General features: G+C 45.1%; 2 protein-coding genes and 1 long non-coding RNA gene across 3 annotated transcripts in view; 1 reads left to right on the top strand and 2 right to left on the bottom strand.

The window, feature by feature from the left end:
* Positions 1–1,705, bottom strand: part of LOC144327437 (uncharacterized) — a 6,835-nt gene extending 5,130 nt beyond the window's left edge. The window contains exon 1 of the long non-coding RNA XR_013392481.1: positions 1–1,705. This exon is cut by the window's left edge and continues 68 nt beyond it. This is a non-coding gene — a long non-coding RNA (uncharacterized LOC144327437).
* Positions 1,706–47,467: 45,762 nt separating this feature from the next.
* BAHD1 (bromo adjacent homology domain containing 1) lies at positions 47,468–115,691 on the bottom strand. Its single transcript, XM_028722640.2, has 7 exons — positions 115,406–115,691; positions 71,586–73,232; positions 61,393–61,754; positions 59,555–59,714; positions 56,472–56,548; positions 53,030–53,121; positions 47,468–50,927 (listed from the first exon to the last, which is right to left on the bottom strand). Exons 2-7 carry the CDS (start codon positions 73,213–73,215, stop codon positions 50,738–50,740), a joined length of 2,511 nt encoding a protein of 836 aa, XP_028578473.2. The 5' UTR covers positions 73,216–73,232; positions 115,406–115,691; the 3' UTR covers positions 47,468–50,737.
* Positions 114,679–117,100, top strand: LOC144325693 (uncharacterized). The gene is made up of 2 exons (XM_077919734.1): positions 114,679–114,767; positions 115,149–117,100. The coding sequence occupies exons 1-2, from the start codon at positions 114,679–114,681 to the stop codon at positions 116,647–116,649; spliced, it is 1,590 nt and encodes a 529-aa protein (XP_077775860.1). The 3' UTR covers positions 116,650–117,100.
* Positions 117,101–144,179: the final 27,079 nt, after the last annotated feature.

Raw genomic sequence — 144,179 nt, 5'->3', positions numbered from 1 at the left:
ACTGTTGGGAGATGGCACCCCATCTTTCTCTGACTATGTGTGTCGCTGGGAGTCTTGTATTCAAGTGGACCTATCACAGGCAAGCTGCATTTGAATGGACCTATCACAGGCAGGCTGCATTTGCTGGGAGGATTGTATTCAAACGAACCTATCGCAAGCAAGCTGCATTTGAATGGACCTATCTCAGGCAAGCAAGGGGTAAGTGAGGCTTTGTGGCGGACCTGAGTGAAGACCAGGGGCTGAAGTCTGCTCACTGGGAGTATAAAGGTCCTTGCCATTGGCATAGCCAAGGCGGGGGGGGGGGGGTCAGGAGGGTACCTGCTCTCCTAAATAAAGCAAATCACTAAAAATACTTAACTAACTGAGGTTCTTCCCTTCCTAACATAAATCCTGGCTATGCCTGTGAGCCTTGTATATACAGCGGTACCTCGGGTTACATGCACTTCAGACTCCGCTAACCCAGAAATATTACCTTGGGTTAAGAACTTTGCTTCAGGATGAGAACAGAAATCGTTCTCCGGTGGCACGGCGGCAGCAGGAGGCCCCATTGGCTAAAGTGGTGCTTCAGGTTAAGAACAGTTTCAGGTTAAGTACAGACCTCCAGAACGAATTAAGTGCTTAACCTGAGGTACCACTGTACTTGACAGCTCAGTCAAAGCTGGATTTGGAGGAATGAGGAAGCTCCAGAAAAGCTTTGGAAGTAGCTGAAGGTCTGAAACAGAGCAGAGACCGGCCCTGCAAACAGTTGAAGACTGGAGGCCTAGGTTCAACCGGTTCTTTGGCAGAACTGGTATTGTGAGCGTGAGTTCTTTGTCCAGCAGAGAAGGGGAGGAGTTTCCTTCACAGCCAATCAGAATGGCCTTACATGAAATCATCAACATTTTAAACTCTTTAACGTAACTGAATCTGTATCAGTTAGCCAACAATCTATTTTACCAAATCACATTTGCAGTTCCATCTGTGCTGGCTCAGTTGGTTAGAGTGTGGTGCTGATAATGCCAAGGTCACAGGTTCGATCCCCATAAGGGACTGGCCGCATCTTCCTGCATGGCAGGGGGTTGGACCCGATGCTCCTCAGGGTCCCTTCCAGCTCTACAGTTCTATTATATGCCAAAAGAGTTCTTTGAGTCTCCCTTTGGCCTTGAGGCCCTGGGACAAATTGCTTTCTTCCTCCAACCCCAAATAAACCTTGCCCTCTCACATCACGCAACTGTGTTTCTTTGGATTCTCTGGAGAGGGGGAGCAACTAACAACACAGATTATGCCTGTGGCAGAGATGTGTTGGATCAATGCATGGCTAATAGACAATTCAAACAAAAATGGCTTTTTCTTTCACTGTTCAGCTAATGGAGCAATTCAGGAGAGAGAGCCTTTCTCCCTAAAGAACACATTGGTAGTTCTTTTACAGTCAAAGGACCTAATGAAAACTATTGAGTGTATTTAGAAACACCAGGTGTCTCAACAATGAAAGTGCAGATAAGCTATGTATTACTCATTATGAGATGTTTATATGTACTTCCTTTTCATATACTACTTTGTTTTTAAATTGTGTCAGATTTTGCTGCAAATAAGAGAGTGAAGAAGCTGCAGATGTGGTTGTTGGTTGGTTGGTTTGTTCATTCCATTTAATCAGGTGCTAATAAGCATAATTCTCTGCGTGATGCACAAAATAAAACAGATTAAAAATCATAGTTCCAATAAAGCAAGACTCACTCAAGCGGTGAATAAAACAAACTGTAAAAGCAAACTCCAAAGCAGAGTTCAAAAGAGTAAAACATCATAGCAGAAACAAATTCAGTATAGAAAACGAGTTGTAGATGAGAGGGAAGTGGTCAGTTCTTTATCCAAGTGCATTCTCCTCCCCTGTATATTTTCTTTTGTGTTAACTGCATTTCTTTGTTGTGACATTGTTATGTCTTAGCTGCCACGAGTTGTCTCAGTCTTTCGATTGCTTGCAACCTTCCCCACTGAGGACTGTCCTGGGCTCCAGCCTTGCTATAGAACTACTTCCTTTTGTACACACAAGTGGCCCGCTTTCCCAGTTATTCTGCCTCTGGAGTTTAGAAAGCCATTTAGCATTTCCAGCTCATCGGTAGCCAGTTGGAGTGCTCAAAATACATTGGATTTCCCTCTGTGGGAAGCAGGTTAGCTGGTGCAGGTTATTAAAAAGATCGTATAATGCCAAGTGTACCTTAGCAGCTTACATCAGAGTGTAATAGAAAGGAAACAAACAAGATACTTGCCATTTCCAAGGTGTTGGTACTTGTAAAAACAAATAAACACACATGCGGATTGGAGGATGCCTAGAATTGGCACCCCACTTGCATCTTGAGGGTTAGATTTGTTTTCTTCTGATAAGCTCAGTGGGGGTGAGGGAAAGACAAGGATTGCTGGATGCCAGAGAGGGGTGGGAATGAAATTGCCATGGAACAGTGGTTCCCCACTGGTGGTCTGCAGACCTCAGGAAGTTGGTGGCACACACCCATCAACTGTTCAGAACATCCCATTTGGAGGGAATGCTCTTGCGTGGGTCATGTGATGCATGGTCTGTAAGACGCATGTCCTGGTTTGGGGATCATTAAGATAATGATCCCTTCTCCAAATAACTTCATTTCTTCTTCTTCTGTGCGGTCTGTGAAATATCTGCTCAGATACAGATGTATAAAGTCAGGATGGCATGCTGAGATTATTCTAGGAAGCATGCTAATGCATCCTGGGAACTTTTTGTCCTATTAGCTGAGTTCCATAATAACTATTTTCTATTTTCTATTAGTTCACAGCAATGTGATTTTAAGATCTTACCAGCATGCATTACCCTCAATGAGGGTTCGTAATAAGCCCTAATTTGCAGCTCACTTGGTTTACTATTTCATCTCTGATATGCGCTTTCAGCATGGAGGGTTTTGTTACTTTAAGAATCTACAAATTATTTAATTATTCTTTGTTGAATCTCAGTCTTTTGATGAAGGGAAACAGATAGACCTCATTTTCTTCCTTTCATACACTTTTAGTTCTTTTGTCAGCCACCAGACCAGCTAGCACCCTAGTCAATTTCCACCTTCCGGTGTATTTAAAGTTTTGAAATCATTCTTGGTTGTCTTAATGCTTTTAGTGATGTGCTCCTCAAAGTCTTTAACTTCTCATTTTGTTTTTGTATTCTTTCTTTTTTCCCCATAGAGATAAATGTGTGAGGTTCTAGATGTCCATCAATTCTTCCTCTTCTTAGGGTGAGACTGATATTTGGACCCTTAAAGGTAAAGGGACCCCTGACCATTAGGTCCAGTCGTGGCTGACTCTGGGGTTGTGGCTCTCATCTCGCTTTACTGGCCAAGGGAGCCGGCATACAGCTTCCAGGTCATGTGGCCAGCATGACTAAGCTGCTTCTAGTGAAGCCAGAGCAGCGCAAGGAAACACCGTTTACCTTCCCACCGGAGGGGTACCTATTTATCTACTTGCACTTTTGACGTGCTTTCGAACTGCTAGGTTGGCAGGTGCAGGGACCGAGCAACGGGAGCTCACCCAGTCGCAGGGATTCAAACCACCAAGTGTAATATGGCTGGGGGCAGGTAGCCAGGACTGAAGTAGAGAGGAAAATCATGCTTAGAACTTAAGAACATCACAGGTGCTTTTGGGATAAATACCTTTATCACTGCAGGGTTTGTTTTCCAATGCACTCAGGAACTTGGGAAGTTGCCAGATACGGAGTGAAATCACTGGACCATTTTCTACACTTGACTGGCACTGGATCTCGAGGGTTTCAGGAAGGGTTATCAGAAATGTATCAAAATAACTATTGAAAGAAAGGACAAAAGTAGGGTGATTGTTGCTTGTTACCATAATGATGTCTTGATCAAATACCACAAACATTCAGGAAATAAGGGTAGGCTTGCTATTAACGTTCTGTTCCTATAGGAACAAATAGACAGGGGAAAACGGGAAGCTAGACTAATGTGGCTGCTTCAGTGCTAAAACACCGTGGGGTTTTGTTTTCTCTGCACCAGATCTGGCAGAGGGAGCGAGAGAGGGAGGGGGAGAGGGAGGGGTTTATGTTTCCTTTGGGAAAGAGGCACAGCGGAGACCATGGTGTTTTCAGGATATATGGTTTATTTACACCTATATGCAACCTGAGCCTGCGATGGACGGGTTCACAGCATCAACATCCCAAGAGGGTCTTGCTTCTCCCATCGCCAGAGCCTTGGATTCCAGCAGAGATCAACCATGTTCACTCTCTGCCTTTCCAGCCTGTGGCTTTTGGTTCAGCTTTTAACTCACATACCATATTTTTTGCTCTATAAGACGCACATTTTCCCCTCCAAAAATTAAGGGGAAATGTGTGTGCGTCTTATGGAGCGAATGCAGGCTCCTTGGCTTCAGTGATAGCAACACGAAGCCTCAGAAGCACAGTGGGAGTGCTCCCACCGCGCTCTGGAGGCTTCGGGTTGTCTTCATTGAAGGCGAAGGCAATGTGGGAGAGGGAGAGCTGCGCAGCGCCCCTTCAGAGAAGCAGGAGGAGAAATGGAAGGGGCTCCATTTCTCCTGCCACTTTGCTGAAGGGGTGCTGCGCAGAGAGGGGGAGGTTTTCCCCCCCTTGTTCTCCCCCTCTAAAACAAGGTGCATCCTATGGTCGGGTGCATCCTATAGAGCGAAAAATACGGTAGCTCAACTCTAGCCTTTTGACCAGAACCACTCTTGTTTCCCTTCATGGCCCATCACCCAGGCTGGCCTGGCTATGCCAGCAATTGAATCTGTGCTGCATCCAAGAATTAGAAGGGGACCCAGGCATTCAGCGCCCCCCCCCCCAGCCTCTCATAACAGTATCCTTTTTCAGCTTTCAGACAGAGGTGCTGTAAAGCTGCTAGGGTGCAATTATTGAAATAACTACAACACTGCAATTTTTAAATGCACACAAAATAGTCAAAGGTAGCTAGTTCCTATCAATGCCATTCTTTCTAATCCCAAGTCTTGATCTCATTTATTTCATGCTGTTTTGAACACAGTGTTAAAGGGGCTGCCACAGCAGACCAGGTCTCAGGAATTGAGCCTCCTGCCGCTATAATTACAGAACTGCAATTCTCCCTATCCTTGCCTAGTTTAGCAACATAACTTACAAGTGAGAGAACAGATGCCTGAGCACTCGCCGAGCGGGAGGCTGCGGCAGGAGGCTCAATTCCTGAGGCTGTGGAGTTGTCATGATTCTGTTTCCTCCCTGCTGTTTCTGTGCATATGAATTAAGGGGAAGCAGAATGAGACACAGGGAGGCTCACCATATTGAGGTTTCATAACCAACTGCTCAGCCAGACCTGACTTGGGAAGGTCTCTGCAACCCTCACTCTCATGTCTAAAACCTTAACACCCACAAGTAAAGGATTGCCATAGGTGACAGAAGCAAGCCAGCAGTAAATCACACTGAACAAGTTGGAATTAACTATTTATTAGCAAAAACAAGATCTGCACAGGAGTGTCGGGCCTAATGAGCACAGCAACTCATCTCCGGCATGTCTTCCCCCCATGAAGCAGATGCTGAGACTGTGCCTCCCCACAGCTGCCTAAATCCTCTCCTCTCCAGGGTTTCTCTCAATCAATCTGAGACTGTGCCCACATGAAGCTAACTTCTCCACCCTTTCCATGCCTCTCCTGGTTCTGGGAGACTGGGGGAAAGGGAGCTTGTCATAGCAGGAGGGGGAGACACCTGTGGAACCTATCAAAGTCCTGCATACCTCAGCCTCCTCTCCAGCCGACTCTGCAGTCAGGTGAGTAACGCAGAGTCCAACCAGAGCCCAAAGACCTCATGGAGCCACTTAGAGGCCTGCAAGCCCTCAGACTAGGACAGAGAGGTTCACATGTGTTGTGAGGACTTGGTCACTTATGTGGACATCCAGTGGCAAAGCCATAATAATAATAATAATAATAATAATAGTAATAATAATAATAATTGCACTGCCTTTTTCCCTGTCAAGGACTCAAGGCACCTTACAGATAAAAGAAGAACAATGGTGCCTTCACACCAAGTTTTGTCCTGCATTTCCTGGGGGATTTCCTGCTTTCTGTCTTTTGCAACTGTCTCTTTAAATTCCTCTCTTCCAGATCCCACTCTTCCAGCTTCAGTGGGACCCACAAGGGCCTGGACACTTGGTCTGTCTGTCATGGTGCTCAGGCCAAGCATCCCCATGGGGTGCTTCATGGGGAGAGCTGTGGGGACCTCGATTCCAAACCAACAGAGCACTTGGCTCAGTTTGAGCAGAGCCTGGCAGGCCCATTAGCCCCACCCCCTTGCCTATTTTGCTTATTAATAATAATAAGAGACTGCCTGGCAGGGCCATCTCATGTGACATCAGTGCAATGTGTGGGATGTAATCCACTGAGAGCAGTCAAGTACAACATTCCTTGTATTGCTAGAGAAGACATGCGGGGGAATGTTTGATCCAGCCAGTTGAAAACTTCATGTTTCCTCCTGGCTGGAGCATCCTTCCTTTGCATGTGACTAGAGGTGGGTTTGACCTTACCTGTCCAGGTAACAAAAGGACAAGTCACACAGCACCCTCTCTCTTTTTCACTTCCTTCTTTGTTTGACCAGCTTCTCAGCTAGGAATGCCCTGCTAGCTGCCAGTTAGCAGAGGCACTGGATTATTCCCCCACATGTGGTAGATCCACATGTACATATTTGTAACTAAGTCTGCCTTCAGGAATCCAACTGTGAACTGATGTGAGTAAACTTCTTTTATTGACTTTAAATATGATTTACCAGGAACTATACAATTCAATCTGAGACAGACTGAATTGTATAACAGTGAGAGGCTTACACAAGCCTGCAACCAGCTATCTGCTGTGTGTGAGAAGGGGAATGTAAACTTTGCTACATAAAGGAACTTGCTAACGCAAGTTAGGAAGGATATTAATAAACAATATATCCTCTCCTGCCACCCTGAACATTCCCACACAATGTGACTCACATTCTTGATTGAAGTGCAGTGCATTCAGAATGACATAATTTCAGTGAAAGAGAGAATGGTGCTATTTTCTCTGCTTTTAGAGGGTAAATTCCAGGAGAAAGCATGGAATTGACAAACTGACTCATCAAACGAAATGTAGGGGTGGTGGTTCAAGTTGTACTCTTCTTGGTGCATTAGGTAATTCTGCCCCACCCCCAGTATTGCATTTGATCTCCACGTGTATCTCAGTCTTAATCAAATGCATCGCAGCTCATATTCGGCATCTCTCATTTGGGTTTGATATGGCTTAGTATTGCATGAATATTGCAATGCAACCTACATCTAGAAATCTTCATGAAGCAGGTTGACCAAGATATAGAAATATGTTTGAATTTTATATAATGCTCTAGTTATGCTGAAAGCCACTTAAGCATTGAGCCAAGGATCTCTAGAATGGTGCCTATAGAGACCTTCTCTGAAGCCTCCAGGATCCCTTCCCAGGCACACCCCTGCTGAAATTAAGATTAAAAGAAGCATTCTGCTGAACCAATAGAATGGGCTACAATGTGTACTTGGTTGTGATGTGTGGTGCCTATTTTCTGTTTTGCAAATGTGCCCACAGGCCCACAAAGTTTGGCAGCCCTCACATTAAGCCCTAGTTTTTTGGTATTTGACATGCTACGCTAACTTGTAGCTGCATTCAATGGGGCATTTCTACAGAGGTCGGTATCTCCCAGCAGAGATTGGGGTGGTGAGCACCCTTCGTAAAAGGGTGCCACAGCAGCAATAGTCAAGGGAGCGATTTGCTTTGCAGTGTACTCATTTGATAAAAAAAACAGTTGATGGAAACCTCATTGGCAAGGGATGAAATAGGTGAAACAAAACACTCAAACCAATGTTAATAAACACCTCCACTTCCACAGAATCACAGCAACGCCGGGAAGCCAAAATAATCCTGCAGTTCTGAAAGAAATTCATTAAGTGGAAGTAAGTAAGAAAGTGTGAAGGATCAATTACTCTCTTGAGATTACAAGGCAGGATGTAAACAGCCCCATCATGTGTGCTCTGTAGCGTGGCAGGAGTGGTTGTAAAGACTCCCAGCTGCACCTGATAATAACACGTATTATATGGGTGCACACAGTAAGGTATTGGGGGGGGGGGCAAAGGAAATACTCCAAAGAAATAAATATACAGATGCATACATATGCATACATATGCACAAAACTAGCATCAGAGAACAGGCCTACTGTTCCGAGTAGACCTGGTGACGGAATGACAGTGAAGCCTAGGCAGACCTGGCCCCTGTATTCTAAGTCTACCCCTCTGTTTGCCTCTCGACAAACATGTCTACCCAGAGAGAGACCTGGCATCTGGACACCTCTGTAATGGCTGGGTCTCTCCCACAGAAGCAAGACAACTCCAGCAGCAATTAACTCAGGTTTATTGCTCAAAACACACAAATCATTCTGGAGTTCAGTCACTCAGCATCTGCTTCCAAATTAGCTGTTGCTGAGTCTGAATGCCACCCCTTCCTCCTCCCACATTTAAAGCCCCCCTTCGCTTTCTTTCCTGTCCATGCCTCTCATTAATTCTTGCTCCCCTACGCATCATGGGATGGGCTATTTCAGGTGGCCCTCCCTCTGAGTCCAAGCTTAAATGGTCAATCTGTGTCTTTCCCTTTGAACTCCTCCCTTCCTTCTCCATGTTCTTGGAGCTCAGGCTTCTACTGCAGCTAGGCTGCTCCTCCCTCGTTCTGCATTCCTGCCTAATTACCTCCTCCTGTCTCTCCAAGCTCTCCCCCTCTGTCAGCAATGGGACGCAGCTGACAACCACCTTCCATTTGCTGTTGTATCCTTCCATTTGTTCCCTGGCTCCCTTCACCCCCTTTAGCCCTTAATTAATTGCATTGCTTCTACAATCCACTTCACAGTCACACCCACCCGACCATATTGTAAGGAGCAGTTTGGGAGAAATCCGGGATGGACAGAGGAAGGCTTGGCTCCAAAGCCTTCACCTAGCGATATAGCCTATTTGACTGGACACTGGCAGGTGTTTTTTGTTTTGTTTTGACCCAGGGGCATGTCTCTCATGTTGGCAGTTTTCAAACAGATTGCTCACCAAAACCTAAGGGAGGACATAAAATTCCTTGATCCACCCTGGTAAGTGCTGGTCCAGCACCCCTGCTAGACCTACTTCTGGCTTCAAGGCTCCAGCTGGGAGAAATCATTGAAATTAGAGTGGAGAACTGGTAAATGGAGAAAGGATGGGGTAACTCTCCTCCTCCCTGTCTGCAAATTCTCCCCTAGAAGTGTTCTATTCACCCAGTGTATTTGCCTTAAAAGAAAGTGAGGACATGGGACCTCCATGTTTCTCTGTTGCCAACCAGTTGCATCCACACCCTCTTGGACTTCTGCCTCTACAGTCCACTGCATTGGATAGTAGGTCTAAAGTGGGAAGTGATCTATGCATACCAACTGCCCACAGGGATTTCGAACCCTGCACAATCAATGTTGCATGGGGAGCTGAGGTTCACAGAACAGGCTCCCTGCTTCAGACTTCCTCCTCCAATGCATGGAGGGTGTCTGGGCCAGGCCACAGGGGTGCAACAGAAAGGGGTAGGGTCACTGAGCATGACTCCACTCTTCCCTTCATGCCATGGTAATAATACAACAAACCTCAATGCTATTATTCATCTAGATCCCAATCCCATCATGAAGAGCTTTGTCTGTGTTTTAGTTGCTCTACTTTCAGGTCTGCAACATGAGTGCTGCACCAGCTGAAGACATCCAGTTCCCAGGATAGGCTGCCCACCACCATTGCTCCCTAAACCTCCCTGCTGTTGAGGGTTTTTTTAGCTGCTGCTGCTGTTGCAGCAGTGGCAACACAGGCTAACCTGCAGGCTCTCACCCCAAAATTCCTCACCTCAGAGGAAAGGCTACTACAGGGTGATTCCTCAGAGCGAGGCATTGGAGCTACCAGGGCCAAACAATTTCAGAGATTCTGGCGGCTTCTGTGGCAAAGCAGCAGCAGCACCCATGCTCTCCTTGGGCCACTTCACCCCACAATGCCTTCCTCACAATGTCTAGCAGGGGAGCATTAGGCAGCTCTGCAGCTGGCTGGAGAACAAAGCTCCACCTGAGATGAGCAGCTCAAGTTGCCAAATGGGAGCGCCATCAAGAGCATCATAACACGCACTGATGGGTTTTAAAAAATAATGGACCTTGATTTTCTCATTCCTTCTCACTTTATCTTTCAGATTAGCAGCTTAAAGAGGCGGGAAATTGCCCTTCTTTCTCTTTAAAGCACTCTGAAATCACAGACCCGTCATTATTCTTATTACGAAGACGACACAGAAGAAGAAAACAGCGTACCATTGCTAATTCAAGACTGTTCCCTGTATCATCTGCCTCTGTTTTTTAGCGGTGAAGCTTCCAGTAATCTCTTCTACGTGAAGCGTGAAACGAACTGGCATATTTTTCTCTCTCTCACACCTGGAAATCCAGGTGTGAAGTGCCAGTAGAGGATGAACGATAAGAGTTTAGAAATAAAAGTAAAGCTACAGGTAAGGGATACAGATATCAAAATCAATGAAACTCACAAATACAGGATTTGTACACCTGCAGTCTTGATACCTACCCTGTTCTGTTGGCAGTGGAAAACTGTGAGAGACGGATTGCCACAATATAATATATGCAAGCACTTTGAGCTCTCCAAATGTTAAGCATTATAATAATTCCACTGGCATTAATGGATTGAGTTTAGATTTTCATTGAATAGGCTCTTGAGGTAGTTTCCCACTGACTAGGATGCTTAATGTATGCTAAGCTGGTTAGAGGGGTTTTTGGAGAAAAAAAACCTTCTGAACAGGAGGCAGAAAAAGTCAGACCTCATAAAAATGTGCGTTTCTACTAATTTTGCAGTAGATCACAAATAATTTCTGAGCCCCAATTGTTTAATAACAAGGCAACTTCTTTATTTTACAAATTAGGCTGCTGAAATGAAGAAAAATTGTGTGTGTGCAGAGGTGCGTGTTGGTTCCTTTTTTATTCCTCATAATGCTAAAGCTGTTATATAGTATAGCAAATTTATCCAATTAATTCAAACTCAATCCCCCCAAAAAAGAATTATTCCTTTGGGATGCATACCAGGTAAAGTGGCCCAGTCACCTGTTTATCAGTAGTCAATAGCACTCTTTAGATCTTCTTTCTGAACATGAAAGAACTTAAAATGGGGACAGCCAGGTGTGCAGGCTTCTCTTCAGACCTTTGGTTAAAGGTCTGAAGAGGGTTTCTAAGTCCATTTGGTTGGCAGTTGTTACCTCTTCTTGATTATGGAATGATTGGCAGCAGCAAACCATGTGATGGAGCAGAAGCACTTACCTGATGCACTGGCGAGGTCAGCGCAGTGTGGACACGCCAGCAACACCCTCCCCATCATTCCCTTCCAGTAAGTCTGCTACTGATGATTAGCTTACTATTGTTCTAAAATAACTGTGAGCCACTTTGATTATTTTAAAAGGTGGGGCATACAGCCTAGGGAGAAGGAACCGTTTGGGGAAGGATGCTGTTCCATCCCTCACCCCTGTGTTTCATGTCCTTCCCCCCACCAGGAACTCCTATATATCTGGCTAACTCATTGGTTCTGCACACGGAGCAGACCTCTTGAGGTGTTCTGCTGAACATATGGAAAATCCCAACTTCCCCAGCCTTGCCTTGCCTTATGAGGATCAGGGAACAAGGTGGCTCTTGATGATGGCTAGAATGTCAGAATAGCCACACTATAATAATGATGAATTTATGCTGCTTATTCAGGGAAAGGTAGCATTTGATTTCTCCATTTCTATCCTAAAAGTCATCAAAAGAAACACCCCTATCTTTCCTTTTTCTCTAAGCAAAATGAAAATGCCAACCAATATCATTTGTTCAATACAGAGATGTAACATATGCAGAACGGAATGCAACACAGAAGATAGAAATCAGGATTTTAGAAAATGTCTCTGCTGATAGCCTAAGAACGGAAATGCCATTTCATTGCCTTCATATTGACAGCTTAAATAATGCTTGGTAAGCCTTTAATAGAAGATTCTTTGGTGGGAAAATGGCAGGCAAAAAGGGTGCACGATGGGTCAGCCACATCTGAAAGATTGCTATGGGGGAAAGAACTTAGAAGCATGTCTCAAAGAATGCACTGGAAATTACAGGCTGGTTAGCTGAATGTCTTTCCTAGGAAATCTGTCAGAAAGTATTGTTAAGATAAAATAACCAACAATGTAGAAGAAACAGCTTTTCTGAACTAGAACCAGTCTGGCTTCCAAAAGGATAGGGCCTGTCTCAGATCTGAGTTCTCTGACAGCATCAACAAGCATATAGACAGAGGTGATGGAGCAGCTAGAGGGCGCTTTGACTTTCAAAAAGCTTTCGACAAAGCACCCCACCAGCAAGTCCTAAGCAGGGGTGTAGGAAGGCAGCTGCAGGGGGTGTGGTCCACCCTGGGTATCATCATTGAGAGGGGTGACAAAATGGCACACCATGGGGGGTTGGCACTCTCCTGGGACGGACGCAGTGGCTCAGGCCTCCACGATGCCCGAAATGACAGCGTGGGGCTTGTGTCCGCCAGGCGGACTCTGTGGGCAGCTCGCCACGCCGCCCCCCTGGGCAGATCACCATGGTGCCCCCATGTGTGGATTACTGCCCCATCCCCGTGGGCGGCTTGCCCCGCCCCCACTGCTCTGGGTGCTGGAGCAGCTAGCTATGCCCCTGGTTCTGAGTAAGCTTAGCTGTCATGGGACAACGGATGGGGTCCCCTTTTGGATCAGGAACTGGTTACCTAGTAGGAATTGAAGAGTAAGAATAAATGGACTGTTCTCCCAATGGAGGGATGTAGAAGATGGAGCCCCTTAAGGTTATGCACTGGGACTTGTGCCTTTTAACTTGATCATAAACCATCTAGAGTTAGGGGTGAGCAGTGAGCTGGCCCAGGTTCCCGATGATACTAAATTCTTCAGGGTCATGGAAAGAAAAAGAGATTGTGGAGAGCTCCAAAAGGACCTTTCCAAATAGAGAGAATGGGTGATTAAAATGGCAATACAAACACAACACAATGTAAACAAGCGTAAAACGATGCATGTCGGGGAGGCAGAATCTTAATTTCACATATACGCTCCTGAGGTCTGAACTTGTGGTGACAGACCAGACCTTGGGGCTGTCGTGGATGTTGACCCAGGATGCGGCAGCTGTGAAAAAGGCAGGGGTCATAAGGAAAAGAAGTGTAAATGAAAACTTCCAGTATCATAACACCATTATACAAATCTGTGGCGTGACCACATTTGGAATGCTGTGTATGCTGCTGGTGACCATCTCCTCAAAAAGGGTATTATTGAGTTGGAGAAGGTTCAGGAAAGGGCAACCAAAATGATCAAGGGGATAAAGTAACTACCCCTTAATGAAATGTTGCGGCAGAAGAGTTGACATGAGAGAGAAGTGCATTAAATAGTGTGCGGCATGGAAAAAGTGGATAGGGAAAGTTTTTATCTCTCTCTCATAATACTAGAATTCACAGGCATCTGAATGTTGGAAGGTTCAGGACAGGCAAAAGAAGTTAAACCATGGAACTCACTGCCACAGGAGGCAGTGAAGGGGGGAGTCTACACACCGGGGCAGGGGGGAACACCCTATAAATACCGTAAGTCAGAAATTAGATTATTATAACAAAAGGAAAGAAACCCTAAGTATAAAAATTTCATGCTCTCTGGTGCATATTTATAACACATTCACACCATTGTTTCTTTACTAATGCAGCTGAGTCCATGGCCACCAACTTGGAAGGCCTTAAGAGAGGAGTAGAGAAATCCATAAGGCAAATTCATGGAAGACAGGGCTATCATTGGCTGCTGACCATGAAGGCTATTGAGTGAATTTTATTATTACGGTCACAGACCAGTTCCGGCTCACTTACAATATCAGGAAAATCATAAAACACAACAGGAATACAATGAATTGCAATTGGGTATAACAGAGACAATTCAGATACAGCGGCAGTTAAAAATATATATTAAATCTTGATCACTAAAATATAAGCCCAGCCAGATGGGCGGGGTATAAATAAATTATTATTATTATTATTATTATTATTATTATTATTATTATTATTAACTTTAATCATTTTGGTAGTTCAGCTTGTTCCCTAAGTTTTATGGCAGTCGCACAGGCTTTGGCCACCCTTAGCGTGATCTCTAGATCCTTGTCCTCTACCTGGAGTTTTAAACATTGAAGTTCGGACCCATTTGGAGATATTTGTATAACAGGAGTGATAAATACTGAGCGTATATCCCCCTAGAAACGGCAGCATAACGACATGAGAGACAGTTTCTACCATGAAGGCTATTCTGTTCTTCTGCGGTCAGAAGCAGCATACTTCAGAATACCAGTTGCCAGAAACTGCAGGAGGCGAGAGAGCGCTCCAATGCTCATGTCCTGCTCCCCAGTTTCCCACAGACATCCATTTGGCCACTGTGGGAACAGGATGCTGGACTAAATGGGCCACTGGCCTGATCCAGTAGGCTCTTCTTCTTAACTCCAGCATACAGAAAGAGCCACTGAATTAGGCAGACACAGTATATACAGCCTGGGCAATATATAAAAATGGGCAAAAGTACCGAAGGATGGTTGATCTATAGTACAAGTTCCAGCTTTCTAAATGCTTACATCTGAAACCAGCCTCCTAATTCTGTATAGATGAGAGCAGTGATTTTTTTCTTTATAAATGTAAGGGGTACTCTCATTTTGACTCAAGAAAACCACCATTTTATAGTTCAAATGGGGGGGGGGGGAGGAATACAGTAAATGGACAAAAGTACAAAGATTCACAAAATGTTTAGGGGTATTGTACCCCTGCGTACCCCCCAGAAAAAAGCACTGAATGAGAGTCCTCAATAGACTCGAGGCATATGCTAAAAGCTTGAATGGGAAATCTCATTTTGTAAATCTGGAGCCTTAATTCTGATCCTGCCAGAGGCCTGGTCAGTATCCAACTTGAATCAAACTTCATCTGAAAGAATCTGCTGTAGGAAATAAAGGCAATAATTGACAAAGGGTTCCCCATGTTAATTAATGAGCTATAGTTTAAGGCCCGCTATGCCACTAATCACAAGGAAATAAATCAAGGGACTTGAGAATGATGGCAAGGACTTCCTGTTGCGCCTCTTTTGGTAACCACACAGTCAGGGCTGATATTACTCTCTCCCTGTCTCAGCAAGCGGACAATTTCTTCTCTGATAAGTTCCAGACCATTAGCCAGGCGTTGGAAGAGAATGTGCTCAGGGTTTTACATTTTCCATGAAAGTATGCAGCAATTAGAAGGGAGGAGAGAATGCCCACATCAAATTTCCATTGCTTAACATCTAAACTAAAGGGAAGCAGAGCTGAGTGGGAAACAGCTTTGATTCACCCTGCAGACTTTGCAAACATGTTTGTTTGGTGCATATTCTGCTCTTAGTGCTCCTGCAATCCTTCCTCCACTTAGAAACTGGAATGCACCCAACAGCCAGCAGGTCCGGTATTAATGTCCTTTCCTTGGCACAATTCACTGGCAAGGGACTCATTTCCCCCTCCATTAAAAGAAAAAGGGGCGGGGGAACCACATGAAACAGGAAAAATAAAATGCATGTCTAGAATACTCAGCAGCTTAGTTCACAAGCCGCTTTTAAAGCCACATTGATTCCCTTAGCCAGATTCTAATGGGTGCAGGGGGCCTGCAATGGTGTTGGACTACAACTCCCATCACCCCTGGCTGTGCTGCCTGGAGCTCATGGGAACTGGAGTCCCGGCAACATCTGGAGGGCCAGTGTTTCCATCCCTGCTCTGTTGGAAGCAACACCCTCAGACCTGCAAAGAATCCTGGGGATTCTTAAAGCTGCTGAGAATTGTAGCTTTGGGGAGGGGTAAACTATAGTTCCCAAGAGTCCCTGGTGTGGAGGTGCTTTAAAGTGTACAAGGCCATAAACTGAGGATGGAACCAGACATACTGGAGGAACTGGGGTTCCCAGCCCCATGTGTCCCTTGGAGCCCTTGTTTGTTTGTTGCATTTATATCCTAGCTTTTCTGGAGCTCAAGAGGAGCACACAGTTTTCTTCCTTCTCATTTAATCCCCACAATGACCCCGTGGTGCAGGTTAGGCTGAGAGCCAGTGATTGGCCCTAGGTCACCCAGTGGGCATCAGGTCCTCGTGGGGATTTGAACCCTGGTATCCCACAGCTTAGTCCAACACTTTAACCACTACACCACACCGGCTTTCTGATGTGTCTTCTCCTGGAAGAGGAGAACTGATAGCCTGGAAGAGGTTGCTTGGTCCCTCCCCATTCTTTGCAATTGCCAACCCCCACCCCACCCCAGCTGCTATGAACTGATTCCTTCCCCTTCATCCCCGGTTGGGCTTTTTGAAGTACAAACCCTTCAAGTGTCCTTGTTTTCCAGGGACAGTCCTGGATTTACAGAAGCCATCCGAGTTTCTGATTTGATCCTGGAATGTCCCGCTTTTCCTTAGGACGTCCCTATTTTCATCAGAGAAATGTGGGCATGGAGTTATGTGACCCTCGAGCCAAGGAGATAAATAACTATACAATCTTTAGAAGACATCTGAAAGCGGCTCTGTATAGGGAAGTTTTTAATGTTCAATGCTTAATTTTGTTTTTATATATGGTTGAAGCCACCCAGAGTGGGTGAGGTATAAACAGAAGGAGAAGCCAGGCCAAGGAAAATGATGGGCAGAAGTCCTTTGTAGAGGGAGCTATCAGTTGCGACTTGCTCGGCTGATGTGCTGTGTTTATTCAATGAAATACCATAGGAGTTCCCTTTCAAAACAGGGCAGAGAAATAGCACAGAGGCAGCTGTGAGGGCCAAGCCTGCTAAGCCAAAAGTCCAGCAGTCGGGTACAAGCAGTCTGAATCAACTCTCCAAAGGACCAGGGAGAGGGGGGGGGGAGAGAAAGTGGAGTTAACCATATGGTGAAAATAATACACTTTCTCCCTGGTGGAGCAGAACAAAGAACAGCAAAGTCGCTCGTTCTATTGCAGAAAGGTCTGCCCTTCGTACTAAGTGCTACTGTTGGGCTTCACAGCCAGTCGCTCTGGAAATCAATAATTCTCCATGAACAAAAGGTTGATCCTCATCATCACTGCACAAGGATGCTTTTCCCGAGGATTCAAAGCGCTCTTATCTGCTGTTCTTTGTTAAAATAAAGAAAAGGGAAGGGGGGAGAGGTCTGGAGTCAAGAAGGCTCCGAAGTTTGCGATCATTAAATCCCAGCCCATCTCCACAATCTAAACACAAGGAAGGCAAGTGAGGAGAGAGACTTCCTCCGTTGTTTCAGAAGCGCCGGGCTGCTCCTGCTGCATACTCTATCAAGGCACACACAAAGGAGCCGAGCAAAAGGCCAATTAAGACAAAGCACTCCTCCGGTTCTCGGGGAGTTTCTTATCGGATGTACTTTGCGCCAAATGGGATGCGTGCCTGCCTCTTTAGAAGCATTGGAAATGACTCAAACCCAGGAATGAGATAACTGGAGACTAGAAAGTACAAGCAGTTGCACTAGATGGGGGGGTGGGACTTTTTCAACCCAAGAGGCCACCTTCCCTTCTGGACAACCTCCCAGGTGGGCAGGGCCAGAGGTGAAAGTGAGCAGAACAACACAGGTAAACTTTACCTTTGCAGAGTATGCTGTTTTCTACACTTACTCATACTAATTGGGTGTGTGATGTGTTAGGAGAAGGGTAGCACCTCTGGTGGGGGCATGTTGTGCTCCTTCTGGGGTAGTTTGTCCACCTTTGGTCCCCACCCTGCACTCAGCTCTCACCTGTGGCATGTGACAGCCACCACACCCCGAGAAACAGCTTCCAGGTGAGGGAAGCTGATGGGTCTGAAGCCCTCAGTGAGTTAGGGACTTCCCCTGCATGCAAAGACAGGCTCCTGCAGATTGAGTGAACGAGAGCACTAGGGGGTCCAACGGTCAAGAAGGTGGTTTCTGCACATGCTGTAGAGGGAAGTGAGGGGCAGATAGGGCTTGTCAACCTGGGAAGGTAGCCCATCTCGGAGAAGGAAAACTCTGATCCTAAACCTTCCATGCTTCATGAGAAGAAATGGCTAAGGAGTGAACCCCACACAAATCCAGAGTGGAGTCCCTAAGATGGTTAGATGGTGCCTTGTAGGCCTCCTTCCAGCAACTCCTGCAGCCAAGCTAGTGTCAAACATTGCAAGGCCGAGAGAGGGGTCTTGTCGTCTGGACAGCCTAGGACCTCCATACACACTGCCCTGGCTTGCACCCTGGGGAGCTCCCTTTGGTGCTAACCCAGAGGTCTGTCTTCGCCCCCAGAAGTGCACTCCACTGTCTCTTGAGACAGACGGATTCCAATACACATACTCATGTACACCTCTCTATCCTCTGAAGCATTACCAGAGATCAGGGACATATTCCAGCCAGGCAAAAAGCTCTTGAGGAGGGTGCAAAGCAGCAGGTCTGGCTCAGGAGGATGTGTGGCCTGGGACCCAAGAGCCAGAAAGAGAGGCCTAGAGGACTGATTTGGCTTCCAGGCCTGGCCTGAGGTTTCCTACCCCTGTAGCAGGGTGTCTAGAATTATGCTTCTGTCTTTTCTCCCACCAATTCTACAACCAAGACCTAATGCAGGAGGGAAACAGGGAAGAGGCCACAACTCAGGGGCAGAGCACCTGCTTGGCATGCAGAAGGTCCCAGGCTCATTGCCCAGGATCTCCAGGTAGGGGGATCTCTGAAAGCTTGGAGAGCCACTGCCAGTCAGTGTAGACAGCACTGAGTTAGAAGGATCAAAGGTCTGACACAGTTCAGCTTCCGATGTTCCTAAGACAAAAGTCTTCAAATTGTGAAAACTCACTTTGTATCTGTTGCATGTATGGCAGGTGCAAAACTCTCAAGGTGGGGGTTAATATCTCAGCAGAGTGAAGAAATAAGTCACAGAAGAGACACGTAAAAACACAATAAGAGCTGTGCTGGATGGTTTATCTGTGTCCTACAGTGTCCTACAGTGTCTAGCCAGATGCCTCTAGGAAGCCCACAAACATGAAGGCAGCAGATCTCTCTCTTTCTCGTCCCCAGCAGGGAGCAGTCAATATGGGTGTACCCTCTGAAGCTGGAGGCTGACATACAAAAGACTTCTTTTCCCACCAAGTTGTCTAAGATGCTTTCAAAGAAATCTAACCGCATCCCTACAGCAAATGCTGTAGTTTCAACTGCAGTGTTTCAGAAAAGCCCTGTTCCGATGTGAAGCTACGTGCTGTCTGGGACCCTGGCCTCCTGCTGCGTAATAAATGCCTTTGGTTTTGTCTCTTAGCCACTTTCCCAGTTTAATCACCTCCCCCCTTTATAACAGCCCAACTAGTCTGAATTGCATGGCTGTTTCATATCAGAAATTTTGTGTCATTTAAAACAGTGGAGATGTACTATGAATAGATGTTTCCCAAGAATCTATTCAAGAAGGAATTTTGAGAATTCCTAGCGGCTGGTTTCTTGTTTGAAATTCCTGCTGGCTGCATTAGGTACTGCAGTAGTCTACATTTTTAGAGGAATTATCAGTGCCTTCTGCTGCCACCTGCTGGACCATGGGTATTGCAGCTCCCCCAAGTTGCCTGTTTTTCAATGCTGCTCTTTGTTTTTCCCCTTTTTCTACACTCTCAATTTTTGTTCCTTTGCAGAGCAAACAAGCAACTCTGGCTTGCTGATGGCATCTTTCGGTTAACTGTGAGCCATGTCAAAGGATTCAGATTTCCATGTTGTTCTTTGGAAGACATTTTGAACTCGGCAGTGCCTTTGTTATTTTGTCTGGGTTACTGTTCTCTTGCAATTGCTGCTGCTGTTTGTTAATGTGAATAAATGTGGTTGGCTGGCTGCATCTCATCTCGCCCCCCCCCCCCGTGTGTGTAGAAAAGGAATGAGACAGGTACCCATCCCTGCACTAAATAGCTGTGTTTTGAAAAAGCAGAAATTAGCAGGAGAAAAGGAAACAAACTGTTGGGCCCATTATCGAGTAAAATAAAAAGAGCACGAAAGCACCAATATTGTCCACAACAAAACAAAACAAAAAACAAATTAACACCACCAAGGAAGTTTTGCAGCACTCCAGCAGACCCCAATGTCAGCTCCAGGTTGGGGAGACTCCTTGGGTAAGACACCCTTTCCATTGTGAAGTTTGGAACTTAACTAGTTAAGAAGTTCCCATGATGCCTCAACATTCTGACGTCAGCTTTTAGAAGCTGGGAGGAGCTGGGAGGAGTTTCCGTCTGTTCCCCTCTGGTCTTTGAGGGAGAAAGACGCAGCTTTGTGTAATGGCTGCAAGGAGCCCAGGAGATCCCTGGGGGAATGTCGGAATAAAGAGCTGAAATGGACAAACCTGGACTCTGTATGTGTTTGTCAAAGGACGTGACAGTTTCACACCGCTGTGTTTATCTCTGCTAAGGCGTGACTGGAGCGACTGAAGAGCTGCGGGAGACGGAGCAGAGTCTCGCAGGGAAGTGTGCCGGGCAGCCATAAATAGCTAATTGAGGTTCGCAAATCAATTAGCGGGGGTCGCGCCAGATCAATAAATCAATTTCGCCACAGGTTATGGGTACTAATAACCGCTTGTAAAACTGTCACTGGAGCTGCCGGAATGCGTTTGAAGTTTGGCGGAGTTTTTGCCTGGTGTTAAGAGGCAAGGAGAGCTGCGGAGCTAAAAGCGGCTGACTGAAAGACGCAAAATGTGCTGCCTGGGTTGCTGAGTGCTGGGACCAGCTGGAGCTCTGGGAGCTGAAGGCAGCAAGGAATCGTTTCTCCACGGAAGAAGGGAGAGCCAGAGAAGCTGAAACTGACTGTAAGTACAGCTTGGGGCCCCTTGGGAGAACGGAAGAGGATGGCAGGCTGCCAGGTCTTGGAGGACATTCCATGCTCACTTTAAGAAGTTGGGCAACCTGGCTGCTGATCTGAAGTCTACTGTTCTGGGTGCCAGAAAACCAGAGGCCACTTGGCTAGTGCTCCAGGGAGTTTTGTGAGGCTGGAGGCGGAAGCAAGGGCTGGGAGATGGCTGCTTCAGAACAGAAAGGCAAGATGACGCTGACCACCTTCGTGAGAGCCGGTGCACAGCTGGGAAGGGCTGTGGGCCCCAGAGGGGGGGCGAAGGGACTATTGGCACTGTTGCTGTTGCTGCCAGGTTTGCAGAGTCTAAAAGGGCTATCTGGGAATGTGCTGCATTTGCTGTGAAGCTTCAGCAGGAAGCCAGAGCCCTGGACAAAAGCCTAAAGATGGCTGGAGCCCCTGTCCCTGATGCTTTAGCCACAAGGAGTGCTGCTGAGCAGGTCGGGGGGGCGGACAATTCCAAAGGCACGTTCAAAAAGTTTTCCACTGTACGTGCTGGAATGAAGTGGAGGTTCAGAGGGGGCGGAGCTGGCAAGGAGTGCTTTTCCGGAAGAAGGAGAAGGAGGCCAGCTGGGAGGAGCCCAAGGCAGTGTTTTTCCACTGGAGTTCAACATCTGCGTGAGGAGCTTGGAGAGAGGCAAGCTGCTGGGAGCCCTTTACCTACCACTGGGGGTGCAGGAAAGCGTCCTGGGAGCCCTGGGAGCAGTGGGGGGGGGGGGGCGGTGAGCAGTAAAAGCACAGAAAAGCCTCTTTTTCCAAAGGCTGCCAAGAGATGTTTGCGTCGGAAGTCGAAGCCTGGGAAACAGGACACAGCTACAGGCTTCAAGGCCAGCCATCTGCTGCAGAGGGAGATACGTGCTGCAGAGTTGTCTGGGAACTCTGAGATAAGTCCAGTCTTCAGAGCAACGCAGGATGTTGCGGTTTCGGACGCTGCCAAGGACAGAGGCAGCGGGACGTTTGTTGCTTCTATGGCAACTGTGAAGAACAACTCCAGCCAGGACACGGTGACACGCTGGGTGTTTTGGATTCTGCTATCAGGCAGCACCTGATAGGCAAGCCTGCAGGCGGAATGCGGAACTGCAGGGCTGTTTCAACAGGATTGACTGTTATGTTCGCAGACGGAGCACAAAAAATCAGTCTGTGGTGTGGCTAACGTGTTTTTCTCTCCCTTTTACAGGAGGAGCAAGAGGTCTGCGTTGTGCCGGGACTGAATTGTTGTCGATTATCTGTATCTGCTCTAATGACGCAGGGGTTCAAAAATGTGCTTTGAAAATGACACCTGTTCCATTTTCAGAGGGGGGCGACAACGGGTCAACATGGCGAAGAGCAAGGATAATTTCTTTGTTCTGGAGTCACCTCTGGAGGGTGGTGGGAATGCTGGAAAAGCACAGGTGCAGTGTGCTAAGGTTCCCAGTCATGTGCTAAAGTTGCACAGGTGCACAAAAGGGTACAAACTCCGGAAATGTGGGAGGTCCCAAGGGTGCAGGGCATGCAAAGGTGCAAAGGTACTTGGTTTTCCCGGGTTTGGGAGGGTAGCCAAAGAAGCTTTTGAGCTTGTTCACACAGATCTGTCAGGACCCATGAGGTGTGAGAGTCTGGGTGGGGCCAGGTTTGTGCTGCCGCTGACAGATGGCCACAGCCAGGTTGGCTGGTGTCTCTCTCTCAAATCACAGGGGGAGGCGGCGCAACTGATCAAGGATTGGGTTGCGGAGGTGGAACTAAGGTTTTTCCACCAAGGTGCAAGGGTTCAAGAGCGACCGAGGGTCACAGTTTACTGGGTCTGCTCTGGAGGAGTTTTTCAAGGAAAAGGGAATATGTCACCAGGTGACGGGTGCAAAGTCTTCTCAAGGGAGAAGGGAGGCTGTGGCTGAGCCCGGTGATGGGGATCAGGTCCAGAATCAGGGTTCAAAACCCGGTGTTGGGGACCAAGTCCAGGGTCAGGGTTCAGGGCAGGTTTGGACATCTCCAAGGGTTGTGAAAGGAGTGTCCAGGTGTGAGGCTTCATCTCCGGTAAGCGTAATGGAGAAAGCTCACAAACAGGGTGTCAAGTCAGAGGGGGAAGAGTCTGACGGAGAAGACACAACTACTGGCCCTAATGGGTCAGTAGGGTATCAGGTCACAAGTGCGTGGAAAAGTGTCGCACAGTGTGATTCTGGGAATGTTGAAGGGGTTCAACAGATGCCGGGAAGTGGCACAAGGCAAAGGGCAAGGTGTTGAACTCAGAAGGTCTTGTCAGAATGGTTTCAGCAAGAGGGGGTGTGAAGTTTGGAACTTAACTAGTTAAGAAGTTCCCATGATGCCTCAACATTCTGACGTCAGCTTTTAGAAGCTGGGAGGAGCTGGGAGGAGTTTCCGTCTGTTCCCCTCTGGTCTTTGAGGGAGAAAGACGCAGCTTTGTGTAATGGCTGCAAGGAGCCCAGGAGATCCCTGGGGGAATGTCGGAATAAAGAGCTGAAATGGACAAACCTGGACTCTGTATGTGTTTGTCAAAGGACGTGACAGTTTCACACCGCTGTGTTTATCTCTGCTAAGGCGTGACTGGAGCGACTGAAGAGCTGCGGGAGACGGAGCAGAGTCTCGCAGGGAAGTGTGCCGGGCAGCCATAAATAGCTAATTGAGGTTCGCAAATCAATTAGCGGGGGTCGCGCCAGATCAATAAATCAATTTCGCCACATCCATGCCCCCCTCCTTGTCCTCCTCCCTGGTGCAGGGCCAGGGAACTCTTCTCAGTGGGGACTCTGCAGGGACATGGCCCCTTGGCAACACAGGAGCCAGCTCCTAGGGGCCGTGGGGGCTTTGGCCTCTGCAAAAAATATTTGAGGCTCCCCCCCAAAGTTGATGGGCATTGGCATTCAAATGGTGTGCGTGCACTGCAACATGTGATTGATTATGTGGGGCGGGGCATACCTGCCCCCCAATATTTTATTCAAGTTGCTCCCCTGCTTGGCAAATGATCCAACATACCGGCTGTTGATGCCAGCCCTAGGTCACCCTCAGGGAATTCTGAGATGACTTCCTCTTGGACTGTGTAAGAAGTCACTGTCCTGAAGGTCAGAGTTGTCTGCCCACTAACCTTAGGTATATTAACCTGTCAGAGGCCACCAGACACCTGGGGCTCTTGGGGCACTTGGCTCCCTGCCTTGCAAGGGAGCGAGCAAGAGAGGGCAAGAGGTCAGAGAAAGCAGTATCTGTGCATTTTTCAGCAGCACCACATCATTCAGTCCCACTGCCCTGAGGATGTGGTAACAGTGCTCCACCTTATCCTAAAAGGTACTTTTTTTTCCAAAATAAAAGGTGTTTTTATTGAGAGAGAGAGAGAGAGAGAGAAACCAGCCTACCACATATTATTGAAGTACGTATGTTCTAAGCTGCATTCATAGTTTAATAAAGAGGTTGCAGCAACTTCCTGTACCCACTATCCCAGCAAAGTGAATGCCAATTGTTTGAAAATATATCTAGATCTTCTTTGTTTGGTGACTCATCACCACAATAGAGAAATAAAATCTTGATAACCGTCTTAATCAAAACGGATGACTCACATGCCACAAGTTAGGCAACCTTTCTTTGGAATCAGGGGGTGGGGGAGTTTCTGAGTCTCAGCTAAACCCACTTTTCCTTTCAGCTGAGCAAAACTGAGCAGCAGTTGCTAAATTGTGAGGTCGAAGTTCTCAGTTTCTTATTCCCACAAACGTTTGAAACAGAGCTGAATAAGGGGCATCAATAAGGAACTGAAATTTGTCCACCACGTGATGAATATGAGCATATACCTCATCGAGTTGCACTGCTTGCAATTGCCGCAGAAAATATCCAGTTGATGATTTGGAACGAAAAGTGTGCCATTTGCAAAGGTGACGCAACAATTTGAACAAATTTAAATTGGGAGCAACCTCAAGATGTTTTAATTAAATTAAGGTTGATTTAAATTTTGATTTCATTTTAATTGTAGATTATATCACAGAATCATAGGATTGTAGACTTGGGACACCAAGGGTCATCTAGTCCAACCCCTTGCAAAGCAAGAATCACAGCTAAAGAATTGCTGACAAATGGCCATCAAACTTCTGTTAAAAAAAACCTCCAGTGAAGGAGGTTTCACTGTCGAGCAACTTTTACCATCAGAGTTCTTCCTTAAGTTTAGAAGGAATCTCCTTTCTTGCAATATGAATCCATTAGTTTGGATCCTACATTCTGTAGCAGCAAAACAAGCTTGCTCCATCTTCCATGTGACAGCCCTTCAGATATTTGAAGACAGCTATCACATCACCTCTCAGTCTTCTCTCCTCCACGCTAAACATAACCAGCACTATCAGCTGTTGCTGGTAAGGCTTCGTTTGTTTTGTTTTATTGTACTTGCCATGGCCTCTGGCTACAAGCAATAAATATTTATCATACCACACTCTGTATCATTTCCCCTTCAGATCCACAATTCCAATTAAAACTGCCACTTTTTGCAACATTCTTTGACATCTTGGGTAGCCTCATTTGAATGCAGCAACACTATTCACAGGTTTCAGCTTTTATAACTAGGTGAGGAAGTGAATTCGTATGCAACTAATTATCTAAAATGCCCCTTTGAAGCATAAATTGCATTGTGTTTGAACTGTCCCACTGCAACCTGCTTTCGGTGCAGCAGAATCATGTATCCTAACGTGTGTGCCTTAGACTACCAATTTCAAAAGCTCTCTTAACATCAAGAAGAAACCAGTTCTGTCTCATAACACTCTTTGATCAAGAGCCACAAGCATTTTGTCTGCAGAGTGTGACAAAGCAGTTGTAGAGAGAGAGAGAGTTCGATGTCAGACTGTTTTCGGGTTCCTCCTCCTCCCCCTTTTTACAGTTTGCACATATTTTACTGCACCCTGAGTTTGACAACCAACAATACATGAAAGATGGGAAGGCTACATTAGCAGAGGGTGCCAAATTGGATGTGTTTTTAAATGCAACTTTCTCTTCATGCCCCCTTTTTATTATTTATTTTTATTTAACAAAATGTATATAACACATGATTGTAGTGAAATCCCTAAGCAGTTTACAACAAGTATTAAAATTATCAACAAAAACAGTTAAAAACAATAAAAGACAATAAAAATTAACAGTAAAACATGACAACACATTTTAAGAGGGCATAGGGCCTGGTTAAAAAGGAACATTTAAAGGTGTATAACAAAGGCTTAGGGACGCGGGTGGCGCTGTGGGTAAAACCTCAGTGCCTAGGACTTGCCGATCGCATGGTCGGCGGTTCGAATCCCCGCGGAGGGGTGAGCTCCCGTTGCTCGGTCCCAGCGCCTGCCAACCTAGCAGTTCGAAAGCACTCTTAAGTGCAAGTAGATAAATGGAGACCGCTTACCAGCGGGAAGGTAAACGGCGTTCCGTGTGCTGCGCTGGCTCGCCAGATGCAGCTTGTCACGCTGGCCACGTGACCTGGAAGTGTCTGCGGACAGCGCTGGCTCCCGGCCTATGGAGTGAGATGAGCGCACAACCCTAGAGTCTGGCAAGACTGGCCCGTACGGGCAGGGGTACCTTTACCTTTACCTTTTAACAAAGGCGCCAAGCAAATATTCCCAGGGAGAGCATTCCACAGATGAGGAGCCACTTCAGAGAAGGCCCGTTCTTGTGTTGCCACCCTCCGGACCTCTCGAGGAGGGGGCACACAAAGGAGGGCCTCAGAAGATGATCTCAGGGTCCGGGTAGGTTCATATGGAAAGAAGCGGTCCTTGAGGTGTTGCGGTCCTGAGATGTTTAAGGCTTTATAGGTCAAAACCAGCACTTTGAATTGGGTCCAGAAACTAATTGGTAGCCAGTGCAGTCGGACCAGGATCAGTGTAATATGCTCAAACCGTCTTGCTCCGGTGAGCAACCTGGCCGGTGAGTAAAGTATGCCTCCTTTGCTGCCTTCACTGTTACTAGGTAGGCTTGATAATGAGCCCTTACCAGTGTTCGGCTGCATTCATTCAGATCTTTCCTCCACAAGCCGTCTCCCAGCTTGTTTCCTCGCCCTAAGCTCTGGAGTGTACCAGGGGGCCAATGGGGTTCCACAAAGTGGGAAAGGGTGCTCAGTAGTCAATAGCCCGAGGTGTTCCAGAGATTGACCAGCATCCCCAGCAAGGTTAGTCAAGGTTTCAGGCCAAAGACAGCATAGGATTCCCATGAACTGTGTTTCGGTTCCCTGTCTTATAAAAGGGCACTCAGCATCAAAGCTTGGGCTCTGCATAGGAAACTTTTTGTCTCTGTATTCTGGGCCGTGTTGGAGGTGCTTTCAGAGGGATAGAGTTGGTCAAATCTTTCAGGACCTTGTGCTCTGTGAAGAGTCAGGAATTTGTTATAAGAAAAACTGCTCCCTTTCCCTTATGGGGTATTCCAGAGCCCATATAGAGTCCTTAAGTGAGTTCCCTATTGGCAGGAGAAAATAACATAGGCCAACCATAGTATATTGAGAAGCAAAGTGGCTCGTAAGCCTGATCTTTATTAAAGAAACAGTTGCAACAGGGTCCCCACTCACCACTAGCTAGAAGAGAGCTCACTAGGCTTCTAGCTGGGTTGATAATTAACTGTTGATGTTCTCTGCTAGCCTTCACGTAAGTTGCTCATTCATTACATGCCATTATAAAAACGCTTCTTCCTGCCCATGCATTCATTGCCTGACTTAAATGACAAGGAAAAACATCCCTTCAAGAGGCTGCAGGAGCTGCTTCATCAGATGTGTAATTGTGTTTTGCTTGCAGCTAACACAAAAAGCTCACATATAGATTCGTAATGCTTTAAACTTCAAAGCAGAGAAAAATAGCATGCATCAGAACTATGACATACTCATATGTTCTTTGCAGGCAGAATAGCCAAAGAGGGGAAAACACAGCTCTGACTGACTCTTTGGTGGTCTGTCCATGTCAACTGCCAACCTAGCAGTTCAAAAGCATACCAGTGCAAGTAGATAAATAGGTACCACAGCGGCAGGAAGGTAAACGGCGTTTCCATGCGCTCTGGCCCTTGTCACGATGTCCCATTGCGCCAGAAACGGTTTAGTCATTCTGGCCACATGACCCGGAAAGCTGTCTGTGGACAAACACCGGCTCACTTGGCCTGAAAGTGAGATGAGCACCGCACCCCATAGTCCCCTTTGACTGGACTTAACCATCCAGGGGTCCTTCACCTTTACCTTTTACCATGTCAACTAGCTCCCCATTGTCCATGGCATAGCGCCCATGTGGAATTTCTGTATTTGTTTCTGTATATTGTATGATTTTTAGCTTGCCAATTCTGAGATGGAAATAATTTCACTGATACTGGCACAAAGATGCAAGCTGCCCAATGTCTTTGTATTTCACAACCATCCTGTGATCCCAGCCATGTGGTCCTGCACGGTAACGCTCCACAAGTAGGCAGTAACATCTGGTGTCGCTTGTCACATGATTCTTCCTGGCATGGGGTCATTATGCTTGTAGTACCACTTCTGCTTGCACAGCGAAACTTCCCCACCCTCTCTTCCTTCATGCAACAACCCCAATCCACTCTAGGGGGTTCTCCCAACACTCTGGAGCAGACTTTGGAGAGAGAGGGGGCGGGGAGGAGGCAGAAGAGGAGACATTCAGTTGCTTGAAAGGAAGTCTTTGTGGGTTCATTGACTTTCCTGGATACAACCCATGGAAATTCCCCATGACATGGGGAGAAGCCATGCTTGACATAACAGCTAGAAAGTTGCCACTGTGAAGCAACCCTCCATGTGAATAAGGTAAGATGTAGACCAGTCTTTAGATGAAGACAGGTGGGCCGTGACTATGTACGATCATATAGGCTAGGAGCTGGTCAACATGGTGCTCCCCAGATATTGTTAAACTACAACTCCCATCAGTCCCAGCCAGCATGGTGAATTGTCAGGGATGATTGTAGTCCATCAACATATGGAAGGCACTGTTTTGTCTACTCATGATATAACCCAACTGCCTGCTGGAGAGGATTTCATTAGAAACATTTGTGAATGTTCATTCATGTGTTGTTGTTTTTTTAAACAAAATCATCCAGGCAAGCCTTAAATGCATTTGCCCTCCAAAAATACCTAGGCATGAATTTCAGCTAAATCTGGCCAGGTGTCAGCTAAACTTCATTGGATATGTGGGAGTCACAAGTGTGAAGAAATACACAAGACGGTAACTTAGAGCAAATTTAAATGTGCAGAAAGCACCAATCTCAATGGTATCTAGTGCCCACTGGGGCTGATAGGGGAAAAGGCAGGCAAGCCAACAGTAGATGGAGACCATAGAGTTCTTCCCACTCCTGTTCATCCTCTCTCCCATCTACTAACAACCAGCACCATCTCCTGAAGCAGTTGAAAGAAAGGAGGCAGACAGGTGGAGGCTGGCTGAGGGCAGATTGAGTTTGGTGAGGAAATGCCCCATTGGCCTTAATGAACCAGGATGATTCCCAACTCAGTACTGACCCTGCATCCTTCATTATCAAGGGAAGTAATAGTGCCACTGTATTCTGCTCTGGTCAGACCTCACCTGGAGTACTGTGTCCAGTTCTGGGCACCACAGTTCAAGAAGGACACTGACAAACTGGAACGTGTCCAGAGGAGGGCAACCAAAATGGTCAAAGGCCTGGCAACGATGCCTTATGAGGAATGGCTAAGGGAGCTGGGCATGTTTAGCCTGGAGAAGAGGAGGTTAAGGGGTGATATGATAGCCATGTTCAAATATATAAAAGGATGTCATATAGACAGTGGCGTAGCGTGGGGGGTGCAGGGGGGGGCTGGCCGCACCGGGCGCAACATCTGGGGTTAGGGCAAATCCACGGGTTAGGGGGCGCAAATCGACCGGGTTAGGGGGCGCAAATTACTTGCCTTGCCCCGGGTGCTGACAACCCACGCTACGCCACTGCATATAGAGGAGGGAGAAAGGTTGTTTTCTGCTGCTCCAGAGAAGCGGACACGGAGCAATGGATCCAAACTACAAGAAAGAAGATTCCACCTAAACATTAGGAAGAACTTCCTGACAGTAAGAGCTGTTTGACAGTGGAATTTGCTGCCAAGGAGTGTGGTGGAGTCTCCGTCTTTGGAGGTCTTTAAGCGGAGGCTTGACAACCATATGTCAGGAGTGCTCTGATGGTGTTTCCTGCTTGGCAGGGGGTTGGACTCGATGGCCCTTGTGGTCTCTTCCAACTCTATGATTCTATGATTATAAGCCCAGACGCAGAACCATTAATACACATCCATGTTTGATGCCCGAAAAGTCATGCTTCTATCTAGCAAGAAGTGCCTTCCAGCATCTGACTAGGGCTGGACTGTAGGTGATTGTGACTAAGGGCTCAGCCAAATTTCCTCTTGTGCCACATTACTAGGCACAGGTCCACACTTTCAAGCGCCATGTCAGAACACTTTTTCTCTTGCCCCAGCACTGGCTGAGCCCTAAGCATATCCGGTGGGGTGGAATATCAGACATGTGGATTTGAAAAGAAACTTCTAGATAACGATGAGTGGGTTCCTTGGAATAATGAAACTGGGTACTTTCTCTATGACCTTCCTGCAGATGCATCAGTCTGGTCTGATGATTATCTACTGGAATTAATATAAGCCCAGTGAGTCATTCACTGGGATTTGTTTGCCTTGCCTTCAGATCCCAGTGCTGTGCACCTGGGTTAGCTTGAAACAGAATTCCCTGAACAGGCTGCATCTACCCAGCTCAGTGAAGAACTGTGTATATTTATTGGGAGTATGTGACAGCAAAGCGCAAATCCATGGCTATCTTTTGCATGTTTCATCAGGAGAAGGTTTTTTAAAAACAGGAAAGGCTTCATGATCCTTTGACAGTCCTCACCCCATTGCCACTTCCCTAATTTTAAGTTGTACATTAACTTCTGGACTTCAAATTGAGTTTCCAAGAATGAGAAATATTTATAGCAGGCCTACTTCCTCAAAGATTTATTATTTTTTAGACTGCCACTTCCTCTGAACTTCACTACGCAGACACATTATTATTTTTTTGCCTTTGTCCTTCCACTTCACAAAAAAGCCTCAGCAATCTTGCCAAGATAATAATGACATTTCACTGCTTTTCCCCATATATACTTTTAAAAATTAAAATACAACAACCACAAAACACTCTTTCTTACTAAGCAGCCTCTTTGGGATTTAAAAACAGAATAAACAACACAAGGACCACTTCAGCAAATTATCAAGCAACACGTTTCTCCAATACTGAGAGGCCTCCTGCATGTTCATCCTACCTGTTTTTCCTACCTTCATTTCTTTCATTTTTCTAGCAGTGGAATCATTTGGCAATGCATACAGTTTGCCGGGAATTCAGGTGGCTTATTATTATCACACAGCAGCCTGTGTGAAAAGACAAAGAAAAATTGGATCAAATGGCCAGAGTTTTGAGGCAAATAGCCCCCTGAAAAGTGTAAAATGGGGGGGCCACTAGGGGGCGCATCCGAAGATGGCTGACAATAACATCTCTCCGACCCACACGAGGTAATTTGGAGGCTATGATGGGAGTAATTAGCCTCCCTACCCCCCCCAGGACTTCCCTTGCCTGCTGTGCCCTACACCACCCCCGAATTTGGGCACTAGGCACAAAGCCCTCCTGTGGGATTCCGGCACTCCTGGACGCCATCCCTGATCCGCGCCACTAGCTGCAAGAACTTCAAAAGAAACAATTTGGATGAAGCTAATTGCACATATTTCAAGGAAGGAGGGGGAGTAAAGACTGCTAACAGAAGAGATCTCTGATAAAACAAGACAAGAATAAATCATGAGAAGATACGCCAATATACGGTATGGCAAATGACTGATGGGGGAGGAGGAAAAAACTTTCCTTTCTTTCCTTATGTGATTAAACAAGAATCCCCTCCCCTCACGAGTCAGAAATGTCGTTTTAAGGACTTAAGCTGTGGATTTAAGACTGTGTGGAGATAAACTTTCGAACCAAAGCATGTTTTAAGAAGAGCGTGGAAGGTACAAGAGCTCTGGAATGACACAGTTAAAAATGCCGCCGCCATATTGGGAAGTTCTGTCGGAGGTCTTGAGTCTGGGAGGAGAAATAGAGAAATAGAGCTGCTTTTATATTGTGGGTGAAACTCCTCAGAGGAACTTAAGAGCGACAGTTTTGCAAGATAATGATGGAAAGAGCGATGTTATCTATGAAGGTGATGATATATGGAAACCATCTCAATTTGAGGATTGGAAGAATGGAAAAATTCACACAGGATTAATATTGGTGTTTATCGGCTTAAAGAGACTATCAGAAGAGATCATAAAGAAAAAAGAGAAAATATATGAACAAGATGTGATGTGGAAACAGCAAGATAAGTCTGGATAGAATTATGAACTCTGTTTGGACTGATTTGGTCTGATTTGGACATTAATGCAGTAGCAAGAAGATGATCAGAATCCCCCTTCGGATCTTGAAATATGGGTCCCCCCAACAAAATTTAAAATTCGGCTTTGTAATTCGGAATTTATGTGATGTGATTTAATTTGATTTGATTGGCCGGTTAATAAAAATTATTTTTTTAAAAAAAGAAAAGTGTAAAATGGGGAATTCATGGGGAATTCATGGGGAAACAGTGTGGAGTGCAGAAAACTTTTGATACTCCTCTTTTGATCATCCTCTCTAAGAAGTGAAGTCCAACAGATCTGTTGAAGGTAGACACCTGGACCTGGTAAGGAATTAGTGAGGGCAGCTGGCAAACAAGTAGAAAAGACTGTTGTGGGCTTGAAGTTGGTCTTTGGGGGTTGTAATGGCTAGGGAAGGAGGGAGAAATTAAATTCAGTTCACAAATTTGCACTCTCTGAAACAGTATGAGAAAGAAAACAGCCATCCTTCAAAATCCACACTTACCTAAATTTTGCAATGCAGTTCTCCAGCCAAACCATATTTACAAAAATGCACAAATCAGGCTGAAGTGTGAATAAAAATGAACAACATACTAAAATGCATTATATTAAGAAAACTTGCAAAACTGTAAATATTAGTAAAAAAAACCCTACCAAACTGTGTTTATCAGGGGAAATTCCCACTAAAATGCTGCTGAATTTTTATGATAAAAAAAGACCAGCAAACAAATCATTGCAGAAATGTGAAGAACTGAAGAGAAGAATGGAAAAATGAGAAACTGAGAGAACCACAACTGGCACACCCTTCCATCCCTAGACTAGCAGCCCATGGGCTGGGGTGGAGCTGCCCTCATGAAACACAGTAATTGCTGCTGCTCAGAGGCGTAGCTGGGGAGGGCACTGGGTGCCACATCAAGGGGGGCAGCACTTACCGCGCCTGAGCCACGCATCTCTCCTGGGACTGACACGGTGACTTGGGCACCTACAGGCTCTGTACTGCCCCAAAAAGCAAGGCAGGTCTGCAGGGCACCGGAATGGAACAGGGCTTGGGCACTGGAATTCTGGCACGCCCTGCCCCACCCTGCAGGCACCTTGTCCCACCCCCACAGGTTCCCTGTCCCGCTATGTCACTGCTGCTGCTTATCTGAGTGAGGCTGGGCAGGGCGGGTCCTGGCTTGAGGTCCTGGCTTGAGGCCACTTCAATGGAAGTTAAATCATTGTTTGCCAACCTACCAACCTCCCTGCTGACTAACAACTTGGTGATTCTTGATTGTAAGAGAGAGGGTGGGCCTCAAACATGTCCAGCAGGCAGATGTAATTTATGGGTTTGCAGGAGGCAAGGATCTCCTAAAATTCCTGGGTGCCAGGTTCTCCCGATGTTGATGAAAGGTGGGACATTCAGTCTCAGAAGGGGCTGTGATGTCACCACAGGAAAAAATGTACGGTACTTTTTACATGAGACTTGGGCTGCGTTTTTAGCAAGGGCTTTGGGGAAGAAGGGTAGGGCCAGAGGCCACGTTGGCTGATAGATGGACAAGCTGTGTTGAAGGAGACACAGAGATGGTGTTTTGGCTGCCGTTGAATCCAATGTTGCGCCACTGTGGGAGCAAGCCCCTCTTGAGATGTGGTGCTTGGAACCCTCTCTCCATCCAGACACAGATGTAAATATGTGTGTTGAATAAACCATATTTCATAAAGGCACTACAGCCTCTTCTGGACCTCATTTTTCCCAAAGGAAACAAACCCTGGCAGAGTGCGAAAACCCCTGGAATTTCACACCACTCAGTAGAGACTGGGGTGGCCACTAAGAATTGCAACCTGCCCTGGGACCTTGTGATGAAGGGCAGGTAAGAAATCTAATTAAAACAGAACAAAAGAAAAGAAAAGAAAAGTACACTGCGGTGACAAGTTGCCCGGGATCCTCCTGTTGCTAAGGAGATTGGCTATATCAAAGGCTAAAGGAAACAGAAACTCCTCCTAGAAGGGAGAATATATTTTCTCCTCCATCTCCTCCCTTCTCTGGGCTTAAGGTCACCCAGCTGTGTTTGTGAAAAGGGAAGTGAGTTGCAGTTGTTGAGGGTCTACAGAGGCTGAGGGTCAGAGAGATACGCTGGAGCTCAGAAAGATTTTACTTATGCTGCACCTGTATGTTTGCAAACCAAACCAAATCTTACAAAACACCAACAAGCCTCTAGTGACCTCATTCAAAGAAAAGCGAGTCTGAGCAAGCACTGCAGAGGGTGGCTGTTTATTTAGCACCAAAAGAGAGGAAACACATTGTCAGGAAGAAGGGTACAGTGTTGTTGTTGTTGTTGTTGTTGTTGTTGTTTAGTCATTTAGTCGTGTCCTACTCTTCGTGACCCCATGGACCAGAGCATGCCAGGCACTTCTGTCTTCCACTGTCTCCCGCAGTTTGGTCAAACTCATGCTGGTAGCTTTGAGAACACTATCCAACCATCTCATCCTCTGTCGTCCCCGTCTCCTTGTGCTCTCCATCTTTCCCAACATCAGGGTCTTTTCCAGGGAGTCTTCTCTTCTCATGAGGTGGCCAAAGTATTGGAGCCTCAGCTTCACGATCTGTCCTTCCAGTGAGCACTCAGGGCTGATTTCCTTCAGAATGGAGAGGTTTGATCTTCTTGCAGTCCATGGGACTCTCAAGAGTCTCCTCCAGCACCATAATTCAGAAGCAACAATTCTTCAGCGAAGGGTACAGAACTAGAATTTAAATAGAAGTATCATGCATCTCAGAATAATAGTAAAGACTGTGAGCAGGTGATGTGGCAGCCTGCTCAGTCTGCTGTCCAGGTGCTGAAGTGTTGATAGGCAACTTCATGGTCCCTGCTCAATCTTTAAACTGGAATTGGATCAGACAGCCCTTCGAATAGAGAGCTCTGTCTTCAGACAGCCTTTCCAATAGACAACTGTCCTCAGTAAAGCAGGATAAATTGCCACCAGTGCATGGCAGTGTGGTGCTGAGCCATATTACTGTATTGTAGCGAGCCAGCTCAGGCCCATCCTATCTCTATGAGTTCACAGGGTGAAAAAGAGAATGAACAAAGGAGGGAACTTAACTGCCTTCCCTCCAGGCGAGGGGCATCTAGGAACATAATTCTATGGTTTTAACCCCTTCATGCATTAACTACTGCTAAGATTGCTAGCTATATTTGACCGCAATTTCCCACACAAATTGCCACCCCTCAGCTGCCTTTCTTGTAGGGAAAGTGAGGTGCTAAATACAGCCCTTTAATAGCTAAATTGCTCTCATCCTGTAGCAATTACTTTTGTACTGGACATAATTGCTCCCAAACATGGGGGGGGGGGGGGAAATGTTTGTCCTGCCTGGTGAGAAGTATACGTATGGAGACTCTTTCTAGGAAGGTAAAGAAAAACTTTGCTTGCTATGCAGCCAATGAAAGCTGGATCACAGCAGCCTACTGCTCTTTTCTCATCACTCGTCTCCATTTCTACATTTACCTTGGGCGTGATTTTCAAAAAAAATACTGAAGAGAGACAAACAACAGCATTTAAAAAATAATAATAGAAGCTGGTGGAGCGTCACAATGTACAGGCCTCCAGTGGTGATGATAACACTCCAATCAGTTGCTATTACAAAAGCTACTGTAGGCGATATGCCTTGGAGTGTAATAGCTCTTCATAAAGCTTCTGCTATTTGTGACTGCCGGCAAAACAAATTATTATTTATACAGAACAATCAGCAGGCATGACACTTTTCAGCTGTATAACGTAAGCAATAGAGAGGTCCTTACTAGAAATGAGCAAATTTTTCTCAGAACACGTTCTCCTCCCTTATAAATTTATTTATTTACTTATTTTATTAACTTTGCATACCCTCCTTCATCTGAAAATCCCAGAGTGGTTCACAGCATAAGAATACAAAATAAAGACACAAAAAACATGATAAAAAACAAGACAAACCAATAGCCCCTACCCTCACCACATTTAAAAGAACATTGAATGATAATGAAGGTGCCAAGTGAGCTTCCCTGGGCAGAGCATTCCGCAAACAGGGAGCCACTGCAGAGAAGGCCTGTTCTTGCGTTGCCACCCCCTGGGACCTCTTATGGGGGAAACAGACAAAGAAAGGCCTTAGAGGATGCTTGCAAGATCTGGGTTGGTTCATATGGAGAGAGGCAGTTCTTGAGGTACTGCAGTCTTGAACCATTTAAGGCAGAGGTCAGCAACCTAAGGCCCATGGGCTGGAAGCGGCCCATGGAAGTCGTTTGACCGGCCCCCGAACTGAGCTGCCCACTCGCACGCTGTGCTAAACCAGCACAGCACAGCAGAGGGACTTGCTTCCATGGCGCCGGAAATCGCTTCTACGCAGACGCAGAAAATTGCTCACACGCACCCACGATCCAGCCTACAGACGGATCTCCGTGGGACCGATCTGGCCCAGGCAAGATAAATCTTGCCAACCCCTGATTTAAGGCTTTATAGGTCAAAACCAGCACTTAGAACTGGGCCTGGAAACTAACTGACTGGCAGTGCGGTTGGGCCAGGATCAGAGTAATATAAGCAAACCATCTTGCCCCGGTGAGTTACCTGGTTGCCAAATTCTGCACCAGATGAAGTTTTTGAGCCATCTTCAGAGGCAGCCCCACGTATAACACATTGCAATAATCTAAGATGTTTCCTCCACTCCCTGCCAACCCACTGTGACAGATACCCTCAGTAAAGAAGGGTGCTGGGTAATGTGACAGATATTTTGAGTTTGCTAATAGCTAAAACTCTCTCTAGAGGTCTAGATTAAAACATTTGTGGAAACATTTATGACTTCACAGCAGCAGCGTATTATATTTCTGTAAAGGCTGCCCAGTGTCCATTTACTCCCCACCCAGAAGTTCAAAGCATGAAGAGGCACTTCTGGAACAGATTTTAACTAAAATCTGTGAGATTTAACCTTTGATGGTTTTATAAGGAGACACGGTTTCATAAGAAGCACACACTTTTTCAGAGAAACCTTTAAACAGCACTCTTTATTGAACAAGTCTCAGGTAGACTTTCCCCACCTAAAATGGTCATCAGTGCTCTAACCCATGCGTAGGTAAACCAAGGCCCAGGGGGGCAGATCTGGCCCAATCATCTTCTAAATCCGGCTTGCGGACGGTCTGGGAATCAGCATGTTTTTACCTGAGTACAATGTGTCCTTTTATTTAAAATGCATCTCTGGGTTATTTGTGGGGCCTGCCTGGTGTTTTTACATGAGTAGAATGTGTGCTTTTATTTAAAATGCATCTCTGGGTTATTTGTGGAGCATAGGAATTTGTTTATCCCCCCCCCCCAAATATAGTCCGGGGTCTGAGGGAGAGTGGACTGGCCCCCTGCTGAAAAAGTTTGCTGACCCCTGTCAGTAACACCCACTCAGTCGCTTCTAGGATTTAACTTTCTCCCAGGGACTCAAAGGTGGGTTGCTCTCCCTAGCTAACCCCACTCAGATAGTTCAAACCCTAACTGCCCACACTGACAGTTACTACCCACTCAGGTAGCCAAAGACCCCCCATCATCCCACGTAGAAAGTCCCTCTCCCCATCTAGCCAATCCCCTATCTCTAACCAAGGCAGCCCTTATCTGACTGTTAAACTGTCAACAGCTCACTTAAATTCCAGTCCTCTCTTCTGATTGGCTGTTGGTCTGACCAGGACACACTGGTTGTCGGGTTAAGAAGAGGCTGACTCAGGGTGTGTCCATCACCTACCCAAATAAAAATACGGATGTGGACAATCCCAGCCCCTACCTCATATTCCTCACATTTTTGTGGCTACTGCCATTCTCCCACACAATGCCCTGGAATAACATTAGGGCTTCATCTGCCTTACTACTTCTATTTCTACTACTACTACTACTACTACTACTACTACTACTACTACTACTATACTACATTTAAAGCAGCTTCATACAAACTTAAAAAGTCATGGCCTCCCCCAAAGAATTCTGGGAGCTGTAGTTTGTTAAGGGTTCTGAGAGTTGCTAGGAGATCCTTATTCCCCTCACAGAACTACAATTCCCAGAGTTCTCTAGGAAAGCGGATTGATTGTAAAACCACTCTGTGTCTACACAGTCAGAAGTTCTCTCTCTGTTTCTGAATTGACACACTTTACATTTCAGAATGAAGTTTGATCTCAGAGAAACATAGGAAGGTGCCTTATTCCAAATCAAACCTTGGGTCAGCTACCTCATTGTTGCCTATGGCACTGACTGACATCAGTGGCTCTTTAGGGTTTCAGGTGGAATTTCCTCCACAGCCCTACTTGGAAGTGTTTGGAATTTGACTCAGGCTCTATTGCATACAAAACGATGCCTTGCCGCTGAGCAAGAGCCCTTCCCCAACTGTTTGGCTGATGGAAAGTGCACTACGTTGCCATATGTTCAAGACCATTCCCAGTCAAATCCTCTTGGAAAGTCCCCAAAGCAGGCCAGGCCAGCTGTTACCTGCCCCTAACTCATAGCAGTCATCTCCCAATAAAACTTAACTTATCTGACTGGCTTCCTTACATAGCTCTGGTAGATCCCTTGCTATAATTGACATTTTAATTATAATTTTGATATTAAAATATACTTTAATAGCCCTCAAGATAAAAACAACAACAACCTAGTACTGTGGGGTTATGGAACAGAAATGGGAGGAATATACTGAGGTATTTATGTAAGGTGTGATGGGTAGCGAAAGGAAAGTCATCTGCTTAAAGAGCGGGAAAGTGCAGAAAAGCTTTATAGTCTGTTTATTACCTTAGCAGACATTTAGAGTGTTTGCACACAGCAGTTTAAAGGTGGTTCAAGGCATCCCATGAATGCACTTTTTTTTTGTATCATCTACACCAGTGTTTCCCAACCTTTTTTGGGCAAAGGCACACTTGTTTCATGAAAAAAATCTCGAGGCACACCACCATGACAGATGGGGAAAGGTCACTTTTTACTTATGTAAAAAAAAAATAAAAAAATAGTAACAGCATAGAAGGTAATGGTTAGGCTAGCATCCCTCTTCCAAATATGCTAGGTTTTTATTTGCAGGGACTGTTATACATGGGAAAGCATTCAGCACTGTCATTCTCCCATCTGCCATCTGAATTGGTACTATTCTGGGTCAACTTACTCTGCTGCATGTGTAGATGAAAATGGCACCAAGTGTGGGGGAGGGGGCAGAACAGGTTTCAGATACAGGATATTAAGCATACACGTACTTCAGACTGAACTGGTTGCTTGCTTTGCAAGTTTTCATTTCCCAAATGACTGCCTTGGCAAGCGCAATACCTACCAGGCTCAACGCCGGTCTCGCGCTGCCGCTTCCCGCGCTCTCAAGGACCCGGGAGGAGGAAGGCGTGAAGGGAATCCCGAAGGCGCGAAAACCTCGCGCATGCGCAGGCCTTCCGCCTGCGACAGCCCAGTAGGCCGGCCGAAGCGAGCGGCGATGGGATGTGGGAGGGAGCTCGCTCGCTGCCCCGCGTGTGCCTATGTGGGGCACGTTACAGCCCCGTGACATCAGCGCCACGCAGGCAGCCAGGCAGGCAGACGGCAAGAGCCCCGCGCTGGGCGGCCTCTCCTCGCCGCCGCCGCCCCGCCTCTCGCCGCCCCGCCTCTCGCCGCCCGACTTGCCCGCCTCCCTCCAGGCAACATCTCGCGGCACACCAGGCAACGTCTCGCGGCACACTAGTGTGCCGCGGAACACCGGTTGGGAAACACTGATCTACACAATGTCATCCTTATCCAAGTAGCAGCTTGCACTCCCCTCCCATTTAATTTGGAATATGGGGATTATGGTTCATAGGGGTGAGCCCAATTGCCCCACCATGGATGTCCCTGGGCACAATTTCATTTAAGCCATGAACAAAGCTAGGGGCAGAAAGCTAGTTGTGGCACACACTCCATGGTACCAGCATCTGACAGCTGAAACAGCCGTCTCACTTTGTCAAATGGCTGGGCCGTCCCTGAAAAAGCCCACAGCACCCTCATGAGTGTATAGGAGCACTATATCTGTGCAAAGTTTGGCAGCATATAATCATTTATTTAATTAACTGATTCGATTTCTCTCCATCATATATGATCTCAGGGAGGATTGCAATGTAAAATCACAGTACAGCTAAAACAACATATAGGCAATGTGAAGCTTGTAAAAGGGCACCATACTTGAATTATTTCAATTTCTGATCTCCAGGGGGAAAGGGGATGACAGACAAGCATTTCCCAACCTTGTTCTTCCAGGCCCCTCTTAACAATCTCATTGCCATCTATTTCCTAGCTTCTTTGCTGCTTCCTGCACTCCTGTTCTCATCACGTCCTCTTTGGACTTTCTTTACATTTCCCCTTCATTTTGTTTGCTCCATGATGTCACCACAGTGCAATGCAGCCAATGGCAAGGGAGGTCTCTTAGAGAGAGACACATAAAAAGCCCGCTTCTGATGGCCTCAGATTTGAAGCATTGCTTTTAAAAGTATCTATATATTTAGCTGGCTGCGCATCCTTTGACATCTCCAAAGGTAGCAAAGATAGGTGCTGATAGGTGGTGTACTTGTGATATGAAAATCAACATGAAAGTAAAGGTGGCAACTATAGTCCTGGCCAAAAACCAGAGTCTTACATTATGGAATAGATGGAAACAAATAATTGCAGCAGACAAGCTTTTAAAAGCCTGACACCACATTGCACTTTGCATGATAGTTCCTTTGAAACTTAAAACTGGATGTGCCTGTGTATGTTGTACAGTGCCTTCCCTTGAGTGGCTGTTTTAACTGGCATCTCACGAGCAAAGGGTCTTTAACCTGGAGGTATTAAAGCATAAAACTGAAGAATAAATTGCACTTTCATTGGGCATCATTAAAAGAAAAACCTCGTAAATCTACTTCCCTTCATTACATATCCTTTCCTCTTCAAAATGGATTAATGTCTTCACCAGAGAGCAGAAACTAGGAACAAGCCACTTCGTTGCTATAGCAACATGGGCTACAAGCTAATGCATCCTTCCTCTGTTGGAAGCACCTTTTGATAAAATTCCGCACACTAGCCAGATGCTCTCTGGATGTTCTGTGCTACAGCTGAAGAATGGCACGTTGTATGCTTTTGGGTGTGACTAAGTTTTATCAATTCCATTGGTGGAAGATTCCAAGAGCAGCTCAGTTCCTCCTTCCTCCTCTAAATTAGTAGGGGGTTCAATCTCATGGGAATTATTATTATTACTGGTTGGTGCAATCTTAGATTACGTTTGGTATTAACCTCATAGCATTAGGCTGCCGATGCTGCAACATGGACTTTTTATGTATGCCAGGGACTGAAAGGAACAATACAGTGGTACCTCAGATTAAGAACTTAATTCATTCTGGAGGTCTGTTCTTAACCTGAAACTGTTCTTAACCTGAGATACCACTTTAGCTAATGGGGCCTCCTCCTGCTGCCGCCGCACGATTTTTGTTCTCATCCTGAAGCAAAGTTCTTAGCCCAAGGTAATATTTCTGGGTTAGCGGAGTCTGTAACCTGAAGCGTCTGTAACCCGAAGTACCACTGTAATTGCTAATAGTGTGGGAGAGTAGAAGAAGAAGAAGAAGAAGAGTTTGGATTTGATATCCCGCCTTTCACTCCCTTTAAGGAGTCTCAAAGCGGCTAACATTCTCCTTTCCCTTCCTCCCCCACAACAAACACTCTGTGAGGTGAGTGGGGCTGAGAGACTTCAAAGAAGTATGACTGGCCCGAGGTCACCCAGCAGCTGCATGTGGAGGAGCGGAGACGCGAACCCGGTTACCCAGATTACGTGACTACCGCTCTTAACCACTACACCACACTGGCTCTCAGAGTATACTTGTGTTTTGAATGTGCAGGCCTAGATTGAGGTGTGAGTGTGTTAGTGGGCTTGGAATTGGTGTGGATATTGAGCCAACAGAATTTTGTATTATGGATTCCCCCCACCCTGTTTTATATACTGTGCGAGGGTGAGAGCCAATGCATTGTGAGCAGACTGAGTAGCACAATAGGCATTTCCTCCTCCAGCCCCCAACACATCCCCAAATCTGCTCCAAAAGGTATGGGGGGACCACTTGGAACAGATTCTGATACATGTGTTTGATGTTTGGAGACTGGAGGGGAGAACCCAGAAGTTATCTTGTGGTAGTGGAGCGCCTTTTGTACAAGTGGATGGATGTAATTGGATCTCACCCTCTGTTATTTGGTGCTGTGGTCTGCTTGTCCTTGTAAACTACTTTGCAATCTTTTCCAATTAAAAATACTTGAAACAACAGCAGCTTTTCTTGACACGATGAATGGGAGATATGTTGGTTCAGATTTGTCTGCCTTCTACCTTACTTTGCCTCATGGCAGCCTCTTAAATTCTAAGCCACCAGTTGGCTGAACTGGATTGGCACTGCAATCCTAAACACATCGACTTATTAGGAAGACCCATGTCCTGTATGGTAAAATTTACTTCCAGTCTGGATTATTTAGGATTACATCCTGCCATGGGATCAAAGTCTTCCAGAATCCAGAGCCATGGCAACATAAAATGATCTTAATACAGTTCAAAGCATTTTATAGTTAATGCTAGTTCTATTTTAGCGTGGGGGGTGGGCGGTCCTAGTCTCCTCATACGAATTGGGGTCTTCAGGATTCCTCACAGCAAAAGAAGGATCTATCTCTTTGACCTCAGATGCTTGAGGCAACTTATTTGGAGATTTCTTCTTTTGGAAATGTTTTATCATGCCATTTGGGTGTTGTTCACACACCAGGGCAAAATGCCAGAATCCTGCTTGCTTCTTGCAAGGCCTTTTGAAATGTTTGGCCTAGTCACTGCGAAGCGTGTGTTTTTTCCATTATTATATGAGGATGTTTATTCCAAGCAGAAGCTTTGCTCTTTTCATGGTGATGGTGCTGCAATTTCGTGTGAAACGAACAAAATGAAAAGGATTGCAAGTACTATTATGTTTGCCCTGAAGTCAAGTGCCTGGATTTGTACAAAAGGCTTTGAAGTGTTCACTTGCATAATTATTGATTCGTAAACATGGTGTTTGTTATAGAAAAGGCTGAAAACAGCCACTGGATACCAATTGCAGTGGCAGAATGTTATCCTTTCAGGTGCTTTAAAAGCAAAAGTGTGTTTGCCTCTTTTGTGGCTGCATGAAGACTGACTGACCGAGATCTCTTGGAAATAACCCTTAGTATACTGAGTAAGATTTATCTACATTATGTATGCTCTTTCAGAACCTGAAGGGACCTCCAGTGTGGCTAAAAAAATAAGCACGGTAAAAACAAAACAAAACAGAATACAAAACTGTGGACAACCAGGGTAGCCAGTGGTTTAAAGTGTTGGTGCAAAAGAAAAATATAGGACAAGAATTCACTAGGTGCCAAGATCCAGGTTTGGGGCAAGTACTCTTTGGTGAAAGAACCTCAGCGGAGATTTTAAGGCACAAAATATGCAGCAAAGCTTGGAAATATAGGCTGTTTGACCTTTAAAATATGCCCTTCCAAGTTTCCCTCCTACCCCGGCATAGGAAAAGACTACACTTTTGATAAGTTAGAAATTGATTTATTTACAAATTCTTCAAAGGTCTGGTTCATGTGCTTTTCCATTCATCAGTCAGTAATACATAGCTTAGTTACTAAGTGGCAAAAGTTCCTAGATTAATCAAGAGTGGCTTGTGAGAGCCATGCGGTTGAGCTGGAGCAACCAGCAGAAACCTCTTCCCACGCTGAGTTTCTCAGGTAGACTGGGGGGTGGGCAGGCAGTAGGCTTGATTACTTATTTCCTTCCAAGGAAAGTGACATAGCTAAGCCTGGCAGGACAGCTTACTCTATGGTATTAACCCCCTCATGCATTAATTAGACTTAAGCAAGTTGGTTATATGAGGCTGGTTATCCCACATAAAGAACCCTAAGAACAGAGATCAGAAGGGACCTTGGCATTGTCCAGCCACACTCAAGACTGACCAGGTCACCTGGTCACAAGTCTTCCCCACAATAGCAAGCTGTTGTGTGTTTCTATTTAAACTGTAGTCATTATTTCTAATTCTGCATCTTTCTATATAAATTAGCACATGCAGATTTTATGTAAAATGACTTTCTCTTTTGTTTTCCTTTTGTGTTCCTTCATTTTAGGCAATGTGTAAATAGCCACTCTAGGCAATACTGAATCTTAAATGGTATCAAAAACAATATTAAAATATCAAATGTAACCCCCCCCCCCATATTAGACATGTGAACATATGTAATGATGAACAACATATTCCCACATGGATTAAAACACGCATCCTCGACTCTTTCGGGGCTTCTTTCTATGTCTCTTAATTAAACCAGATTTACAGTAGCATACAACCACTTTGTCCATGTCTCATTTATCAGTACAATCATTTTAATGGACCCAAAGCAATAGGAAAATCCATTTAATTGGATTGGTATTCTATCATTTTAATATGACAGCCACAATTACTTCCAACACTCAATTGGGGTAATTTTGGGTGCAATTACTGTCACTCACAATTAGCCATATTAAAACTGCCAGCAAAATGTAAGCAAATATTTCATGCATTTTGCCCTCTCGTTACAGCTCTGCAGATAAGGAAAGGCCCACTCCTAATCCTGCTTTCAGTACTTTATGTACAATCGCTCACAAAAATTAGCAGGACGCCATCTCCTAAGGCTGGCAGCGTGGGAGAATCAGCGGTACCTGACCTTTCCTGAATGGCCAGGTAATGTGAAAAGACTGGGGCCCATGGTATATACGGTTGTAGATCAAGCTTGACAACTCTGCTGTCTTTACAGTCCCTGGCAAAGTACAAAGGTGGGAGGATTATTTTGTCCTCGGTGGCCATCATTCATGACTGACAGGCTGTGTTGAGTTTGGTGAATACTGAATTTGACACATCTAACCAGGGGGTCATAGAATCATAGAAGTGTAGACCTGGAAGGGTTGTCTCCTCTGCCCATCAGCCAACTGCAGCACCCATCATTCAGAGACTACTTCCAAATATTTTCTTGCATTGGACTGTCACAAATCTAAGTGAAGACCAAGGACTTGGAGAATTGGTTTGTCTTAGATGGAAACATTACGAGCAGCTTGACCAATCCATTGTCTCCTTCGACACACGGTTTGGCAACTTGGGAAGCACGCCAGTCTGCCAGCAGATGGCACTTACTTACCACTTAACTGCATTATATCTGAAGGGTCCCTAACTTCCAAACTCACCAGGTGAGGAAAATCAAAATTACTACCTTCCCTCTGCTTGCATTTGTGTCCAAAAGCTGCACAGGGAAGCAGCGGCTCCAAGTTTAGTTCCACACATGAATATTTCTGGCATCATTTTGCACTTGTACACTCTGTCACTGTTAACTCTGCGAGACAAAAGGAAGGCACTCCCCCTTCAGTTAACGGAAACACCACTGAGTGGGGGTCTCCAGAATAAGGGCCATCCGAGTCAAAGAAGAGAAGAAAAATATCCACAATGAGCAGTGGGAGTGAAGCACTTTTAATGCTGAGTCATCTCTGGTTTGCTCTGGGAAAGAAGCGAGGACTCTTCCTCTTTTACAGCCCCTCACACGCAGAGGCCTTCCCACAGCAGGGTACAAACTGAGCTAAATCCCAGGTCGACATCACAGTCTAACACCACATATTTCAATGTAATTTATTGACCTGGCTGGAATGTGGTTGAGTTGCTGTTGTTCTCTGTGCGCCTTAAGCATTTCGAATGAGGTGGGGATTTTCTGCCACAAGTTAGAACTTGTGGAGATTTCAAAGGGAGGGGATGGAAATTAAGTTGGGAAGGAGGGAGAGGAGTTCTTCCAACTCCACAGCTCTAGTACTCATTTAATTATGAAAAGATAATTGGGGGGGGGGCAGGTGGATTTGATCTGAAGGGGTCAATCTCCTTGCATCTTAAAAGGATCCTTCAGGAAGGATAGGCTTCCACAGTGCACCTAACATGCTCCCAGCGCAATTTCTGTTCTTATTTTCAGGTTGCAAGAGTAGTTCGCTTGCTTCCCTTTAGCTATCCCCTCCCCAGGCCCCATCCGGCAAGAACGATACTTGTGAGGTGCCCTCCAAGGCCAGGAATGTTTTCCGGCACTACAAGTACAAATGCAACATCCACACATTGTCATTTGGAAAGGAAGAAGCCATGGCGGCGGGCCATTTCTCCTGTTTTCCGGCATGCCCTCTTCCCATGTAGATGCCACAAGTGGATGTCCTCAGGTGGACATACTACTCTACTGATCTAGAACACTGTATCTACTTCTTAAGTGCCACTGAAAGACACTCTGATCCCAACAAACCCTCCCTGTGTGTGCAGGTTATCACAGATGGCCAGCCTGAAAGTGACTTCGAAACAGAAAGTTAGGGGAGGAATGAGGACTGGGGCCTTTTTTTGATGTGGCACCCTCCTTACGGAAAGCCCTCTCTAGGGAAAGTTGTCTGGGCCCATGCAATCCCCAATCTTAGGGAAAGTGGTTCGTTGTCTCTAGGAACAGAGGCAAAATGTCTCTGAATACCAGATGTTGAGTAGCAACAGTAGGAGAAGACCACTGTCTTCACTTCCAGATTGTGGGCCTTCTGTAGGGTTCAGGTTACCCATTGCAGGTTACACAGTGCTGGACTGGACAGGAGTTTGGTCTAATCCAAGAGGGTTCTTCTTACATTCTAATAATTATGAGATGCTGCATTTTATGAGTTCAGGAATGGATGTACAGTGGTACCTCGGGTTAAGAACTTAATTCCTTCTGGAGGTCCGTTCTTAACCTGAAACTGTTCTTAACCTGAGGTACCACTTTAGCTAATGGGGCCTCCTGCTGCTACTGCCATACGAATTCTGTTCTCATCCTGAAGCAAAGTTCTTAACCCGAGGTACTATTTCTGGGTTAGCGGAGTCTGTAACCTGAAGCATCTGTAACCCGAGGTACCACTGTACCTTGTATTCAGCAGGAATCTTCTGTGCCAAAAAAATTTTTTTGGGGGGGGGGGTCCTGTAAATTCTTTTTTTTAATAATAATTTTTATTAGTTTCCAATTACAATCCAATAATAGCCTCATTACTGTGCCTCATAAATGTTTGTTGAAAACAAAATTAACACCACTTTACTTGTTTTTAACTTTTTATGAAGTTATTGTTTGGTTTGGTTTTTATACTGCTGTAAACTGCTGTGACAGTTTTATGATACAGCTGCCTATAAATATTTTTTTCTAAATAAATACTAGAATTTGACATACCTTTGTGAACCATCGTGAGACTAAGAAAATACATTCCATGGCCTTTACTGTTACCAAGTAGGCCCCCATCAACAGACTAAACACAGGCAAGAAAAAACTACATTTGAGCTTTGTTTTCTAAATCAATACAATTTCTCAAATTTATTTTAAAGAATTACTTCTAATATATCTTTTTCACAGAAGGAGGGTATAGGGAATGCTCTCATTCCATCTGTAAACACTGAAATACAGATCTGGGAAACAAGGGAAGAGACACAAAAAAGTGCATTTTACAAAATTATCAACTAAAATATATTTTACATGTATTACATTTCAATTTAAATTCTACTGACTGCATTTTCAGTTTCAAAAATATTTCCATATCTAATAGATTAAAAAAGCATGAAATATTTTCATTTCAGATAAGACATTTCAAATCATTTACATGCTGCCCGCAAAACAGCATAAAACAACCACACAAGTCTTTAAACAATATTTCTTGGCCTGAAGTAGATTCTGACAATATCAGAAGCACGGAAGGGTTAGGGGTTCTCCTCTCCAGATAGGGGGCTTCTAGCCCACCCCCGAACCTGGGCAGATATACAATTTCTTTCCATTTGTACAATTGTGTGAGTTTGTTTTCTTTGTTCCTGCCTGGAGAGGAGGCAGGACGAAGGAGGAGGAGGAAGCAGTAGCAGACATCAGATTTTTCAGGAAATGAGTCTGGTCTCTCAGTTTTCCCAAAAGCTCTTTCTTCAGGGCAGTAGCACCCTGAACATGAGTCTCGAATCAAAAGCTGTGAGGATTCCCTTCACTATACCATGAACAACACTACTATTTCCCCCCTCCCTGGAAAAAGAGGATACCTAGCAACGTGGTTTCTTTCCCCCACCCCCAATTACAGGGGCGGAGAAAGGAACCCCAAATCTGATTCTGCATAGATCAGACTACTCAACTCCACACACACACACACACACACACACACACACACACACTTTCCCCATATCATTCTGGGAACATTCCCTATTCCAGTCATTCTCTTTCCCCTACAATTCCCTCTTCAACCAGGCAAATGGAAGAACAGGCAGCAACTACGGAACCCACAGTATTGCTCCCAAACCACCCCAGCATACCTCTAAACTGAAAAGAGTGATGCCAGCCCTACCCTTCCTTCCATCCAATCTGAGCCTCCCTCATGGTCAGGCTCTCGCGCCTGCTTGAGGGAAATATCACATGGAAACTTCTGTTCCATTCCTGTGCTATAACAAGGTGTGCTTTGTAGCACTGGCAACTCCCAAGAGCCCCCCGACGTGCCCAAGCAATGGTTACGGGGGGAAATAAAGCCATTACTTTGGCACTAGCCAGCTTGGATCAGCCACAGATTCTTGCTCGGAATTAGGGTGGGGATTTCCCCCGTAACGGCAGGGAGCAAATCCTTTCCCTACTAAAACACAGTAGGAATCGTCTCCTCGTGACCTTGAGGTATAACCAACCATCTCTTGCTTTGACCTTCTCAACCTCTCTCTCTCTCTCCTCCCCATCACTTTCCCATCTTTGGTATGATGAGCAAAATCTGCAGATCTCCACTCGTGCTCATGGCACAAGGAACTGAACATGGCAGGGCTACTTCCTCTGGGCCAGGCAGGCAGAGAGAGCCCAGGTGGCGAGACTCCATTCCAGCCTGCGGGCAAGTACTACTTCTACTTGAAAAAAGACGACAATATTAAAGCCGTAGGAACGTTTCTATCATCGTATAACACTAGTTCAGTTCAGTTCAGAACACTCCCTCCCCCAACACACACACACCCAAAAAGCAACCCCCACAGGTCCCTCGTTCGGGTGAGCGACTCTGGCCATCAGCAAGCACATCAACTGATCCAGTGTTAATTCTCATTCTTTAGAATTAGTGCAATCTACAAATGGAATCCCAGCTTTGTGTGACCGGTTCAGCGGGCTCTTCGTATGCTGTCCTTTGGTTTGCTTTTAGAATTAACTGAAATAGCTTCGTGTTAAAGCCAAAACTAAAGTAGTTTTTTCTTTCTTTCTAACACCTATACGTGTAAGGCAAGAGGCAGAAGTATCCGTAGGAATCAGGTAGCAAGTTTTTTTTTCTCTCTCTCCAAAATGCAAACCTCTCATTGGTCAGTTCCTTTTGGGAGCCAAAGAGTCTCGCCTTGGTGGGCATGCTCAGATGTCAGTGTTAAGAGGAGATTTTGGGGTGGGGGGGTGGGGAGGTGTTTGGGAGAGGAGAGAGGTAGGCAGGCAAAAGCAGACCAGGCTGGTCAAGTTAGGATGCCTGTTTCGAAAAGAATGCAGTTCAAGCGGTACAACGTCCTTGCTAACTCTGGCTTTGAAGCCCTCCCCGAGTACGCTGGAGTGTGCAAATCCAGGTTCTACAAGGGCTGGAAATAAGAGCAAAGAAAATGGAATCGGGATGGGAAAGAATATCCACTATTTCAACCAGCAGAAGGGATGCCTCTCCAAACATCTGGAGGGAAGGTATCGGTTTTGTAGCAGCTGTCAATTAAGCTCTGGGAGCTGTTCAGGTGCTTGCCCACTTCTGAAGCAGTGATCCTTAAGGTTGGACCCTGTTTTCTCTCATACGTGTGTGTGTGTGTGTGTGTGTGTGTGCGTGCGTGTGTGTATTAAATCTACGCAGCTTTTCATAACGGTCTGAAGTAATCCTATTGCATCTTTCCCACTTCCTGCTTTGGAGCTGAAGCTCAAAGCCAGTCAGGAAAGCAAACAACAGACTGGACAACCCCAGAAAGCAAGTGTGGTCCTCCTCCCCTTACCAAATCAAAACATGTTCAGCATGTGGCAAGGGCACGCAGCACGTAAACGTCTCCCAAACAGGGGTGCTTCTCCAACCTCAAGTATGACACTGATCAGAAGGATCTCTGCCTCAGCCTTCATATCGAGGACGCGAGATCAAGGGCCCACGGCAGCTCAGCTCTCTTCTGCACTCGTTCCCCTTCTGTATGCTCTAACCATCCCCACCAAGACTGGCTCTGGATTCAGTTTATACTGGCTTTTATCCCCTGGACCACCCCGCCCTTTCCCCTCCCCCCTCCCTCCCTCCCCCCTTATAAGATGCTCATTGTACATATATATATATAGATATAGATTTACAGAAGCAAGTACCTATATCTATATACACACACACACATTTCTCTATAGATATATATTTCCATTTATGCTCTTTATATGAAGTGCTGTGCTTTGAACATCTGCCTCGGCAGGAAATCGGCTCCCCAAACGCAGAGGATAGAGTGCTTGGGCATCCCCTCCTGTGCCCGAGGGCAGGGCTCCACCACAGCACGTGCCGGCAAGGAGGTCAGGCTGCCCTCGGCTCTCCAGCCGCCGCCACTTGTCAACCCCACGGAGCTGCAGAGCTCGGCTACTGCGGATTCTTCAAGATGCGCCCATGCCGGAAGTCGTAGACATGGCGGCAGAGGAAAACCAACTCGGGGTCAGTGTCCTCTGGCACCTTGCGATGGGCAGGGGTGGAATACTCTTCCGACGGAGGAACCATCACGGCTTTCTTGCCCGGGATCCCCTCCACTCGACGCTTCGCCAAGGCACAAAATCTGCACAGTAAAAAAAGAATAATACCAAATTTTTAGTATTATTAAATTGCTATAGAACAGAATAAATGTCTAGTTGAGCCTCTCTAAAGGGCAAGGGCAAGCAAAACCAAGACTCTGGCGTTGGTTATAGTGATCTTCCCATTTTGAATCTGTCAGAAAAATGAGAGGAGGGCCATGAAGGACCATGATAAGACCTCAGAGAAAACACATGGAAGAAATGTATAGTAATGTGGCCCTACTGACTGCTCTGCTCCACCCCAGCCATGTTGAAATCCAAAGAAAAACTCCCCACATGTTCTGTTGACAAGGGTGACTGGGGGGTGGGATTCACTCGCTTACAACTGAAAACACAGCAATCGGATTGTGGATGATCAGTGGAAGTTTCTCTCTGCTCTTGCACTGTTGAATCCTTATCATTTGCATGCTGAGTTTGTATAAGCATAGACTGGATTACTGCAGTGCACATTATGTGGGGCTGCCCTTGGAAGCTCCAATTGGAGCAGACTGTGGCAGCCAGACTGCTCATGGGGGCACCTGCCCATCTACTACTGAGCCAGGTTCAAGGTCCTGGTATTAATTTACAAGGCCCCGAACACCTGAGGTCCTAGGTAGCTTAGGGACACTTGAACACTTCTCTTCCAGCTCAATCACTGAAATCATCAGCAGAAGCATTGCTAGTTGTTTCCCAAGTTCGCAAGGCTCATTTAACAACAAGAAGTAACTGAGCCGTTGGTGTCATGGACCGAGTCTTGTTGAAAACTCTGCAAACAGATTCAGCAGACGCCTTCTGTTTCAATATTTTAACCCCACTAGGGTTATGCTGGCAATTAAGAATATATATTTCCACAATAGTTAGCTTATTTCTCAATTAAGATTTTTTTATATGTGGCTTTTGGTATGGTTTTATGTAGATATTGTTGTAAGCTGCTCTGATACTATTTATGAATCATGGTATAGAAATAATTTATATGAATAAATAAAATGAATAAACAAACGAACCAGTTTTAACCCAATCTGATTCTTAAAAATTACGCAGTGGTACCTTGGTTCTTGAACTTAATCCATTCCAGGAATCCATTCAACTCCCAAAACGGTTCAGCTTCCAAGGCGAGGCTTCCGATTGGCTGCAGGAGCTTCCTGCACTCAACTGGAAGCCGCGTCAGATGTTTGGCTTCCGAAAAATGTTCGCAAACCGGAACACTCACTTTGCTAAGTTTGTGGTGTTCGGGAGCCGATTTGTTCGGGAGCCAAGCCGTACGACTACCAAGGTACTGCCTTTTCACAAAGAAATGCACAAGGCAGTCTTGTTTGTTAAATAAAAAAAACAACAGTCAAATTATTTAAACAGGAGCTTCTTTTAAAAGGGCTAGGGAAGATATAGGCGGTTTGGTTTATAGGTGGGGATGGAGCTCTCAATTCCGCCCTACTGCACAGCTTAATCATAAGGACTGGCCACTTCTTTATCTTACATGGCCCCACGGACTAGATAGGCGAGGATTGCCTTGAACTTCAAAACTATTTTATAACAATGAAATACTTTAGGAAACCAACAGCTCACGACTACAAAATTATACAGAAGACTGCTCCCTATAGTCCAGACAAACGTCCTTTAATAATGCACAGGAGCTTAGATACACTTAGCAAACATTAAATGTTCCTTCTAAAAAGGATTCAAATTTCTCTACTGGGGGAAGAGAGATTCTCATGCCTTAAACTGTATTTAATGTTAGTGGGGTGTGGTATTTCGATTAAGACTGCGGATTATAAAACAGCACTCTTCCATTTTTTAAACAAGCTTTTAACAATTCTCCCCCCAACCCCAGTTTTACTGAGAGAGGAATGAGTTGGCAGGTGGGTGGTGAGTGGACAGTTTTTTGTTTAAACTAAAACAGGAAAGAGGCCAAAGTTGTAATACTCTTTTCTCCTAGACATACCAAGAATAACCAACTGAAAATGGATTGAGATGCCCAGACAAGCATGATTAATGCCAAGGCAGAGAGAGAAGGAACACACCCATCAGCAAATGCAGCAAAGCAAAGCGTGGAAAGTGCCTTTCTGGAACTCTGAGACAACAGCAAAAGCAAGGTAAGAGCACCACCTACCTGCAGTATTCTGCAAAGGTCAGGACATAGCACTTCTCCTCGATACAGGCAACACTGTTTTCATCCTGATGTCGGGATGCAAAGATCTCATTCTGCAAGAGAGCACACAGTTGGAACCGTAGAAATGCATAGCAAAACTTCATGCGCAGGGGAGGCAGTTGTCCTGTGCATACTTTTGTCTCTGGCCTGCTAAGACATCATGCCTGCATGTTTCTCTGCCAGCCACTTTGAACGTAGGCTGTGAGGCAACTTCTCATGGGACACATATGAGGTGTTGTTCCAAGTAGAACCTATGAGCTGTCGTCTTTTTAGACCAGCCTTTGCAAACCTGGTGTCCATCAGATGTTTGGAACCCAAAGTCACCACCTGGAGAGCACCAGTTTGGTGAAGGTAGTTTTAGATTATATAAGGCATTCGCTGTTGAGATTCTCCTTTAACTTTCTGGGAGCTAAACTGCCCAATCTTAACGTATGGGTACTAAGGAGCAAGTCCAATTAAAATTAATCTCTTGATCCCATGTCTCACAGGGTCACACCAATCTACCTGATCACATGCAGGGGGAGGATGCTCCAGACCAAGTGTGACAGGAAGTCCTCCTGGCTGGAGTAACCTCCACCTGTGTGTCCAGTCAGGGCAAACAGGAAATGTTGTACTTGACTGCTTATGTTACATTCCATAGGTCTCTCTCTCTCTCTCTCTCTCTCTCTCTCTCTCTCTCTCTCTCTCCTTGTAGAGTCTTGTGACCTTTGAAGATGTGGCCGTGTATTTCACAGAAAGCCAGGGTGCCCTGGTCTGGACCAAAGGATTTTGTATAAAGATGTCATGATGGAGAATTATGGGAACGTGGCCTCTTTTGGTAAGGAACTTGACGTTCTGTAAGAACTTGAAGGATGGGTATCGCCTCTCCATCACTGGACAAATAAGGAGTCTGTATTAATTTAGATTTCTTCAGTAATTCCTTCCCCCTCTTCCTAACTTATTACACCTGGGTGAGTTGCATGATATACTTAAAAAGGTAAAGGGACCCCTGACCATTAGGTCCAGTCATGGCCGACTCTGGGGTTGCGGCGCTCATCTCGCTTTATTGGCCGAGGGAGCCGGCGTTTGTCCGCAGACAGCTTCCAGGTCATGTGGCCAGCAGGACTGTGCACAGGATTACAGCCTTCATTTAATCTCAACAGCCACAAGGCTTCTAAGCCTTACTAAAATTCTATCATTTAAATGATTCACGTGAAGGTTGCTGGCATCTGATTGTCCTGATAGACAATGGAGGTCTTCACCTCTGGGGGTGAAGTCAAACAGCTGTATTAGCAGCACCAAAGTGACCTCCCTGGGGCACAAACCTGGGCAGTGTTTATGGAGGTCCAGGGCTGCCCAGACAACAAGACCCACCCCCCTTTATGGCCTCACTAATACAGTCCAAAGGAAAGCAGAGAAGTACGTTTGGCACCAGCTTGGCTGCAGGAATTGCCGGAAGGAGGAGTACAAAGCGCTAATCATCTTGGAGGCTTCACTCCCAGATTTATGTGGGGTTTACTCAGCCTTTTCTTCTACTCAAGATACCACCCAAGGCAGTGGAGGTATATTGCCAGAAATAGGTAGAATAACTTGTGAAGAATTATACTCCCTAGAGTAAATGTAATTTTTCATGTTATTTTGCAGCCAGTAAGAAAACCACTATGTTGCAAAATAGTTTTTATAAATGATACCATAGAGTGCTTTTTGACCCTTATGCTTTGCTTCTCCCTTTTGAGAAAATGTTAACTGGAATCCATTTTAACAGCACTGCTACTCTGCAAGCTTTGGGGCTTGGATATTAATGTTTATATTTTACATGGAACTGTTAACTAAGACAGAACTGTCGGCTCAGAGACATTCAAGTGCATTTTAAAAGGTTGCACTGCCTTTCCAATCACTGCAGAAGTTGGACCAATATACAAGATTCTTCTTCTTTCTGTTTCTGGAACCAGCTTGTCAACTCTTCAAATCAGATGCCTCCCTTATCCTCACAAACTCCTCCTTTCTTTCCCACACAATTTTAAAGTATTCTTTTAACTTGAAAGGCAAGCAATAGCATACTCTTTCCCCCTGTGTCATTCTAGAACAGATATGAAGCAATCAGGAGTGGCTGAATCATCCTGTCAGCAGGGCAACATAGCTAGAACTAGTTTGATAAAAGGAATTCTAGGGTGTTGCGTTTTTTTGGTGCTGAAGAAACAAGGAGAGCATTTTTGTTTTTGCTGCTGCTCAAAAAAGTGCAATTGACCTATTAAACTGTGGGGAAGATGATCAAACCTTCCATAACAAACACCTTTGTATTTATTGTACAATAAAAGAATTGCCTGCGAAGGGAGAAATGCAACAGGTGCAGATCTTTAAAATCTAGTATTTAAAAACGTCTCTCTAAATACAGCCGTACCTAGGTTTCCAAACAGAATGCATTCTGGGGGTACGTTTGACTCCCAAACTGTTCGAAAACCAAGGCGTGGCTTCTGGTTGGCTGCAGAAGCTGCGCCGGATGTTTAGCTTCCAAAAATTGTTTGAAAACCGGAACACTTTTTATTTATTTATTCCTTTTTTGGCTATGTATATGGAACTCAATAAAAAGAATTTAAAAAAAAGAAAAAGAAAAAGAAAACCGGAACACTCAATTCCAGTTTTCGATCGTTTGTGAGCTGAAACGTACGAGTTCCAAGGCGTTTGGCAACCAAGGTACAACCGTACAGGTAACTCACAACTTATGCACATTTAACTTGCATGCATTCAAAAAGGGGAAAGATTTTCACAGAGGTAACGGCACACTTCCAAAGCAACAACAAGTTGACTGTAAAATCATGACTGTTCTGAATGAGGCAGTAGAGGGATGATTTTACACCGGAACTCAGATTACTTGCCAATTTATGAGATTATTAAAAGGTAAAGGTAAAGGTACCCCTGCCCGTACGGGCCAGTCTTGACAGACTCTGGGGTTGTGCGCCCATCTCACTTAAGAGGCCGGGGGCCAGCGCTGTCCGGAGACACTTCCGGGTCACGTGGCCAGCATGACATCGCTGCTCTGGCGAGCCAGAGCCGCACACGGAAACGCCGTTTACCTTCCCACTAGTAAGCGGTCCCTATTTATCTACTTGCACCCGGGAGTGCTTTCGAACTGCTAGGTTGGCAGGCGCTGGGACCGAACAACGGGAGCGCACCCTGCTGCGGGGATTCGAACCGCCGACCTTTCGATCGGCAAGCCCTAGGTGCTGAGGCTTTTACCCACAGCGCCACCCGCGTCCCAGATTATTAGATTATTATGATTATATTATGAGATTATTAGAAGATTCCAAATGTTTTGAAATAGGCAGCACCTGTTAATCACTCTCCCTTCTCCCTGCAAGAAAATGACGACACAATGATCCCCACCTGATCATACAAACCACCACACGGGACACACTCAACTCACCTGATGCATGCTAGGATTGCGGCCTCCCTGAGTGTGCTCTGGTCTGTAGTACCACAGGAGGCTCATCATCAGCTCCCCTGGAAGCAGACAAGGTAGGTTTTCAAAGAAATCTCGCACATCAGCAGGAGCACAGACATAGCAAAAGAAGGAGAGCTCCCAGCATTCCCTCGACTATAAGGTGAGCCTGACTTCATGGCAGAAATAAGAGTTGTGCATACTCATACATTTCTGCACCACTCTGGAATCGTCTCAGGAAGGCTCATTAAGAAATATTTAAGTAAGTTATGTGACACTCCCCACTTGAAAAAAGTTGTGCGTGTCTTCACCCACAAAATTAACAGTCATGGAAGCAGTTAATTATTTGCCCGGGATTGAATGACTTGTTCTAGTCAGCTCAGTCTTTACACTGCAGCTTTGGGTCAGCCTGTTTAGACTTCCTTCCGGCTGCTCAGATTGTCTCACGAGCGACAACCAACAGCTTCTACAAACAGGGTGGTGGTTCTGCCGTTTCAAAGCAAGGCAACATGGTTGTGGGTTGAAGCTTTATCTGAGCAATGCTCTTCAACCTTGACTTCCCATATGGATTGGACTACAGCTCCCATGATCCCTGACCATTGAGCTAAGCTGGGAGGGCAAGATAGGAGCTAAAGTCCAACATCATCAGGGAACCAGAGGCTGAACTAAAACTGGATTAGAGAGCTCTAGAATTCCAAACCGCTTTCTCAGCCACACAAAGCCTCAGCTGTAGGCACTCTGGGACAATTGCACAGCATTCTTCTTTAGGAAGCCAAAAGGTTTGGATGCTCCTCGTACCCTTTTTACTATTGGCGTTTGGAATGTAACTTTTTATTTTTTGAAATTTTTTTTGTTAAGTTTTCAAGAATAAATAAATAAATACGTAAGCAGCGGGTGCTGATACAATTGCATCACGCTATTATACTACCCTCAAATAACTAATTGAAACAAAACTAATTCCTTTCCTCCTCCAACCAACAGCCCTTTGGTTCAAAGTGTCATAAGAATGTCCTGTTACTCCTCAACAGGCAAGTGTGGCAAAGAAATGTGAAGCAAAACATGTGCCAAAATATAGTAAATCTACCAAAATAGCACTTTACTTTAAGATACCCTCATATGTTGTGAAGGAACAGATAAATCCTTAGTTTTATTATTTACAAAGGTGGTAAAATCCCATCACTCTCCCACAAAGTAATCTTTATTTGCTCGTCCCCCAACTGCTTCCCATGTATATGTAAGTTTCCCCACTAAAGTTAATGCCATTCAACTTTTAAGTCTTGAGTCATCTTCAGCAAATGAAGAAACTTCACCTCAAAACCCAACCACCCCTTGGGAGAAACCACCTTGCTCCCACACAGTACTTTTGCTTTTTGCTCCCACCTTTTTGTTCCCACGGCATGATCCTAGCTGCTAGAAGACGGATTACAAAGCAGGCAGAAACCAGAGTTTGACGCTATTTCCCAGAATGCAAACTATAAAGAACATTAGTCTAATTAGTGGCTTCTGAGATTCTGGCTGTTGAAAGAATCACATGGCAGCAGGTGTTGCTCAGATGTTATGATCAGTAGAGAGACAGTGCAACTGTTTGGAGGGTGCACATTCCCCAAGTATGTGGCTTGAGGCAAGAGCCAGAATTTGCAGTTAGAATTAAGAGCAGTAAGAGAAAAGGCATTCCTGTACTTCCCCCCTTGTTGTTGTTGTTGCTGCTCGCAAGGGAAGGGAAATGAAGGGAATAAGGTTTTTCACTTCACTTCACACACTCTTGGCTGACCTGGCCAAGAGAAGGAAGCCTGCAGGAATGGGGGTTGGGGGGCAAGCTATGAAGGGATGGGGGAAGAGGGGGGTGCAAAGGGAAGACTGGCAATGGGGCAGCAGCCCCTAGTACAAAATAATTAAATAGGTTTTCTCGCCTGTCTCTGCAACAGAGAGGGCCACCAGCCAGATGCAATTCCCTGAAATGGGATGGATGCACTTGTGTCCCACATAGGATGCAATTCAGGGATGACCAACTGATTGCCTTGAATATGGGAGTTGCAGAAGACCTGGCCACGGAGGCTGAAGAACTCCCCGAGCACTAAATAAGAGGCTCTTTCTGTGATAATTACAGAAGCCTCTGAAGTGTTCTCCCATTCAGTACAAAGGGATGAGGAGAGTTATAGTTCGGCATGATCCGGAGAGCCAAAGGTTCCCCACACCTGATGTAAGGTTTCCAGAGCATCACTGCCGTACGGTGCCTTTGTGGTCTGTCTTTAAAGACAGTTCAGAAACTTCCAACTGTTTCAAAAGACAGGTGCCCAGGAACTGGCACCACTTCTATTGCTCCAGTTACACTGCCAGTGCTACTATATTTCTAAGCCAAATTTAAATGTCTCTTGTTGGCCTTTAAAGCCCTGAACAGTTTGGGGCCACGTTATTGAAGGACTGCCTTCAGTCTCATCAGCCTGCCTGTGTGCTGAGAGCCATTTCAGAAACTTGCCGTGTGTGAGCCATCAGCCGGCCGACAGAAGGGGAAAAGCTTTTTCGGCAGTGACCCTACGTTTGTGAAACTATTCCAATTGGGATTCGGCTGGCTACATCGTTACAGGCCCTTAAAGGGACATGGAAAACTCATTTGTTGACCGCCAACTTTTCACATTTTTAAAGATTTTAACTGGGCTGCTGTCCTTGTGACGCTGCTTTATTTTGAGATCTCCTGTTCCACTGGGCTGAGCGCTGCTTTGATATTATTGTGGCTGCTGTGGCTCGGTTCTGTTGAGATGGTGGGCTCACAATTCACTTCCTTAACGTGTTCTGCTAAGCCTACTTGTTGCCCCGTGGGGAACTTTGACATAATTGGCCTTCTGCTTCCTTCTAATTTGGATGGAATCATTAATAAATTACAGAGGCTTTGGCAGAGGTGTGGAGGCCTTCTAGCTCTTTAGTTCTTTGATAAAGAAATTCAGTATTAGCTGGGTAGGTGTGGGTGTGTGCGTGCATGCATTTACAAGCCATCCATCACTTGCTACCTTCCATTCCATTTCTCCCTGACTGCCTACAAAGGAGATGGCAGTCATTTACCCATTCAATACCTGTTTTGGGGTCTTCCCATAGGGCTGATATCTTTGCCACATAAGGCATCGATTTCTTTCGTGGTCCAGATTTCAGGAGGACTGTGTCTCGGACCCGGATGATTTCTCCATCTCTCTCCACGGCCTGGTAGCTCTTGCGAACAGCTGGCTCTGGTTCGTTCTACAAATATTGACAAGAGAGAGCGCCGAGGAAAGAAGTGAGGCAGGGAAACAATGCTGAGAAGCAGACGCCAGCTTCCTTGAATCCACCTACACCAAGCAGAAATCTTTCTGCCAGAAAGGGTGTGTCTGCGCTGCCAGAGGAACCCATGGAGAAGCTGCAGCATACAAAACAGCAGGATGCATCTCTCTCCTCCCAGCAGGTTAATTTCAGAAGCAAAACATGCTGCTCAGATGAAAGGCAATGATTATGAAACCCAGAAAAGAAATCTTCAAGCAACTTCAGTTTGTTCACACCAGTTTTAAGGAAAGCAGCTCTGCAAAAAGGGGGGTACTTCAGCACTCTGGCTGCAGGCTTAACATCCCCGGGAGAAGAATCTGTTTAAACTTCTTTGCAGTAAAACACAACACAGGGCAGTCCTACATACCGTATTTTTCGCCCTATAGGACGCACTTTTTCCCGTCCAGAAATGAAGGGGAAATGTGTGTGCGTCCTATGGGGCGAATGCAGGCTGTCGCTGAAGCCTGGAGAGCAAGAGGGGTCGGTGCGCACCGACCCCTCTCGCTCTCCAGGCTTCAGGAGAGCCCCAGCGCCAGCCCCACAAGGTCGGGGGACAGAGGGAGGCGGAACGCCGCCATCCCGCTGTCTCCCGAAGTGGTTTGGAGGCTGACGGCGGGGAGACCCCGCCGCCAGCCCCGCAAGCTCCGGGGACAGTGGGGAGGGGCAGCGTGTTTTCCCGCTGTCCCCGGACCTGATCTCAAGGCGGGCGGCAGGGAGAAGAGCGCTTCTCCCCACTGCCTGCCCCGCAAGCTCCGGGGACAGCTGGGAGGCGCAGCGCATCTCCCTGCTGTCCCTGGACCTGGTCTGAAGGCGGGCTGCGGGGAGAAGAGCGCTTCTCCCCACTGCCGGCCCCACAAGCACCTGGGGGGGGGGGGAATAAAATTTTTTCCCCTTTATTTCCCCCCCAAAAAACTTGATGCGTCCTATGGGGCGAAAAATACGGTAATATAAGGATGCTCTATGATGAAAGATGTTGGAGCCTAACAAGGCTCCACTGGTACTTTTTTTCAACGCAGAAGCAGGAGCAGGGTGGGGCAGGGCACAAAAAGTCAATCATCATCATCATCATCATTAATTAAAATTGTATACAGTCGTACCTTGGTTTTCGAACAGCTTAGTTCTCGAACATTTTGGCTCCCGTACGCTGCAAACCTAGAAGTGACTGTTCCGGTTTATGAACTATTTTTGGAAGCTGAACGACCGACGAGGCTTCCGCGGCTTCCAATTGGCTGCAAGAGCCTCCTGCAGCCAATCAGAAGCCACACTGTGGTTTCCAAATGTTCTGGAAGTTGAACGGATTTCCGGAATGGATTCTGTTCTGACTTCCAAGGTACGACTGTACTGCCCTATACGCACAGGTCTCAAGATGGTTACAACATAAAACAATATAAAACACAATAACACAATAAAACAATATAAAAACACAAAATACATAACAACAAAAACAACCCAACACATTTTAAAAGGGCACTGGATGCCAATCAGCCAAAGGTCCAATTAAAGAGGCATGTTTTTGCTTGGCACCTAAAGCTGTATATTGAAGGTGCCAGCAAGCAAGCCCCATCATAAGCAAACCTCATTATTGGGGAAAAACCCGCAGTTTTGGCAGGCTGCTTACCACAACATAGACAGCCTTCTCGGAGGCTGCTCCAATGGGTATCCAGCCATTGGTGGCTCTTCTCCGGTTGATCCGTTGCTGCTTTGGGTGAGAGTGTCCCCCAACGCTTTTGCTGTCGGACACATGTAAACAGCTGGCGGTGTTGCGGAGGCCTGATTTGGAGCCACTGGGAGGCTTGGAGCTCTGTGGGCACTCGCGGGCCATAGTCTGGGGCTCCGAGTTGGGCGTCTGCAAGTGAGGAACAGGTTCTGCAGCTGGTGGCACACTTGGTACCGGACATCCTGAGAGTGGGTGGGCAGGTGAAACAGGGTGCCCTGCCACAGGGATTGTGAGGCTCAGCTGGTCCAGAGACTTGCAGCTGTCTACAAGGAGATGAGGAGGGAGGGAAAGCAAAATATAGTGTGAGGCACTGCTTGTCGGAAGAAGGGAGAAATTATCGGGATGGTTCCTGAGAGCACGACTGTAAAGCCCTCCTTAACAATGACTAAGCACAAATATTACCGTCGGAAGCCAAGTGTCAGGCTCAGAATAACAGCAGGAAGAATGACATCCTGGCTCCATAAAAAAAATACCTTTTGCTTCTGCCCAGCTCACCTCCTCCACCACAGTATTTACGCAGCATTTTCAGTGTTCAAAATACTTGACTGCCCGGTGCCAAAATTGTCAGAACAAGTTTTCAACCTCAAGAACCAAAGTCTCATTTTCCTTGCACCTTCTTTCTCTTTCAAGGGCAAGATTTTAGCTTGTAATTATCAGTGGGGGGGGGGGAGGGAAGTAAATGTAAAAACTCATTTTGACTGAGATATAGAAGGCAAAATGGGTCTTCCAGGGAAAAGATTCCTGTACTTCCCCATGCTATCAGATGCTCTTCTCCCTAGTCCCTACATAGTTACTGCTGCCTCAGGTGTCCCAGAGGGGCTACCTGCGCCATATTATTAGATTTTGAATGAAAATAACAGAAGATGAAAGGGGGAAAGCTCTCATCCCACCCCCAAGAAATCTCCTGCAACCAGAAGAAAATGTGGAAGATCCCTATGATTCAGTAACAGTTCACATGAGAAGACCTCTTCTGCTTGCCACACATGCAGAAAATCCAAACCTCTTGGGTGTGCAGCTGCAATATCAGTGGCATGGGGGCTGCTGCCATATTTCTGGTCTACCTACCAAGTCAAGTATAAAAGCAATACCAAAACACCAGCGGTTCCTCCTGGCAGAATGCATGCAAAAGGGGCTTCAGTTTCTTTGGAAAAGTTAGAACAGAGAATGACTGAGAGTGTATTTACTTATGGTCTGTGTGTGTGGTTTGGGAGCTGCATGGTCAGGGGAAAAACAATGCTGTCCAGGCTTGTAAAGACTGCGGAGAGAATAATTGGGTGCGCTCTTCCCACCTTGGATCAAATCTATGCTTCCAGGTGTCATAAGAAAGCTGCAGAGATAGTGCAGGATAGTGCACACCCCAGAAATGATCTCTTTCAGTTTCTGCCTTCTGGAAGAAGGTACAGGGTTATAAAGACTAGGACTAGCTGCCTGAGAAACAGTTTCTATCCAAATGCGTTTTTGGTTTTAAATGCAGTGTAAGGTAGTCTCTATGTGAGCATATTGTATTCAATTATGGGGTATCAGGGTTTTTAGGCGTTAACCAGGCTGGGATAGCAGGCTTGCTGGTTTTGGAATGTCTGATGTAGATTTTTTCAATTTTGTTGTTCTGTATGGGACAGTGACAATAAAGATTATCGTATCGCAACTGTTCCAAAATAATGCAAAAGGCTGCTTCCTATGTGGGACTGGGGATCCCAGCTGTCACAGCCAAACACGCCTCGGCACAAAGACGTTTTTGAATGGCAAGAGTAAACATCGGTGGAAAGGTGCTTACCTAGCTCAGTTGGTAGAGCATGAGGTTCTTAATCTCAGGGTCATGGGTTCAAGCAAAATATTCTTGCACTGCAGGGGATTGGACTAGATGGCCCTTGGGATCCCTTCCAACTCTACAGTTCTAGGAGTCTATGATTCCCCAGCTCATGACCTGACCAACACTGCAAGAAGGGAGTTCCGAACATGAAGATAAGCCCTGGCCTGAACCTTTCAGAATAGTCAGCGGAGCAACTTCAGTCGGCCTCCGATAAGTGAGGAAGTTCACAGAAATGGATGCTGCGATGAGTAGCGGCCCCTACGTACGCAGCCTTGGAAATCCCAGCAAATTAGAAGAATCAATGCCACAGCTGATTTCGATCTAAAGAAGCAAAGCACGGCTGAGTCTTTTTGCTGTGGGAAACTGCTGCCCTCTGCCTCCCACTCTGCAAGCTGTAAAACAAGGCTGGGAAGCAGTCCTCCCTCCTCAGAGCTGGGAGTATTAACAAGCAAGTGCCACAGCTGTAAAAACAAGGACAGCTAATAAAATATGACAAGATCTTTAAATGACCTGATTATTACAGGCACAGCCACCTTTCCAGGGCTCCCTCAGTTGTGGTGGCCCCGCCTTTTGATATGTTAAAAACATCAGTGCAGAATCCCTGAAGTCAGAAAATGGAACGGAGCTTTCTGGAGAGGGTCTCTTCTCCTGGGGAGTTGTAGCACTTTTTGTATCTCAAATCTAGTTCTCAATGAGCTGGACAAACCTGCATTTGGGCTGTTAACACTTCGGGTGCTGACTTGTGATTGAATGAGCCCTTCATACACAAATGGACAAAGGTAAAGGGCCCCCTGACCATTAGGTCCAGTTGCAAACGACTGTGGGGTTGCAGCGCTCATCTTGATATACTGGCCGAGGGAGCCGGCATACAGCTTCTGGTTCATGTGGCTAGCATGAGTAAGCCACTTCTGGAGAACCAGAGCAGCACACGGAAAGCCGTTTACCTTCCCGCCGTAGTGGTACCTAATTATCTACTTGCACTTGACGTGCTTTCGAACTACTAGGTTGGCAGGAGCAGGGATCGAGCAACGGGAGTTCACCCCATCGCTGGGATTCGAACCACCGACCTTCTGATCAGCAAGTCCTAAGCTCTGTGATTTAGACCACAGCGCCACCCGCGTCCTTTCATACACAAATAATGATGCTATAAATCAGGCTTCCTCAACCTCAGCCCTCCAGATGTTTTGAGACTACAATTCCCATCATCCCTGACCACTGGTCCTGCTAGCTAGGGATCATGGGAGTTGTAGGCCAAAAACATCTGGAGGGGCGAGTTTGAGGAAGCCTGATATAAATCACCCACCTAGAACCAGCCTTCCTGAAATATAGTTCTCTAGCATTATGTCTCAGTACACAAAGAGGTAAGGGATGAATTCTAGCTTCCTGCATGACTCAGGGAAGCAACCAAAGATTATCAAGCTCACTGGGGGACCTTGGGCCAGTCACTCCCTCTCAGCCTAGCCTACCTCGCAGGGTTCTTGTGGGAATTAAATGGAGAGGGAGAAAACAATGTAGGCCACCTTTAAGAAAAAGGTGGGATATAAATGCAAAAAACAAGAAAAAAGTAAAAATATACAAGCAGCTAGAAGGAAATCTCAATTTGCTGCAATGAATCAAGCATTTTAGATTGGGACGGGAAGGGAGAACAAACAGGAGAAGTTTGGAATCTCATGGGTGGGAACAGAGAGACGGGAAGAAAGGAGTCACTGTCTCAAGACTGCACTCATGCAATAAAGTTGTCAGACAATAGATTTAAGTCAGGACAAAATACTTTGAACATTGCATTAAACAGAATATCCAACACACCAGCACAAAATACTGTGCTGGCTGAAGTGCTAAGATAAAAGGCTTTTAAAACAAAAGGATTAGGTGAACACAGATACCAAGAGGCTAGAAGTGGAACTTCCATCTTGAGTGTTCGCATCTATGAGTATCTGACACTGTGGCAACGAGGGACTGACACAACTGTTTTGACATGTGAAAAGGATCTAGGAGTCTTGGTTGACCACAAACTTGACATGAGCCAACAGTGTGACGCGGCAGCTAAAAAAGCCAATGCAATTCTGGGCTGCATCAATAGGAGTATAGCATCTAGATCAAGGGAAGTAATAGTGCCACTGTATTCTGCTCTGGTCAGACCTCACCTGGAGTACTGTGTCCAGTTCTGGGCACCACAGTTTAAGAAGGACACTGACAAACTGGAACGTGTCCAGAGGAGGGCAACCAAAATGGTCAAAGGCCTGGAAACGATGCCTTATGAGGAACGGCTAAGGGAGCTGGGCATGTTTAGCCTGGAGAAGAGGAGGTTAAGGGGTGATATGATAGCCATGTTCAAATATATAAAAGGATGTCACATAGAGGAGGGAGAAAGGTTGTTTTCTGCTGCTCCAGAGAAGCGGACACGGAGCAATGGATCCAAACTACAAGAAAGAAGATTCCACCTAAACATTAGGAAGAACTTCCTGACAGTAAGAGCTGTTCGACAGTGGAATTTGCTGCCAAGGAGTGTGGTGGAGTCTCCTTCTTTGGAGGTCTTTAAGCAGAGGCTTGACAACCATATGTCAGGAGTGCTCTGATGGTGTTTCCTGCTTGGCAGGGGGTTGGACTTGATGACACTTGTGGTCTCTTCCAACTCTATGATTCTATGATTCTATTCTATGATTCTATGACCTGTTTCTGATCTTCTCTGGCGCGTCTGGCTGCCAACGGCAGAGGGAGAAAGCTCAGTTAGGTGATCTGATCCAGCACAAAAATTCCCACAAAAGTTCATTAAAAGGCTAAATGGCAGTTCTCCTCTGCACAAAGCATGTTTTAATTACGTCACTGAAGACTCAGCTGTTCAAAGGTGGCTGTTATCACAAAACCATCACATTGATATTGTCCTGAGTTATGGAAGACTCGGAAAGTAAATCCACCTTACTTAGTTCTAAATACCAGCTCACACCTTTAAAGCAGAAATAGCCTAAATATATCACAATTAAAAATACCATGAGAGATCCATGCCACTTCTGCAACATGGCACAAATCTGTGCCGTCAGCCACTGAACTGACCAGCTAGCAAGTCTCGCTGCAAGGATTGGGGAGACTGATGCAAGGAGTCTCCATTTTGCCAGTGGTCTTTCACCGATTATTGGATATTACTGCCAGCTCCATGACACTCAATGGATCTGGAGGAGGGCAGTCACTCTGATGTCTGCAACAATCTCCTTGCCAGACTGAGGGAAAGTGAAAGAACTACAAGTGACTTTCAAGCAATTGCTTCTGACCCAACTTAGAAGTAACAGGCGATACATGGATTGTTTGTGCCAGCCAGATGAAAGACAGGCAGTTGAGGGGAGGGCTTCAATGGCCACTGGACCAATTGGCACCTGTAGACCAATTGACTGCATACAGTCCTGAGTACCATCAACTACCAACAGAGGATAGAGCTGTTGATGGCTACTAGTAATGAGAGCTATATATGATCAATGTGTCTCTGAGCACCACTTGTAGGGGGGTGTGAGTGGGAGTGTGTTATTGTGCCCGTGACCTGCTTGTGGGAGGCTTCTCATAGGCATCTGATTGCGTGCTGGACCAGATAAGCCTTTGATCTGACCCAGCAGGGCTCCTCTCATGTTTAGCCACCACTCAAACCTCCTAATTTATGAATGACACTCATCTTCCTTTAGCAACTTCATCCCTTTCTAAGAAAGGCAAAACTTGATTAAAGGTCTTCCCATGCATGACTCAAAATATTTACACCACCTTCCCAGTTCTGCCAACTAAACTACAATCAAGTTCTTGATCATAACACAATGTGGCTTAGGGCACCGCCCCCTTTTTACAGAGTCTGCACTCCCCCAATTTCCTGAATGTGCTATGCAATCAATAAGTCTTTAGTGCAAGGTAAGATTTTGAAGGCACATAAATCCACCAGGTGAGAACCAAAATGGCACTATGGTAGCACACATATTTACACAAATACGCTCTTTGCTCCTGCGCTTCTTTTTTGAACCGCAATATATTCCGGGAGCAGGAGAAAATCGTAATGCCCATCTTATCCCATAGTCCCAGTTTAAACATTTCAGCCATCTACCTAAAACCCTCCAGCAGTTTAATTGGATTAGCTATCCTTTCCTGCGAATCTTAAAACGGTTTTCACAGCATGGCTGTGCACAGCCAGAAAGAGATGTCCACAGAGGCAACTGCCATCTCGGGGAGAGGAAATTACACCTCTTTATTGACTAATTGTGTAAATAACAGTTATTACAGATATAGAATTTTATAGTCCGGCAGCTTTTATTCTAGACACAGAATTTCCTAGCACAGCAACAGTGAGAAGCATTTTTAAATTGTTGGGATCAACATTTTACATGCAGTAAGGGAAAGATCCAGAGAACACATTGATGAAGCCCGGCTATGCAGACACCAGAAGCTGTACCTGAAACAAATGACCTATGAAACTGCCTTATAGGGAGCCAGCCTCTTGGTTTATCTAGCTCAAGCCTGTCCCAACTGTGGATCACTGGGTATTCAGACTACAACCCCCATCGACCTCAGCTAGCATGCCCAATGGTCAAGGATGGTGGGGTTGTAGCTCCAACAATTTCTAGTGACCCAAGCTTGTGGGTCTTAGCTCTCTGTGGGTACCAGGCAGAGAGAAATCCTTTGACGTTGGAGATGCTGGGGATTGAACCTGCAGCTTTGTGCATGCAAAACATGTGCTCTACCTACTGAGCTATGGCTTCTCTTGACATGGATTCGAGTAAGAACACAGGAAACGAGAACATACGGGTTGTGTATGACTGAGGTCATACTCTGTGCAGGCCCACCAAAATCAACGGAATTACTAATTTGTCCATTGATTTCAATGGTTCTACTGCAAATATGACTTAATTAAATAAAACCCTATTTAAAGCAGGGTTTTTTTTTTTAAAAAAAACTTATCTATTTTTAAAAAAAACAAGTTTTTTTTGCTGTTTTTCTGTAACAAGCATGGCTTTCCCTCATTAAACTGGATTAAAACAAAACCTTAATGTAACCTTAATCACTTAAAACAGAACTTAAGTTTTCTTACAAACTTACAAAAGGCTGCTTCTCTCTGTAAGGTAAAATTGTGGAGAGCTATCGTCACCAGTCATCGCCATGCAGCACAATAGTTTATGTACTTGCACTATGGCCTGATCCTGGGGGCCAGGGACTGGCAAGACACCACTTATCCCTCTGTAAAAGGGTCATAACTCAGTGGTACAGCTGCACAGGTCCTGCGATGGAAGCTTCCCACAGTCAATTCCTAGCATGGCCAGGGAGGGCGGCTGCTACCAGCAGATCTGAAAGTGTGTGAAATTAGTAGGCAAGCTTTAAAAGGGGTTGGAACTACAATCCACCAAGTGCAATTTTAGCTTAGGGAAGGGGAAGACACTGAGGAGAACTCAGTGTTGTGACCTACTGGAGAAAGCGTGTGGTACTGAATTAAGAATCTTTTTTGTTTAACTCAACTCAGTTCTCTATAAGAATACTAAGGGCTGTAAAGAGAACTTTGCAATATGTACTGAGGCCTCTGAGTTTAGCCCCAAAGTGTCTGGGGACCCCCCGCAGTGGGATAGGCTGCACTGAAAACCACTTGGAGAATAAAACAGAATAACCACTAAATGGCAACCACTAGGGCGTGTTGACAGGAATCTTTAGACTCAAGCCGTAATCTATTTTAACAGAGGTTTGTAAATAGCTACTTGCTTGGTTGCTAGTGAAGAGGAAGAATCAAGGCCAGGAAAAGTTGTCCCTCTTTTTAGGATTAAGTAGGATACTAAGCCATGCAAACCTGGCAAATGTAAGTCTTAATTTTAATTCTATCAACATTTAATGGTTTTTTAATTATTTCCTCCTCGCATGCCTTTAGCTGTTCTTATTTTTATCTGTAAGCCGCGTTGCATCACTGTCAGGGGAAAGGGGGTGGTGTAAATAAATATATAATAATTTATTTGTAAGTTGCTTTGGTCTGAAACAACTGTAGCTTACCCTGACTTTGTGGTTTGTTTCTGTCCAAACAAACCATGAGAAGAAGCCAAGAACAAACCAGTTTGTTGCAAGAGCACTGGTTTGCACACAATGTGATTTGTTTTCCCTCACCTTGGCAAAGAGAGGAGACAGACGGGCGCAATTCACAGAAAGACACAGTTTCAGACTTGATGTGAAGTGAGAACAGGGTCGCTAGGCTAGAGGGTGTGTGGGCAGGTGGCATTTGTGTGCCAACCTTCACAACTGCCTTTTGTTTTGTTTCCTTCTCTTCCCTTTACAAACTGCTTGGCTTCTTCTGAATACCAGAGCACTAGAGAAGGGTTTGTGGGGCACAGTGCCTCTGGATGAAGAGCAGCTTGGTATGCTATTCAGCATGACCACCAAACTGCCTGCCCTTCCTCTACCTAGTGGGAAAGGATAGTATTCAACCAGCCAGGATCTCTCCATGTTATCAGCAGCGCCGTACACATATTAGCAGCCAGATATGTGGAGCTCTAGGGGACGCGGGTGGCGATGTGGGTTAAATCACCGAGCCTAGGACTTGCCGATCAGAAGGTCGGCGGTTTGAATCCCTGCGACAGGGTGAGCTCCCGTTGCTTGGTCCCTGCTCCTGCCCACCTAGCAGTTCGAAAGCACATCAAAGTGCAAGTAGATAAATAGGTACCACTCTGGCAGGAAGGTAAACAGTGTTTCCATGCGCTGCTCCAGTTCGCCAGAAGCGGCTTAGTCATGCTGGCCACATGACTGGCTCACATGTGTGCTGGCTCCCTCGGCCTTTAGAGCGAGATGAGCGCTGCAACCCCAGAGTCGGCCACGACTGGACCTAATGGTCAGGGATCCCTTTACCTTTATGTGGCGCTCTAGAAAAGTTGGGCAGCTGCTTTTCCCTCTGCACCCTCCATAATATCCTTCCATATGGACTGAGCTGCTCACTTGGAAATAAAACAAGCAGAGACCAAAATATGAGGTTACCACTGAAATGTGAGACTATCAGCAGAAGTTTCCCACACTTAAAACTATTTGGTTTTAAATATATGAAGGCCCATAAGAACTCTCGGGGGGGGGGGAGTGTTTTGCTTTCATTTTCCTGCAAAGCCTTCTTTTTTTTTATTCCCCCTACCCAAATTGAAAAATTTTGGGGTATGACATGTGAAAGGATAGAGAAACTTGTTTCAATCCAAGCATTACTTCAAGTTTTAGAAGTGCTTGATGGATATGATGACAAATATGAAAAAGCAGAAGCTGATAATAATAGCTCAGAAAATGAGACTGATTAAATTTCATGTAATATTCATTGAGTCTTGGTTCCTCTCCCCCATCGGCCTTCACATTTCTTTCAATGGAAATGAGTGATGTGGGGGACTGAAAGAAGCCTGGCTGACTTAGGCTCATTCATTTCAATGGGTATGCTCTTGAGTAGGACTTAGTTGAATACAAACCATAGTAATTTTCTTTCTTTACTCTAATGTTGATGGTTTATCCTGTTTTTATTTGGGGGGGGGGTTTGCCTACTCCTCACCAACTGGTAAAATGAGAGATGCCATGTTCCTTATAGCGCAGCATAGCTTTTTTAAAAAAAAGGAAATTCAATACGTCATTATAGTCTGAATAAATGGCATTTCTAATATACCAAACATCATAAAGTAATGGCAAAGTTGAACATGATATATTTTATGTTCCTAAAGTACCCAAATGACTTTCAAAGTGTACAGGATGCTAAAAACCGAAACATTACTTACCCAAACCCAAACATTACTCCCTGAATTCCCCTCTCCAAAAAAACAAAACAAAACTCTCCAAATTCCCCCCCCCCCACGGTTTCAAAATTTCAGGAAATTTTACATTTCTACTCAGGTTCTTTTCATAAATGAATTTTTCTGAGGGGAAAAACCCTGAAGCTGAATACCCACATTGGACAACCTGTAAGTCTGCAAGCCTTTCGTCTCACACAGCAAATACGGCACACGGTATGTGTACCCCACTTGCAAACAGAATTCAGTTCAAGCCATCTGGTAGGAGAAACTGGGCTGCTATGGGCAACCATTAAAACATATCGCTGCAAGACAGGTCATGCTAGGAAGTAAGATGAGACAGTCGCTTCAAGGAATGTAAATGTCAAGGCCAGCACAGTATCCCAGCATCTGATCATGGAGGCAAAGCTAATTCATTCTCAACAGGCTACAGTAAAAAGCCGGCAACCCACATTGTAAAGCCTCAAGTACTCTTAAGTATGAGCAGCCAAGTTTTTCTTTTTCTAAGGCGTGGGGAAATCCCATTTCAGACTTACCTGCTGCAAAAGGCATCTTATAAGGGTAGCAGTTCCGCCCTGCGTGCACAGTACTGATTCTGCTCTCCGGTACGTGCATAACTCCACAAAGGCTGTAACTGTTAATTGCCGGTCCTTCCCCACAACAGTAGGGAGAGCTACACCAGTGAAATGGCTGAAACGAGGGGTCTGGCGGTAAAGAACCCGGAGACACCAAAAGCCCCTCGCAACCCGTCGCCTGGGACAGCTCATCCTTCGGGTAAACAGAGCAGTGAGTGTAATCATTGTATCCGCTTTGGCCATAATAAACATAAAACCCATTCAATGGAGTCAAGTCCGACGATTCGTAGAGGCAGCCACAATCCGTATGGTTTCCTGGCACGGGCAAAGGGTGGAACTGAGGTACTGGGAAGGAAGGCTGATGAAATTCCTGCTTGGGAGTCGGAGATTTCTCTCCGGGTCTTCCATATTCAGGTTTCATAGAGGCTTGCCCACCCATGAGCAAAGGCAGTCTGTGATAGAAACCCTCCGGGCCTTCGCAAGAGTTAGGTTGTGGCTCGTAACTGACAGACTCCGTTTCCCCCAAAATTCTAGGAGGATCCTGATGGGCTGCTTTTGTAAATACGCCCTCAGCGACTCCTTGCCAGCTATGATGACCTTCTATGTTTACACTGGACGTTTCCTTTTTGGATTTAACGCAGTTTTTCCCACTGGCTTTGGCCCATTTGAGCTTAGATTTGGAACCGTGGTTTTCAGGCTTGCTCTCTTTTTCCCCAGTGGATTTACTCCTGGGCTTCAGCGGCTGGTCTTTCTCATGGGTCAGTTTCAGAAACGCCGCGGCGTTGAGACTGGCCACTCTCTTTGGAGCAGGGTGGTAGGAAATCCCGCCATCCTCCCGCCCTTTCCCGTCGACGACACCATCCAGCGGCTGAGGAGCACACTTCGGACTCGGTCGGTTTTGGTTCTTTCCCTTTGCTGCCTTGGAGCTCTGCTTTTCCACCGAGGGCCAAGCGCCCTGAGTACTGCAGCAGATATTCTTAGTGCAACAAACTCCGCCGACTTTGGGGGGATCTTTCCGGAAACGCCGGCCGGTTATTAAGCCGTCGTCCCGTTCAAAAAGCAGGTTGTTGACTGCCTCTGCGTTCAGCGAGGCTAACCTGCGCTTCCTGGGTTCTGCAAGACAAGCATCGCTTCCCTGCAGCCCGGTCCCAGAACACGATATTGTGCACCTCCCTGCCGATGGCTCTTGTTTCGCTGCTCTCACGACCTGAACGCGATCCGGAAGGCAGGCGGGTCTGAAGTCATCCATACAATGGGCGAGACCTCTCTTCATCCCACTCTGAGTCTCCTCCGACAGGGATCCGGCAACATCCTCCAATCTAGTGAGGAGCACGGAGCATGTTTTTTTATCCACGGGTGAGCTGAGGCGTTTTCTCAATGGATACGTCTTTCTGAGTTCCTGCAAATTCCTGCTTTTATTCACGCCTGCAAATCGACTCTGGCAGGTTTGCCCCTCAGCGCCATTGCCTCGCTCGCAATCCTCCGCCTCAGTCCTATCCATTCTCTCACCGTCAATCGGTGACAAAGCTTGGCCAGCAGAACCAGCTGAGTGTTTCAGAAGTAAGAGCTGTTTCTTCCGGGCATGCGTCATAGGATCAATGTCCACCCCTGAGAACAAAGAGGAAAATGTCTTAATATCACGGGTTGAGAATATCGCACAATACACCAAGAGATGGCAGGGATATGTTTTAGAAGCATTTGCCCTGTAGGGAAAAAATGCGGACCCTTTCAGCAAGGGAGAGCTTTTCGGTCAAATTAAGAACCTAGATACATTAAGATGGGGTTTTATTTCAAATTGAGGAGCTTGATAATTATACGCAAGGCTAAAGGCCCAACGCCTTACTACTAAGCCTCCCTTTCTTCTCTCAGATGTGGGCTACCTCAATCACGTCAGCTGGGTGAATGCTATTTATGATGTAGTTACTTCATTAAAACCACATCTACCCCTGTTTCCAACGAGAATTTTTCACTTGCAGTTCTCCCACAGAAGTGGGAAAACCCACTTTTTTTGGGGGGGGGGATGGAAGAATTGGTTGTCTCTTTCGATGAGAGATAGAAAGGGATGAGCGCAAGTATGCATTTGTCCGGAAGGGAGTAGCAGAGATAGATAGATATAGATAAAGATATAGATATATAGATATATAGATACAGATATAGATATGTGCGTATGTGTGTGTGTGTGTGTGCGCGCACACACACACACACACACAGTATACTAAGGAGTTCAGCCACGGGATGGTGTAATAAAAACACAGTGAGAGGGAGGAAAGGAACTCTGCACATGTTCAAAGGAGCCCACTTTGCACACAGGGAGCCTTGCAAGGTGTTAGGGAAAGAGGAGAGGGGGAGGGACATGGGAATAATGGTGGAAGTTGAAACCCCTAGTACTAAGCAAGCTGCGGAAGAGGAGGGCCAGTAGTTACAATGGGGGGGGGGGAGATCCAGGAGGCTAACATGGGGGTGATATGTGTGCAAGGCGGGGAGGTTAGAGAAAATGACTGGGGAGCAGCCGTGAACGTGATGCAAGGATACAAAGCAGGGATGTAGAATATGAGAGAGAAGCAACCCCAGAAGTGAGGTTGGAAAGGTTAAAAGGGGGCTTGATAGCTTTGTGGGGTGGGAAAGGAAAGGTGTAGGGCAGGCATCCCCAAACTCGGCCCTCCAGCTGTTTTGGGACTACAATTCCCATCATCCCTGACCACTGGTCCTGTTAGCTAGGGATGATGGGAGCTGTAGTCCCAAAACAGCTGGAGGGCCAAGTTTGGGGGTGCCTGGTATAGGGGGTTGCCATGGGAGAGTGGCAGTGCCCTGGTGAGGTGTAAAGGGCAGGAGACTGGCAACAGGGTGGGGTGTGCACTGAGGAGGGTTGGAGGGCAACATGAGCCAAAATGGCAGCCCCGTGTGTGTGTTTTTGTGTAAACACAACACCATATGGGACACAAAGTACTGAACACCCCCATTTCCCCCTTTCTTGCCATCTGTGTTAATAATCGAACACGGCTCTTCAGCAGAAGCAGCTATTTTGTGGCAAGCTGCTTTAGAAATTTAAGCTGTCGTATGGGAATTGGGATCCTGGAGTGTGTCGTTTTAATTCATGTTTAATAAATGCTGTTAAAAAGCTCTAAAAACCGGCTCATAATCAATTTGAGCTTCTATCTGCACAAAAAGCACCAGAAGGGAACAGAGTGGTGGTGGCCTGGGCCACGGAAACCCTGTGGGAAATGCGATGGGCCTGAGTGAAAGTGCACTGTGCGCAGTGTCAGAAATGGGCTGCAGAGACCGCGAGAAGGAAGGTGGGAATATGTTGCTTTCAGGCAGTCATAGTAAACAGAGGCATGCGGGAAGAATAAAGGTGTGCTTGTTAATAGCCACCTCACTCGGTTGCATGTGGCAAGAGCCTGGAGCCTGGATAGCCCAGTGGGTTAGAGTGTGGCCCTGATAACACCAAGGTTGCAGGTTCGATCCTTGTATGTTCTAGCTCTACAATTCTATGATTCTAAGAAAGAACCGCGCACACTTTAAAAAAGGTGGTTCGCCCTCTACCATCTTTAGGCACATATCAAGAATGCAGGTGTGTTGTGGGGGGCGGGCAGGATAGTGAAACTTTGTGGGCCTATGTGGAAGTAGGAAACGGCCACCCACAAGACGGCATCTTGGATGGCTAGATTATGAAAGGTTTATCAGATAGGTTAGATGAGGCATCTTTGCAGCTCTGCGCTTCAGGGTTAGCGTTTGCATGATTTGTGGATTTATCTCTTGCCCTCCAGCGTTTTGCGACCCACTTGAGAAAACATCCAGAATAATGCAGCGCGCCACATGGAAACTTCCTATTTTGAAAGAGACAAGCAACAGGGCTCTGAGGAACAGAAACCGGCATTCCACAGGTGCAGAACGGCTGCAGCCGCTCCCCACTTGTTCAAGGGGCTTCCACTTGAGGCCTGCCGCCTGCCACACATTTTGTACATCAGTCGTAATCAAATACATGCATCACATCTGATAGGAAGAGGACACCCAGAAGAGCCTGCTCTTCCCTTTAAATACAGGAGGGAAAGTCTCTCAAAGATACCAGTGCTTTTTTGCTCTTAATTAGAAAAGGTGCAGGTAATCATAACTCCACCTCCCTCTCCCAGAGCCTTCATTCAAGGTTGCTTTCGGTTAAAAGCACAGGGTCCACCCTGAGACAGCATCAAATGTGTAGCTTGTCCTTGAAACCTCTGCACATTTTATCTGCTGAAAGGTAGAATGGAAGCCTCTATATCTTCAAAAGAGGCAGCACAGGTACAACAAAGCCCAAACTGTTGTTTCTCCTTCTAAAGTCCAACTAAAGGTAAAGGTACCCCTGCCCGTACGGGCCAGTCTTGCCAGACTCTAGGGTTGTGCGCTCATCTCACTCTAGAGGCCGGGAGCCAGCGCTGTCCGCAGACACTTCCGGGTCACGTGGCCAGCGTGACAAAGCTGCATCTGGCGAGCCAGCACAGCACACGGAACGCCGTTTACCTTCCTGCTGGTAAGCGGTCCCTATTTATCTACTTGCACCCAGGGGTGCTTTCAAACTGCTAGGTTGGCAGGCGCTGGGACCGAACGACGGGAGCGCACCCTGCCGTGGGGATTCGAACCGCCGACCATACGATCGGCAAGTCCTAGGCGCTGAGGTTTTACCCACAGCGCCACCCGCATCCAAAGTCCAACTACTACAGGGCTATTGCCTTTCTGTTTCTATTATCTTACGGCTTCTTGATTCGGGGGGGCTCTTCCATATGGTAAGAAACAACCCAAACTGTGGTACAGTGGTTAAGTACTTAATTCGTTCCGGAGATCCATTCTTAACCTGAAGCATCATTTTAGCTAATGGGGCCTCCTGCTGCTGCCGCACCACTGCTGCACAATTTCTGTTCTCATCCTGAAGCAAAGTTCTTAATCTGAGGTAATATTTCTGGGTTAGCGGAGTCTGTAACCTGAAGCGTATGTAACCTGAGGTACCACTGTACAGTGGTACCTTGGTTTAGGAACAGTCCGGTTTAAGAACGATTCGGTTTACAAACTCTGCAAAACCGGAAATAGTGTCCCGGTTTGAGAACTTTACCTCGGTCTAAGAACGGAATCTGAACGGTGGAAGGGCACCGGCGGCAGGAGGCCTCATTAGGGAAAGCGTGCCTCGGTTGAAGAACGGTTTTGGTTTAAGAACGGACTTCCGAAACGGATTAAGTTTGTAAACCGAGGTACCACCGTACAATATTTAGACTGCCTGGAGGAAGTCAATGGCAACTGAAACAAATCTATTCCTCTCCACCCCCTCCTTTACTTAGAATAACCTCTAATATTAGGCCAGTGACAAGGTTACTTCCTACATTTAGGCTTGGAAAGATTAGGCTGCTGATGTACCCTTTTTTTTTTTTTGCTTGAATATGACCTCAAGGGTGAACAAGTTTTAGAAATGCTGGGCAAAGACAACTCTTTCTGTTAAAAGTATGTGGCTCATTTTGAAGCCCTGTTGCTGTTCCGCTGACGGACAATTCAGCTATCTCAATCTTGGCGCAGATCATTCATTAGATTTTCTCAACAGAGGGAGAACATTTAAAGTGACTTGCACCAAGAATTCCATAAACTGTGAACCCATGACAGAATGTGAAAGACAGTTCTTAAACCATGAAAGTCCATTAAAACGGGCAAAAAACAAAACATTGCAACTTGGCAAGCCTACATGCATTTCTTATTTGCCATGTACCAAACTCTACAAATACCAAACTCTAGGCTGCATTTTAGCAAATAAACATGGAATTTATTTTCTCCTACTCTGCACATATCGGCCAAATCTGGACACAATGGTTTGTTACATGCTCAAATCTTGAGTTTGTGTCTCCCCCTTCCCTCTTTTGACATGACCACAGGAAGACTGGAAACTTGTGCTTCCAGTTTCAATTAACAACAGTTTAGTGCTGTATTTGAACCTTAAACCATGGTTAATTTTAACTATCGCTAGCTGAAACAAGCCAAGTTCACAAAGCATGTTGTGAGGTCAACTATGATTTATTGGTTTAAACAAGCAAAGAGTATCTGTAGAATATATTGGTTTAGAAGAATGTTAACTGTGGTTTGTCTTGGGGGGGCGGGGAGGAACTGCTTCCAAGCTCATTCCCCTGGCTGAATTTCTTTTATTTTGAAATCCCTGCACTTCCGTATTAGGATGCAGTTGCATCACTGACTCCCTGCCTGCCCCCCCCCCAACAGTTGTCCATGCATCCTCAAAACCTGCTCCAGAGGGTTGGGTGAGACTCCGCAGCACAGGGTGGAGGCACACAAGAGAGCAAAGTAAGGCGGAACTCCCCTCACCAAGCACTGGATACAATCCACCGTAATTTGGAATGTTTTGCATACGATTTAAAGCTTTCAAGAACCACACCTTTATGGTGACAGCACAGCACCAATACATCAAGTGGCAGGCTGAATTCTGCACTACCTCCATAGGAACCTAGTGGGACACACTGCATCAAAACTGAGGCTTCGTCATAGAGTTGGAAGAGACCACAAGGGCCATCGAGTCCAACCCCCTGCCAAGCAGGAAACACCATCAGAGCACTCCTGACATATGGTTGTCAAGCCTCTGCTTAAAGACCTCCAAAGAAGGAGACTCCACCACACTCCTTGGCAGCAAATTCCACTGTCGAACAGCTCTTACTGTCAGGAAGTTCTTCCTAATGTTTAGGTGGAATCTTCTTTCTTGTAGTTTGGATCCATTGCTCCGTGTCCGCTTCTCTGGAGCAGCAGAAAACAACCTTTCTCCCTCCTCTATATGACTTCCTTTTATATATTTGAACATGGCTATCATATCACCCCTTAACCTCCTCTTCTCCAGGCTAAACATGCCCAGCTCCCTTAGCCGTTCCTCATAAGGCATCGTTTCCAGACCTTTGACCATTTTGGTTGCCCTCCTCTGGACACGTTCCAGTTTGTCAGTGTCCTTCTTGAACTGTGGTGCCCAGAACTGGACACAGTACTCCAGGTGAGGTCTGACCAGAGCAGAATACAGTGGCACTATTACTTCCCTTGATCTAGATGCTATACTCCTATTGATGCAGCCCAAAATTGCATTGGCTTTTTTAGCTGCCGCGTCACACTATTGGCTCATGTCAAGTCTGTGGTCAACCAAGACTCCAAGATCCTTTTCACATGTACTGCTCTCAAGCCAGGTCATATTGATACGATTTGTTCCATAGCTTTGAAAAACATGGCTTACATGCCCCAGGACAATTAATTGTTTTGGGACTAAGGTATGAAATTTGCAGTCCATTTTATGTGACAGCATCTTCAAAGTCCCTAATCAAACCCAAATCAGGATTGTTCAATAGCTTTTAAATCTCTGGAGGTGGTGGTATATTAGGCTATTAGAACAAATAGCAGCTGCTAATAAGGGGCAGAGGAGAGAATGCTGGTTTGAATGTGCTACTGGTCTTATCTAATACAGCAATTCTTGAGTTTTGATCCCAGTTAATGCTAGCATGGCCATAAAGATTATGTCTACTTCCCTTTACCTAACTTGAACAGTATTGCAAACTTATGTGTCCCAGGTCAAAAAAGTACAGAGACGAGTTTCATCATCTAGTTACACCACGGACCTGGCACTTAATCAACTGCATTAACAGCGTAGAAGTCAACACACTGGCCATCTAACCTCTCTCTCCTAGCAAATGTGATTTGGGCAAGGGAGGCTAAGGAGAGCTGCCAGCGTCCTGGTGACGAAACACTCAAACTATCATCATAAAACATAAATGCTGCACTTGGCATGATGAGGAGGCCCTGGCAATTCACTCCCAATTCCCAGAGTCCTTTGAGGAAACCATGACAAGCAAGTTTAAAACCAATTGGCGTATAATTAGTATAGACGTAACTGTGTAGATAAATACAGGCACCATGAGTAAACTTGTCAAGTTAAATTTGGCGAGGGCTTTCGTGGCTTTAGGGAGAGCTTCTCCTGGCACCTGTCAAAATTCGACTTTCACGCAGTATCCCACCTTGAGCTGAATCTGGCCAAGCCCGGTGTCTGGTGTGTGCAAGTGGCAAAAGTGGAGGAGGGTGGAGCAGTCCTCGTCAAGAGTGACACAAAGCCCTGGAGCAGGAGTGGGCAAGCTCTAGGTATGCAGGTTCTACTTGTTTTCCACTGACATCTACCAATCAGAGTCAGGTGCAAAACAGTGGCTCCGCTAAGAATTTAGGAAATCCCCAGCCAAGGAGTTTGTGACCAGTATGAGAAGTAATCTCACAAGACCGTTTTCACACCCAAACCCACGCCTGGTTCGCTCCCTCCCACCCCTCTTTCTGGTCAGCCTAATTTGGGAGGGGAAAGCTTTTAAGTTGCTTGACAACAGAGATAGAAAACCTTACTGATTTACTGCAAATAAATCAATCTATCTGTCTTCTGCACCCCCTGACCTAGAATATGGTTTAAGACAGGTTGGGAACATGGTGGGGAACCCTAGTCGCTGGAGCACCGCAGAATAAAACCCAGAGGTACCACCTGGAATATTTTATACAGTGGAACTGAAGTCTCTCCTCCTCCTGGTCCCTAAAAAATCCTGTAAAAAACTAACTGAAAATGCAAAAAGAAGTTACAGGTCCAAACTCTCAGAAGTCCTTCCCTACACGCTTCTCATTCTAATTGCACAAAACTTTGAATAAGCAACGTCTTTGCCTCCCTTGCAAAGTAAAGTACAGCTATGAATAAGGGCCATTTCTGAAATTGGCAGTTTCTTCACTGCACAGCTCTAGAAATCTGTGCCAAAAAGAGCTGCTGATCTTTCCAGCTATCACATAACCATTGGCGTACCTGCTGGTAATCTTTTCAGTCAGACCAAAAATGCAAGCGTATGCAGAGTAAGCAGCTTTTTAAATTTTATTTCTTGTTGAATACGGTGGCTGCAAACATATGGGTCCCTTGAATCTCTGCGGGTGCAGACCCCATCCTAGCAATTATATCACTGTCAAGCAATCACACTCCACGGTAAATTATAGGACACGCTAAGCTGTTATCAAACCCGGCGCTTGCCTTTGCTGCAATGTTTGATTTTAAGGCCATGAGGCAAGCACATATGAATGCAGGCACAGTAGTTGCAGGCTCACCGCTTACACAGGAGTCTGCTGTGGTAGGCTTGCACCTTCCCTTAGAACCCACTTCTAATTGCAAGCATTTAAATCCTTTGGGGTTTTGCACTGCTGGCTAGGCTTAATTTCTGGCCAAGTGAGTAGTGCCTTGAATCGCTTGGCAGAAGCACAAAGCCCACAAGGACAACAGCACATTTTCATTGACGCTATAACACAATCACCAAGCTTTATTCCGATGGGAAGATAAGTGACCCTGAGGATTTAATAATAGTCAGATTAAAGGTGAAGTGAAGCAAGAGAGGAACAGCTAGGAACAGTACCGAACTTCGCCCAAATCCATGAAAATCCAAACTTGTTCCTTTGGGGAGAAATCATACCTTAGAGCAGCGGTTTTCAACCAGTGTGTTGTGGCACCTTGGGGTGCCCTGAATGAAGGTCAGGGGGGCCATGGGCAACACTGGCCTCTTTCTTTCTTTCTTTCTTTCTTTCTTTCTTTCCTTCCTTCCTTCCTTCCTTCCTTCCTTCCTTCCCTCCCTCCCTCCTCTGATGCCCTCTTGCATCTCTGCCTCACAAAGGCTTGCAAGGCTGTTTGTTGCAGCTGCCCTGGCTATAAGCTCCACAGGCGAATGGTGTCTCTGGGGCTGGCCAGGGGAAGCTGGATGTCAGGAGCTGAAGCGGCCTCAGTGTAAGCAAGCAAGCAGGCAAGGAAGCCCAGCCAGCCAGTCCACCAGCCCTTGCTGTTGGGAATGGATAGACAAGTCCCAGGCCCCTGTGGGGCAGTGTGAGGGGCACCTCTCTTTGGGGCAGCTCAGAGACCAGGGGTGGTGGCGGCAGCTGCCTGGAGGACTTCCAAGGAGAGAGGAGGGGAGAGGAGAGGAGGCTGAAGGAACCCTCCACAAGGGAGGGGGCTCGGGAAGGGGTGAGGGGCTGCAGGCAAGGGATGACATAACTGGGCTCCTGAGCCCCACAGGGGTGCCACAGAAAGAATGTAGTTGGTCAAGGGAGCCATGGGCACAAAAAAGGTTGAAAACCTCTGCCTTAGTGGTAAATCCACAGAATTCTAGAGTTGGAGGGACCCTGAGGATCATCTAGTCCAGCCCCCTGCAATGCTCTAACCAACTGAGCTATCCATGCACATGGATTTGCACACAGAGCGTCCACAATTCAATCCCTGGAGCAGCCAATGAAAAGAATCAGGCTGCAGGTGGTGGGAAGGACCTCATGGAGACTGTCCAGGGCTAGACGGACAAAACAGTCTAACCCAGCATAAAAAGGGGTTGCTTATGAAGGTGACCCAAAGACTTGCAAAGCCTCTGGGCACAGCATTGTATTTATTTATTTATTTATCTGTTTGTTTGTTTGTTTGTTTGTTAAATTTATATTCCGCCCTTCATCCGAAGATCTCATGGCAGCTCACAAGATAAAAATACAGGCTAAAAGCCCAAAACAAATAGTTAAAACAAAAAGAAAGCAAAGCCCCCCTCCAAACACATCCCAAAGGCTGTAGAATATTAATCAGCCCAAGGCCTGGTTGAAGAGGAACATTTTCGCCGGGCGTCTAAAGATATGTAATGAAAGCACCAGGTGAGCTTTCCTGGGGAGAGCATTCCTCAAACAGGGAGCCACCGCAAAAAAGGCCCATTCTTGTGTTTCCATCCTCCAGACCTCTCACAGGGGAACTACACAAAAAAGGGCTTCAGATGAAGATCACAGAGGCAATCAAGCCAATCCTTTCAGCACCCACAGTACATGCTGGCCAGTAGTATATAATTCCCCCCCTCCCAATAAATAAAAAGGGAAATAATATATATATATATATTCCCAATTATGTAGCAGGTGCATAGGATCTGCTGCATATTTCCACCCTTTGCTGTGGCAAAAGTTAAATTTATTCAAACGTTCAGTGTACGATTTTGCTTCTCTTTGTTTCAAGAAAGCTACAGACTGTTTCAAATTTTAGAACCACGTGGTGATTTCACAGTTTGTTAGTGTGCTTAAAAATGCTATATGAATGATAAGATTCTGTTTCTATATTGTCAATTATAAGCCTCCTGGTTTGAGATTGATATGAAAAGTGAAAAAGGAACTAATCTGGCATGACCTGATGGCAGAGGTGGGAAGAGAATTTCCTTCGCAGAAGCATTCTGAAATGCCTGAAGAGGGAAGACATAACAGCTGATTCAATGTTGTTCACAGCCGTGGATAACAATTTCAGAATAATATTTTAGGTTAAATGCCATATGTCTACCAACTATACTTCAACATCTGTCACATTCATGAAAATATGTAAATCATGCTCAAAGGCATCTAAAATATGCAGATTTCTAATCTGGTGCTGAATAAGTTGCTCACTTCTGTAACAGACACATGAGAGTACATGCATTCAGAGCGAGCGGGAAAATAAGAGTTCAAAAAGGAAGGATGAAAATGCAAAGAGAGGATTTGCAAAGTAGCAAATGTAGAGGAGGACGAGCATGAACCAGAAGGGGGTGGCTAATAATCTGCATTTTTATGTTCCATGTCCAATTTGAGCTAAAGTCTGGGTAGAAACTGTGGCTTGTTAAGGCAAAAGCCCGCAATCCCTGGGTTTAGACCTAACAGGAAGCCAAGGCTTCGTTTATCCTGCTTTCGCCAGAAGAAGCAAAGCAGGAGCTGGATTATCATCACGTGTGAACACACCCACTGTTGTTGAACTCCACTTAGAATCATAGAATCATAGAGTTGGAAGAGACCACAAGGGCCATCAAGTCCAACCCCCTGCCAAGCAGGAAACACCATCAGAGCACTCCTGACATATGGTTGTCAAGCTGCTGCTTAAAGACCTCCAAAGACAGAGACTCCACCACACTCCTTGGCAGCAAATTCCACTGTCGAACAGCTCTTACTGTCAGGAAGTTCTTCCTAATGTTTAGGTGGAATCTTCTTTCTTGTAGTTTGGATCCATTGCTCCGTGTCCGCTTCTCTGGAGCAGCAGAAAACAACCTTTCTCCCTCCTTTCACTTGAAATGGATGTGAAAAGGCAACACATAGGGCTGGATCGAACTAACCCAGTGCGCTAGCGGAAGCCAGAGGAAGGACTCCTGCTACTCTAACCAGGCGTTCCTCTGTTTTCTCTCCCTGCACCTTCCCCAAATCCACTCAGGGTGGTTGGGAGGACCCCCAGAACAGTGCAGAGGGGGAGGAGAGGGGAGATTGCTCCATGGGGCAAGCAGCAATGCCTGTGCTGGTGGAACGGTAGTGTTAGCGCAACAGGATAGCTCAATTGGTACAGCAGGAGACTCAATCTCAAGATCGTGAGTTCAAGCCCCATGTTGGGCAAAACATTCCCGCACTGCAGGGATTTGGGCTAGATGATCCTTCCAGCTCTGATTCTATGAATACTGAATTACACCCTTTAGTTTTTAATAACTGCTTTTAAAACACGCGCACACACGTAAACACAGACTGCCTCTAAGATGCATGCTTTGAAGCAAGAGTGTGAAAAGAGGAAGCCCAAAGCGGCATCTCCAGTCAGTGTATGGAAAACTACATCACAAGCAACTGAGTTTGTCAGCTGTGCAATGTGAAGTTCGCTGTGCGGAGAACAGCCTGGAGAAGCGCTCAAGACAAAGCAGCAAGGCTGCACATACTTCTAGACAGGCATATCCATGACTTGCTGAGTCCTCTATCTCTCATATATCCGCAGTTGCTCTCCCACCTGCACATGCTGTCTGTACCTCTATTTCCCTCAGGCCCCAAAGTTGTTGCAACATCCAAGTCCTTTATTCAGCAGAGGCACAGTGAGCTAATATTCTAAAAACTGAATTTAGATTTTTGCCAGTGGCAAACGTTGCCACCCCCCAGATCTTTGGCTATGACCAAGAAGCATCGTGGCTCTCTGTTACTCAGTCCCACTGCTGTTGTTGGGGCAGCAAAAATACAGTCAAAGCTCGGTTGTCAAACGGAATCCATTCTGGAAGCCTGATTGGCTTCCAAAACGTTTGACAACCGAGGCGCAGCTTCCGACTGGTTGCAAGAGCTTCCTGCACTCAAGAGGAAGCCGCATCGGAAACTGGAGCATTTACTTCCGGGTTTTCAGTGTCCGGGAGTCGAAAAATTCGAAAGCGGAGCCGTTTGAGAGGCGAGGTATTTGCAAACAGAGCAACTGCAGAGCTGATCACCCAAGCACCCCAAAGCGAAAAGGAGCAACAATTTAGCAAAAGCTGTGTAGTCACTGCGACAGTTTATTTATAGACCTAGCCAGCTATGGATTTTGTTTGTGGTTTGTTAATGCACTTTGACTTATCCCTTTTGTTTTAAGTCCAAGTATATTAACACACCACGAACAGAATCCATAGCTGACTAGCCCTATAAATGAAGCTTTTATAGATTATCCCCCAGTGTTAATCTATGTCAATGACTGAAGTACCCACAGATCTTTGCAAGGCCCAACTATTCCTTGCTCCTTCTTAGCATAAGCTGCGGAGGGGGCGAGAGATCCTTCAGGCACATTCTTCCCGCAAGGAAGGACAACAAGTACTAATGTTCTTCCTGACCTTCAGAGTTGTGTGGTATAGATCACAAGAGCGTAAACTCCAAAATCTCAATGATTTATAGCAGCAGCAACTCTTGACAGTTGCCAGCGGGGGCTGAAACTTCTCAGCTGGGGTGGCGGGTGGTTTTTATTATGGTTTGTTCCCTGTTTCTGAAACATCTGTGCTGCTGAGGACTGACAGGGCTTTAAGGGCAGTGAGAACATTTGGGCAGCTCAGGGAAGTAACACTAACCCTTGGGATTTCCTGACCAGCAACACCTGAGATACTTCCTTGGGAAGGCCAAGTTGAAGGAAGGTGTCCCCAGAAGGGACAGCAGGGTCTTCCCTTGGGGGAGGAGTGAGGGGCAGGGGCACTGTCCTTACTGTACAGTGGTACCTTGGGTTAAGAACTTAATTCGTTCCGGAGGTCTGTTCTTAACCTAAAACTGTTCTTAACCTGAAGCACCACTTTAGCTAATGGGGCCTCCCACTGCCGCTGCGCCATCGCTGCACGATTTCTGTTCTCATCCTGAAGCAAAGTTCTTAACCCGAGGTACTATTTCTGGGTTAGCGGAGTCTGTAACCTGAAGCGTCTGCAACCTGAGGTACCACTGTATTGGCGTAGATTCCCCTCTCTGCATGGGAGGCAGGGAAAGGAGGGGTGTTGGGTGGGGTCTCCCCATGGGAGAAGCAGGTTGATTTCATGTAACCACAAAAACCTAGGGTGCATATCTGATGCCTTCAATAGGAATCAGCAGTGAGAGGACTAGGGCTGGGCAATATATCAATATATCATCCAAAACCGGTTTGAAGTTTGTATCATGTTATCGGCTTCATCGTTTTTTGACCTGGCAATATATTGCAAATCACGATGTGTGCACTATGCAAAAATCACAATGTGGGGCAAACCGTGAAGCCAGCCAATGCCTCTATATAGCTCCATCCTTATTTCAGATACTGTGATCTACCATTATATTGTGATGTTTAGCTGGTGATAGATTGCGGAGTTGAAAACCAGATATTGCCCAGCCCTCGAGAGGTCAGAATGGAGAAGTGATTGAAGCCATTTAGTGTTGGCAGGAGGGCAGCTCCCTGTGAGGAGTAATGAGACTTATGTTTGAGCACTCGATGGTATATGATCAAGCTGCTATGAAGTACTTTAACTTTTAGCCTCTTTATGCATTTTCTAGTGCAAATTTATTAACTGCTATGCATTTCATAAAATAGGACCAAACTGATAGGAACTGTGTGCACTTTAATTTTTAGCCTTCAAAAAAAGAATTACACACTTTGTTACCTTTAAATCATTTGATATAGTGCTACCAGGCAGTGTCTGCTGGTTTTATTATTGATAGTATATAATTGTGACTGATTGAGTGATAAAAATGCAAGAGTTTATGTTTAAGTAGACTTTGTTTTTGGAAATTTGACTTACGTTCTTCTTTGAGTTTGCTTTTGAAAACTTAATAAAAAGTATTTTTTAAAAAAAGATAAAAACTGATATGTGTTAATGATTAATGGCTTGTTTTCTAATAATTTAAAATGTTGTAACGTTAATATTAGCAAAGTGAGTTGTTTGGATTGTCATTATGTTCTCAAAGAAACTAGTATTCAAGTGTTATTGTAAGGATGTACTAAATTGCATTTCTGTTGTGTTGCGAGTCACTTTGGGCATGCATACAAACTGAAATAAAATTTTAAAAAAGATACACAGCCCTTCACCAAAACTGGTCACAGTAATTGTTTACCACAAGATAAGCAATATGAAACACATATAAGCAAGAACATTAAAAATAATTCTCATAAAATATGTAACATAATAAGCAGCATCACAACTTAAAAATGACACGAACCCTAAGCCTCTAAAGAGGCAAGTATTTACCTGTAAGCAACTCAACTGTTTCCTATGACACCTTGTGATGCACTCCCTGTTGAATCTAGCCACCTGAACACAATAAACGATTCTGAGAAAAATGAGCAAAACTATCAATCTACTTGTTGTTACTATTATAACTTCCCAGGTCCCAGGGCAGGTTACAATTAAAACAAAAGATTAAAACAGGTTAGAACAACTTACAATCGCATAAATAAGGTAAGTCCTAAAAATATGCATCTCTGGTGTCAAAAGCCGGGGTAAAGAAGTGTGTCTGCAGCATTTGCCAAAAGCTGTACAATGCAGATGCCAGATACATCTCTGTGAGGAGGTAGTACCACAATGAGGCTACCACGAAGAAGGCCCTCTCCCAGAACACCCCCCACCTGAGCTTTTGGGGGTGAGGGAACTACCAAAGGGTCTCGTTTGAACACCTGTGGGGAAGGAGGTCATTTAATACAAACTCCACTCATTTTGTGTTGAAAGCAAATCAGAAAAGAAAAGCTATGGGTGCACATTGTGGACACAGTATGGTACATTTTATTGCAAATATGATATTTACTCATCAGAACTCTGGATTGGCAGGAGTCCTTCACTACTTGAGCAACTGTTCCTATTCCTTGATGATACTGGAATGCTTCAGGCTAAACCTATACATGAAGCATTTCTGGTAAGAGCAGCATAATCTATCGGCTCTTCCCCTAAATTATCAAGGATTATAGATTAAGAGCAGGCCATGTCTAAGTTTCCATGTAGTATGACTGCCAAAGACACTTAGAAATTGAAGCTTGTTACAATGCCTGATGGACATAATCCTAGGAAATGTAAGGGAGAAAAATCAAGGTACCGTATTTTTTGCTCTATAAGACTCCCTTTTTCCCTCCTAAAAAGTAAGGGGAAATGTGTGTGCGTCTTATGGAGCGAATGCAGGCTGCGCAGCTATCCCAGAAGCCAGAACAGCAAGAGGGATTGCTGCTTTCGCTGCGCAGCGATCCCTCTTGTTGTTCTGGCTTCTGAGATTCAGAATATTTTTTTTCTTGTTTTCCTCCTCCAAAAACTAGGTGTGTCTTGTGGTCTGATGCATCTTATAGAGCGAAAAATACGGTAACTGCTTGCCTTTGAAACTTGAACATGCATGCATTCAAATGAACATGCAATGAAAACCAATTTCCATGCTACTTGGGATAAAAACAGCAAGTGATGTGAAATTTACATTCGGCTTCATAGCAAAATTAAACAATTCGTTCAAAGAGCAACAAGAGTGGTGTCTAGTATACTTTGGGGACGAAAATCTTGCTACTATAAAAACTGTGCCAAGACACTCTTGATGGTTCTGTTTCATCCAAGTTGTGAGTGGCATTCTTCATGCTAAAAACAGATGACTAGACTTGATGAAATGCCACATGTGTCATTTGACAGAAAGGCTGGCACTGCTCCTAACTGTGCGGATAGCAAAATATTGACAGGTTACATCTAAAACCAAACTCAAGCGACAAAGAGTCTTACATTTATAAATATTAACACATGTATTTAGTCTTCCCATTTCTTGTATTAAGTGACAGATTCTACTCCATCCAGAAATTCATTCTCAGTTTTGTTTTTAATCCAGCTATTTTGAATGATCACTCCCCGCATCGTAGGTAAAAAGTGCTCCACAGCATTCTTGCCCTTTTGTTTAGAAGTCAGAGATTTTATTTCAATCAGCATTCGGGGGGACGGACCATCTCTTTCCCCCCACTGGCTAAACCAGCAGTGTTCACACTGTGTTCCAGAGAACTGTGAGATTTCTCAAGAGAAAAATGTGAAGACTGCTGTACACACATTACATACAGGCTGGACGTTAAACCGTATGACCCGGTGGTTCCTTTTAACCGTTTGTAATTCTACAGAAGCTTAATCATATCCAAGACCAAAATATATGGTCGCTATGAGACATAACACTTAATGAAAAAAGAAGATTCTCACTTGTTATTATAGCGTCTACAATTGTGTACATCTCGAAATATGACATTTGTGACATGTTTGTATTCGTGGTGGGCCGTCTCCAACGTTTTACTAGCACAAGAGACTTGCACTAGAAGAAACAAACTTTCCTCTCCTTTCCAGCTCCCATCCTGTGTACCCACTGAAGAAGATGTGGGGGGCGGCAGGGGAAGGAGAGGAAATGAAACGACTTTGGATGAAACCCTGTACAGTGGAACTCGGGTTATGTACCATCCTCCTTACGAACGCTTCGGGTAACGAGCTCCGCTAAACTGGAAGTAGATGCTCCTGGTAGCGAACTTTGCCCCGGGATGTGAGCGGAAGTCGTGCGCCAGCGGCCCCATTAGCGAAAGAGCGCCAGGTTAAGAATGGTTTCAGGTTAAGAACGGGCCTCCAGAACGGGCTTATTCCCAGGAATAGGATTCCAACATTACATAACTTACTGGCAAAACCAATAAACTAAAATAATATCCCCAATTAACTGGATATGCAACTTTTTTTCTCAAACAGCAGCTTTTTAAAGGGGGGGGGGAATAACAGGTGCCTGGAGAAGATTTTGTCCTTTTCTCACACACCAAGGTAGAAATGCCTCCAATTCATACATGTACCACAATAGCTAGGAACGAAGAAAGAACAACTTTTTCTTCATACGTTTGCATTCATTCACATAGAAATATATGAAGATTTGAAATGATTACTGAAACTTGTCCTTCCTAGATTAAGAGATTTTTAAAAAGAATAAATCAGGCACAGTGATAATACCTTGCAAGGCTGTTGTTAAGGATTGCAGGAAACAAAGGTGAAGAGTGCTGAACATTTTAGAAGTGCTACTTAAATGCTAATCATTCAAATTATAGGTTATATATTAACCCCACCAAATGGGAATTACTTGCAGATTATCTCAGTGCCTCATGAAAGACAGTCAGGTCGTGTATCTGTAGCAGTGACCAGAGGAGGAATGACCGCTGGGAGGAACCACAGAGAGAAGCGCTGTGGTGCACCTGTAGCAGCACAACTAGATACCTTCATCTGCCCCGACTGCAACAAAACATGTCTCTCCTATATCAGTCTCTACAGCCACAACAGGCGCTGAAACTCTCCAACTGTTTGACTTTACCCCCGAAGGTACACTCTTCCACTTTCTCCCAAGACAGACGGATGCCAACAATAATCCTAGGTAAAATATTACGAACAGCTCTGAGAAAGGAGTGAGTTTTTGCTTTGCTTCTCTTTGGATTCCACTCCTTCCATCTAACTACCTGAAATGTCATATTGCCAGCTGCAATCTGAAAAACGTAACAAACTCAACAGATTCTACTTGGGTAAAACTGCAGTGGGCTATGAACAAGTTCCATTAACACTTTAAGACTGATCCTACCTATACAAACTTCTGGTATTTCCAACTCTCTCGTTGCGGCAGAGCAGGGAAATAGAGAAGGTTAAAGTTTAAATAAATGAGAACATGTGGATTCCATCCCACCTGTCATTGAAATTAGAAACACAAAGCAAAGGGAAGTTCATTTTAATCAATCATCTCCCATGGGACTTTCTTTGGACTTTATGGCTACTTCACAGCACCCAATAAAAATTTAGCTGATGAATACTATGTGAATATTCACATAGTCCTGTTTTATTTCCCCTCTTTCCTCCACTTGTTTCCCTAAACCCAGCAAGTTCTGCATTTTGGAATGAATCAAAAGTAGTGTGGTGCTATTTATGGAATACACTGAAGGGTGTACTTGCAGGTATTGCGAACGTCAAGGCTGCAATCCTGTCCACAGTTCACTTGCTTAAAACTAACTGGAACCAGCAGCTTTTAAGTCACCCAACTGCATGCAGACTCACAGAACTCTGAAGGAACCCCAGCTTTCTGATTATATTGCTCTGGGGATGATTTTCTACATCCCAATCACATTTTCAAACTCTGCATTCTTACCCTTGCAGTCAAGGCTTGCCACTTAAAGACTAGGCAGGAGGGATGTCATCCTACCAAAGAAATACATGACCCAAGCAAGACCTATCTCTCGAAAGCACTAGCAAATCCCCCATGAGCAGGTGGTGAACCACTGGGGACAACTTACGAAGGGAATCATGTGTTCCCGCACTAGAAATACAACTAGCATGACTGCAGTGCAACATTATTCTCTCTATTCTGCCAGGCTTACGCAGGCAACTGAGAAAACATCTTTCCACAATAGTCAGCTGATTTCTGGTCTTAAAGGTTTTATTGCATGGTTTTATGTTTAACATTTCTATTAAAAAATAAGTGAAATAGACATTATCAAGAGGTTCTATTTCTACTCCTCAGTTTCTGGCGAAGACAGCAATAGTCTCAGCTTCTACCTTGGAGGTGGGGACAGAGAGGTGATGGTTTCCACAGTTTCCACAGGGAGTGGAAGTATCCTTGCCCGTTTCTCTACCTGCAAGCTAGAGAGAAAGGTTGTAGATGACTTGGAACACTTCCGCCAGCCAGCATCAAATCAACTCCCTGCTCTTCTCCTCCAGCTCCAAAAACTTTGGCGTGGAGAAGGTACAGTGGTAACTTGGGTTAAGTACTTAATTCACTCTGGAGGTCCGTTATTAACCTGAAACTGTTCTTAACCTGAAGCACCACTTTAGCTAATGGGGCCTCCCGCTGCCACTGCGCCGCCGGAGCACGATTTCTGTTCTCATCCTAAAGCAAAGTTCTTAACCCAAGGTACTATTTCTGGGTTAGCGGAGTCTGTAACCTGAAGCGTATGTAACCTGAAGCGTCTGTAACCCGAGGTACCACTGTATCTTGAAATTGTCTCCAGATTCCTATGCATGCACAGCGGTAGACCACAGGTTTTCTACATACGAAAGTCACAAGCAAAAATTTAGCACTCTCAAGCTGATTCAGTGGTATGGGTTTGCCACCCAATGACAGTGATTGAATGACACAGTGACCTAAAAGTTACTAAAATCAAAACTGGAAAATGCCATTTTAAAATGAATCCCTACTATACTATGCTCCAAAATTAAAGTTTTGCCCATCGTGTCTCTTATTCAGGCACACACATGTTTTTGGCCAGGTAAGCCAAGTTATGAGAACCTCAAGTTATTAAACACCTCCATCAGAACAGACAGTTTCTACCAGCCACTTTCCTGTAAAAGTTAATTGCTTGGCAATTAAATATTTCATTACTAAGCAATTAGCACTTAAAAGGTTTAAGTGCTGAGCACTCAGCTGCATTCCAGAACTGCACAGGAGGCAGGGAAGGCACCAATCCAGGCAAGGAGGGCACCAATCCAGCAATCCAGGTGACACAGGGGAGACCAGGTATGACACAAAAGCATGTGTCAAATGCCATATTCCTGAGAGAAGACTCAATGAGGGATGAGCTTATCATCTGACAGTAGGGCTTGCATATTACAAAAGCTATAAACTGGTGTTCAGACAGCAAGGATGCAAGCAAGGAATGGATGTTAATAAAAGGAGCTGCATAACCCTCTGAGAGATTTTACTAGGAAAATGTTTTGCTTTGGGCAAAATTCCTTGTGCTCTGTGTTAACAGGAAGCACACACACGTACAAATGCATCTCAAACCTTCGCTCTAGGAAGGAGCTGGCAGCAACAGCATTCTAGAATTGCAAAGTTGGAAGGGACCCCAAGGGTCATCTAGTCCAACCCCCTGCAATGCAGGAATGACAACTAAAGCATCCCCAACAGATGGCCATCTAGCCTCTGCTTAAAACTTCCAAAGAAGGTATTCCAATGTACAGTGGTACCTCAGGTTAAGAACTTAATTCATTCTGGAGGTCCGTTCTTAACCTGAAACTGTTCTTAACCTGAGGTACCACTTTAGCTAATGGGGCCTCCTGCTGCCGCCACGCGATTTCTGTTCTCACCTTGAAGCAAAGTTCTTAACCCGAGGTACTATTTTGGAATTAGCGGAGTCTGTAACCTGAAGCGTCTGTAACCCGAAGCGTCTGTAACCCGAGGTACCACTGTATTCTGTTCCTCAGCTCTTACCCTCAAGAAAGTTCCTCGTAACGTTTCTGTTATAAATATAGAAAAAGGCAGAATAAAGGGTGGAACATAGAAAAGGGCTTTATTTCTGTTCAGACTATTTGCCCATCTAGTGCAGAGATGGAGAATCTGTGGTCTTCCTGATGTTGTTGGAACAACAAGTCCCATCAGCCAACATGATCAATAGCGACAAAGGAGGGTCAAAGGTTCCCTTTATCAAGCCCATTATTCTGTACTCTGAGGAGGAATGGCAGAGCTATTTCCCAGAACCTGTTGCCTAATTCCCCCATCCTCCCTTTTATAGAAAGCTGCAGATACCAAAGACTGAACCAGGGAACAGAGCATGTCCTCAACCAGGTATGGTTGAGGAATGGTCCCTACCTTAAGTATGGCCGAGGTTAAACAACCTCTGGAAATGCATATAACATACAAGATTCCCTAAGTAATGAGTCAGTGTTGACTGGAGGAAAAGAGAATGCTGAAGCAGGAATAAATGGCCCTTGGGAACAGTGTCACCATACTAAGGGATGAGATGGAGTTATGATAGACGCAAAGTAGGCTTGCTGTTGGGCCAAGGAGGCAGGGGCAATAGTTGGCTTTGCAGGGCACAACCTTAGCCAAAGACCCTACACAGAATGAGAAGATTGGTTTACAGGGGGGGGGGGGATAAAAAAGAAAAAGAAAAGAAAAAGGATATGCAACTTACAGGAAGAAGAGAACAAAAGCAAAATGCCACTAAGTGTCATGCAGAGTTCAATCTTGTCAAGTATACAAAAATGCAAATGATTTCAGTTTATATAAAATACTCTTTAACACACAACACAGAAATACTGGGCTGATTACGTAGTAAGAGGAAGGAAGGAGGAGCTTTGCATTCAACTCAGATACTTCCTTTCTCAGTGTAACAGCCCTTTCTTTCACAGTATTGCATCTGTAATGTCCACGCAACGAATCTGTTCCAAGCCTTACTGTGTTTACACGACTTACTAGCTAAATTCAACTTTTTTGGACTTAGTAAATAAAGTAACAAAAGCTTTACTGCTACTAGTAAAAAGTAGTTAAGGATGACAATGGTGTTATACCATGGGTAGGCAAACTAAGGCCCGGGGGCTGGATCCGGCCCAATTGCCTTCTAAATCCGGCCCACGGGCGGTCCGAGAATCAGTGTGTTTTTACATGAGTAGAATGTGACCTTTTATTTAAAATGCGTCTCTGGGTTATTTGTGGGGCATAGGAATTCATTCATTTTATTTATTTTTTCAAAATATAGTCCGGCCCCCCACAAGGTCTGAGGGACAGTGGACTGGCCCCCTGCTGAAAAAGTTTGCTGAGCCCTGTGTGCAATCTGTATTAGAAAAAGTCAAATGGAAACCACCACTAGCAACAAGATACTCGGGGTGATTTTTCCTTTTGGGAGAAAACGCAACTTAACAAACGAAACCTCCACTGTTGGTCTCAGGAGTACAATTTAAATAGACTTAACCCAGGATTATTAGACAGGTATAAAAGAAACACACAACCCTTTGATGGCAAACACAAATAATATGATTCATCAATTTCCAAGTAATAGGGGTGGGTTTGGTGCTTTCAAATTCCTAGGAACAGCCACACACACAATTTCTATGAAGCTTTCCTTCCAAGTTAAAACTTAAAACAAAGACAATTTTATGAGTTCTTTGTAAAAAAGTCAAAGGATGTGCTATAATGTGCTTAATTGTGTGCTGTATAGAAACAGTTTGGCTTTGGAATCCTGTTGTTCCATGTTAAAAACAAAACCCAGCCATAAATTCAGACCATCAGAACTTTATAGCAACTACTGTACTACAAAATCTTTGCCTATCTGAGTAACTAATAGTACACAAGTAGTACATCATCTGATGTTCTTCTGAACCTTGTGAGGGGTCCTACACAATGCCTCCCCTTTCCCCTTTCAGTCTGTTTCTGGAGGATATCAACATGGTTTCTCTAAGGAAAGGTTCTGCCTTACTAGTCTTTTCAAATACTCTGAGATTAAAGGTATACATATCAACAGAAACAATGTAGACGTTATGTATTATTGTTTCTGTAATGGTTTGGATAATATTTCTCACAAAAGTTGTGGGATAGGATGTGTCCTTCTATGGATTAGAAGACAGATTTTTTATATAAAAAACACACCCAAATATTTGGAGTAATGGGTCAGCAATATTGTACCCAGTCCTGCAGATGACATCCGTTATTCGGGATGATGAAAACCTATTCAATGGCAAACAGCTCCCAAAAGAATATTTCCAGGGTGAGCAGGCAGTAAAATGGTGAATGTAATTCAAAGGATTTGATTGGCAGAAGATTTGAGGCAGATAAAAGAAAGTTCCTCTTCACAAAGTAGTTCTTCAAAACAAAACATAATTAATAAGGAATCGTATCCAACAAAGTTGTCCCCTTAGCACACCTTTGACTCTTTTGTCATTCAAAAGTTTAGCCACTTCCCAAAGTTCCAATGCCAAAGGAAGATAAGGCGATTATAGATGAATTAATTCTTTGCATCTGTCTTCACAGGGAAAGATAAATGAAAGATTCCTGTGCCTGAACTAACTTTTGCAGGAAGGGTGTCTGAGGAACTGAGGCAAACAATGGTGTTGAGAGATGAAGTTCTAGGCAGAATAGACAAAATAAAAACTGACAAATTACCAGGTCCATATGGTATCCACTGGAGAGTTCTCAAAGAACCTCTCAAAGGGGAAATTGCTGGATCTTCTAACAAAAAATGTAATTTGTCGCTAAGATCAGCCTCTATATCTCAGGACTGGAAAGTGCCCAATGCAACACCAATTTTCAAAAAAGGATCAGGGATGGGGAGAGGGAGGTTAATGGAAATTGCAGGTCAGTTAGCTCAACATCTTTTTCGGGAAACCTGGCGAAAAGTATTGTTAAAGATAAAATAGCCAACCACACAGAAGAACAAGCCTTGCTGAAACAGATCCAGTATTGCTTATGCAAGGGCAAGTACCGTCTCACAAACCTGTTTGAGTTCTCTGAGAGTTTCAGTAAGCATACTAGAGGTGTTCCAGGTCACATAGGAACCAGTTAAACAACAGGAAGCAGGAAGCATGAATAAATAGTTCTCCCAAGGTAGGGATGTAGAAAGTGGAGTGCTGACCCACCAAGGATCAGTACTGGAACCTGTGCTTTTTAACCTGTTCATAAATGATCCACAGTTGGGTTGAGCAGTGAGGTGGCCACATTTGCTGATGGTACAAAACTGCTCAGGGTCATCAAAACAAAAAGGGACTGCACAGAGCTCCAAACTGAATGGGTGGCAAAAAAACGGCAAAAGCAATTCTATGTAAACAAGTGTAAAGTGATAACATGTAGGGGCAAAATATATTTATTTCACATAAACACAAAGTGACACACTTTTTTCCATGTGTAGGAATGCTGTGTGGGAATCCCCACCTTAGTCATAAGCTCCCATACATAGTGGAATGATTTCTAGCATACAGGAAATGAGTGCAGCAGAGCCAATTCATGCACTACATTTTTAGGGGCATATCTGAAACATCCCTAGTTATGCATCTAAAAATGTGAAGTACAGTGGTACCTCGGGTTACAGACGCTTCAGGTTACAGGCTCCGCTAACCTAGAAATAGTACCTCAGGTTAAGAACTTTGCTTCAGGATGAGAACAGAAATCATGCTCCGGCAGCGCGGCAGCAGCAGGAGGCCCCATTAGCTAAAGTGGTACCTCACATTAAGAACAGTTTCAGATTAAGAACGAACCTCCAGAACGAATTAAGTCCTTAACCCGAGGTACCACTGTATGAATTACAAAAAAAACCCTATCAAACTAGTAGTTACTATTATTATTAGTTATTTATCTATATGCTGCTTTATTTTAAAAAAAAGTTTCCAAAGAGCTGTGAATATGCTTCCCAGCTGTGTTGGTTGCAAAACCTGGGCTAGCATATATTTTGCTAAATAGCCAGTGTAACAAACACAAAGGCCCAAACTCCCTGCTTCTCTTCAGAACCCCACTTTTCTGCCCACAGACGTCTTCCGTTCATAAAATGCACACACAGTGTTTGCATCATCCTACATATAGGAAGAAAAACATCACAAACTCAACAAGGTGCTAAGTATTGCCACTTCTCTCTCTCTCTCTCTCTCTCTCTCTCTCTCTCTCTGTGTGTGTGTGTGTGTGTGTGTGTGTGTGTGTGAGAGAGAGAGAGAGAGAGAGAGAGAGAACGAGAACCCCAGATACTCAAAATCCTCACTGACTGGATTCTTACTCCTTCTCCAAAATCACATAGGAGTCATGCCATTAAAATATTGTGGTTTTGGAGTTTGCCTTCATTATGGATGGCCTTGCAGAGCTTTGTTTGTCCTCTTTCACCAACTGAAAGAGGTTGAGCTGTAGAAGGATACTCTGCTATGCACCTCGGAACAGCTGCTATAGGATTTCCACACTCATTCTCCCCCCTTTTAAAAGCAATGCTTTGCTTCTTTATGTCCCTTGGTCCTAATATTAATATATCCCCATTAGGGCTGGGCAATATCAGCTTTTCAACATCGTGGTATATCACCAGCGAAACACTGTGGTCTGGCAATATACCACGATGTTGAAAAATCAAGCTGCGTTGGCCTCAGACTGCGAAGCACCGGGTGAAATTGCCACAGCTCTCACCGCCGGAGCGGAGACAGTTTCAACCCAGCGCCTAGCGGGCTGGGACAAGGCAGTTTGTTTCTATGGCTCAGCTGGCAGAGCCATCCCTGGTGCTCCCCCCGCTTGCGCAGGAGTCAGCGCCAGGCTGGGGGATCCTTTAACTGCTCAGCTGAGGGGAACGGCAACCGCACACTCCTCAGCCGAACAGTTAAAAGATGCAGAGGGAGGAACAAGCTGTATCAGCACCTTGCCAGTGTAGCTTTTTTCTTCCCTCTGCGCAGTATGAGGGCACAGTGGGATGGCGGTTTCACCAGCGATATATCACTGAGTGAAGCCAACATTGTGGTTTGCTCCTCATACCGGTCCTGGGCGATGTATTGATACATCGCCTAAGCCTAATCCTAATTGGAGCTCTTGAAAGTGCCTGGTCAATTGAATTTAGGATCCACCCAACCACTCAGCTACAGTGTATACATGCAAGGAGAGGTATCTGGAAATCACAGTAGAATCACAACCTAGCTGACTGTGATGATTGGACTGAGAAAAACATGCACAGAGGGACCTTGGAACCATTACTATTAGCTACCAATTCTTGTGGATAGTTGAACTTCTGCACACAAAGTCAGTAAACACTGAAAACATTCAATTGGTCGCAAATAACTTGGTATCATCCACTGCCAAACACAGACTATTAATCCTAGTAGGCATGTAAACCAGATTAGACCAAACGTTGCATTAACAGCATCATTTATAAATTCACTTTTCTGGATGCCTTTCCGATCTACAGGACACAGATGAAACGCAAGGTGTTCTGGCTAAGATTTTCCATTCGAATAGTTCTGTGTAATTCAAAAGCTGACTGCATCGTACCAACACGTTTGCATTTATAAGATGCACATGCTACTTTCCCAAAAAAACTATGCTGAACTATGCAGTTTCCATCAAACACTGAAAAGGTATTACCTGAACAGAATACATGAGCAGAAACCAAAGAATATGAACAAGAATGTTGAAGAATAATCAATTTTTTAAAAACAACAACAAAAAACCCCTCCTATCACCAGCACACACACACAAAATTTGGCCACACCACTGATATGCAGCGAAAATCTGCTTAACAGCTTTTGTTTCCCAAAGGCACATTTCTCAAGCCATGCATTTTATAGACGCAGTCCTTCCCACTGCAAGCGCCAGTCTACCAAGCAGCGATCCCTTTTTAAGCCTCCTCATGCTTTCATAAGCACCTCCTGCGTCTGCCCCTAGACCTCCTGGAACGTACCCATCCCAGCAAGAGAAAGAAACCTTTCCCTTTATCACTAATTGTATCCTCACAGCAGGAAAGATCAGATAAATCCCAAGACAGGCACTTCTATCCGGATTGCACACAGGCCAAGCAGCCACACACAGTAAAAGACACACATCTTATGTAGTTAAACCTCCCAAGCGTGAGGGGGAAAGTGGAATCATTACTTCCATGACCTCCATAGAGCAGCTATGATTCCTTGGCCTCTAGTAGTCTTCCTTTTCGCTGATCAAAGGTGCGTCTCACACTCCACCATTTGACGGAAGAAAATAGATGCTCTTCTCTCCCGTCAAGTAAACAAGTAAATTAATGGCACTGAGAAAGCAACTTCAAAGGTGTTTTGAGTTAAAAAACACTTCACAAACTTTACAATTTCTATCTCGTAGAGAGCACATTTTCACACCCTTTATTGGAAGTGTGTATCGGTTTTTATCATCACAACAAAAACATTTCATTCGTAGAATATGAAATTTTGAAAGTACACTACAGTCTGTAGAAGCCAAATAGAATATTGCACCTGCCAAGTAAGGTGTAGGTGGCAAGCCACAATTCAAAGCAGAATACAAGGTTATCACACAGTGGTTACATCACTAGTCCTGTACCTATTCTACAGAGACGATTGAAGAGCAACCTGCAGCTGCAGCCCACTCCTATGGATAGACTCAAGAGCAGTGTTTCCCAAACTTAGGTCTCCAAACTGCTTTTGGAGTGCAGTTCCCATCATCCCTGACCACTGGTCCTGCTAACTAGGGATGATGGGAATTGTAGTCTAACAATAGCTGGAGACCCAAGTTTGTGAAACACTGCTCAAGAGAGCTGTCATGCAGAAGGTGGGTCAGACTTGTTCTCGGCTGCTCCACAAGGCAGGACTAGAACCAACCAGTGAAAGTTGAAGGGAAACAGACTTTAATTATACAATAAGGGAAAGCTTCCTAACCCTAAGACCTTTGAGCTCTGGGAGGTGGTGGGCTCCCCTTCACCGAAGACGTTTAGGCAGAGGCTCCATGGCCATCTATTAGGGAAGCTATAGTTGCACCCTGCATGTAGATTTCACACTGAGCAGGGGGTTGAGCTAGTCTGCCACTACAGTCCCTTCCATGTCTATGATTCTAAGTCCCACAATGGAATATTACTCCAAGTGTGCACAAGACGGAGGGTGGTACCAAACAAAGTTGTCCTGTTTGTGCCAGGGCTTCTGCCTGAGCAACAAAACTTCACCTTTCCTTTCCCCTCCCTGTGCGTCCCCCCATTCTGCTCGGGAGGGTTGAGGGAACCACGTAAACAGATTTGGGGGGCTGCATGAAGTTCAGTTTTGCACGCGGGACGACTTTGTAGGATACAATCCTTGAAGTCATAGATGAAGTTCTTCCTCATTTCTATCCCTGCAGAGAAGACTGGTTTCGTTTTTAAGATGGCAATCTTCACTATGCCAAGCCAGGGAGGCAAGACCTATTTCTATCCCATGGCCTCCTTTCACCCTAATCCCCCAAACCAGAAACACCTTCTTTAGCATTGCCTACAATGCCTGTTCTCCATGTATGGATGATTAGGAAAACAACACTTTCTACTCTCTATAGGTTAGCCAACAACAGCACCAATTCAAGTTTTATTATTATTTATATCCTGCCCCTCCTCTCTCAAAGGAGCCCAGGCCACATTCCAGAAGCAAAATAATGTCTACTAAGGCTTCAAGTACTCAACCATGTTTTGGTGGTTGTAGCACAGTTGTGGTATACCATGGGTGTTATTAGGTCTTCACTGGTTGTGCTTACATTGCTGGGCACTACTGACACAGCAGCAATTTTTCACGACCAAAAGCCACTCTCATTCTACAGATGCTTATTCCAGTATTTACAGCCTAATCATCAAAAAGAATTACTCCCCACGGGTACAGAAGTACCATGAAGGTGTATACAAGGGAGAGAGAAACCCCTTGTGCTTGGTTCTTTGCTGTACTGGTACCAATCTTTGTTCAGCTTCTTAAGTTTGATGTGGAATGATCCACCATGAAAATGTTTCATGAAAGCTTGCTATGAGCTGCAATAGTGCAGGAAATTAGTGCGAAAATAAAATTACAAAATTGCACCTCTGGCTACCAGAGACATCTCTCAGATCCAAACCTCTCTTCCCAAATAATCTTTGCTACATATGCTAGACAGCTCTTACCAAGGATCATGCTATTTTTGCAAAAATTACTTAGGCCATCACTTGAGGTCACCACATCTTGGCCAGCATTACCCAGCATGAAGGACTGGGCGATGTTGGTGTCCCAAAATACAGGCTCTTAAGAGTCAGAAGGCAGGAGCTGCAAGGATGGTTGTGTCATGCAAGTAGAGAAAACCAGCTCTCTGTGCTGCATACTTCATTTGGTCCTTTGCAGCCCTTACTGTTCTAGTCCTTACTGCTTTTTAAACAAATGTTATTAAATATATATATGAAAAATACAAACCTAAAACAGTAAGCATAATCAAGCTCCCACTCCCACTTTGTCCAACACAAACACAGAGTATGAGAATTAATCTTATTCTTATTAAGATTTATATACCACCCTTCATCAAAAGACAGTTCAGGACAGTTCACAAGATTAAAAACACGAGATAAAAGCACAAATCAATAGCTAAAACAGAAACAAGAAAACAAGGAAACAGGGTGGTATAACCAGTGCTTTTTCTCCCCCCTAGAAAAATAGGTGTCGGTACTCACCATTAAGTTATTATAGTGTCACACTTTTTAACAACTGCGTGCCCTTCAGTACCCCCTTTAAAAAAGCACGGGGTATAACCAAAAGGCCTTTGTGACTTCAAAACATTATATAAGGAATGTCAATCAATTCTATATTTCCGGTCATAGAATAATAGAATCATAGAATTGTAGAGTTGGAAGGGGCACAAGGATCATCTAGTCCAGTGGTTCTCAACCTGTGGGTCCCCAGATGTTGCTGGACTACAACTCCCATCATCCCTGAGCTCTTGTCTTGCTAGCTAGGGGTGATGGGAGTCGTAGTCCAACATCATCTGGGGACCCACAGGTTGAGAAAGGCTGATCTAGTCCAACCCCCTGCAAGGCAGAAATCTCAGCTGAAGCACCCATGACAGATGCTCATTCAACCTCTGCTTAAACACCTCCAGACCTTTGATAAATGAAAGACAACATATTTTCTGAAGAGTGTAGCATTTAGTAGTATTTTAAGACTTTCTGATAAAATGCTTTCCATGACAGATTCATTGACATCCAATGAAGCTAAATGTTGGAAGATTTAGGACAGATAAAAGAAAGTGCTTTTTCATGCGGTGCATAGTCAAACTATGACGCTCGCTCCCCTAGGAGGTAATTATGGCTTAAGAGGATTAGACAAATTCACGGAGGAGAGGACTATCAATGGCTACTAGCCATGATGCCTATAAACTACCTCCACTGTTGGAGTTAGCAATGTTTCTGAATGCCGGTTGCTGGAAATTGCAGGAGATCAGAGAGTGCCCTTGAGCTTGTGTTCTGCTCCCTGGTTTCTCACAGGCATCTGGTTGGCCACCGTGAGAAAAGGATGCTGGACTAAGACGGGCCACTGGTCTGGTCCAGCAGGATATTCATATGCTATCATCAGTGTCCAGATCACAACTGACATATGTGAACGTATGCACCAAGTACAGGATGTGGACTCAGAAATCACATACCCAGAGAGAGAGCTTGGGTATTGTATGAATATGCCAAATCCACTAACAAATAGGCCTGGACAGTGTTTGGGGGACTTGTTCTGGGGAAAACAGCCCCAAAGTTAGCCCTTGGTCAGTTTTAGAAATCTCAAACAATGATAATGACGACAGCCCTGTTCTAACTTGCTGTAATCGCTGGTGAAGAGATGATGATGCAGCAGGCTGTATAGAAACATCCAGGTTTACTGTACATTCGTGTGCTGCCCTAATAGAGGGAACAGGAAAGTTCTTCACCTGATGTTAACATTTCCAGGACAGCAGATGACGCCAAACAAAAATGCAGAAAAGCAATGGAGAATATTGCTTGACTAGCAGTGCAGACTAAACGACTTTAACCACTGTGATGAAAATAGCCTTTTTTTATGTACTTATGTTTTCTCTAACTACTGTAGAATTGCCGCATGGTGGGAGTTATAATAAATGAAACCCCTGACACACACAGTCTCAATCTCCCCTAGGAAAGCTGGAAGCGTCACATTTTGCATGGATGCCCCCAGCAGCAGACTCCAATGCCTGCTCTTCTTGTTTTCTTAGAGCTTAAAAGCCTCCCTCCCTAACTTCTTGCTTTATACCAACAAGTTCAGGTGTTAAGTAGTTTCTTCAACCCATCAATGCTGTATCAAACCTTTTCTTGCACATTCCTGCCACTATTTAGCAACATTTATGTCTCTTTATGGCTGCCAAAGTCTCCCCAAACAATTCAGTAGGGAATCCAGGATTTTGGCTTATCCACCCAGCTTCACATAGACAAGTCCTGTTTCAATTGAGCTTCAACCTTTACCCCAAACGTTCATATCTGCATGCAATTTTTGCATGAAAAATACTTTTAACTAAGCTAGAGTGAAGATGACAATGCAATGACAAACCTAGACAGCATCTTAAAAAGCAGAGACATCACCTTGCCAACAAAGGTCCGTATAGTTAAAGCCATGGTTTTCCCAGTAGTGATGTATGGAAGTGAGAGCTGGACCATAAAGAAGGCTGATCACCAAAGAATTGATGCTTTTGAATTATGGTGCTGGCGGGGACCTCTTGAGAGTCCCATGGACTGCAAGAAGATCAAACCTATCCATTCTGAAGGAAATCAGCCCTGAGTGCTCACTGGAAGGACAGAGCCTGAAGCTGAGGCTCCAATACTTTGGCCACCTCATGAGAAGAGAAGACTCCCTGGAAAAGACCCTGATGTTGGGAAAGATTGAGGGCACAAGGAGAAGGGGACGACAGAGGACGAAATGGTTGGATAGTGTTCTCGAAGCTACCAGCATGAGTTTGACCAAACTGTGGGAGGCAGTGGAAGACAGGAGTGCCTGGCGTGCTATGGTCCATGGGGTCACGAAGAGTCGGACACGACTAAATGACTAAACAAACAAACATTGAATATAAAAATGTGTTCCTCTCTATGAATTATGCACAGCATAATTCTGACAGGAGAATAGCTCTGGTCCATGGGGTCACGAAGAGTTGGACACGACTAAACAACAACAAAAGTGAAGATGCATACAGCATAAGTACATCTTAGCGTCTGTACCGCTAGCAATAATGTAAAGTTTGCTTTATTTACCTTTCAGGAATCTTTTGGGGATTTAAAATTGTATATATAGCAAACTTAGGAATATTAAGTATTTTTTTAAAAAACAATTTTGCACATTTCATACACGTTATGAAATATTAGAATATATAACTGAATCCATGTGCTACATCCCATTAGTATATTTTTGCCATCAGAAAAGGAATTATTTGTCCTCCTTCCCTACATTTCACTGCCAACCTTAACTATTTTAATTATTTCCCACAAACTCACTAGAGACTTCCAAAGCAGGTGCACTTTCTGTCTTGCGATCTCTATTTTCGCTGCCATTATGTTGGAACCACTTTAGCATCCTTTTTGCTAATACTCAGACATCTAACATATCCGAGTAAGATTGTTAATGAATCTACGCATAAGGAATATCCAAAGTATTGAGTGTGCTTGTATCCTGAATTTTCAACCCACCAATGTTTACAGTCTGCTCCTACTAAACCACACTTCCAAATATAGCCTAGAATTTATTGAATCTTAGAGGAATCACATATGTATATATGCATTACTCCATATAGTGGGTTGTTTTTTTTTAGACTATCAGCTATTGATATCTGGAACTATTTTTTTAAAATGTAAATCCATGCATGTTCAGCTGCTGTAATTTTTAGATCTCTTTTTCCAGCCTCTTGTAAAATTTCATTCTCAAGTAACACCTTAAAAACTGATTAAAGACCAGTTATAAGTATGGGCTCTTAACACCTCAGATTTAGTAAACTAGCCAAAGTACTAATATTCATCACCTGTGGAAGATAAGCAGTTAGCTGGAAAAATGTACACGAATGTGCATTCCGCATTTTTTAAAAATTTCCCTCTGCTAAGATACTAAGTAGAATTAAATACAATCACATTCTTGGAAGCTCAATAGACTGTCATATCTAGAAACTAGCTAGTTTCCCCAACCAATTAAAACACCTATTGAGATTAATGGATTAACAGCTGTAAGAAAATGGACCCTGTGTTCTAAACAATAATAATGTTACCTGCTACATTAAAAGGTATATGAGGGATTGTGACAGGATAAGAATACCTTAGAACACAAGGATATGCCACTCTTGTTTACTCCAAGTTGAAATAAACGATAACAATACAAAGGTGTGAGAATACATTTTTACATTATGCTCCTCCTTTATAACCAGATATCCATTTTGGACTGATACTGCCTGGCCCACTAAGATGAAGGTGGATATTATTTTAAAATGTTCTTGATAAAGTATATACTTCAGGCCAAAAGAGAAATAAGTTTAGCCATTTACTGTTATCTATGATATTCCGTATTGATTCTACTGATCCTGATCTCTTTAAATCTTATCAACTAAAGGACTGTGTTTGTTTGAAATTAAATCCTAGAGTTAGAAGTGACTTTAATCCCCAAATATTTTATTGAAGGTTTCTAAGGAATTTGAAAGAAACTATATCTTGCTTTTACAGCTATGTGATATGAAAAGTCATAAATTCCAACTTGGTTGTTAATCCAGGACGAAGACTAAACTCATTCATTAGTGTTGTGGTTTCTTTTTTCCTTCACTTGCCATATTAATCAATTTTGGGCCTTTAGATAAAAATCCTCCCCTTTCCAATTAGAAAAAGGGTTCCCATTACCCACTGAAACACAACTGGCTCATGGATAAAATAAAACTTTGCCCCAATGATCTAATGCATTAGTCTGTGCAAAACTGAAGGTGAAGGAATACTTCCGGTGAAAGAACTAAGCACCACTAAATTAAAGAAGTATAACTTTCATCAACTCCACAGACCTATTGTATTTTGCTCCTCTTAACAGTTAAAAAAAATACTGCACTTGAAATCCTCTCAGGCTGGAACTGTCTGGAATTGGATTTAAAATCTCCTGCCCAAAAAATGCCCCCTTTTTCAAGGCTATCAACATAATTAACTCTATACAGCAATCTTCTGAAATCTGTATTAGGTTCGTATCCTGATCCCATGGCAATTTTGCTTCTGTATGCATTTCTTGCTGACTTTTCAAAGTTGCCTATACAATCTCTCACTGCTTTGCCCTTGTTCTGTTGCTACTCTAGCGACTGAATCAGCCAACTGTCCTAGCAGAACACAAGAGCGTCATCAATTAAAAAAATGGGGCACTGTCATACAGTGGTTCCGCTCCTTCCTCCTGGGCCGTGTCCAGAAAGTGGTGGGGGGGGATGAGTGTTCAGACCCCTGGGCTCTCACTTGTGGGGTGCCTCAGGGTTCTGTCCTCTCCCCCATGCTTTTTAATATCTATATGAAGCCGCTGGGAGAGATCATCAGGGGGTTTGGACTGGGTGTTCATCAGTATGCAGATGACACCCAGCTCTACCTCTCCTTTAAATCAGAACCAGTGAAGGCGGTGAAGGTCCTGTGTGAGTGCCTGGAGGCGGTTGGAGGATGGATGGCGGCTAACAGATTGAGGTTGAATCCTGACAAGACAGAAGTACTGTTTTTGGGGGACAAGGAGCGGGTTGGTGTGGGGGATTCCCTGGTCTTGAATGGGATAACTGTGCCCCTGAAGGACCAGGTGCGCAGCCTGGGAGTCATTTTGGACTCACAGCTGTCCATGGAGGTGCAGGTTAACTCTGTGTCCAGGGCAGCTGTCTACCAGCTCCACCTGGTACGCAGGCTAAGACCCTACCTGCCCGCGAACTGTCTCGCCAGAGTGGTGCATGCTCTAGTTATCTCACGCTTGGACTACTGCAACGCGCTCTATGTGGGGCTACCTTTGAAGGTGACCCGGAAACTGCAATTAATCCAGAATGCGGCAGCTAGACTGGTGACTGGGAGTGGCCGCCGGGACCACATAACACCGGTTCTGAGAGATCTGCATTGGCTCCCAGTATGTTTCCGAGCACGATTCAAAGTGTTGGTGCTGACCTTTAAAGCCCTAAACGGCCTCGGTCCTGTATACCTGAAGGAGCGTCTCCACCCCCATCGTTCAGCCCGGACACTGAGATCCAGCGCCGAGGGCGGTTCCCTCATTGCGAAAAGTGAGGCTACAGGGAACCAGGCAGAGGGCCTTCTCGGTAGTGGCGCCCGCCCTGTGGAACGCCCTCCCATCAGATGTCAAAGAGATAAATAATTACCTGACATTCAGAAGACATCTTAAGGCAGCCCTGTTCAGGGAAGTTTTTAATATGTAACGCTGTACTGTTTTCAACACTGATTGGGAGCCGCCCAGAGTGGCTGGGGAAACTCAGCCAGATGGGCGGGGTATAAATAATAAATTATTATTATTATTATTATTATTATTATTATTATTATTATTATTATTATTATTATTGCTGCTGTTGTTGTTTAAGGGAGCTAATACCGGTATATACAGAAACGTCACAAGTTACCCTAACTGATTTGGGAAATCAAGAGTGAGCAACCTATTGTATCGCAAGGAATTAGCTCAGCACAGGGGCTCACTCATAATTTTGTTAGTGCACACACACAACCCATGGTTGTATCCTACCCTGACCAATCCAAACTTTTGTTACGTAGCACACATTCACTGTGCAGTGCTCCTTACTTTCTCTATTTTGTTCAATGCAATTAAATTACAGTTATGCACAGGACTATAATGGCGATTTTCAATTAGTTCAATTGATTAGCTAAAAACTAGAAGTTGTTCCCTCAATAGCCTCTTTGCATTATTCCTTCATCTGGGTGTTTACAACTACTTATGTAGGTTAATAGGGAGAGGAAAATATGCATTGCACAGAAGCAAAAACCAAATGTGTCATCTCAGTATCCTCTACTTGATGATCAAGGCTGGTGGTGAGTTTCCTTTTTTTTAATTAACAGGTATTAATTAAAATAGTTATGTTATTTGTGGTACCAATTGATAAGGTATAATTGCATGTCTGACTACCAAGGCTCACCAACTATTTCAGCTGCTTGTTTTGCATCTAATGATTGCTGGGAGTCGAGCTTCTGTACTGGAATAAGTCTGAACAGTATTTGAAGAAAAAGTATTCCCAGCCTTCTATTTCAATAAAAGTTTCAAAACTGCACAAGAAGCACCAGCAATTATTTTTTTTATTTTAAAAAAGGATCACAAGGCTGAGGAAAACAGTCTCTTGTCCCAAGAGCTGACTCCTCCATGCATCCATCTCACATCCTCAACACATATTAAGGGACAAACTTTTTAACAACCATAGCCTGAAATCAGGGAGGCACAATGCAGGAGGAAAAGAATGCCAGAGGTGCCTACCAGGTTCAAAGAGTTACTCAGCAGCAACAGCCACAGAATAGTAGTTACTGGAGTACATGGCAGGACAACAGGCCCTGGTTAAAAGACTTATAGTCTATAGTGCGACACAGAGAACACAAGAACGGGCTGCTGCATCAGGCCAATGGTCCATCTAGTCCAGCATCTTGTTTTCACAGAAGCCTATCAGTTGCCTGTGGGAAGTTGCAGTGGAGAGGAAGGGGTAGGAAAGACCCACAGCATAAGCAGCCTTTTGTAACGCAACTCTGGATATACCGTATTTTTTTGCTGTGTGTCTTATGGAGCGAATGTGTGGTCCCTGGAGCCAAATTGCCCAGGGGCGAAAAGCAGATCATGTTTTTTTTTTTTGTTGTTGTTTTTTGAAAGAGGGAAGTGGGTGTTGAAACAAAGCCGCTAATCACCAAGCGATTGGGGAGGGAGATAAGGGAGCTAGAGATAAAGGAGGCTGCCTGGGAGGGGGGGAGGTAAAAGCCCATGGATCCTCAGGATTTTTGCATTGGGTCACCCCAAATTCACCATCAGATCACATAGCATGTCCATAGCTACAGTCTGCACCAAAAACACACACACATCCACTGTTTCGTGGGGCCGCAATGGCGCAAAAACGTGGTTACAAAGCACGGATCCACATGGATTCTCAGGATTTTTGCACTGGGCTACCCCAAACTCACCGTCAAATCACATGTCTGTGGCCACAGTATGAACCACAAAAATCATACATCCACTTTTCGTTCAGAATATATATTTTTTTCTTTCCTCCTCTAAAAACTAGGTGCGTCTTATGGTCAGGTGCGCCTTATGGCGCGAAAAATATGGTAACTTAATGTCTCTGTCCCCGTAAGATATTTTTATTCAAAAGGACAGTATCAAAGAGTTACTGTTCTATAAAAAGCTGTGAAGGGCTATAAAGAAGCCAACATTCCATTTATCTATTTGTTTGTTTTGTTAAAGGAGGAGAACAGAAGCCTTCAAAAAATGGCACAGAAACTTTCAAGGATTGATTCAAGGAGGAGCTGTAAATATTGTGGCAGCCGATTCGGTACTGCTACGTGAATGACAGGGTATCATTAGGAGTGTTTCTTATAAGGGAAACAAATGGGAGAACAATGGAAAAATGCAAAACTGTCTATGAAAAGTCACGCCATGCCCCACTTTAAAGGGTCACTAATCCCACAAACATTAGGAAGAGGACCCAAATCTAAAGAGTGTCTTAAGTTCTCTCACTGTCTCCTATATGAAGCTTTGCCTCGACAAAGGGCCTCTTTAAAAGTGCTGTAATAAAGAATGTTGCAGACTGTGTTCATAGAGATTAAGGCAGGTTTTCAACAGGAATGTTGGGCTGGGGGTTCTATCTAATGCTTAAGCAAATCCACTCAGAGATCAGAGGATTTCTGGTCCTAAAGGTGCTCCGGTTTTCTCTTTGCTTTGAAAGATCAATGACAGGTATCTTACTGGGGCAAAGGTCACAAAGAGGAAGCATCCAGAATGAAACTTACAGGTCTTGCTTACAGGAGGAATGCCCACCATTCTGGACCTTGCTGTGATTCTTCTCTTAAAAGAATGAAAATGAATCCTTTGCTTGAATCAATTTGCTAGAAAATTCTGTATTTTTAACAAAGGCTCTCAAAACGGCAAAACGGCGTTTAACCCACTTGCAGCATATCAACTGCAGCTCGCTTGATGCAGCATCACAGCTGAGGAGTGTGGACTCGGAAGTCCTTGGTCCTCACAGCCTCAACCCACCCAACCCCACCTGCATTATGGTCATAACAATACAGTGGTACCTCGGGTTACAGACGCTTCAGGTTACAGACTCCACTAACCCAGAAAGAGTACCTCAGGTTAAGAACTTTGCTTCAGGATGAGAACAGAAATCGTGCTTCGGCGGCGTGGCAGCAGTGGGAGGCTCCATTAGCTAAAGTGGTGCTTCAGGTTAAGAACAGTTTCAGGTTAAGAACGGACCTCCGGAACGAATTAAGTTCTTAACCCGAGGTACCACTGTATTGACCTACCTTGCAGGACAGGAAGTTATAAAAGATTGCAGAAATATGCATTCAAAATTATTTGAATAGGCATTGAAAATGCACGTTATAAATACAGTCGTACCTTGGAAGTCGAACGGAATCCGTTCCGGAAGGCCGTTCAACTTCCAAACGTTCGCAAACCAAATCACGGCTTCTAATTGGCTGCAGGAAGCTCCTGCAGCCAATCAGAAGCCGCAGAAGCCCTGTCGAACGTTCGGGTTCCAAAAGAATGTTCGCAAACCAGAACAACCACTTCCGGGTTTGCAGCATCCGGGAGCCAAAACGTCTGAGTTCCAGGGCATTCGGGATCCAAGCTACGACTGTACTAAGTCTTCAAGCCCTGCTCCACAATCCACTGACTAAAATGCAGTTGATAGGTAAACAGTGCAAGGCTACTGTTTTGGCTTCCAGACTTCGGAAGTATCTAAACGCTTGAACGTCCAGCCCTCACTTTGATTCTGCTTTGGCATTTCATGAAAAATGATACTGCTCAGCAAGGCTCTGGTCCATGACTGTGTGCCCTTCTCTTTCATGATGATGATTTTACGCTGGGCTATTTCTTCAGAGCCAGTAGTTTTGATTAAAAATAGCAGAACGTTGTTAGCACCTTTAAATACTCATTAACGGAAAGTAGAGTGAAGAATAAAAAAGGTAAAGGTACCCCTGCCCATACAGGCCAGTCTTGTCAGACTCTAGGGTTGTGTGCTCATCTCACTCTAGAGGCCGGGAGCCAGTGCTGTCCGGAGACACTTACGGGTCACGTGGCCAGCGTGACATCGCTGCTCTGGCAAGCCTGCACCAGCGCAGCACACAGAACGCCGTTTACCTTCCCGCTATAAAGCGGTACCTATTTATCTACTTGCACTTAGGGGTGCTTTCGAACTGCTAGGTGGGTAGGAGCTGGGACCGAAAGACGGGAGCTCACCCCGCCGTGGGGATTCGAACCGCCAACCATACGATCGACAAGTCCTAGGCACTGTGGTTATACCCACAGCGCCACCCGCATCCCCAGAGTGAAGAATAAAAGTATTTTAATAAATAAAATCCACTTCCCTTCTATTTTGAGATGATTATTAATGCATGCAAGAATTCCAGTCTGGGGCCCGGTACATACAAGAGACTACCTGCAAGGAACCCTTCAAACCTTGTTTTCTCTGACTGATTTACACACTTGTCTAAGACGAGAAACCCATCTCTAACAAGGACTCCAGATTTCTGTTCATCCTGCTTTGAGCTGGGAACATAGGATAGGCGACATCTAACTTCTCCAGAAGTGCAACACAGCACGACACTATTAGCGTACACGTTAAGAAAGCAGATTTCAGTAATTAAATGTTGGGGCTTACTCTTTCCCAAAGTTCCCAAACGGCCATAGACACTGCAAATCCTCCTACCCTTCTTAATGTATTTCACACTTATATGTACGATGGTGCAGCTTGTACAGCTTTTCCTGCCTGCTTTATACTGAAATTATATTCAATATTCACAACGTTCTCCTCGTTCTTCATTTGGATGCTTAATAGGTAATCCTGTTCCAGCCCATCTTCACTGCTACATGCTGATACCTATTCTCACCTTTCACTTTTGAAAGGTTCATCTGACTTTAAGCAAGCATGGACCAAGCCCCCTCGATGTCCACCAGAGAAGCTACTACATTTCTAATACTAATATTACTTTAGACCAGGTACTTCCCGCCCCTGTGTGGCAAGGGGCTTCATATTCTAATTGTAATCAAATATTGGATGGGTAAAAATCAAACAATACAACTTAAAAAGCACACTAAGCAAATGAAAAAGTCAGCATATATCCTTGAAGAGAGGCATGCACTAGATCAGCTTACAAACATGATATAAGCAAGATTCTTGAACCAGCAAATATTCTGATTTATTATGATGCCAGAGATTCTTTCAAATGCATGAATTCCTCAAGCACTCTGTAAAAGTCCCTTTGGAATGTCACAAGGAAAATCTCGCATTGCGCCATCTACTTGAAACCAGAACTCTGGATCTCAATCCAATCTACAGAACACATCTAGCAGCTTGCAAATGCCCTGTAGGCAAGAGCTTTAGACATGGATAATTTGGAAAGAAGGGCAGCCAGTGAAACCAAAACCCAAAGCCACGGTTTATCCATAGATTCACCAGGTGACCTCAGGCATCTGCCTTGGATCAATTTCTTACAAAATGGAAATTAACAAAAGTCGATGCAATAAGGAAATGTTACATGCCTTAAGGATTAGTCAGGCTACATATCTAAATAAATAAAACGTAATGATCCATCTAGAACTGGCTAATCTCATAAAGTCAGAAGCATCCGGAAAGGAGCAAGAGCTGATCGCCTGAAGTTACTTTCACATTTTACTACAGAAAGCAGCACAAGCAACCGGTTTTGTTTTCCATACAGATAGAAACAAATGGAAATCAGTGTCATCTGACTCTTAACTTTATTCCTCTACACATATGACAAGAAACCTTAACTTGGAAATAAAAACAGAAAGGTACTTAATCCTAATCCTAACATTATTCTTCTACGTAAACACAGCTTCCAGATTTTAGAAGCTCAAGTCAGATGTGTGAACATGTGGTCTACATAATGAAACAGAATGCCCGATGTTCCACACTGTAGTTATGCATAGGGAGTGACATACACACTTTTCACAAAACAGTCGTCCAACATGCAACACTGAGTTGCTACAATCTGAGTACAAGATTAATTTAATGCTGTTACCAAACATTTTTAGAACACTCATGAAGTACCACAAGAACCCCTAAAGATAATTTTCGCAATACTACTTCAATCCTCTTTTCTGTTTTTAAAAGAAATGAAGTTCTAAAATGAGCCTGTAAAAGGTTTTTAAACAGGCTGGAGATATACATTGTGGATGACTAACCAATCATATTTTAACCTTCCCACAATTCTGCACATCACCTGCAAACAGAAATGTTCCATCAACTGCACCATTTCAGTTCTCCACCCATTCCTGGCTGTTCAGAAGGCTATGGTGGGAGGAAAGATAACCTGTCAGAAACACTGATGTGGATTTCATTCTGGGTACCCATTTGTTCGCTCTCTGTTGCAACTGTCAGACAAGGAAGGGAAGGGGACTCCTTACGTACACTCTCTTGCTACTCTTAGGACATGAGGAGGGTGTGAAAACTGGTGTTAGCATCTTCTCCCTAAGTGCAAGGGGTGACATTTAAAACAGGAGAAGAATGAGTTTGTGAATAGTGATAAAGTACATTCCAGTACTCCTTACTGGAAGGGAAGAAGATTCCAAATTTGATAGCCAATGCACTCAAAAATGTACATCTGATTTTGGCCTATGCAAACACTACACATCCAAGTTGTGACAAACAGAGAAATACCACACAAAACAAATATTTATATTCCCTGAACTATTAACAATTACAAAATAATTATCTCCAGGAACAAGTAACACATCCGCTTAGCTCCCTTTGTTTTTGCTACCACTTCACAAACGTCTTCCACTATTTTGATGGCAGCTTTCAAATATCACAGCAAATCAGTAACTTTACTTTGCCTCACTGAGGCATGTCTCTTGAGCCAGTGTCAAGTTATTAAGTGCCTTGTTCTTTCTAGAGAAAACCCATCAAGATTCAGTTTCCGATGCCTCTTTCCCACGACCACTTTCTTTTTTTAAACCCTCTTAGGTTTGATCGCTTCTGTTCTGGCGCTCGGTTCCAAGTTCCTGTTCCAAAAGACCCCTCAGGAGAAAGAGAGAGTGTTGCATGCGTCTTTGTCTTTTACAGCCCATTTTAAACAGGACATCTGTCTCTGTGTCTGGTTTATCCCAAAAGGTGCCTCGGATAGACACAGCAGCCCTCTCCCAACTAGGAAACAAGACTGGGTGACAATGTCGTTTTCCAAGAGGCAGGGGACAAAATTAGGAAGGGGGGGAAGGAGAGAGAGAGAGATAGCGCGAGCGCCAAGGAGGCCCTTCACGTGGTCTCCCATGGGTTCAGTTCCTGCCTTTCCCCCAGATGAATCGGGAGGGGGAAAGGGGGTGTTGTTTTCTCGATCGTCGATGTAAAAGTTAAATGGCTTTATTACATAACTTTAGACCTTAAAGCTAATCCCAGGAAGCGAAGCGGCAGCCTGACCCTCGCTCGCATGATCCAAGTGGGCCACCGGGGAGTCGTTGCCAGAGCTCAGCCCACCTGCCACCGGGGGCCATTTCCTCCTTGCTCTCCGGCGGCCGGGTGATGGGCGGGGAGAGACGGGAGCAGCCCGGAGTGTCCTTCAGCTCGGGCAGAGGACCAGCCCCAGGGCCACGGCGCCCTTCGGGGAAGGGGGATCGCCGCCCACCCCCAGCGACAAGGCAGGCCCCCGGCGACACACACACTGGAGAGGGAGAGGAGGAGGAGGTTGCAGGGGAGCGGCGGCGGCTGCTACTGGAACCGCAGCCAGCAAACCACCCACCCACCGTGACACGAGGACGACCAGGGAAGCGGCGCTGAGGCGCCCGGAGGGACACGCTGCCTGAAGACCGCCACCGATCGTCCTTCCTCCCTCCCCTCCAGGGCCCCGTGCCGGCACCAGCCGGATCCCAGCAGAAAGTTCCCGGTGGCCCCCGGCTGAAGCCTGCGCGCCGCCTCGTCCCGCAAGAGCCGCGCCCCCCTCCGCCCCCCGCTTCCCCGGCGGCACCTGTTCCCATCACCCGCCCGCGCCCGGCAAGTTCCTCGACGCTGCGCCCTTCCAAGCAGCGCCGCCGCCGCCGCCTCCGGCTTGTGGGGCTCGCGAGGCTGGCGGCGTCGGCGGGCGGAGCCCCATCGCGCTGCCGGCCGGCCGGTGCAGATTGACGGGCTGACGCCGAACTCGCTCGCTCGCTCGCACTCACCGGGGCGCTGGCGGGCTGCTGCTCCTCCGTCGTCGTTCGGCTCAAGCGGGCCCACCCAGGGCAGGCGGAGGCCCCGGCCGGGCTGGAATCCGGCGGCTGGAACGCCCCGGGGCGCCCGAGTCCCGGGCTCCACGCTGCTGCGTCAGCGCCGCCTCCTCCTCCTCCTTCGCCGCCGCGTAGCCGCCCGGCTGCGGGATGGGGACTGGAGGCGCGCCCCCTTCTGGGGCCCGCGCGCTCAAGGCCGGAGGAGGGGGCGGCGGCTGCTGCTGCTTCTCCTGCTCCCGCCGCGGCTCCCGCTCCCGCCGCTCCCTCGGCCCGAGGAAGGCTCGGCTGCCGTCCTGCCGCCGCTGCTCCGCGCCCGCTGCTGCTGCCGCCGCCTCCGCGCCCGCCGCCGATGTGCTCTAACTCCCCGAAAGCAGCAGCGGCAGCAGCGAGCCCCTTGCTCCGCTCAGGCTCCGTCCTCCCTTCCTGCTTCCTCGTCGGCAGCCAATCGGCGCCCTCCCCAGCGCCGTCCGCTCCGACGCGCCCGCCAATCGCCAGGCACCTGGCCCGCCCCCGCTAGCCAATCTCCGCACCAACCACCCGCCCCAGCCAGGTCCCAGCGCAGCTCGCAAGGCAAGGCAGGCAGGCGAGGCGGGCGGCTCCCAGCGGACACGGCATGGCCACGGCCGCCCAGCCGGGGGAGGGGCGTCCCCACGCGAGCGGCAGCATCCTCCGCGCGCGCCCCGCCCCCCCACCGCCCAACCTGTCTTCTCGGCAGCCCCGTCGCGCCTCTAGTCCGCCCCATCGCTCTTTTCCCGCCTGCCCAAGTCCCCATCTGCTTCTCCCATCCTTCCCTGGACGTGAGCGGGGCGGGGGCGCCTTCCCTCCTCGCCTCGGCCGCCCCTCGTGCTTCCCCACGCGGCTTGCCTCGCGGGGAAGAGAAACGCCTCGAAGAAGTTTATTTAGCCCGGCTCCGTCCGTCCCCCGCCCCCCAAATTCTCCCCCTCCTCTTCCCGTGGCTCTTTCTCGCCCTGTCACACAACGGACTAGCCGTCACCTTGGTCGGCCACCAACAGCACCCTCCTCCTCCTCCTCTTCCATTCGAGCGCCTCTTCCTTTGTTGCATCCAGTCCCCTCGGGAGATCTTCCATATTCAGGTCACCGGCTCTACTTGTCAGTCACCCTCCACGAGAAGCCGCCCACATCGACCCGAGTCCCTCTGCTTTCTACCCATCTACTTTGCCCAGAAGTTCCTAGGCTAGCAATCCTGCTTCCCCTCAACTTTCCCTTACTTATTGGACTTTCATCTCGACCAGTCTCTAAAGCTTGGAGGAACATTTGTACAGCTAAAGAAGAATCGCCCCCCCCCCCAATCTCCCATCTCCTTGCTGGCATTCGGGAAGGGAAGGGGTGGCCTTAGCAGCCTCACTTCCACTCTTGGGTACTAGACTGTCCTTGCGCCTCATCTCTGCAACAACAGGGCACCTGTGGACCATAGCTGTGCACACCATAGACAAATGCAAGCTTGATTGCATTACCATTTAATATGATTACATAGCACTGAATATTGAACCAAGTCCTCAGCACAATATCAAGGCTGCAGAATAAATGAGCAAAACATTGCATGCACCTTGGTAATGTTCATTGTGTGTGTGTGTGTTCCTCCTCCAGGGAGCCTAATGTAAAAATGTCAGGTTAATACAACAGGCTTTTCAATTTTGTCTTCTAACTGTCCAGTGTTCGTTCATTCTCATTTTCCAGTTTTGCTCATAGAGAACCAAAGGTTCTTTGCTCTGTGCTGCAAAAGACTTGGTTTGGGGGCATTTAAGCTGATCTGGGATCATTTACTGCAGAACAATCTCTTGAAGGCTGTGGGCTACCTACCCTCAGGCTGCTTGCAGGTTGCGACCTTTTGAGCAGCTGGATTTTAATTCCAAGTCCACACATTATCCACCTTAGATCACACGCAAACACTCTACCACCCCGAATTCTAACCATATTAAACTACAATGACTGATAAAAGGCCACATGAATGTATACATAATCCATTTTGCTTCTCAAGCTACAATTCCCTAAAAAAATGAATCGACAAGTAATCCAAGAGTACCATGACACTAGCCTACTGCATGTACATGATTTCACTTTTGTATCCCTTGTTAATTATTTTGGAATAATTAACTACATTTCTCTTGCTATAAACAAGCACTACTATAAATTTCCATTTCTGCTGAAAGCACATACACTTTTCGCAGTATTTTCCAGGAATCCCAACAGAAACTGTTTATTTTCCCAGGAAATGGGGGAGAGCCCTTGCCCTGGGTGAATGTGGGCTCAATATATGGAGCAACAGTGAAAAAAGGAAAAAGGTAATGGTTCACATTCAATTAGTTTTAATACACTTTAAATTAAATTAAAGTCATCTACATCTGCAGGCATCTTGGCGTATTGTAATTTTGCTCAACTCTTCTTGATCTTTCTGGTGCTCCTTTTCACTTGCTGCTTCTGCATCCACTTACATGCTTACTGGTTCATTCACATGAAGAAGCACAAGGCAACTCCTATAGTGGTGCTTTGGGATATATAGGCAACTCCTATAGTGATACTTTCCAATAAATGAAACCACTTCCAATGTTACATGCCCGTTACCTGAGGATCTAATATTTACAGGCCTAGTACTTTCTCAAAGATCTGCTTATAGTTGGTTCACAGTTCCCCAGATGTCATTCCATGACATCTTTATCACGATAATCTCTTAGACACTAACAAAATTCAGTTGTAGCTGAAGTGTTTATTTATATATCAATCTCAGACCAGTTTCTAAAAATGAATTGAAAATTTAAACACTGCTTGTGACTTGTGATCATAGGGAAGGGTGAAAGGTTCAGAAAGGGGGAAGGGAGGTTCCCTGCCTGTCACTACTTTCTAGAATTTACAAGACGGTGAGATCAAGTTCTGAGAAGTGTAAGGAGGTCATCCACATCAAGTGATCTTAAGCATGCATGTTGAATCAGGTGCTTGAAGAAGTCTAAACTGCAATCCCCAAGAGCAATCCCTGAAACACTGGTTCAGCCAAGGATATATGCATTAAAAGTGAGGTCCACATATGAAAAGTGAGAAATTTCATTTCATATGCCTAGAGCAGCAGCAATCCTGGTTTTTGTATAATTTCTGTTTTGTTTATTGGGAAAATGTCTACATTTCTTGGAAAAGTGTCTGAATTACAACACATTTCTCTGACTCATCTTAAAATGAAGCAGCTGTCACTGCTGGATTCTTTAAGAATGATTTCTTTAAACGGGGGCATCTTCTTCAAAATACTTACAGATGCATCATCCCCCCTCCCCTCAACTCCCCCTGCCTCCCAAAATAGCTTTGTGAAATTGCTATCTGTTCAACTGTTTTAAGATACAAGAACTCTGAACAGCGACACGATGAAACAATTTCTGTATCGCTGTGGGGTTGGTTGTTCACAACAGCTAGAGATTCCAAGGATGCTATCCCACATCAACTGGGCTAGCAGAGATGGCGCTGCCCAGGTGTAGCCAAGTGTTGCTTAAAGTAGCAGACAATGCTGTACTTTTTCCTTTAGGGTACTGGTTGCCACACTTCCAGTTCAGAATAAGCCAAAGAACAAAGCAGAAACCTATGATTTGGGCAGAGCCTAAGAGCTTAGCTGAACTGGAGGCGTGGTTGGTTGTTTTGCACATCATGCTAAGTCAACCTTTGGCCTATGTTGTTCCACATTCCTGGAGAGTGTGGCCACTTAGTGCCCTCTCCTAAAAAAGCAAACACAAGCTGCAAACCTTGGTTACAGCTTGTAACTTGACTGGAGCAAGCCAAACCACAAGGTCGGGTTCGGATGACACACTAAGCCGAACCAAACTATGGCTTGGCTTGCAGCAGCAGGACCAGAGATGGAGCCATGATCTGGAGGCCACACACTCCCATATTCCCACCAAAGCTTAGTGTTTGGTTTAGGATTATGTGTGAACCAGGTAGTGTTTAGAAAGCGTTTCCAGGGACATGATAAAACATTTGCTCCAGTTTTAATGGACTTTGAAAATATTTACTGACTGAAAATAAAAACACTAAATTGAAAGGCTCTGAATTGACTAGAAGGAATGGCCATTTCTTGATGCCGTGAACCAGATTCATATGCACACACAAATAGCACAAGACAAGCTTTCTGTGTGATAGTGCCCTTAGTGGCACACCGCCTTCTCAATCTAACTAGGTAACCCATGTTGGATTTAGGGTGGTGTGGGTGGTTTTCCCTCCCCCCAGAGGGCACTGAGCCAACGGGGTGCAAATTTGAGAAGATCCATAATTGAGAAGATCCATTTGGGGGCACTAAGTCCAGCCCTGTTGGTAACCCCACGAACTTGGATGTTAGCAGGATAGAGGAGGCTGGACTTGGTTACTAATTTTCAGCTCCTTATTAAAAAGTTCAAAGCACAGCTGCATGAGCAGTCTGAATAAGGAACTGAATTCTATATGCACCTCAAATTAAGCTTTGGGGCTCCTAAACATGGCCTGCGTTCACACCCATTAAAGTGCTGTATGGAAACTCCATTTTGACCAAAGAGAGTGCTGTTTTTCTTGAAAGAGAGTTTCTCTGGCACAAGAGCCTCCCTAAAACTGAGGGCGCAGGGGAATATAAAATTCCATTTATTATTCAGGCTGGTTATGTAGGAATACAGAACTGGGACCTAGCAAATAACCTTATGGGAAGAGCTCAATGGTAGAGCATCTGCTTTGAAGGCAGAATGTCCTAAGTATAACTCCCGGTATCACCAGGTAGGGCTGGAAAAGACTCTTCCCTGAAACCCTTGAGAGCCACTGCCACTCAGCTTAAGTGATGCTGAGCTACATGGACCAATGGTTTGGCTCTGTGTAAGGCAGATTCATATATTCCTATCCTCAAGTGGGTAAGAAGGGCATCAACTCATTGACATGAAATAGCTCTCTGGTCCTCCAGTCACATAATAAAATGTAGTGTGCTCCGGGGCTTACACGTTTTACTGAAAATAAAGTCATTTTATTTTCCAGTTATTTTCATGCTTGCTCAGTACTATAATGCTTTCAAAGGCTTTTTATGATGCTGTACATCACCTGCTGTGTTTTGTTTTTGTTTGTTTCCCCCAAGAAGGCGGTATATAAATTCATTCATTCATTCATTCATTCACAAATAAATGCTAGCACACTTCCATTATTTTCATGGATTCTTATTATTTAATATTATTATTTATTGTATTTCCTACATACCCTTCACCATAAGTTCCCAGAATGGGTTACAACAATATAAAAACACAATATAAAAATCAGTACTAGTGTCTTTTTTTAAAAATCAGAAAATACGGTGGGCCCTGAAAATGTTCTACCATACTAATCCACAACTCCTCCATGAGGTCTTGTTTTTCTTGCACCATAGACAGCAGAAGATTATTTTCACCACTCATTTCCGGATGGGCAATAGCGTCGGACTGTATGGACTGCCTCAAACAATTTCCTGAAGGCCACCCAAAGGGTCCGTCCCACTAGAGAGTTGCAGCAGGATCATTGAATGTGCAAAAAAGATCCCCAATTCCCAAAACACTAATAAGAACTTGGAAGTTGTCTGAGATCATCAGCCAGAATGTCCAGAGGGGCAGAATGAATGTTTTGAACAGGAGATACAACTATAGACCAGCTGGTGGTTAAGCAGCCAGCCCAGAGCTTCATATACTGAATACTAGAGACTTTGGAATATATTTTTGAAGTATATTTGCAATCCATGAGTGGTTATTGGTGTCTGTGACAGCTATAGGAAGACTTGTGAACTTTACTCTTAACCTGACCTTTCTCATCATGGAAGAATACATGTTCAGCTATACCTTCCCATTAAGATTTGTTCATATAAGAATGACATTTCTTTACCTGCTGAAAAAGAAACTGTCCATTTGTACTCAAGAGCCTGAAAACAAAATCAATCAATCTGAGACCAACTTTTGCTATTCTCAAAACATACATCCCTACATCTAGTAACATAGTCCAGGGTGTCCCCAGTAGAGAGTGAGTAAGAATAGAATAAGCTTTCAGGTATTCACTTTAATCTCCAGAAAAAAAAGTGTATGTTCAATTCTGGACCATACTTAGGGGACCACTAGATAATATGAATTGTGCAATACAGCAGGAAGTGGTCTGATGAGTTCATGGGTGAACTCTGCCCTCCAGCTTCCACCTTGATCAATAGCATGGCTCAGTGCTAGAGAACAGCGTGACGCTTGTAACATCATCTCTCCTGATCAAGTACAGCTTAGATCTTGTTTTTGCTTAGTGCGTCAAAAACAAAGGTGGAAAGAACAGTCTTACGCATTAGGGATATCCTGAACAGCTTTCACCTTAGAACATCTCACCAAGTTTCTATACAATGGAAAAAGGGAACTGAAATCGGGGGGGGGGGGGGGGAGAGGTGTACTTTGCTCAGCCTACATAAAGCATAAACAGTTTACTTTTGCCACCAACATAGGTATCCTCAACTTACTTCCTGGTGGGAACTTCTTATTTTCCTGAAACACTTCTGATGGATAAGCCATCTGTATAAAAGTCGCGCTGATGAAGGCATCTGCAACTGAAACATCTACAGCAGGCGTGGGGATGCTGCTGAACTACAACTCCCATCAGCCCCAGCAAGCACAGCCAACAGCCAGGGATTATGGGAGTTGTAGTTCAGTAATATCTGGAGGGCCAAAGACTTCCCAATACCTGATCTACAAAAATTCCTCTCTTTGGCAATACGTGCACTGTGGAATACAGGTACTTGTAGAAAGTATTCTCTCCTACTAAATAGTTACACTGAAATTTAGGAACAGGAGAGGCTAATCTATATAGAACTACAAGCTTAAATTTACTGCTAATCACATTTGTTGATACACCTTTATGATGGTCACTTGTGCAGTCTGAGCCTAGACACGTTTAGTTGAAAGAATGGCCCACTAGGCTGTTCATTGGGGCTTACTCCCAATACCGTACCGTACGTGTGAATAGACTGCAAGCTTAGTTAAGAACCTACATTTATACTTTTAATACAGACAGAGAAAAGGGAAAAGGTGTGGCAATAAGACCAGGATTTACTCACTGTACACTTGATGTTTCATGAATCAAATGGAATGCTAGAGCTTTTCAGCTGCTTTTCAAACAAGTGTATGTGTGTTGTTTTAGGCAAGCTAGCAGACAATTTAGGTGGCATCGATCCCTATGAAGGTTGAAAAACTGCACCCTTCCCTCTCTCCCACTTACAGGGATTCCTTGAGGCCCTTTGAGAGGTTCCTTGCCAAAAAATAAATAAATGGGATTTAAAAACAACAACACCCCACTAATATCAAGGTTTCAAAGGGTTGCCTGGAAATGTACCTTGTCTACCTGTCAGCCCCATTACAAGCTATTCTACTCTTGTTTTTATGTGTGAACGGAACGGACAGGCTCCTTGAATTGGAAAGGAGTAAAGTCTGTTCTGCCACCATAAAGTAGAAACATATATATTCATCAGCACCCCTACAACTGGTACTGCAATCTGAAGGTAGCAGCAAACAGCTTCAGAGGTCTCAAACAAGGGAGCTAAGTCGCATAATAAAAAACAAAGGCAAAGCCTTCACCAGCTGAACAAAAACAAAACAAAACATCATTTGCGCGGCACTGAAATTATATCAAGGTAGATGTCAGGAAAGCCTCTCTGAGGAGGTTATTCCATAGCCAGGTTGCCATCACTGAAAAGGTAGTCACCTGCTGTACCTGACCTGGCAAGGGAACTCAGAGTAGAAGGAATCTCACCCTCCCCCATCAATATTTCCTGTTTCCAAGCAGACACATGCAGTTTCAATAAGAAAGTTGCAAGCGATTTTTTAGCAAGGATTTTTCATGGATTACATGGTCCTTTTATCACATCTCTGCAATATCCAATTGGTTCAAATAACAACCACCCCCCAACATTGGCAAAAATGAAAGATCAAATTATCTGGGATTATTATTGCTCCAGCAGCCACAAATGTTTTTTTTAGCAAGGTTTCCTATTTGACATTTCTAAATCCTTCCCATGTAAAAAGGACACACCTTTCACTTGCTACGCAAAACACCTGGAGAAGGAAAACAAATGTGCCTGCTCTTTCCATCTGAAAGAGGTCACTGGGGTAAAGGGACCTTGTCTACCGACAATCACAAACAGCACCGGTGATGAAGGCCTGCTATAGTTCCTCACTAACTACCTCTGCAATAGGGTGGAGAAACCACAAGCAGCGTGGGTTACAGCAAATCCTGCAATCCATGATAGCAAAGAGGCTGAATGCTTTTTTTTAATGCAATCCCTGAAACTTGTGTTATATGGCTGCAAAGTCCCATGAAGCTCGAATTAAGAACCTAAGAAGAGCCTGCTGGATCAGGCAATGACTAATCTAGTCCAGCATCCTGTTTTCACAGTAGCCAATCAGATGCCTGTGAGAAACCTGAACACACGAACCCTCTCCCTTCCTGTGGTTTCAAGCAACCGGTATTGGGATATGGTGGCACCCTGGCTATGAAACACCCTCCTCAGAGAGGCTTGCCAGACATCAACCTTGTCTGCACTGGCCCCCGGTACATTTCCGAGCGCAATTCAAAGTGTGAGTGCTTACCTTTACAGCCCTAAACGGCCTCGGCCCTGTATACCTGAAGGAGCATCTCCACCCCCACTGTTCAGCCCAGATACTGAGGTCCAGCTCTGAGGGCCTTCTGGCGGTTCCCTCATTGCGAGAAGTGAAGCTACAGGGAACCAGGCAGAGGGCCTTCTCGGTAGGGGTTCCCACCCTGTGGAATGCCCTCGCCTTCAGATATCAGGGAAATAAACATCTGACTTTTAGAAGACACCTGAAGGGAGGTTTTTTGTGTTTTAATATTTTGTTGGAAGCTGCCCAGAGTGGCTGGGGCAACCCAGACAGATGAGTGGCTTCTTCTTCTTCTTCTTCTTCTTCTTCTTCTTCTTCTTCTTCTTCTTCTTCTTCTTCTTATTTCATTGCCAGGCAAATGCCTCTTCCTCTTGTATAAGGAGCTGAGGTTTGCTTTTCTCATCTGAAGTAAAGGATTTTAGAGCAGATAATTCACCTAGTGGCATTCTGTAAGCGAGGCTGTTGAATTTGCCACCATGCACCCAAATAATAATAATAATAATAATAATAATAATAATAATAATAATAATAGCCAGAGAAGGAGAATCTGGTAATTCTTCATTTAAATTGTGTTTCTCCACAAGAAGAAAGAAGAGTAAGTGCTTGCTAGGTGCAGGTAGATAATGCTGGTGCAGTCACCAAATAGTAGCATGACTAGTAAAAGGTAAAGGTACCCCTGCCCGTACGGGCCAGTTGTGTCCGACTCTAGGGTTGTGCGCCCATCTCACTTAAGAGGCCGGGGGCCAGCGCTGTCCGGAGACACTTCCAGGTCACGTGGCCAGCGTGACAAAGCTGCTCTGGCGAGCCAGCACCAGTGCCGCACAGGTAAACGCCGTTTACCTTCCCGCTATAAAGTGGTACCTATTTATCTACTTGCACTTAGGGGTGCTTTCGAACTGCTAGGTGGGCAGGAGCTGGGACCGAAAGACGGGAGCTCACCCCGCCGCGGGGATTCGAACCGCCGACCATGCGATCGGCATGTCCTAGGCACTGAGGCACCCACAGCGCCACCCGCGTCCCTCCCAGTAGCATGACTAGGATGGGGCAATAAAACTACCTGTCCCAGATGGAATTTAGATAAGGACACAGAATGGGCAAAAAGGTGTTGTAATATATGAGTCAGTTACCAAACGAATGTGACATTATGTAACGTGTCGTTTTCAGTACAAAAGAATGAACCGTGTTTCCAGAATGGTAGATGAGGAGCCAGGGAGACTTAGCGAAGGTAGGAGTCCAGGCAGAATGGCACAGATTCAGCCTCTTAGTTCTCCTGTTTGTGCCTCTAGCCGAACATGGTGAGACTCATTCAACCATTGATCCTGCTAGAAGGAAGGAAGGCGAATATGTGACCCTGGACAGCGGCAGGCAGCAAATGATTTATTTACTTACTCGCTCCGTATCTATCAGAGGAGAGAGAACGTTCCAATTTTTTGCTGCAGTATCTTTGACAGTCCACAGCCAGCCTTCAGTGGTCCCTGGTGCTAATTTCTGCTGGGTGGGCACAGAACTAGGAGCTTGCCCCCAGCACAGAAACAACCAGTTATGGCATTCCAATTAGGGAAATATGTGAAGTGAATAAAACAGGACGCTGGCCTCCCCGGAGAGGTGAAGCACCAGACGTATTAATGGAGTGCAGAGGTAGATTTATTGCAAGAACCCCATTGCACTCAATTACCAGCTACTACATCTTGAGCTCCACTCTCCCTCTGAGTGCAGTTGTCTTGGCAGACTCCCTGTGGAAGCACCTGCTCTCTGTACTTCTGGCTGGAACCCACTGGGTAAGGAGAAAGCATGCATGAACTAGTTCACCCAATCAGCGTAGGCTATTCCACCTTACTCAACTGCTGCATTGGTCGATGGTGCAAAATCCTGATTTAATGTTTCTGTGTGTGTGTTTTATAGATATTTAAAAAGATATTAACTTCCTTGAGTTCTCTCTCTTGTGAGACTCTAAAACACATTTCATATCCACACAAGCTAATCCTTCCCTCTCCTTTGATCTGCCAGCTAATGGGCTAAGTAGGAGAGTGGATGTTGCCAGCTGAGCTTCCTGGCAAGGCTCAGGTGGCTCCTTTTTGACACAGAAAAGCTTTTCCACGGCAGACTCTGAGAGCTTCTTAAAAAAAATAATGGAAAATGTTGGGAGAATAAGAAATATTTGTGTGTCTTGATATCCAGTTAGCCAAGGCGAACCCTCTGATTTGATTGCCTGTCTTTTTTAAAAGATACCAACAGGATCATAGGTCTTTGATTAAATTAGAGTTGCTTATTTTTCAGGAAGCCTCTGCAGCTGTACCTCTTTAACCTTTTATCATTTATTATAATCTTCCAAAATATTGCACATCAATCCAAGGAGGAAATAAGGTATTACTAAGGAAAAATCATAATTATTAAAGCCTTAATAGGATTTTGATGTGCAGAAATTAGCAGCTGATCATATTTGTCTCCACGCTGTGGAAAGTTTCGACTGGTTGTCTTTGCTGATTAGGCTGCTGTTCAAGGCACAAGAGCAGGGTAGGGTGGTTCCCCTGGTCAGTTGGCAATCCTAGATTAAATACAATCTGAAAGCACCATTGGTATGCCACTTCTTAAGGGTTGGAAGCCAGTGAGGAAGAATTACTGACAAACTTTTGATTATCAAAGGGAATGAGTGATATATGGATATGGATAAATATGCAACAGAAGCAATTAATTTCAAATTTTTCAATGTGAACTGAATGCCATGGTTTAAGAATGACAAAGTAACCCTTGAAGTGGCAATGTTATTACGTGGTGCCTCTCTGACTTTAACACTCAAATGGAAAAGTATTAAACTATGCGGAAGAAGGGTTTTCAGCAAGTACAGCTTGGGGAAAGGTCATAGCTTAGTGGTACAGTGCATGCTTTGCATACAAAAGGTCCCAGGTTCAATCCCTAGTGTCTCTAGAAAGGGAAAATTGGAAAGATTTCTGCTTGAAATCCTTAAGTACTACTGCAAGTCAGGGTCAACAATACTGAGCTGGGTGAATCAACAGTCAGACTCAGTGTAAGGCAGCTTCAGATGTTCATGGAGTGGTGAGAAATCAGAAGCTTGCTCAAGTTTCTTGCTCTATGCAAATATTTAAATGCATAAGTTTGTTCTTCTTTGCATTCAGTCCCAATGACTTGCAGGAGGGTGGAGAGGGGCAGCACACCTGGCTGTATAGTGGCAGCACACAGCAATTCTCTAGTACAGTGATGGCCAAACTTGGCCCTCCAGCTGTTTTGGGACTACAACTCCCATCATCCCTAGCTAACAGGACCAGTGGTCAGGGATGATGGGAGTTGTAGTCCCAAAACAACTGGAGGGCCAAGTTTGGCCGTCACTGCTCTAGTACAACATGGAATTCACACTTCCCATTCAACATTTTGCTTTATGATCAAGGACATCGCAAACAGTGGAATGTCTATAAAGAGCCCATCTTTTCATGTGGGTCTTTCTTGTGAAGAGAGCACTATCACCGAAGATTAATCTGGATTAGCCCCCATCTCCCGGGTGATGATTCGCAATCATTAAAAGGAATTAGAATTACTCTTCCAAATGTAAACTTCCAAAGAAAGAACAAGGAAACCCACCTTTCAGTCGCCCTGGTTATTTGCACAAAAGGGCAGCTCATCGTCTGTAAGAAGGCCATTAGATTGTTCTTGGGCAATCTTGAGTATGTGCCCTCAGTGCAATTTAGCCTGGATTTAAGAATCCTGCTCAACCCTCTCATTCAGACATCTTTAGCGGACTCCTGGGAATGAGTAATCTAGGCTTCTCAGTTGGCGATGGCCATTGGCAGCTGTGTGATGTGTTGCTTTCTAGGGAGCAAGTGGGATAATGGAAAAGGCTGCCCTTCCTATACTGTTCAAATCACACACATGCATACATTACTAGATCTACACCCTGATTATCCATTTCTCCTTGAAATTCCCTCCCCCCAATCCACAACCACAATGCTCATGTCTTAAATGAAGAGCCAGCCTTACCATGAAGAAGAAGAAAAATAGGGGACAAGTAAGAAGAAAGGAGATAAAGAGAAGTTTTTCTCCCTGTCTCATAATACCAGACATTTTGGGCATCCAATGAATCTGATTGTTGGACACTTTCAGGATAGACAAAAGAAAGTACTTTACCACACAGCACACAGTTAAACTATGATATTCACTTCCACAAGAAGCAGTGATGACCACCAATTTAGATGGCTTTGAGAGAGGAATAGGCAAATTAATGGAGGATATGGCTCTCCATGTCTAATAACCCTGAAAGATATGTTCTGCCTCCACTGTAAGACGCAGGATGCTTCCAGATCCCAGTTTATGGAAAACCACAGGAGGGGAAACTCCTGCTGAGCTCAGATGTCCGGTTGCCTACCGTGAGAATGGCATGTTGCACTAGATGGGCCACTGGTCTCATCCAGCAGGGCTGTTATTTTCCTAATCATACTCCCCAACATCTTGCAAATGAACGTAGAGTCACTCCTGAGAAACTAGTGGAGCCAGGGGCAGGCAACCATGGGTCAGGACACTGGCTCCAGCTCATCAGGGCTACCCCTAGGCTGCAAAAGAGTTTCCAACACAATACAGTGCCCCAAATAGCAATAATAGTAGTAATAGTAATAATAATAATAATAATAATAATAATAATAATTTATACCCCGCCCATCTGGATGGGTTTCCCCAGCCACTCTGGGCGGCTTCCAACAGAATATGAAAATATAATAGTCTATTAAACATTAAAAAGTAAAAGACATCACCTTCTAAACATTAAAAAGTAAAAGACATCACCTCAATAGTCTATTAAACATTAAAAAGTAGAGACATCACCTTGCCAACAAAGGTCTGTATAGTAAAAGCTATGGTTTTCCCAGTAGTGATGTATGGAAGTGAGAGCTGGACCATAAAGAAGGCTGATCGCCGAAGAATTGATGCTTTTGAATTATGGTGCTGGAGGAGACTCTTGAGAGTCCCATGGACTGCAAGAAGATCAAACGTATCCATTCTTAAGGAAATCAGCCCTGAGTGCTCACTGGAAGGACAGATCGTGAAGCTGAGGCTCCAATACTTTGGCCACCTCAAGAGAAGAGAAGACTCCCTGGAAAAGACCCTGATGTTGGGAAAGATGGAGGACACAAGGAGAAGGGGACGACAGAGGATGAGATGGTTGGATGGTGTTCTTGAAGCTACCAGCATGAATTTGATCAAACTGCGGGAGGCAGTGGAGGACAGAAGTGCCTGGCGTGCTCTGGTCCATGGGGTCACAAAGAGTCGGACACGACTAAACAACTAAACAACAACAACAACATTAAACATTAAAAGCTTCCCTAAACAGGGCTGCCTTCAGATGTCTTCTAAAAGTTTGGTAGTTATTTTTCTCTTTGACATCTGGTGGGAGGTCATTCCACAGGGCGGGTGCCACTACCGAGAAGGCCCTCTGCCTGGTTCCCTGTAACTTGGCTTCTCGCGGCGAGGGAACCGCCAGAAGGCCCTCGGCGCTGGACCTCAGTGTCTGGGCAGAACGATGGGGATGGAGACGCTCCTTCAGGTATACTGGACCAAGGCTATTAGCAACAGTTCCAGAGCGTGAAAAATTAGGATTTTCCTCCCAGTCATCAAGCAAAGGTGATCTGCGCAAGAGGTAGAAAAGTTTATATTTCATTTTGTTCTTATGAGCTATAACCAACATTTGCCCTTGGCTTACCACTCGTGGCTTGTTTGTGGAGACAAACCATGGATCTGGGTTCAAATGTGGCAATAATTAGCAGGAGTGCGGGAGGAACAGAACAGCCCCAGTTTTCTTACTGTGCCCCATAGTTTGGCTTAGCATTACAATACAAGTGAGGCCTCTGTTTCTTCCCACTCAGTTTGCAGCACCAATAACTTCGTTATTTGTATACTCTCCTCCATGCAACGACGCATGCAGGCAAAGATTCCACCCAAACCAGTGACATGATCAAGAGAGGGAGTGATAAATTAAGATTACCCCAAAGACAATTCATTAAAAATAGGACACAGAATATTAATTGCAATACCTAGTTCATAATTCACAACATCTCCACCCCTTCCCCTGCAATCTTCAGCTTAAACTCCACATCCTCTAGCAGGCAATCATCATTTTGCTCCAGTTATGTATTAGTCACTTTTCAGGGCCAAGCCCTCACAAAGCAACATACAAATAAAACAACAGAACTTCTCTGAAGTACTGGGTGGCTCCAAACAAATGCACAAGAGATGCTGAATTAGATCACAAATATTCTTTTAAGGAAAGACGACAATAGCTTCTTGAATGCCAGATCTGAAAGGGCTAAATGTATGTTAACTGGAAGAGAGTTTCACAACTGCAGGGCCACCACTAAGAAGGCCCTGTGCCATGTGCTTCCCAGTCTAAATGATTTTACCAGCAGGCACATAAGCAGTATCTCAGATACAGATCTTAAATTATAGGCAGGGTCATATGGGAGCAGGCAATCCTTAAACTAATCTGGACCTGTATTAATACCAGCATGCTGGAAAGGAACTGGAAATTTGCGCAACTGGTGCAAAAGTTACATGCTCAGACCTTCTGCTCTCCCCACATCCCCTTTAGCATCCTAACAGCTGTATTATGCACCAACTGAAGTATCCAGCCTGTCTTCAGAGGTAGCACTATTGCAGTAATCCTGTTTAGTGTGTGTTTCATTACCTGTCCCCACTTTCTGCTTATCAACTTTTTTCTCCACATCTCACTATGTGGAGGGGGGGGCGGAATTGACCAACAGTTAAAAGCATGCAGTTTGCATTTCCCACTGAGGCCTTAGACATGGAAAAGTTTTGACAGGAAAAATTAGAAGGGTGGGTGGATCTGTATTTGCATTTAATATGATAGATCTTGCCGCTTTATTTGCTTGAGTGTCAGTGAGATGCTACATTTATTACCAATTATCGTTTCTGGCACAGCCTTAAGGTGAAACGCATCGAGATTTTCAAAGGTTTATATACAGCTTTGATAAATCAGCTCTGTGTGATCTGCATCCCTGAGGCATTGGCTTTAGCTAATAGATGGATGGGCAATACCACAAACCAGCAGCCACCAGCTGCTTTTTTTGAAATTAGGATTCTCATAGTTAAACAACATGAGATTATAGGACTTGATCCATAACGCAGTGGAGGCAGGCAGGGATTGGAAGCACAGTATGCCTCTGAATGCCAGTTGTCGGGGATCTCCTTGGCCAACGCTCTGTCTCCCCAAACTGCTTTTTAGCCATTTCTTTCTATCTTCCCAGCTGTACTCCTAGACTGCCACAGGGCCCTAATATGCTTTAAGTTAAGGTTACCAGAATTTTTCCAAAGAATCCGGGGACACTTTTAAAAAAAAAAAGAGGGAAAAATTATTAAAACAAGTTTTTGTTTTTTAAAAGAAGTAATATATTATCTTCTGTGGGCAGTTGGCTGGGTGGCTGGGTGCTCTCGCTCCTGGCTTGACTCGGGTTGTGGGGGGGTCAGCGGTTCCCCCAGTTGATGTGACGGGCATTCCTGGTTCTCCCTCAGCAGCAGCAGCAGCAGCAGCAGCAGCAGCAGTTTCAGCAGCCCAGAGCCAGCCTGGAAGTGCAGTTACTCGGCTGGCTCCAGGAGCTGCTCGCTGCCGTGGCGTCCGCCATTTTGCCTCACCGGAAGTCCCCATACGATGTGTCTTGTGCCATTGAACCAATCACACAACATTCACAATCACACAACATTCATTCCCTACTAATAAATCTACAACACTTAAAATATAAATCTGGGGACAGTAAATGAAATCCGGGGACATTCCGGGGACGGATTTTGTCCGGGGACAGATTTGTAAATCCGGGGACTGTCCCCAGGAAACAGGGACATCTGGTAACCATACTTTAAGCACTACCCCGTTCGACAGGAGAGAGTGGAAGCCGTCTTAGCCAACATTTGGGGCGGCAATACCTTGGAATACTTGAGGACAGTTCCACCTCCTGTCCGCCCCTGACTTCCCACAGCCATAATAATAATAATAATAATAATAATAATAATAATAATAATAATTTATTATTTGTACCCCGCCCATCTGGCTGGGTTTCCCCAGCCACTCTGGGCAGCTTCCAACAAAGATGAAAGATACACTAAAATGTCACATATTAAAAACTTCCCTGAACAGGCCTGCCTTCAGATGTCTTCTGAATGTCAGGTAGATGTTTATCGCTTTGACATCTGATGGGAGGGCGTTCCACAGGGCGGGCACCACTACCGAGAAGGCCCTCTGCCTGGTTCCCTGTAACTTGGCCTCTCGCAGTGAGGGAACCGCCAGAAGGCCTTCGGAGCTGGACCTCAGTGTCCGGGCAGAACGATGGGGGAGGAGACGCTCCTTCAGATATACTGGACCAAGGCCGTTTAGGGCTTTAAAGGACAGCACCAACACTTTGAATTGTGCTTGGAAACGTACTGGGAGCCAATGTAGGTCTTTCAAGACCGGTGTTATATGGTCTCGGCGGCCGCTCCCAGTCACCAGTCTAGCTGCCGCATTCTGGATTAGTTGTAGTTTCCGGGTCACCTTCAAAGGTAGCCCCACGTAGAGCGCATTGCAGTAGTCCAAGTGGGAGATAACCAGAGCATGTACCACTCTGGCGAGACAGTCTGCAGGCAGATAGGGTCTCAGCCTACGTACCAGATGGAGCTGGTAAACAGCTGCCCTGGATACAGATTTGACCTGTGCCTCCATGGACAGCTGTGAGTCCAAAATGACTCCCAGGCTGCGCACCTGGTCCTTCAGGGGCACAGTTACCCCATTCAGGACCAGGGAATCCTCCACACCTGCTCGCCTCCTGTCCCCCAAAAACAGTACTTCTGTCTTGTCAGGATTCAACCTCAATCTGTTAGCCGCCATCCATCCTCCAACCGCTTCCAGACACTCACACAGGACCTTCACCGCCTTCACTGGTTCTGATTTAAAAGAGAGGTAGAGCTGGGTATCATCCGCATACTGATGAACACCCAGCCCAAACCATCACTCTGCCTACTTGTGTATCAGGCCTTGGCCACAGGCAGTGGACCCAGAAGGTTGTCGATGAGGTAATATAGTTCTCATACTGATAAAGGTGCCCCACCCAGTAAAAACCTTGACCCAGTGGTATGAGTCGTACCACCAAGAATGGACTCTGTATTGTTGAGTAAGACAAAAGGTCTCATTCTTAGTCAAACTGCTATGCAACACCTGCTCAAAACAAAACAATGAACCAGTTGGCCCCGCTAAAACAGGCATGGTCAAACTTGGCCCTCCAGACTACAATTCCCATCATCCCTGACCACTGGTCCTGTTAGCTAGGGATGATGGGAGTTGTAGTCCCAAAACATCTGGAGGGCCAAGTTTGGCCATGCCTGCTCTAAAAGGACACAAGCATCTTATGAACGTAAGGACTACTTGCTGAATCAAACCCCCAAGGTTTATCTAGAGTCCAACACTCTGACTAGGATCCAAAGAGCCACATTAGGTACCTATATGGGCTTCACTATGCCCAGTGGGAATTTTTGAGCGTGCGTACACACACACACACACACACACACACACACACACCCTGAGCAAGAGCAATGACCATAAAAATGCACCAAATAGCTGTGTCAGGACAATTGGTCTGACCCACCCAAGTTGTGTCAGCAGCACAGTAGTTATTAATAGCCTGACGGCGCTTAAGGAACAGTTTCTGCATCTTTCTTCCCAGAGAAGCAAAGTAATTGCTGAAGGCTAAATGCATTCTTGCATTTATTGTACTGTAGTTATCAATTGGAATGATGTTACTCCCAGGGTCTTAAGTTAAAGAAATATTTGTGTGCTGCTTTTATAGCTTTTAAATATATATTTTTTTGTAAAAACAAGTGACAGAAGAAGGTGGACTGCAGTGAGCAGTCAGGCTGTACAGACGCACACCTGCTGAGTAATACCTCAGCTCTGTACAGGGAAGTTTTTAATGTTTGATGTTTTACTGTGCTTTATTAAATTGTTGGAAGCTGCCCAGAGTGGCTGGGGCAACCCAGTCAGATGGGCAGAATAATAATAATAATAATAATAATAATAATAATAATAATAATAATTATTATTATTCCTAATCATTTTTAAAAGTAATGCAGCTTTACCTTTATTGATGAGGCTTTAAAAAACCCCAAGTGTGCCCAAGCACACAGCCACATGGAGGTACAGATCATGTCTGACAGTCTACCACCCAGAAGGATAGATAAATCACAAGGGGGAGAGTGATTTTGTGCTCAGATCCTGGTTGAGAGCTTTCTCTACAGGCAACCGGTTGGCTACTGTGGGAACAAGATGCCGGACTAGATGGGCTTTTGCCCTGATTCAGTAGGCCCTTCTTAAGTGCTCAGCATATTTTTTCCTGTTATGTCCCTGTTAATAGTAGCTGTCCCACCCCTCCAAAAAACACACCCTAAAATGGCATTTAAATATGAGAAGTTTTTAATAAGGGAGTAGGCAGGAGGAACCAAAGCTACTTCATTGGCGAAATTCAACACCAATGAACACTTCAACACTTGTCTTGGCTTCAGGCATCCAAATAAAATCCAGGTACCTTTTCTTGCCTTCATTGGGCTCCACCCCTGTTGTGGCAAATAGCAAATTTGAAAAACAGCATGGAGAAAGGGCTAATTTATGGTTACCAGATTTTTTCAATGAATCCGGGGACACTTCTCTTTTTTTTGGAAGCTGAGTAGCAACTGGAAGTGAATAGTGGGGATGGTGAGGCAAAAGACCCTGGGCCCAAGCACACATGCATATTGTATAAAGGTGCAAAGCCCTTCTTTCGCCTGCTGTGAAACATAAATGCACAGAGTTTTTTAAAAACTGGGCAACGGCCGCCCGCCCGCGACTCCCGAGCCTCCCCCGATCAGCCAAAACAAAGGGGGTAGGAGATCGCACAAGACAGATCCTATGTGCACAAGACACATCATATGGGGACTTCCGGTGAGGCAAAATGGCGGGCGCCACAGCAGCGAGCAGCTCCTGGAGCCAGCCAGAGCCAACTGTGCTACCGGGCTGGCTCCGGGCTGCTGAGACTGCCACATTTCCCAGGGACAGATTTGCAAATCTGGGGACATTCCGGGGACGGAATTTGTCCGGGGACTGTCCCAGGGAACCGGGAACATCTGGTAACCCTAGGTTAATTCATTTCCACTACTTGGATTAAAATTAGAGCCCACCATGACTGCCTTAAAGAAAAATCTAGAGGTGTGACCATGAACTGCCCACTGCATCACGTCTCCTTCGGCTCTTTGACAGGGAGCACTGGAAGAAGTAACAGGGCAGTTTACTCCTAGGTAAATGGGCACAGGCTCACAGCCTGAGAATATTGGAGGCAGGGAATGATTCTCCTTAATGTGTGCAACACAGCAATGTTCAGTAGGCCCTTGGGGAAAAGCAGGAAATAAATCTGAATGAATATATTTAACTACGGGCTTGCCATTTAAAGAGGGGGATCTGCCAACCTTGCAAGCAACCGATATTAATAAAGATGCATGAGCATCATCGTAGGAAAGAAAAGGGCAAGCTCAAAAGCTTAGGCTGAATCTGCACTGCTAGCAACAGCCAAAGGATAAATTGTAAATAAAAAAAAACTGGATTCAGGGAGATACAATCCAATACAATGCCTGAGTCACACCCTCCCCCTTAACTGCTTTTTAAATACAGTACTCCTTTTCAGAGTGGGCTCTCTTATTACCATTCCAGCTAAGCTGCTTTAAACACTTCACATCTAATGAGGCTCTTAAGCACTACAGGTTGCCTTTGGCTCTAAAAGCTTTAAAGCTAAAGGCATATATGAAGACGACTGGCTCTTTAAGATGCCTCTGCACACTATAGAAACAAGTCGCAGCTTCTGACACCTGCAATTCTTATAAAAGAGCTTCCATACTTACACAAAGAAAATGCTTACTGGCCCCTTTCCCTGCATTAATTCACCACGGCTGTGCAAATGAAAACCAAGGTTTGCAGCAAGTTGCTCCTCGCCACTTGATTTTCAGAGCTTTCAATCATCCGTTACACATGGCTTTTGGGGGGTGGGGTCACTCTGTCGGAGACGTGGGATGAACAAACCAGACCCTTTCCGTCGTATCTGCACCCACAGCTGCAACAGCAATGTCATGGGATAAATCTTCCTGCAGTACAGTGTACTCGGAAGAACAATGTAGCACAGAACAATTCAGAAGTGACACTGTGCCAATACTTGCCTTCACTGGATTGCGCACTTGATACGTAACCAACCCAATGTTGGTATCCGTCTGTCACGAAGGACAACGGAGGGGGCCTGGGGTGGGGGGAGTCATAGAGCAATGCAAAATGTGTGGTTTGGTTGCCCACACAGATATGCATTTGATGTGTGAAGCTAGACAAGCACCTTCTTCGCAAACTCTTGCTTCGATTGTCAGGTAACAGGAGAAGACGACACACACACACAAAAGCTTATTTATTCATTAACCAAACAGGATCAATGCTGTGGTCACAAATAAATGAGCAAATTGCTTACATTAAGCGTATAGAAATGGGTATCTCTGCTTAGATTAATAAAAAGAATGTGCCCTAGACCCTTTTCTTCATTAGAAAACTATTATCCCTGAGCTTTATCGCAACAATTTTCTTTTATTGCAGCCATTGTGGGTACAGTGGACAGAGCACTGCAAGGCCAGCATTCAAAACATGGGAGTCTTGGGAGTGGAAGGAGGATGAACAAGCCTCTGCTCTGTGGCAGAAATGCTCTTTTTCCTTGGAACTTAACTAATGCCAGGCACAATGGTTGAGGATAGGCTAGCTGTTGGTGCATAATCTTGCTTGTGTGCCACGGGAGATGGTTACCTTTTATTTAGTTGCAGGAGGTATGTGCTTCAGTGCTAGTGAGAGTGATATGAGGAAAGATTCAAAAGAGAAAGAGAGAGAAAATTACCCCCCTACACACACACTATTTAGTTTAAAATAAGCAGGACATGCAACATGGCACTGGAAGATGAGCCAGAGAATTATGGCACACTTAATGCTTGAACTATATCCATCCCAATAGTAAAACAATCCTGAGGGGCAAGAAGCATGGTTCACCAGCTGTTTGGATCAATGGTTTGAAAGCTGGCAAAGAGCGGCCTGTTCTTATCTCAAGGTTGGGGTAACACAGGCAGCCTCTGTCAAGGCCTACAGCCTCAGGTCAAATATTAGGAATGGAAGGGACTGATGAATCAGCAAGTTTAACCAACTCTTCTGAAGAAGGCCATCTGATATCCAGGCAACCCTGGCATAAGCCTCTCCTAACTTACTGAAAATCTTTAAGTGAAATTTCGAAACAATCCCTAAGCAGATTCGGCTGCTGCTGCTGCTGCTGCTGCTATAGTTGGGAACTTCCTCCTAAGCTTAGATTCATCACTCAGAATCTCTCTCTGGAGTCTGCTTCAAGAGTAAACCAGCAAATCTTCTCCACTTAACCTTTTTCTATCCTGTTAAAGAATGGCCTTATGGAAAAACACATCACATTTGGTCTCTCTGAGACCAGTGTCTTTTACTATTCTCTCCCCCCCTTCTATAAACAGCACTTTCAACCACTGCATCCTGACACTCAGTAAGTTGACAAATTCTCACAGGTCTTGTTGTTTCACAGTCCCACAGAAATGAATGGCTCCCACCAATTATATAGAATATCAACTGCGAAGAACACAAGAGAAGGGTCAAAACCTGCCCAACCCCTGCAACACTGAGATAACTCGGCCGAGAGTGGGATGCAGGTACTTTCACTCCTACCTCACTTTTGCAGCTCCTTTACCTTTTCTGATCACAATTGAGGCAATTGGGGATATTGTTGACATGGTGAAAAAACTGATTCCCACCCAGATGCTCCTATGTTTTAATGTTTCTGAGATAAACCTGTCAGATACAAGATGAATCTATGCAGCAGTTAAGACCTTCCTAGAACATTTGTCTCCTATTCCTTTCTGCCACTATAGTTATTATTTAAATTTTGTAAAAATTACATGTGCAAAAAAAATTAAACAGACTGCAGTGCTATCATTTTGCAAGCCAGGCTCACTTAGGTCACGGAGGGTCCTGCAAAGTCAGCACCGCAAAACTGCATGTTATAAGGAACCCTCCAGTTAAGGGCACAGCCAGCATTCTGATTAACAGCTTCTTCTTCAAAGGGCCCCACGGTGCACACGCAGAATTGGACTGTCTTGGAAATTGCTGCCCTCTGTAGTGAAACACTGTGGGAGATCCTCTGAAATGGTGCTGTGCTGTGCTGACTGCATGTAAAACCTACACTTTCTCGGCTCCTGTGCCACTAAAATTGGCAAGTTTTCCAATTGATTTCACAATTCGGTCTTTATTATATGCCTACCAGCATAATGGAAATAAGGCCTTGCGGGGGGGGGGGGTGTTTATGCTATTTCTCTCTGCAGCACTTCGCTTTTCCTCCATCAGAGAGAATAGGAGGAACATGAGGAAGCAACTCAGTATTGTCTCCACTGACTGGCAGCTGCTCTCTGGGGTTTCAAACAGAAATCTTGCTCAGCCCTGTCTGGAGGTGCCAGAGACAGAACCTGGGACCTCTACCAAGAAATGCCTTATGATCAACCACTGGGCTATGGTCCCTTTCACCTTAACAGTGGGTCATTCACTTATACGAGAGAAAGCAAAAAAGTGTACTCCAAGATACTTAGTCTGATGTATTATAGAGATGCGGGTGGCGCTGTGGTCTAAACCACTGAGCTTCTTGGGCTTGCCGATCGGTGGTTTGAATCCGCGCGATGGGGTGAGCTCCTGTTGCTGCATCCCAGCTCCTAGCAGTTCGAAAGCACACAAGTACAAGCAGATAGGGACGCGGGTGGCGCTGTAGGTTAAACCACAGAGCCTAGGACTTGCCAATCAGAAGGTCAGCGGTTCAAATCCCCGCAACGGGGTGAGCTCCCGTTGCTCGGTCCCAGCTCCTGCCAACCTAGCAGTTCGAAAGCATGTCAAAAGTGCAAGTAGATAAATAGGTAATGCTCCAGTGGGAAGGTAAACGGCGTTTCCGTGTGCTGCTCTGGTTCGCCAGAAGCAGCTTAGTCATGCTGGCCACATGACCCGGAAACTGTACACCGGCTCCCTCGGCCAATAAAGCGAGATGAGCGCTGCAACCCCAGAGTCGGTCACGACTGGACCTAATGGTCAGGGGTCCCTTTACCTTTTTTACAAGCAGATAAATAGGTACTGCTGCGGTGGGGAGGTAAATGGCATTTCCGTATTCTCTGGCTTCCGTTCCAGTGTCCCATTGCAGCAGAAGTGGTTTAGTCATGCTGGCCACATGACCCGGAAAGCTGTCTGTGGACAAATGGCGGCTCCCTTAGCCTGAAAGCGAGACGAGCGCTGCAACCCCAGAGTCGCCTTTGACTGGACTTAACTGTCCAGGGGTCCTTTACCTATACCTGTGATGTGTTAAAACTGCTTCTTGCTCCTGGTGATCTATTTTAAGAGATTGGGGACTAGGGAGATCCATAATATGCTCCTTTGGCCAGCAGTACAGCAGATTGTAGGCCGTTTACTCTGCCCCATGGAATTTAACAGAAACTATTGAAACATAAACTTGCTGTACCTATGGAGACCCACCCTTGGCTCCATTTCTTGGTCATATAATCTCTGTAATATATAATCTCAATTAACATATGCTTTGAGATTATAGATAGATAAGTCATATTATGCTAATTTTAAAAAACTATAATGTTCGTGTGTGTGTGTGCACGCAGGAAGGAAGTTACCTTTTAATGCCTGAAATCAGGAAAAATGATTACCAATGAGATCTAAAAGTATCCTTATAATCAAGTAGTACTTTTTTTTCTAAATACAGCCACAAATATTAAGAATTATCACCTAATCTATTAAAATTTGGCTTTTGAAAACATATTGCAATACTTTTTGAAAAAATGCAGGGGGAAAGGAATTATGGAACAACCGCCAAGAACACCAGAACACCTCTTGCAGTTTAACTAGGATGGATAGTAGGAATTCTTCAGACAATCTTAAGATCAAAACAGGGAGAAAGCAGTCTTTTCTTCAGTGTGTTGAACTGAACTGAACTGAACTGAACTGAACTGAACTGAACTGTACTGTATAGATAGAAAACAGCAACTTGAGTTATGCCCAGAAGCATAATGCAAATCTAGTGCTGGAGCAACAGTGTTTCTGCAACTTGGTAATGGCAACCTAGTCAGATGGGCGGGGTATAAATAATAAAATTGTTATTATTATTATTATTCATTAAGAGCAGGGTGTGGGCTACCATGATCTGTATTAATTTAAGTGCTTGCTTCATACTGTGCACCACACTCTTTATTGAGATATCAGATATTCTATTAATTGTAATAAGGACAATATAGCACTGCAGAGCTTTATAAGGAATGAGAGGACTCTACCCTCAGGGGGCTTAGAATCTAGACAGACACAACCAAGCAAGGGGAAGGATATGAAGTTGGGGGATGAACAAAGGAAGAATATGCAATTATTTCAGCCACATTTACTTAGGTTACAATCCTATATCCACTTACCTGGCAGTAAGCCCCACTGAATTTGATGAGGCTTACTTCTTCTGAGTAGGCATGCATAAGATTGTGCTGTTAGTTTACAGTCTCTAGATAGGAAGGACCTGCAATAAAATATTATTGTGTTCTGTATGACAACACACATTTACCCATTGCAATTCGCATCTTAAATATATATATTAAAAAACCACTCTTTTGGCTCCTTTCCTGGTCTTGCACTCTGTCTCCCAAATCTCTTCCCTCAGGAACTGATGTCCCTTGAATTAATCCCTCCAAACATCCCAGCTGTCTGCATTTGCTGCTATTCTGATTCTTGTGAGAATTCACAGCAGCTTAGAGTAGCTTATTTTACTTCACATTATAGAAGTTTATAAAATTATGCGTGTCAAGTTTATAAAATTATGCGTGAAGTTTTTTCTCCCTCTCTCATAATACTAGAACTCATGGGAGCTGAATGTTGGAAGATTCAAGACAGACAGGAATGGTTAACTACGGAATTCACTCTTATAGGAAGCAGTGATGGCCACCAACTTTAATAACTTTGGCTACCAGCCATGATGAAGGCTGTGCTCTGCCTCCTTGGCCAGAGACCATGTGATTCTGAGTACCAGCTGCTGGAAAATGCAGGATGGAAGAGGTCTCAGGTTCTGCTTGCAGGCTTCCTATAGGTATCTGCTTGGCCACTGTGAGATCAGGAAGCTGGACTAGATAATATAATAATAATAATAATAATAATGTATTATTTGTATCCTACCCATCTGGCTGGATTTCCCCAGCCACTCTGGGTGGCCTCCAACAAAGATTAAAAATACATCAAAATGTCACACATTAAAAACTTCCCTGAATAGGGCTGCCTTCAGATGTTTTCTAAATGTCAGGTAGTTGTTTATCTCTTTGACATCTGATGGGAGGGTGTTCCACAGGGCGGGCGCCACTACCGAGAAGACCCTCTGCCTGGTTCCCTGTAGGTTTGCTTCTCGCAGTGAGGGAACCGCCAGAAGGCCCTCGGCGCTGGACCTCAGCGTCCGGGCAGAATGATGGGGATGAAGACACTCCTTCAGGTATACTGGGCTACTAGCCTGATCCAGTAGGCTCTTAGGATGTTCTTTAAAGGTTTTTGTGGGCTACGATGAAATGATCTCTACTCCATGAAAGCTTATGCCATGATAAACTGTTTAGACTACAGCATTTTCATTTTCAAGACTCAAGCACAATTTATCGGCATAACTGCAAATCTTGTGCTATCACAGCATCCTACCCATGGGAAGAAAGGTAAATTCTGCTCTATGCCAATCCCACTCCATCCCCTTAAAAGGCATATGGCAAAACCACTCTCTTCTGGGCCAAGTACACTGCATGAGGCAGACTGGATCTCCTCCATCATGCCCTGTCAATAGTCAATCCAGTGTTACACATCCTATGCATAAGATATGATGTATCCTACAGTGAGTTGGAGGGGGAATTGGGAGATACACTATAGATATGGCATACCTGTTTATTTTAGATCCTTAACTACATCATATACTGTGCAAGCATACAGATGCAATTCACTGACAAATGAAGAGAAGTAGAATTGTTATTTTTGAAAAATAGCCAGCTGCTGATGGTTGTCTGGAATTAGAAATGGCTTTGCTACTTGTTTTCTCCTATCTACACTATCCAATTTAAACTATTTCCCACACCAGTTAATGGGTGACCAGCAGGGAAGGGTTTCTAATAACCTGTCAGCATTGGGTGATAACCACAGTGTATGAAAGGCAATGGATGGTTGCCAAAGTGGGAAAAGATCCTAATAGTTGTCTGAGTCCTGTAAGCATTTTTCTAACGAAATAGTTAATTCTTTTTAACACTGAATAAAATTCAAGGGTGAGTCTTTTCACAAATGCATGATTAATGACCTATCTCTCTGTTTGAATATGGCTATAGAAAATAATGTTCCCAAATATATTTGAAGTCTACATTGCAATTTGACAGAGAACATACAATATACAACCTTTATTGTGTTCAACCTCAAAACTGATGAAACATAGGGCCTCATTAATTTCTTTTGTAAACACATGCCAACTTGAAGGTTTAAAAACAGAGAGCCTAACATCTGGGAGTTAGTTCCATTGGAATCTTAAGCAAATGTGCTTATAATCAACGTGTAAATTATCTGTTTGGTTGTCATTATATGACTGATGGGTGGATGAATCTAAAACTTCAAAGTGTGTATTACTTTGAGAACATTGAATGAAGTCTCTCTCTCAGCTAATAATGATTTCTTGTTTAGAAAATATATATAATATAAAATCAAAAGAGAACATGTATTTGTCTCACCCAAATCCAGCATTTTCAATGTTTATCCAGTATCTGAACATAGAGATTAAAATGGCTGGCAATTTTTGGAGACAGCAAAGGACATCAATGCTAGCACATAACTGTGGGTGTTTCAAAATAGAACTAGCAGCAGCCAGGAGAACTTTTCACCATCTCTATGTGTATTACTGAAAGACTATATAAATACTGTATACCAGATACCGAGTAACTTACAATAATTCAGATGGAGAGGTTGAAATATGCTTGCTAATAGTTTAAAATCAAGATTGCCACTTTCGAGCAGGGTTATGTTGCCTCAAACAACTGAACGGGCAGAAATTCATCAGGTACAACTTTTCCCAGAGTGGAGGTGCAGTGATATAAAACTTTCAGTTGATTTTCTCACTTTACGCAGCCATTCAAAGGACAGTAATTTTAGCAAGTAAAAATAGTAGCCCTATCAAAACATTCTGCTGACACAGTGGCTTAGTAGGGATAGTTTATTGTTAGTAGCCCATCATTGCTCTCAAGACAGCACTGGCTTTCTACAACAGTCTTATCACAACTCAAGATATTGCTTTTTAATAATTATTATTTTTAAATAATAGAGCCCTATGTTTCCCCAAGGGACAATTCACCATTAAAATTCAGCTACAAGCCCACCGTTTAAAATTCCCATTTAGTGAGTTAACTGAATACACCTGCTCATCAATGTTTTTAGTCTTACTTGCTGAAAGACACATTGCTCAGCTTGCTTCCCCTTCATCAATCTCATTTCAGTTTTCATCCACAGTGCCAGCAAAGAGATCTTGTCTGACAGATGTAGATCAAAGGAGCAAATTTGCAAAATAAAACCAAGGAGGGGGGGAAGCAACGGAGTAGTTAAGGGAAACCTGTCACAATCAACTATATTCATATAGGATGATTTTAAATAATACATAGCACACCTCCTCTAATCATATAAAAGCAGCAAAAGCTGGCTCCATGGAAGTATGTAAGACAAAGCCTTTCACTCTCATGTTTTGAAGCTGTGTGCTCCTGGGAATAAACATATTGCTACACGTTTCTCCCCCCCCCCCCTCCCCGCCGGAAGAGACAGCTAGTCTGTCCTCCTGGGCAAAAGCTGCAAGAAGAGTTTCCACAGTGAGAAAGGCCATTCTTCATACAAAAGTGAACAGAAGTCCTAAGGGGCTACTTTGGAAGCAGTCTGCCTTCTACAGAAATCTCTTATCTAGCCCACCTTGCCTTCAGCAAAGGCTAGTACCAGACACTGACTTCCAGTCTGT

This window comes from Podarcis muralis, chromosome 1 (genome assembly GCF_964188315.1).
Source record: "Podarcis muralis chromosome 1, rPodMur119.hap1.1, whole genome shotgun sequence".
NCBI lineage: Eukaryota > Metazoa > Chordata > Lepidosauria > Squamata > Lacertidae > Podarcis > Podarcis muralis.
This window is presented reverse-complemented; position numbering and strand designations above follow the sequence as displayed.

Bases quoted from the DNA above. Each gene is read 5' to 3' on its own strand.
- BAHD1 (XM_028722640.2), bottom strand. From the start codon at position 73,215: ATGACGCATGCCCGGAAGAAACAGCTCTTACTTCTGAAACACTCAGCT. The intron at 61,755-71,585 runs GTAAGTCTGAAA...ATCTCCTTGTAG, and splicing joins TAAGATGCCTTTTGCAGCAG to ACAGCTGCAAGTCTCTGGAC. The intron at 53,122-56,471 runs GTGAGTTGAGTG...GCTCTCTTGCAG, and splicing joins GCAATCCTAGCATGCATCAG to AATGAGATCTTTGCATCCCG.
- LOC144325693 (XM_077919734.1), top strand. From the start codon at position 114,679: ATGATCCAAGTGGGCCACCGGGGAGTCGTTGCCAGAGCTCAGCCCACC. The intron at 114,768-115,148 runs GTGATGGGCGGG...CCCCGGCTGAAG, and splicing joins CCTTGCTCTCCGGCGGCCGG to CCTGCGCGCCGCCTCGTCCC.